This window comes from Pseudonaja textilis, chromosome 1 (genome assembly GCF_049901715.1).
Source record: "Pseudonaja textilis isolate UNSWEBS1 chromosome 1, rPseTex1.2, whole genome shotgun sequence".
Taxonomy (NCBI): domain Eukaryota; kingdom Metazoa; phylum Chordata; class Lepidosauria; order Squamata; family Elapidae; genus Pseudonaja; species Pseudonaja textilis.
Window position 1 is genome coordinate 131,567,699 of NC_141990.1, and position 144,179 is coordinate 131,711,877.

Here is a 144,179-nt window from a genome sequence, read left to right on the forward strand (position 1 = left end):
AAACTTTAATACTTATTAAAAGCCCTTTCAGACAATTTTGTCCTTGAGCTGTCATTTTTCCTAATGTGCGTGAGAGAAGACATGGCACGATCCAAACTGCGCACACAACAGACCTATTCCTTCAGCAAAGGCAAGACTGTCGAAAGGGCCAGATGTGAGATAAAGAATTGCTTTTTTTTTTGCCTAGCAACAGATGAATTCAGGCTGCTTACATTCATTTGGTCTAGCTATGAGCTGAGTTGAACTTCTGCACAGAGGGAAAATATAAGTAAGTCTAAAAAAAAAAACATTATGGAAAGTTCTTTGGAAAAAGTTAAGAGAAAGGTTTGAAGAGAGGTTTGGAGAAAGTTGCTTGGAAAGATTTGGAGAAAGGCATTTTGTTATACTGGTAAAGGTGCCAGCCTAGAAACCAGGAGGCGGTGAGTTCTAGTTCTGCCTAAAGCATGAAACTTGACTGGGTGACTTCGAGCCAATCACCAGGAGATGGTGAATTCTAGTCTCACCTAAGGTATGAAAGCTGGCTGGATAACTTTGGGCCAGTCACTCTCTCTCTCTCAGCCCAACTCACCTCATAGGATTGTTGCGGTGAATAAAATAGGAGGAGGAAAGGGAATGATTGCCACCTTGAATTACTAATAAAGTAATAAAGATGGGATAAAAATCAATCAAACAACTAACTAACTAACTAACTAACTAACTAACTAACTAACTAACATAAAACACAACTGCTGACAAAAGGTACTCTTTTCCTAGTTAAATGTCTGTGGAGATTCTCAATCATCTCTGTCATGGTTGTCCCAAAGGTGCTTTTTCAAGAGCCAAGTGGACTTTCTGGTTTTTCTTTGAAGATGTTTCGCTTCTCATCCAAGTAGAAGTGAAACATCTTCAAAGAAAAACCAGAAAGTCCAGTTGGCTCTTGAAAAAACACCTTTGAGATCTTTGCCCTAGCATTTGAAGAATTTGAACAATATGCTGTGAATATTCTAGTCAAATAATATCTGCCAATTAGCCTTGGCCTTCCATTCCCCTTGCACTTATTAACCAAAAGGTAAATTGATATGGCTGCTCCTCACCAATCCATTGAGGTCTCTAACTATTCTCTCTAACCGCCTCTTTTTCAAGGAAGCTGGACATAAATCTCAACAAAGACAAGACTGGAATTGTCCAATTTTATATTTTTGTTTTTGCTTTTTGGAGCTCAGGAAATGCTCATGGTCATTCTACAAATCACTCTGACACCAGTGGCTTGTTTTGCAGCATTCTAATCTCCCATTTTAAAAAAAAATAAAAATAATCAAACTTGATAAAAAATAAGGGGAGGAAATAAAAGGGAGGAAATAAAATAAAAAAAGAAGAAACCATCAAGAGCAGTCCTATATAAACAGATCACATAGTTGTATTTAAGTACAAGATTGTTTTAAAGAAATCCTCAATGACATGTGAGAAAGAAAAACAAACAAAAAGGCCCGGCTTAGGCTGTAACTATCCAGATAGCCGCTAGATCAGGGGTGTCCAACCTTTCACCTTCCCTGGGCCACATTAGAAGATGAAAATTTGGTTTGGGCCGCACATAAAATAAAATAACAGTAACGATACCTGATCATCCAAAAAAACCGTAGAAAACATAGTTAACATATTAAATTTATTTGGAAATGAAGTTAGTGAGATGTTTTTATTATTTATTATTTATTTTTTATCATGGTTTTTTTATCACGGTTTATTTTCTGGCCAAATTTTGCAGGGGGGGGGGAGAAAGCTTGCCCGCCTCGTGCCTACCTCTCCTCTTGCAAATGGCACGGCTGGATGAGGCAGGACTGGAAGGCAGAAGCAGCGGCGGCGGCGGGGGCAGAAGCAGCAGCAGCAACAGCAGGAGGTGGCGCTCTGACGGCGCCCGCCTTTTCTGTTGCTGCTTGGCCTGGCGCTCGCCTCGCCCCGCCTCGCGCCTGCCTCTCCTCCTCCTCCTCACTGGCTCTGACACGAAGGTTGGGGTGGGCACTGGGCCGCATTACGAGGCGACCTGGGCCGCATGCGGCCCCTGGGCTGCAGGTTGGACAAGCCTGCACTAGATGAAAGCCAAGAGAGCTTTAAGAAAGAAAACTTTTATATAGAAAGCTCTAGCATTGCTGCCATCTAGTGGTCATGCAGTCTTTTGCTGCCCAGACTGTCAGCTATAACTGGAGGGGTCAGTTAATGCATCTATGGCCAGATTGGTGCCCTTAGGCATCAACTCATCACTCTTGACTTAATATTTTCTATGCTTGCTTTTCTTTAATCCTGTTCTAACTCTCCTTAGGCCAGTCACATCATTGAGTTTGCAAGTTTGTCAGAGCACAAAGCAGAACCATGGAATACTGATAGGGGAAGGGGGAGCCCCACCCTTACGTTTGTTATGATTACACAGGGAATAGACGGAAATTGGGAAGGTTAAGCCTATATATAAGGGCACATACTTTTCAATGTATTTCCTCCAAAACGGAGAATTTTTTTTAACTTTAAACAACTGGGAACCTTAAAACAATACATTTTTAAAAAAGTAACACATTAATACAATAACATTTGAATATGGTTTCATTGTTCGTTTGGTTTGAATTTCTGTTTGGGTATGTTTTGGAAAATGAAACTCTTCCATGACAACAGCCCCCAAGACGGGAATTTATCAGGCATTTTTATGGGTGAGACATATTGGGCAGATTATGAGTTTTCAATACACAAAAAGTTCCTCTTTCTTCCAAGTTGCTCCACTTAAGTGCACTTTTGCATGGGCTTCATTACATTGCTCCCCTGTCTTGCAGCTTGATCAATAATAATAAATATCTTTTATATGCTTTATTCATATACATTTATAAACATTTTATAGCTCATCCTTTCATCATGAAAAAAATCACAAAAGCATTCATTGTAGCAAAATCTGAATAGAAATTAATCTAGCAACAGTTGTCCTTTGTAACTTCCCTTAATTAATGATATGTTGATAAGATTCCCCCCCCTTTTATTCAAGTTATTAATTAATTACATAGGATTAAACTGATACATTAATTCCGTTGGCCTTGGACTTCTGCCCTAAAACCCTATCCTCATGGAAATCACTTTCTTTTTATCCAAGACAGTGGAGTGAAAGATGATATATATGCTAAGCTTGATTATTTCTAAAACTGAAATTGACAGGAATATATCCATCTTTACTGAAGGGAATTGGTTTAGAAAGTAAAGTGAAGAGAAATTGTACACCTCTTTCTTAGTTAAGGAAGTTGGTTTTGTTTGTTTTGGTGGTGCCCTTTTCTCAAATATTCCAGTCATTGCTAAATGATTATTATTTCAACCATTTATATCTTGTCTTATTTTTGAAAACAAGTAGCCCAATATATCTGATATCTTGAGTAGTAATGCAAATACATTTCTACTTCGAGAACCAACACAATTCAAGGAAAGTTAAGCTGTTCTCCAAGGAAGCAATAATATACTCTTGCCTTTGGATTTTCACTTTTTAAACTCAGAGACTGGGGTGGAAAAGCGGGGGGGGAAAGAGAGATTTTCATCTGTGACTACTTTGAAACCAAATCAGTTCAATTGCGCCACAGAGACCTCATTCTTCTCAAACAGAAAGATCTGTGAAACAGTTTGCAATTTTCCCTTGTACAATCCAACGATACTCTGGAGGCTTCACATCCCTCTAAGATTGTTTCTAAAGCTCATTATCTTCCAGTTTAGTGCAGAGTTCTGGCCAACTGTCAGATGGCTGTGGAGGCTGCTACTAATGAACTGAAAATGTCCAGGGATTAAACGATGCCCAAGGTTGCCATCCTAAACATGTTTACTTGGAAGTGCATGACACTGAAGTCAGTGAAACTCAATTGTATCAGATGGTGTACCAAGACAATGGATGTGTAGGATCTTTTAAAGATACCACTCTCTCTCTCTTTTTAAATTTATTATTTTTAAAATGTAAACATTCCATCTTCCATTAAACAGTGTGTCGTCTGGGTACAAATATCTCTGTGCAACAACAATCAAAATTTACAACAGTATGCATTACATTAATATTGATTTTCTGATCTTACAATTATGATATTGTATATAGTAAACCTATTCATTTCTCCCCCTTACCATATCTTCTAGTAAGAATATAGTGATAGTATTAACCATAGTAAACCTAATAATCATATCAATAGCAGTCATCATATTGTTTGCATCTCTCTTATTTTCTATAGTTTACTAATCTCCTTCTAACTTCCATTGTTCTCCTCTAATCATCGATAAAATAATTCCCATGTCATATAATGTACAGTTTGTTCTTAAAGATATGATTCTCAATAAGTCACAGCAGTATGTTTACTAAAATGATGAACGTTTTGTCAGTAAATTAAAAAGTGCTTCGCATCTCATATAAGCACTAATTCTCTGCGATTCATGAAAGCAAAATGTCCTTTCCCCAGCTTTCAAATGAATTTGGAATTAGAGACAGCAGATACATCTGTTGGAAGAGTTAAAGCACCTCTGAAGACTTTCATGAGTTGCACAAAGAGCTGGGCTCCTATTCATGTTTATGCAAGAACTGAAGCAGTTCTTCTTACAAAGCATGCACAATCCTAATATTTACCTTTAACTTTTCAATTGTAATAAAGTATCATATGATTTTCTTGGGCATTTGGTGCTAATAATGCAGATCATTGGGTCTCCTCAAAATCATAGACTTTTTAAAAAAAAACTTTGTGCAGTCACTGAATTATTGAGATAATAAATAAAATGCTGTGCCGCTGAGCATGGCCCTTTTCAGCAAGTTCAATAAGAAACTAGAAAGTCAAAAGACGGGGCATCGCTAGATTAGATTTGGTATCAATAAAGGAGAATATCTGTAGTTCAGGATTGAAATGAGGGGCCCTTGGTGCTCTCTTGCAGAGCTTGGTTGTTTTCTCGCAGATATTTCATTCCAAACTAGATATCATCATCGCCGTCATCATCATCATGATTTACCTAGTTTGGTAATGAAACATCTGCAAGAAAACATCCAAGTTCAGAGAATACCAAGAGACCCCTCATGATTTGGTATCCAAACAGGCTTACAAATTCTGACCTTGTCTTGCATTACAGCTTTTCCAACTCATTTCTGTTAAGATTGTAATAAATAGAGATATAAGATAAGGTAAAGGTTTTTTTTTTCTGCAAATTTAATAAAAACAAATGCTACACCAGAAAATTATGCCATCCACCCTCCTCCATTCACACAAACAGGAGGAGAATCTGGTGTTCCAGCAATCCAGTTAACTAAGAGCACCCATGATGTCTAGACAGGATTGTCTTCATGCAAAATTCATTTTATTTGCCCTCATAATCCTTTCATCTAACAGCACTATGATACAAACTTTTTTTTTTTTGATCCACACAGTTAGAAATGCAGGAGCAGGAGATAGCTCTTTTTCTAATACCTGTTTTTCAATGGAATCCCAGAGCTTTCGACCTGAGGAGTAGCATCAGTGGTGGGTATTCAGCAGGTTCTGACCAGTTCTGGAGAGCCGGTAGTGGAAATTTTGGGTAGTTCAGAGAACCGGCAAATATCACATCTGACTGGAGATTTTACAGTATCCTTCCCCTGCCACGCCCACCAAGCCATGCCCACAGAACCAGTAGTGAAATTTTTTGAATCCCACCACTGAGTAGCATCTTGAGCAAGCAGATGGATTCTGTATGATTTTTCTTAAAAGACCATCAAGTTTATCTCCATTCTTCCTCCTATGTGATTTTAAGCACATCGAGTTTGATCTTGCAAATGAGGCTTATCTGAAATCTGATTAGTTAGAATTACTGCAGAACAATGAAATTTTCTTCTTCTTCTTCTTCTTCTTCTTCTTCTCCTTCTCCTTCTTCCTCCTCCTCCTCCTCCTCCTCCTCCTCCTCCTCCTCCTCCTCCTCCTCCTCCTCCTCCTCCTCCTCCTCCTCCTCCCCCCATCCTTGAGAAGGACTTGATAAGTGGACAGAAATGCCAAATTCATCTAAACATCTGGCTAACTGTGCAACCAACTATAATAATAAATACCCTAATAACAATCTGTTTGAAGCTATAATCTGAAAAACAAGGATATCCATTTGCTCTTTACATGTATAAATGAATATTACAAAGCCATGAAGGGAACAATGGGCAAATACATTACAAATCAAGGTCAGGATTGGTGGATATATATTCAAATCAGCTGTTATGCGTAGATTAACTTTCATTCTACTTTAAACTATGGCAACCACATCTGGTAACCAAGAGCCGTACATACCATTTTGCCACCCAGAGTGGCAAAATCCAGAGAGGTTGGGATTGTCACTATGATGGAAATGGAGGGAACAGAGGCATGCATGTGGAACGAGCCAAGATTTTATTTCTTTCCTGGTTCGGTGTGTGTGAGAGAGAATTGAGTTCTACCATGCTCTTTAATTATTAAACCTATGTTAACATTTAAAAACTGCAGCTGCTTCAAAATGGCCAGAAATGGTTTCCCCAATTGGGTTGACTAAAATCGGGAACTCAGAGAGATGTCTGAAGAAAATGGACCAGGTCTAGAAGGAAAGCGGGATAATGCAGTCAAGGGCACAAACTGGTACGAGCCACCCAGGTTGAAGGGTGACCTCGCAATCTTTGGATTATGGGCATCCATATTATACAGTACCCTCTGAAACGGTGAAGACATTGTGAGATTGAACTGTGAATGGACGAGTTTCTGCTTTGAAGCTTGCTCTGCCATACTCTTATTTTGAGAAGGTTACTTTATCTTGGTCTTTGACTCTGGCCTCTTTTGGCAATGTGGTTGTGTGGCCTTGCCATAGAACATTTACACCAGGAAGGGTATCAGTAAGATTATCTGGGCTATGACTAAGGAAATACATCAAAAGCCTATTTTAAGAGGGGGGAAAACCCATACTTTTAGCAATGCATCATACCTGAGAATTGCACAAAGTTTTGGAGAATATTTCAGGATATATGATGCTTCTTTTTTTTTTAAGGAGGGGTGTCGTTTGAATAGGGCAGGTGTCGTGTTTTGGAAGGCAGCAAAGTACACAGAGGTTTACAATATATTGTTGTCCTTCCATACAAGTTTTGTCTCTTTCCAACATGGCTGTATGGAAAAGAGGGACTAAGGAGAGATGGGGGGAAATCCTTGATGTTATAGGGTTCTATCTCATCGTATCAAATCATGATTTTCCCTCAGATGCTGAGTTTATTCTCTTTTCTCCTTTCTATTTTTAGTATTATCACTGTCTTAATGAAGTGTTTTGTTTCATGAGGGTATTCTTAGAAAGAAGGCCTGAATGAAAAACAAGTAAAGATAATAGTCACAGAACCAAAAAATGGACTCTAAAGGTAATATAATTAAGAAAGTTTTCAATATTTTTCCCAGTCCTGGGGCAGGCAATTCTTAAGGACTGATTGAAAATAAAAACCAATGAACTTGCATACATCATCATCCAGATGTCTTGGGCAATGGCAGAACCAGTGGTGGGATTTAAAAAAAAATACTTACCACTTCTGTGGCCATGACTTGGTGGGCATGCTTGGTGGGTGTGGCAGGGGAAGGATACTGCAAAATCCCATTCCCTCCCCACCCCACTAACCTGCTTTCCAGCTCCATTTTCCTGTGCAGGGCAACAAAAGAAGACCCAGCTGATCAGCTGGGACTTGGGAGGCAGAGAATAGATGGGGCAGGGCCAGTCAGAAGTAGTATTTGCCGGTTCTCCAAACTACTCAAAATTTCCACTATCGCTTCTCCACAACTGGTCAGAACCTGCTGAATACCCACCTCTGGGTGGAACCCCTCACATTAGAACAGATGACTGGGGTGAAAAAAACCAGTGAGTTGCCAACCATCTGCAGCAAATCAAGATCCAGCAAATATCAAATAAATTCAAAGCCAGCTTGCTAAGTCTTAGGCAGCAAGACACAGACAACAATCACTGAGAGCAGTCAGAATCAGAGGAATCACAATACAACAGAGTAAAAAGTTCAGTTTTGATGGTCTCCATGGCGACTTTAAGACTTGTGGATTTCAACTTCCAGATTTCCTCAGCCAGCCATACTGGCTGAGGAATTCAGGGAGGTGAAGTCCTTGAGACCTCTTATTTAGATAATCTTTGGGAGATATTTGAGGTAGCACCTCTCCCCAATTATATCTATCTGTCCCATCAGATCTGGCAGAAGATGCAAGATGCGTCTCCCATCTAATAAGTAGTTACATCTAGTGGGAGCCAGGACATGGGCCTTTTATGCTATGACACTCACATTGTGGAACATCATCTCCTTCCTCCCCCCACCCCCACCCCAGGTAAGATTGGCTCTTTCCCTCTCATCTGTCTGGAAATCCCTCAAAATTTGGTCATGTCAACAGGCCTGAGGGCCTCAAGGGGACAGTGATCGCCTGAGGAGGCTCCACTGTTCATAACATTTAATGTTCTCATTTAGCCTTTTCAAACAATAACTTCAAGGTTTTTATTGGCATTCTGTTTTAATACTGTTATTTTATGGTTTTATTGTATGCCATCTAGAGTCATATTTTGGCATCCATATAAATATGATTTATAAATAAGTAAATAAACAAATAAATAAATATATCAAGGAAAGCAAATAAAATACTGAGATGTGGAGTTCTTGGTGCTCTCTGAGCTTGGTTGTTTGCTTGCAGAGATTTCGTTACCAGGCTTGGTAACATCTTCTTTGTTGATACCAAGCAATTTTAAATACTGAACACCATGTTCACTCTCTACTTTGCACAATACTAATTTAGAACAAAGTCTTCCTATAGTTTGAAGCTTATTGTGGTAAGTGGAGGCAATGGCCATCTGGCAGTATTTTCCTATTTTAGCTGATTATTTTTTTCCAAAATTGGAAATTCTTGGAACTGCTTCAAAAAAAATGAGTTTTAGATATGGTTGATGGTTAATTTCTCATCAATAATAGATTGAGCATTAACGTACATTTTTGTAACCTCTTTGTCCACCTACTGATATTATAACTTTGTATCAACAACTTTCCATTGGTTTATTTACATTTTTTAAAAAAGTGATTAACAAAAAATGATTTTAAAGAAAAAGTAAACCATTATGAGAGGCGGATCTAACTCTGATAAGGGGGTTATTTTCATGCTAATCTTTGTATATAAAAGAAACCATAATACAGTATTGAAGTGGTAAAGTACTTGGATTTGGACCAAGGAAACACAGCTTTAGGTCCTTATTATATCACAGGATCTGCAGTGGGTTGCTAAGCAAGTCACACTTTCTCAGGCAAACACACTAACAAAGTTTAGGTTGGGTAGTTAATGTTACTGGAAATGGAAGCTACTTTGAGCTTTCAAGAAAAGTCACTCTATGAATAAGATGGCTAGTCTCCAATTTTTTTTATAGATGATAGACAGACAGACAGACATTTAGCTCCAGAATATAGTAGAAATGAGTTCTGTTTTATCCAGGTAGGGTTAGGAAATGTTCTTCTCTGTTAGGTCAGTATTAATGTATTAAGACTATTAGTGAGACGTGAGAAAGGGACAAAGACAAGTTTATTTATAACAGCTAAGTGATGGTGCTAAATTAATAGAATATTTATGTCCTATTTCAGACAAAAGTGAGGAACTTGGAAAAGTGAATGACTCATACTTCCCATTTCCTCTCCTTTATGTTAGCTTTAAAAGAGTGATACGCACCTCACTCTTGACAGAGAGATGCTGGCTGAGCATAGGAACTACACTCCCACATTCACCTGAAGTCTTGAATTCAAAGACTCTCAAGACATAATTCTGCACAAGGAGTCATCTTCCTTTCTCCCTCCCTTGCTAGAAGCTCCTTTTAAATACAGCTGTCAGTATGTTTGCTAGACTACTCCAAGGCCGTTTGCAAAAATATAACGTGCAGCCTCTTTGTCTATGGCAGACTGCCACCCTTTCACCTACCATGATGCTCAAAATGGAAGTGGAGTACCATTTACAGGATTATTATTATCCAGTGTTTACAGCTAATGGATTTGTTTTATGGCTTCATTTTACAAGGACTCTTCTCTTCTTTTAATTCACCCTTAGGTCTGTCACTTTATTCCCCTCTTCTCCTTGTCCTTATAAAAGCCATTATCTTTCCATTAGCAAACCTGCTAGAGAGCTCTTCCGGTGCTCTTTGATCTGCCCAGCACCTGTTTCCCTTGTTTTGCTTTTTTTTTTTTTTTTTTTGGTGCTGTGTTCCTCCCCTCTCCAATTGCTCTCAAGAATTTTAAAGAATTAGTTTGCTGAGAGCTACTTCACACAAGATAGCACATTAATTAACATGGGGAAGGTTGGCATCACTGCTTTTTGCTGCCATAACAACCCCTCCGTGTGAAGTAAATCGTAGATACCTATATGCTGGGTGCCTTTTTTCTCTAGGGTGATGAAAGGCCGAGCATTCGAAGAGAAACCAAATTATACTTAGTTCTTTGTTTGCTGGTCTGCAAAAGTTGTGACTTCTCTATGTATTGTTAAACGCCATGTTCCTGTCTTCCATTTTATCTTCCAAACCAGTTTGAATCATGTTGTCCTGTATCTCAAATGGCTTGAAAAGACTGCCTTCTGGATTTTAGGCACATTGAATGCAACCATCAGCCTGATGCTAAGAAACACTGTTTGTAAAGTCTGACAACTTTTGCTACAGGAACTCAGATCAAAATGGTACTCTGGTGCATTGTTTACTTTTTATTATTCATTCATTGATGAAGTATGCCTGTGATTTTAGTACTATTATGAGCCAGGTGGTGCAGTGGTTAGAGTGCAGTACTGCAAGCTACTTCTGCTGCAGCCAGCTGCCTGCAATTTGGCAGTTCTAATCTCACCAGACTCAAAGTTGACTCATCCGTCCATCCTTCTGAGGTGGTAAAAATGACCCAGATTGTTGGGGGCAATATGCTGACTCTGTAAACTGCTTAGAGGGGGTTGAAAAGCACTGTGAAGTGGTATATGAGTCTAAGTGCCACTGCTATTACTTAGTTACCTCAGCCCAGCAATGCATGTTGTAATTCTTACAGACACACTGGTGTTAGTTGTTCTAGAGATTTTAACAAAACAAATAGCAGAAACCCCAATTCCAGCTACTAATGTCATCCATAATTTTTTGCTACACAACTTGTTCAGCTCAAAACATATCCTCAAATTCTTTAAGAGTATTCTTTAAGAGTATCTATTACAAGAAGTCCTCAATTTATAATGGTTCATTTAGTAACCGTTCAAAGTTACAAGGGCCCTGAAAAAAGTAACTTATGGCCATTTTTCACACTTATGACCATTCTTGCTTCCCCATGGTTACATGAAAAAAACTTGGATGCTCGGCAACTGATTCATATTTATGATGGTTGCAGTGTCCTGGGGTCGTGCAATCCTTTTGTGACCGTCTCACAAGCCAACTCAATGGGGAAGCCACATTCACTTAACAACCATATTACTAATTTAACAACTGTAGTAATTCATTTAACAACTGGAATAAAAGGTTGTAAAATGGGCCAAAACTCACTCAAGAAATGTCTCATTTAGCAACAGAAATTTCGGCCTGAATTGTGATAATAAATTGAGAATTACCTGTATAGGGATTACCTGGGATAACTTTTGGAGATGACACATTAACTAGCTCAAAGTTGACCCATCCTTCCATCCTTCTGAGGTGGGTAAAATGAGGACCTAGATTTTGGGCTAAATTGTGGTTGTAAGTCAAGGACTACCTGTATTGTTTTCCTCTAATGGAATCTTGTTTTTCTCCATTTTGCACACACGAAAATTAGCAGCATCTAAACCTCCAATTGTATCACCACATGAGGTTTGCATATACTAACCTCACATTAACTGATTTTTTTAAAATTAAAAACTACCTGTTAAATTTAATTGGCCACTTTTTCCTCCTTTTTTTCTACACTATTTTTTTCTTTTGTTATTGTGAGGGTTGAATGTATTTTTTTTGCTTTGTTTCATTTTGTTTGCTTTACTGTTTGCTATATTTTATTCTCTATGATAAAACAATAAATTAAAAAACCCTATCTGGTATCAGTTACAATTCACACTAATGCAAATATTGCATTATTCAAACTTGCATTAACTGAAACCTAATGTAGGAACCTTTGATATAAAAAATCATTATTGCCAAAGATTTTGGGTCTGAAATGCACCCCAAAGTGCTCCAAACAGAATGCCTATTATATTCGATGCAGCTGAACTTAAAAATCTGTTGAACATTGCAAATTTGGGAAAGGGTCAAAAAATGCAATGAGAGATCGGCTAGTGTGTAGAATTCTAAAAGAAAGAATTTTTTTTTAAAGGACTTAGATTTAATATTTAAAAATATTTAAAACTGTTCTTTCTTTGGAAACAATGCCAGTGATGCTACAGAACTTTAGTTAGAAGCAGAAGCAAATGAGAATTATTTTGTAATTATATGGAAACTCAGTAACAAGCCAGAATGAACTGTGCTATCATTGTGACAGAAATGCTTAGATACTAGCTCAATGCAGATTTAAAGGAGAACTCTGCAGATAATTCAACCACATGGAATATATTGAAAGCTAAGCCATTATTTTAAATGTACAGCAGTATTGTATGCCAGGGGTGTCAAACTCAAGGCCCATGGGCTGGATGGTTCTTAGATCTGGCCCACAGGGCTACCCTAGAAACAACAAAAGACCGGCCTGTGGTGTCTGTCAGCGAAAATGGAGGGCCCTCCCCAGCTCCATTTTCACTGGCAGAGGGCTAGCAAAACAAACTAAAAGCCAAACAAAACAAAAGGAGAAATGTTTCTCCTTTTGGATTTGAGCATCCAAGAAGGGACAGGAAAGGAGAAAGGGAACGAGGAAAGACAGAAAAAGAAAGAAAGATGGGAAGAGAGCAAGGAAGGAAAAAGAAGGAAAGAGGGGAAGGAAGAAGGAAGGAGAATGAAGAGGGAAGGAAAAAGAAAAGAAGGAAGGAAGGAAGGAAGGAAGGAAGGAAGGAAGGAAGGAAGGAAGGAAGGAAGGAAGGAAGGAAGGAAGGAAGGAGATTATACTGAGCGGGAGGGAGGGTCTGAAGGAAGTCCTGCCTTAGCACTTGGCCACCACAGGTGCCCCAACATGAGTGATGTTGAGCTGGCCATGCCAACCCCAGCCATGCCCACCCCAGCCATACCCATCCCACACCCCCAAGGTCAAACACAACCCTGATGCAGCCTTCAATGAAATGGAGTTTGGCACCCCTGCTGTATGCTATCTGGAAAACTATAGTGTAGAAGGAGAAATAAATCAGCAACATTATTCATATCAAAAGCAATAAAACCATATCAATGCAATTGGATATTGGTTCTGCTGGATCACCTGGATCACAGTGTGACTCTGAGCAGCCTTTCAGAGATGATAAATTAAAGCAACCAAAAATGCAATCAGAATTCATGCTGGAGAAAACATTTATTCTCATTCTAAACTGGTACCTGTAACTATAAACTACAATAAAGAGCACATTTAATATGCATTGGGTAAACAGGTGGTGGAACATCATTCTGGGCTCCTATTTGGTTGAGGAAGCTGCTGATGAGTTCCATTAACAACCTGCAGGCTTCACTTCTTGTCAATGGAGACCATGGAGAATAAGCTGCAAATGGTGGTGGATGATGACACACTCAAGAACATCAAAAGTGAGGACTTCCGGTTTGAGCTTCTTCAGCGACAGACTGAAACCTCGTCTCTGTGAGGCTTTGATCCTTGCTCGCCGCTGGAGCACCCCGAGCCAGCTGGTTTCGGGGCTAAGCCACCCCGTAGAGGTGGTGAAGAGGGGGGAGACTGCCAGCAGGGTTGAGGAGAGCCGCATCTCTCCTCCCCAGCTGGCCATTACTCCCTTTCCCAAAGACGGTTGCAGCGGTGGTCAGAAATGGCCACCACAAAGAAGAACTCGACTGGAAAAGAATGTGTAGGAGAAAGATAAGAAGAGAAAGTTTTAGTTGACTAGGTCAAACAGAAAAGGCAACAACTAAGGTACCCTGGAACTGAAACTGTTAAAAAACAAGAACATTGTTCCCTAAGAAGATTTTGAAGCTGCGAAGAAGAGAGAAAAGGGAAAAGATTTGGTTTTCTCCTTTTCCTATACTGACAGCTAAGAGACTTAAGCAAGAAATTGGAAAAAAATCCACTTTGACATCAATAGGCATTTAATGCTGAAAATAAAAAGTCAAAGGGATAATAAAGATTTCTGGATAATTAAAAGCTTTTGAAAACAGGAAAGGAGAGAAAAAGAATAAAAGGGTAGGATCTGGAAGGGAGGAGACTGCCTGGAATTAAAAAAGAACTTACAGCAAAATCTCAACAAGACTTCCAAAAGATACATTCTAACTGAAATATCGCAACAAAAACCCCAGAAAGAAAAAGTCGAAAAAGAAATAAGAAGATATAACTCAGGACTATCTGGATTACTTGATGATTTCTGGATTCTTGGTTATTGTTTTGAATGACTAAAATCAATCGGGTGGTTTTTAAAACTGTTTAAAATGGCTCCACTTTTAGAAGAACTGAAAATGGAACTTAAAAAGTACAAAGAAGATGCACAAGAAGGGAGAGGTTCTTTTGGCTTCGTATTTCAGTTTTTAGAAATGGAGATATGGAATTATGAGAAACAACAAGAAATGCCTGCAGAACAAGAAGATTGCGACAAAGAAGAAGCCATCTTTAATAAACAAGTAATCTTAGATGGGGGGAAAAAAGGAAAGGGGGGAAAGAGAATGGAAAGTTTAAGATTGGGAAAAACAACTCCCTCAAAAAAGTGAAAAATAAGTATAAAATCAGAAAGTAACAGAAGAGGGAAATGCAGAAGAGAGAATTAGAACTAGAGAGACAAAGGGGTAAAAAGGGGAGGGAGAAGATGAGAGAGAAGAAAGAAAGGAAAAGAAGTTATAAAGGACAGAAACAAAATATAGAGAAACAGGGCCTATTTAGACATAATGGGTGAAAACTTAATGGAAAAAGGGATTCTGCAAAGGTACATAAGATGGTATGGTTATATTAGAAGCAGAAATAATTTTAGAAAATATGAAACAATGTATGATTAAAATGTCTGATAAAATAGCGATTGTAATTCAGTGGAATGCTTGTCAATAAATACATGTAACAAAAGGTATATTTAATGATTTATAAAACATATGTGAAGAGAAATAAGGGATAAATTAATTCTGGAGATTATATGTGTCTTTAAGGAAGTATGATATTCAATTGAAAAGAAGTGTTAAAGATGTTAAGATTTTAATGATTATTAATGATAGAACTGAACTGGAATGGAATGAGGGTTTATAATTACATATATTTACAATCTTTCTTTCTTTTTTTTAAAGAATATAGTGTGTATTATAAGAATGTACCAAGCACAATTCGATTGGAAGTTATGTATTATGTATTATATTGAAGGTCATAAACTTAAGGTATATATTGAAGTTTAAATAAGAGTTGAATGGATGTAATTAAAAGATATAAAGGTGTTATACATCAATTAGTAACTACAGGAGAAAAATTGTTTAATGAGAAAAGATAATATGAAATTGAAACAGAACAGACAAAATTATAAATATAATGATTTGAATTGAGATGAGATAATAAAAATAAAATTGAGAAAATTAAAAGAGGGGAAAAACTATACAGAAAATGTAAAATAGTATAAGATGTGGAATAGAATGCAAAAACGAGCATGAAATTGAGTTTTGTGTCTGTATAAAGAAGTTCAACCTGGGACCATACCATTTTCAAAAAAGACGCATTCAGATAGATAGATAGATAGATAGATAGATGTTATGACTCCCAAAACAGAAAGCAGCCGTTTCACAATTAAATCAAACGGAAAGAAGTCTTATTAGATAACGGCTGGCAGAAACCACAGCATAAATCTTACTCTGTCCGGCAAACCAGTCCTGGCAATAAATCCTCAACCTCAGAGCTCTTTGCTGTAACATCCTCACTCAAATAGTCACTTTGTTCCTGGCAAAATGTACCAGCCCAGCTGTGTCCTTTTATACTCATTGAGGCAACGTGCTAATTTACTGACTCGCTCTTCTCATTCGCTCCAGCTGATTTTACCTTCTCAACCGTCTTCTATTTTTTACATTTAACCACAAATTTTCCAAGTTCTCATCTCCACTAGAAGACTCTCTCAAAACTTCCCTGTCAGCCATTCCCGGCTGTTGATCAGATAAAGAACCAGAGGAGATCAAAGGTCCTGACAATTCTAATACATCAGGTCTGTCGTCCTTTGTCACGTCCATCTCCTCATCCTGGTTATCAGTCCAATCAGTAAGCCAGGCTGGTTCAAATTGTTCTGACGTAATCTCTTCACTTGAACTCATATCAATCACAGGAGCTGAATCCAAGCCCGGAGCCACAACAGATAGATAGATAGATAGATAGATAGATAGATAGATAGATAGATAGATAGATAGATAGATAGATAGATAGATAGATAGATAGATAGATGGATAGATGGATAGATAGATAGATAGATAGATAGATAGATAGATAGATAGATAGACAGATTTTCATAATAAATTTCTGCCTTATTGAGATACTCAAAATAAGCTCCATCCCTTGAATCCCTGCAAATGGGGAGGAAATGGAGGTTGATAAAACAGTGCAAATATGCTTTCACAAAGAAAATTCTGCGCAAATAGACAGAGAAGATCTGTGTTTGGTTTGGGGAATCCAACAATTCAGCCAGTTCTGAGAAAAGTTTATTTACTTACTTGTCACTAGCCATCAACCACTACCATCAATCTTCAATTCACAAAAAGGCATTCTGCTTACAGCAGCTGCTTGAGAATAGTCTTGAGTTTGTAAACTAGAGATATAAATATGAAATATAATTTAAAAGGATACATAATCAGGAAAATGAGGATGGAATGTCTCATTCTTATTTCCAGGGTAAATAATATTAAAAATCTATATCTGATGGAATTCTTCTGGCATGTTTTCTTTCCATCACAGCTAAAGCATTTAAAGGGAAACCAGGAGAGATCTAATTAAAAGAGAAACGAGAAAGGATCTATCTCTAGTCTGTATACCAACCAAGGGAGACAGAATATATGGCAAGATTGTCATTTGTAAAGTTTTATCAGAACTATGATAAACTTGTAGTTGACAAGGGCTGCCTTATGTGAGACTGAGAACCATTATAGTACCCAAGCTAAAACCTCAAATGTTAGAGGAATTACTTATTGGATATCTCAGAAACAGTACAAGGACACACTCATTGTTTTGTTTAATGGGTGGTAATAAATTACAAATCAAACAGCTTGTAATACATTGTCCAGATTGACAACATATTGAAAAATAGCAATAGCATTTAGACTTATATACCACTTCACAGTGCTTTACAGCCCTCTCTAAGTGGTTTACAGAGTCAGCATATTGCCCCCAACAATCTGGCTCCTCATTTTACTGACCTCAGAAGGATGGAAAGGTGAGAGTCAACCTTGAGTCAGTGAGATTTGAACTGCCAAATTGCAGGCAGCCAGAAGTCAGCAGAAGTAGCCTGCAGTACTGTATTCTAACCACTGTGCCACCGCAGCACTGTGCCCAAGCAGCACCTTTCTCTTATGGGAAGGACCCGCTTTGCCATGGCAAAGAATTCATAGAGACTTTGAAGGACCATTTATGGCCACAACATTTTACTGGGTGTGATACACATGCTCAGAGGTGGTCAAGGGTATTTCCAATTCCTTGAACAACAGACATGAATAAATACCATATAATTATTAAGACAACTCTTTGCAATAGCAGGTATTTCAAAACAATTAATGATTCAAATGGAACACAATTTTTAACTAAGCGATTTTAGACTTTTTAAGGAAAAGAGTGACATCAGACAGACTTTGACCATCTATAAACTGGACTAAAATCTTGTGAATGTTTCAGTTACATAATGCAACACAGTTCAGACAAAACAAATTAAATGCCAGGGGATATTTTTTTTTAGGTCAGAGCTTACATTCAAGGTTAAACCTTCTCAAACCTAATTAGATAAGCGTTTGGAACAAACTACTAAAATGAATTGAACAATCTTCTCGCAGTGAAACATGATGACATTTTGCCATCAGACAAACAAACTGTATTAGACTCCAGAGGATAGAGTAGGAAGCCAAGTAGAAAATTCAGAGAACAAACTGCATCTCTTTTTTACACTACAGGTAGTCCTTGACTTACAACAATTCATTTAGTGACCATTCAAAGTTACATCATCACTGAAAAAAGGACTTATGACCATTTCTCACATAACTATTGCAGCATCCCACATGATCAAAATTCAGATGCTTGACAACTGACTCATATTTATGATGGTTGCAGTGTCCAGAGGTCACGTGCAATCTTCTGACAAGCAACGTCTATGGGGAAACTAGTTTCACTTAATAACTGTGTTACTAACTTACCAACTGCATTGATTCACTTAACAACTGTGGCAAGAAAAGTCGTAAAATGGGGCAAAACTCACTTAACAAATGTATCATTTAGCAACAGAAATTTCAGGCTGAATTGTGATCATAAGTTGAGGACTACCTATATAGGGATTACCTGGGATAACTTTTGGAGATGACACATTATCTAGCTCAAGGTTGACTCTTCCTTCCATCCTTCCATCCATCCAAGATGGGTAAAATGAGGACCCAGATTGTTGGGGGCAATATACTGACTCTGTAAACTGTTTAGAGCAGTAGTTTGCTTCAGAGTGTAAAGCACTCTGAAGTGGATATAAGTCTAAGTGCTCTTTCTATTAAAGACAATAGAGGTGGAGAAAGAAATTCCAGTTGACATGATCACTGACTCAACTGTAATTCCTGAGCTACTATCAGTAATAATCTATCTCCAAAATAGACATACAAGCCATGATAGAAGCTCCATTCTTTGTACTTAAGTTGTGATGCCATATGCAAGTATATATGGTATGGAGTTGGCATGGCAATGCTGTGATAGGTATCCCTACCCCTCAGGATGCTAATAAATCTGCCATGTAAATTTAAATACAGGCAGTCCTCGGTTTATGACTGGTCACTTAACAACAAGTTGAAGTTACAATGGACCCAAAAAAGGTACTGATAACCTGGACTCAACGTTCCAGAGGCTAGGTAATCAAAGTGCTCCATGGTCACGCGATTATATCGTGCGCACTCAATAGCCATCCTGCATTTACGGCCATTTGCAGCATCCCGTGGTCACCTCATTGCGATTTATGATTCTTTTTGCCAGAAATGGGTATTTAGTTCTGGTTTCTGGCAAAAAATGCCCATTGTGGACAATTAACAACCACAGCATTTGTTTTAAAAGTTGCTGCAAAAAAAAAAAAGGTCATAAAATTGGATCAGCCACATGATGACCCACTTAACAATGGCATGACTTATAAGTGTAACTCCAGGCTAAAATATGGCCATAAGTCAAGGACTACCTGTATAACAAGTTCAGATGTTGACTTACTACTTGAAAACCTGGCCCTGATATGAGCCATGTCAGATCATATAAGTCAGCGTAATAGTAGGAAAACTACTTCAAGCATTAGAAGGCTACTGACAACCTAGATGGAGAGTCCTTGGCTATAGAGGCTCCTGGCCTGGCCCATGGTGAGGCAGATCCTTGCATGAGTTTCAGTAATTGTTTTCACCTGGCCTTCTCCCTACTCAAGATAATTAAGTCATCATTAAAAGATCCCTACTGAGGATCATTAAGTGGGGATGATATTTATGATAAAATTCACAAACACTGAGAAAGATCATTTTCACCACAGAAGAAAATAATTCATGTTATTTTCTATTGTCCATCCTTGAGCAGCATTTTGAGGCAGAATATTCTATTTTGAGAGAAGCCATTTGATTTCTGGAAGAAGACTAAAGAAAGAACTGTGTTCTTTTCCTGCCTAGTTGAGCACCAATAGTTTATTAGCTTGTGGAGGGAGAGAAAAGTGATTTTCCGTCTCCTGCTCATCACTTCATTTGAAAAATAAGCATAGTTGATTTTGAGGAATACATCAACTAAAAATACTCGGGATTCCTTTCAAAAAACCACAGGAGTTCCATTTTCTGCTATTATTTACAAATTATGAATACTGTGGTACCTTGGTACTCAAATGTTTGGAACTAATCAAATTAGGTACTCAGTACATTTTGACATGAAAATTAGGCTAATTGTGTCTTTTTTTTGATACTCAACACACAAGCTAGAACTTGTTGGTGTTGGTTGCCTTGTGACTCATTATATTATCTCCTTTCCATGGGAAAAATTTGTTTGCTACTCATCGTTTTTGGTACCTCATTAATGATGACTACCAGGGTACCACTGTACATCTTGCCCATGAGGCTGACTTGATGCCTTCTGCTCATATGGCCTATGGAATACTTTTTTCCTAGTTTTATGCTTAAAACTATTGCCAAACTCACTTTGTGTAACAACATAGCCTCGTCATATATATGTAGGTTGACATACCACTGTTTCCTTTCAAAGCAAGCAGTATTATGTAAAGCAAAGGGAAGAAATAAGAAGAACAAATTAAAAGACCTGGAATAACCAAAAAATAAAAGGAAACATAGCTAAATCTAATTGTATAGCCCAGTACAATTCATTATACTTGTTTCCAGTATTCATACACTGCTTCTTACATGGCCTTTTGCCCTAAACTTCCCCCCTTTCTTCTTTTGAGGATCTCATCAGTCGTGACATTTCTCGATCTCGTCCTTCCTTTCATCTCATTCATTCTGACTCACAACATTCTTTGCAACAATCCTTTTCGCTCTATGTGCTTTATACTTGAGTATAATAACCTGTTCTCATTTTCGTAACAATCATTCTCCAAGGTGATTTATTCCCCCTCCCTCACAACATTTTCATTTTGCTCCAGAGTTTTGTGGCTCCAGGTCACAACATTCTTTTTCATTCTGTTTGAAGCCCCTATGGCCATTCTTCTTCCTTACATCTCCTTTCTATTCATTCTGTCTGGGAGAGTAATCTATCTTCTAATACTTTTGCATTCAAACTCATACCTTTCCTCCATGTCTGTTTTCCCCAAGCTCAACTCTTTACAGAATAACTGTCTGACTCATGTTGAGCAGCACGCCCATGATTATAATTATATTTTTCATTAGTTGGTTGAATCGTTCATAAAAAAACAACTACACCAACAGTGCTTTTCTCTTGTACAAATAAGTAGACTTATGTTTAAACTGCGCTTTTGAGAGCATCAGATCTTTTACTAACCAGATACTAGCATTTTCCCACTTAAAATATCAGAAGCAGCCTTTCTGCACTAATCAAAATATTCAAGAGCTTTTCATGGTCAAACTCATAGGCACAATATGAGAAGGACAGTTTAACTAAAAGATGTAGGACCATGGCTAGGTTTGAAGGTGCTGTGAAGAAATTCAAAAAACTGGGCCACAACTGATGCCAGAACGATTAGGAAAAAGGCCCATTGTATTCCAATAAATAATTCCAATTCCAGTAGCAGAGGAACCAACCGTTGTCCAAACAATGATGTTTTCATTGAATAGCAAAACATTGAAAGGAAGTCAGGTTTCTCTCTTGGAGCACAAAAATCCCTAAATATTGAGCGAAACCCTTTTCATACTTCCTTCTCTGCCAAATTTAAGCTCTTTTAAGGAGGCAGGCTGTCCAGAAATTCTCATTAACTGAATGAAGTCGATGGGTGATTTTCCTGTAAAATACTTCAAAAGAAAACAGAGGTAGAGGACCCCTGCATTGTACAGGTAAAACTCGTAAAATTAGAATATTGTGCAAAAGTTCATTTATTTCAGTAATGCAACTTAAAAGGTGAACCTAATATATGAGATAGACTCATTACATGCAAAGCAAGATAGTTCAAGCCGTGATATGTCATAATTGAGATGATTATGGCTTACAGCTCATGAAAACCCCAAATCCACAATCTCAGAAAATTAGAATATTGTGAAAAGGTTCAATATTCTAGGCTCAAAGTGTCCCACTCTAATCAGCCAATTAAGCCATAAAACCTGCAATGGTTCCTGAGCCTTTAAATGGTCTCTCAGTCTGGTTCAGTAGGAATCACAATAAGGGGAAAGACTGCTGACCTGACAGTTGTGCAGAAAACCATCAGTGACACCCTCCATAAGGAGGGAAAGCCTCAAAAGGTAATTGCAAAAGAAGTTGGATGTTCCCAAAGTGCTGTATCAAAGCACATTAATAGAAAGTTATGTGGAAGGGAAAAGTGTGGAAGAAAAAGGTGCACAAGCAGCAGGGATGACCGCAGCCTGGAGAGGATTGTCAGGAAAAGGCCATTCTAAAGTTTTGGGGACTTTCACAGGAGTGGACTGAGATTGGAGTCAGTGCATCAAGAGCCACCACACACAGATAGATCCTGGACATGGGCTTCAAATGTCTTATTCCTCTTGTCAAGCTGCTCCTGAACAACAAACAATGTCAGAAGCGTCTTACCTGGGCTAAAGAAAAACAGAACTGGTCTGTTGCTCAGTGGTCCAAATTCCTCTTTTCTGATGAGAGCAACTTTTGCATCTCATTTGGAAACCAAGGACCCAGAGTCTGGAGGAAGAATGGAGGGGCACACACTGCAAGATGCTTGAAGTCCAGTGTGAAGTTCCCACAGTCTGTGTTGATTTGGGGAGCCATGTCATCTGCTGGTGTTGGTCCACTGTGCTTCATTAAGTCCAGGATCAATGCAGCCGTCTACCAGGAGATTTTGGAGCACTTCATGCTTCCTTCCGTAGACGAGCTTTATGGGGATGCTGACTTCATTTTCCAGCAGGACTTGGCACCTGCCCAGACTGCCAAAAGCACCAAAACCTGGTTCAATGACTGTGGGATTACTGTGCTTGATTGGCCAGCAAACTCACCTGATCTGAACCCCATAGAGAATGTATGGGGCATTGCCAAGAGTAAAATGAGAGACATGAGACCGAACAACGCAGAAGAGCTGAAGGCCACTATTGAAGCATCCTGGTCTTCCATAACACCTCAACAGTGCCACAGGCTGATAGCTTCCATGCCACGCCGCATTGAGGCAGTAATTGCTGCAAAAGGGGCCCAAACCAAGTACTGAGTACATATGCATGCTTCTACTTTTCAGAGGCTGGATATTGTTCTATGTACAATCCTTGTTTTATTGATTGCATGTAATATTCTAATATTCTGAGATTGTGGATTTGGGGTTTCATGAGCTGTAAGCCATTATCATCACAATTATGACAAATCACGGTTTGAACTATCTTGCTTTGCATGTAATGAGTCTATCTCATATATTAGGTTCACCTTTTAAGGTGCATTACTGAAATAAATGAACTTTTGCACGATATTCTAATTTTTTGAGTTTCACCTATAGATTTGCAAATGAAGGCTTGATGTAAATGACCCATATTTTTTTGCCTTTTCCTTCCCTGCCAGCTGAACCCTAAAATTCATTTGTGGGATATGAGGACAGTGTGGAAGATTTTGCTCTAGTTGCCTGCAGCTTATTCACACTCTCATAGGTGATCAGGATTTTTTTTTTTTTCATAACTAAGTCTAACACAATCCCAAAGGGCAGTCACAAAAAAGCATCAGAATTTGTTCCAGCATTTGGGTATCACATCTGGACAATAAAATAATCATGTTGCCTTCTTGACAAATGAACTTCTCTGTGGAGTTCCTTTTCTTTTTTTACATCACTCCATTATACCCTTGATTATATGTCCTTGGTGACAATACATTTCTGGGTCCATGCACTTCATTGCTTCTAAAAGAAACTCCCTGTTTCAGCTCCCCAAATAATAGAAAGCATTCAGACACATTCAGAAAATGAGTAAACCGTATAATATCACTGGCAATGTCACAAGATCGATATCTCTGCAATTGCTATCAAGAATGTAGTCCTGGAGAATGCGGATGGCCTGATGTTGGCTTACCACACCTTTTAAATTCTTCCTGGGAACTTGTCAGAATGCCGAATGGATTCCCTGCCCCTTAAGATTAAGATATGCTACTCACACAGACAAACACATGCCCGTTTGGGAGCTATAATTGCTCTTGCAACTGATCTCACCATAGTTCGCTTTGTTCCCAGAAGTACAAGAACCCCCATCTTAGTCATGAGGGAGGAAGGCTGACATAAATGATGTATTCTGAAGGAATTATCAATGGCCAAAAATAAACTAAATAAAATAAAATAAAATCACAATTTCTGATCAAGAACACCAAGTCTTTGGACCTCTTCCATTTTCCTGCTTCCTTCTATGATAGCTCTGAAAATAAAGATTACTGATCTCAGCTGCTTTTCAGTGATCACCAACGTCAAGAATAATGACTAGGGCTTTAGGATTTGCTAATGTTGTTGTTGTTGTTTGTTGTTTCTTCTTCTTCTTCTTCTTCTTCTTCTTCTTCTTCTTCTTCTTCTTCTTCTTCTTCTTCTTCTTCTTCTTCTTCTTCTTCTTCTTCTTCTTCTTTTCTTCTTCCTCTTTCTCCTCCTCCTCCTCCTCCTCCTCCTCCTCCTCCTCCTCCTCCTCCTCCTCCTCCTCCTCCCATTCCCCTTTTCTCTCCCTCCTCCTTCTTCAAAATGTGCTCCTAAATGTTTATCCTTTATGGGTTATGCTTTCTTTCTTTTTTTTCTTTTCCTTTCTTTCTCTCTCTCTTTCTTTCTTCCTTCCTTCCTTCCTTCCTTCCTTCCTTCCTTCCTTCCTTCCTTCCTTCCTTCCTTCCTTTCTTTCTTTCTTTCTTCCTTTCTTTCTTTCTTTCTTTCTTTCTTTCTTTCTTTCTTTCTTTCTCTTTCTTGCCATCTTATACTCTTCCCTTTCCAATTCTGGCAGAAAATTTCATTCTTCCTTCATTGTTCCTTCTTTCAAGGGTGAGTGCTGATCTCTGTTGGTGTTTGGGGGTGCTTTTGTGGACATTGTGTTTGTCCTTCTAGACATTCAAGGCTTTTTCTGGGTTTTTTTTACTGTTTTTACTGCTTTTTTTATTTTAGACTATAAGTTGCACAAAATTGTCTAGAGGCAAACAGTCTCTAAATTTGAATAAATAAATGAATAAATGATTTAAAGCTAAGTATTATTTTGTAAAAATTGCAATATTAAAAGTACACTTAAGGAAATAAGTACTGAAACTAACTACTGTACACATAAAACAAGACAATTATACAGTAGTAGTACAACTAAGAGGCAGTTTGGTTCTGAAGCCATTCTTGTCTTGAATTTCATGTTCAGATGCATCTGTTAATATAAGTGAATAGGGGGTGATGATAGATTTTCTTTGAAAAAAGTGTTATATATTCTGGGTGCTGCCACTGAGAATATTGTGGTCATTGTTGTCAAAGCCAAAAGAACATAGATTTCAGTCAGCATTCATGTATGGTGCTGTGTATGATTAGTTTTGTGCTAGGATATACCAAGGACTTTATTTTATTCCCCTATACAGTGGTGGGATTCAAATTTTTTTACTACTGGTTCTGTGGGCATGGCTTAGTGGGCGTGGTGTGGCTTGGTGTGTGTGGTGTGGCTTGATGGGCATGGCAGGGGAAGGATACTGTAAAATCCCATTCCCTCCCCACACCACTAACCTGCTTTCCAGCTCCATTCTCCTGTGCAGGGCAACGAAAGAAGACCCAGCCAATCAGCTGGAACTCGGGAGGCAGAGAATAAATGGAGGTGGGGCCATTCAGAGGTGGGATTTGCTGGTTCTCCAAACTACTCAAAATTTCTGCTACTGGTTCTCCAAAACTAGTCAGAACCTATTGAATACCATCTCCGCATATATAGCTATATAATTAATTATCTTCAATAAAACTGAAGATGTGGAAGGAAGCATTTTTGGAATTAAAAGTCAGCAAATCATACAGCAAGAGCCTACACATGAATGAAACATAAATATGAATAATTAATCAGAATGGTGACGAAGGAGGTTCCGGGGTTAACCCATAAAATGCTTGGTCTCCACTCCATTCTTATGACAGTGCAGAAATTGGGGGCAGGAATTTACCAACATAAAATTAGTGGCAGAAAGACCTTTTGCTCATGACAGACATAAAGGGCACAGAACAGCCCTTTTCTTTGAAATAACTTTCTCTATGATCAGTGATCAGGCAGCACCGCTGCAATTTTGGATCACACCCATTAAGTTTAATGGGTCCCACTTTGGAGGAGGTTTTCTGTACTCCAGTCTCCAGACAGTGTATGACTTCCTTCCAATCATGCCATCTGGATTTCTAGAAATATATGATCCTGGGAAGAACTGATTTCACTTTGTTTCATTTTTGTATATTACAAAAAGGTCAAATGTCTATGTTGGGATGCAGGAAGAATTCCATGCTGGCCTCAAATGACCTAATATATGCATCTCTTATGTGTCTTAGTTGTTTCTAAATGATTTGGTCAGTAGTACCACTTTGTCAAAATAGCCATTTAACTTTGCAGGTTGAGAGAAACTCCATATTTAAATATGCACACGACTCTGTCAATCATACTTTGAGTGGATTGAAATTACTGTACTGATAGACCAAATCAAAATTATAAGTAAAAAAAGCCCAGGAGTGAAGCGATCTATTATTCCTATTCATTATGGACTATTTTATTGCCAAACGTATCATGATTTCTTCCTATAATCAACATTGTAAAATGTTCTTCACTCATTACAAGTTTGGATTCTGCCTTTTTCTCTCTCTTGGATTTAGGCTAAAACTTCGTTCCAAATGAAACTTGCTGCTGCTTACAAAACCTGTTTTTAGCTATCGCAGAAAACACTGTGTGTTGGGTACCCTGTATTGTTCCACTCCATGGAATGACATGTAATCAGTTTCTTAAAAAAAAAACCCGTTCCTTTTGTTTATACTGTTAATAACAGATGTTGCTCTGCGACATCACACATGCTGTTTAATATTATCAAAACAATTATTCATTTATTCGTCTTTGCACGGTGTGTGCAAGCTGGCATTACAGATCGTGCAGGCATGGCCTTCACGAATGCAGAGACCTGAAATGCATGTCATATATAATAAATCACCCTCCGCCTCACCACCTCCATCACCCTTCTTAATCTTTGCTCTAAAACGTCCATGCCATGGCTCTTGAAAAACTCATAACTAGGTGGCAAGCAAAACTTCTGGCAGAGGCAGAAACATGCTGAGATGTGAAAAATATTCAACTTATTTTCGTATAATGTTCGTAATGACCTTGTTATAGAAAGAAGCAGAGGGGCTGAAAACGTTGCCACAAAGCAGAGCCCTTGGAAATGAACAATAGAAAACAGGAGCTGCGGGATAATACATATATTAATTTCAGGAATAATATTTGGTAAAATATTTCACAACTTCCCTTTTTGTTTTTTTCCTCCTCATATGCACGTTCAGCTCATCTAGGAGCTGGCAACCGAAGACCAAATATAGGTTAGGAGCAGGGGTGGGCTTCAAAAATTTTAGCAATGGGTTCTCTGTCTGGTTGCTGGTTGGGTGTGGCCATGGTGGGTTTGGCCTAGTCAGTCTCCTGCACCATGGTGGGGTGGGGGTGCCTTTTTCTGGCTCCGGAGGCTTTCCTTGAGCTTCCGGGAGGGTGAAAATGGCCTCCCCGGGCTCCGAAGGCTCTCTGGAAGCCGGAAACAGGCCCATTTCCGGCCTTCCCAACTTCCGGAAGGCCTGTTTTTTGCCCTCCCTGAGCCTCTGTGCCAGTGGTGGGACCAGCCCTGGATAGAAGTCCAATCTTGGAGGGTGCTTCTCAGGCTTAGTTCTTCAATAGCAGGAAACGGAACGAAAAGCACAAAAATGCTTAGCCACTTGCTAAGTTGGCACTGGCGATCTACCTGAATATCACTGCCTCACTGTACTGTAATTATTACTATTACTGTTATGTCCTGAGGACTCAAGGAGTTCTCACTCAGGTCCACTCACTTTGTGTGGGCGTTATTCCCCCATTCCCATTGGTCAGTTCTCCCCAGCAGCCAGCTATAAAAGCAGGCTGCGGGGTCCAACTGGCTGCTGATTGCTGCGAGCCAGTTCCAGGCTTGGCAAGCACGGTCAGCCCTTTATTTGTAAAATAAAGTACTGTTGCACTCATGCTCTGGTTCAGCCTCTCATTGCTCAAACTTAACACTGGCGACGAGGATGGGATGGCTACCAGAAGCACCTTGCAACCGCTGAGTCACTAGCCACCGATCTACAGCCCAGAGAGAGCGATCGGCTGGCAACAAGGAAACGCTGATCCGCAGCCAGAGAGAGCGGTCAGCTAGCGAAACGAAAGCGATCAAAAAGAGCAAACGCAGATCCGCAGCCAGAGAAAGCGGTCTGAGTCAAATAGTTAGAAGCGTCTGTAGCCGCTTGTTAGCCTCGCTACGGGGAAAGTGAAGCGCTGCGAGCCGCAGCCGCTCTGCATTTGGCGCGAAATTCAAACGGGTGTCATTTGAATTTCGAGCCAGTAGGAATCACAGCACAGCGCTGTAGAGAGTCACTAACGCCCACTTTTTTTGGCGCGAATCAAGACACCTCCAACGGCTAGCAGCCAACGTGGTAACCCAGAGAGAGAGAAAGAGAGGGTAGCAAAAAACCTCTCCAGAGCTGATATCACTAGTACTCACGGCGTTCGTAGTCCCAGAGATTTCTCCATGCAGGTAGCCCAGCCGTTCCAGCACCATGAGTTCCAATCCAGTATTCCCGGCGTTTAAACCAGACGAAGAGAAGTGGGAATCGTATAAGAACCGTTTCAATCATTACATCGATGCGGTCGGCCTGTCGGATGCGGGAGAGCATCGGAAAAAAATCCTATTTCCTAATCTACTGCGGAGCCACCGTTTACGATACCGCTGCAGCACTCGTGGCGCCGAGAGAATTAAAAAACGTTCCGTGGTCCGAGTTGCTTGAGATCCTCACAAACCACTACGCTCCCAGGCCTTCACAAATCGCCAGGAGGTTCACGTTCCGAATGAGGAAGCAATCAAGTAAGGAGACCATCAACCAATATATGGCCGCCCTCAGAACAGCAGCCCTGCACTGCGGGTTTGGAACATACCTGGAGGACATGCTCCTCGATCAATTGGTTTGTGGGGTCAAGGATCTCAACCTACAGAGGCGACTGCTAGCTAAAAAGACCTCAACCTCGCGCAAGCGGTAGAGGAGGCCCTAGCAGCCGAGCTAGCAACGAACTCAGCCACCGAAATTCAGGGCCCAAGCACCAAGCTAACAGCATTCCCAGTCCATTCCGAAGAGGTGGAAGCGGAGGAAGGCCACAACGATGAGAACGATGTCCATCGCCTCACCAATGACAGACGGTCGCAGGTAGGGGCCAAACAAGAATACACCGGTCCACCCAAGCACATCACCCTGTGCCTAGCCTGTGGAGGATCACATCAAAGGGCCACCTGCAAGTTTAAAGGAGCCGTTTGCAACAACTGCCATAAGAGGGGGCACATTGCGAGAGTCTGCCAAGCCCCCAAAGCGCTGCACAAAGACCCCGTCCTCGCACTCGGGACCACAGAGGCAAGTATTAAACTGTCGCACGCACCGCCTTGCCAGGCGTACTTGCCACTCTGTTAGTAAAATTTCTCTCTCCGTTTCCCTAGAAGGTAAACCGTGCCACATGGAGGTTGACACAGGGTCAGCGCTCTCAATAATCTCGTGGAACACCCTCAAGAGACTCCACCCCAGCCTATCTACTACCCGGCTTCAGAGATGCCAGTTCGGTCTGAAGGACTACCAGGGAAGGCCATTCCCGTGATCGGCAGAGGCAAGTTCTTTGTCAGTTTTAGAGCTTTTAAAGGCCACCTACCTCTAGTGGTAGTTAACGGCAATCTACCCACCTTATTGGGGCTCGATTGGTTTCCCCACCTCGGCCTAGGGTTAACAGGAGTCCATGCTGTCTCAACCTCAGACACTGACTCCTTATTCGCTGACTACGCAGATGTGTTCAGCGAGGAGCTGGGGTGTTATAATGGAACCCCCATCTCGTTCACCGTTGACCCCAGGCAGTTCCAATCAGATTAAAACCACGTAGAGTTCCATTTGCTATTCGACCAAAACTAGACGCTGAATTGGATAAACTACTAAAACAAGGGGTCATTGAGCCAACAGATTTCGCCAAGTGGGAGACGCCCATTGTCACACCCTCAAAAAGATGGTAGCCTGAGAATTTGCTCGGACTACAAGACAACAATCAATAAATATTTACAAGTTAGCGCCTACCCCGTGCCCGTCATTCAGCACTTATTGCACACATTCGAACCGGGCAGTATTTTTGCTAAATTGGACATGTCTCAAGCATATCAACAGTTCCCTGTTGATAACCAAACAGCGGAACTTCAGACCATCGTCACTCACAGGGGTGCCTTCCGATGCAAGCGTCTCCAATTTGGCGTAAGTGTTGCCCGGGTATTTTTCAATCCCTCATGGGCGGATTTTACAGGGCCTCCCTGGTGTAGTACCCTACTTCGACAACATCTTGGTCTCGGCCAGGGACAGACCCCAACTCTTCCAGAGAGTGCGAGCAGTGTTAGAGAGGTTCAGACAGCATGGCCTCAAGTTAAAAAAAGAAAAATGCGCCATTGCCACTAGACAGGTGGACTTTCTGGGTTATAAAATTGACGCCTCTGGCATTCACCCCCTGGAGTCCAAGGTCAGGGCGATCCACGAAGCTCCCACACCGACCTCCAAAGCGGAGCTACAAGCTTTCTTGGGACTCCTAAACTTTTATGCATCCTTTTTGCCCCATAAAGCCTCAGTAGCCGAACCCCTACACAGATTACTAGACAAAAAGTCACCGTGGCACTGGGGGCACAAAGAAGACCAGGCGTTTAACGCCGTCAAATCACTACTTACGTCAGAGGCAGTGCTCATCCAATTCGACCCCAACCTTCCTTTAGTACTGGCAGCAGACGCATCCCCTTTGGAATTGGGGCGGTCCTTAGTCACCGACTCGCCAATGGCGCCGAGGCCCCCATCGCCTTTTTCTCCAGGACGCTCTCGGCCACGGAGCGAAATTACAGCCAAATAGACAAGGAAGCCCTAGCAGCTGTTGCAGCCGTGAAAAGTTTCACGAATTCCTTTTTGGCCACTTCTTCGAACTGGTCACCGACCATAAGCCCCTCCTGGGCCTACTGGCGGCGACAAACAGACACCTCAAGTCCTCTCCCCTCGGATGACAAGGTGGACGCTTTTCCTAGCGGCCTACTCATACAAACTTATCCACCGCCCGGGCAAAACTCTATCCCACGCTGACGCACTCAGTCGCTGCCCCTTACCCGCTCCGGCTGAAGACCCAGCTCCTGTCAATGCCATTTTTGAAATCACCCAGTTGGACCTGCCCATCACCGCCCTTGACATCGCCGCCAAAACCAAGGCAGACCAAGCGCTCGCCCAGGTGCTCGACTGGGTGAGGAGGGGGTGGCCGGGAGGCAATGTTGATAACAAATTCGCACCCTTTAAGACTCGCATGCAGGAGCTGTCCAGTTTGCAGGGTTGCCTACTGTGGGGCACTCGGTGGTCATCCCGACCTCGCTGCGTGCCCGAGTCCTGGAAGCGTTGCACGAGGACACCCGGCATTGTGAGAATGAAGGCGTTGGCACGCAGCTACGTGTGGTGGCCGGGTCTAGACGAGGATATTGTCAATTGGGTAAGTTCCTGCAGCATTTGCCAGGAATCCCGTCCTGCTCCCCCATCGCCACCCCTACCAGATGGGAGAGCGCCAGCGCCCCTGGTCTAGAATCCATATCGATCTGGCCGGCCCCTTGCATGGAAAGATGTTCCTAGTGGTCGTGGACGCTTATTCCAAGTGGATAGGCGTGGCGCAGCTATCCACGACCACCACACTAGCAATCACCAACGTGTTACGCGCCTGTTAGTTACCCATGGACTACCCGACTCCTTGGTCTCCGATAATGGCCCACAGTTCGCATCAGTAGAATTCAGCCGTTTTGCAGCCAACCTAGGCATTCGCCACATTTTCACAGCCCCATTCCACCCTGCGAGTAATGGGTTGGCTGAAAGGGCCGTCAGGACCACCAAAGAGGCCCTCGCTAGGTTTGGCAGAGATGACTGGCACCACAAACTCTCACGGTTCCTGATGAGCCAGCACTCAACCCCTGTGCAGTCACCAATAAGTCCCCAGCGGAACTTCTGATGGGCCGGCGCCTGAGGACTGTATTAGATAGACTGCACCCACAATACTGCCCTGACTCTCCCTCGCTTCCACTTCGGGGTTAGACATTTTATGTTACAGGAGCCGATATTCGCAAGGAATTTCGCTGGGGACCCACTTTGGATTCCGGGCGAGGTCATCGCCGTCACCGGGCCGAGATCATATAGAGTCAGGCTGGAGGATGGTCGCGTCTGGAGGAGACACATAGACCAACTCAGAAGGCGCCTCAGCAACCTCGCAAACAAGAATCCAGAGTCTCCAGTCGAAGGGGAACCGTTCCATCCGCCACCCAGCCACACCGCACCCAGTGACCAGTCTGCGCCAGCGTCGTTCCGGTCAGCCCAAACTCGGACAACAGCGCCCAGAGAGTTGATCAACCGGATCCAACCCACGAGAGTTTGACTCCAGAAACCAACCCGGTGGTTTCCGAGGATGCCCAGTCCAGAGAGAGTGTTGGCGACACTATGCCAGCTCAACCGTCACAGACTGATACCGAACAGTCAGACAATGTTCCCGAGTTGCGCCGCTCCGGGCGCCAACACAAACCCCCATCTACCTCAAGGACTATGCGTGTTCGCATCTGGGGGAAAGGGGTGTTATGTCCTGAGGACTCAAGGAGTTCTCACTCAGGTCCACTCACTTTGTGTGGGCGTTATTCCCCCATTCCCATTGGTCAGTTCTCCCCAGCAGCCAGCTATAAAAGCAGGCTGCGGGGTCCAACTGGCTGCTGATTGCTGCGAGCCAGTTCCAGGCTTGGCAAGCACGGTCAGCCCTTTATTTGTAAAATAAAGTACTGTTGCACTCATGCTCTGGTTCAGCCTCTCATTGCTCAAACTTAGCAATTACTATTACTATTATTATCATTATCATTATCATTATTATTATATTTATTTATTTGATGCCCACCTCAACCACAGGGTGACTCCAGGTAGCTTACAACGTTAAAAGTGTTGGGGGTAGTATAAGTAGCAGCAGTGAAATTTGCTGGAAAATCAACATCAGTTACAGAGCTATACAGTAAAATAGTTCATTTAGTGACTGTTCAAAGTTACAACAGCACTGAAAAAAGTGACTTATGACCATTTTTCACACTTATGACTGTGGCACCATCCCCATGGTCATGTGATCAGAATTCAGATGCTCGGCAACTGACTCATATTTATGATGGTTGCAGTATCCTGGGGTCGTGTGATTCCAACTGCAGTGATTCACTTAACAACGGAGGCAAGACAGGTCATCAAATGGCGCAAAATTCACTTAACAAATGTCTCATTTAAGAACATAAATTTTGGGCTCAATTGTGGTCGTAAGTTGGGAATTACCAGTATTTGCCTTGATGTTCTTGCTCTCAGGGGTGTGTGGATGTGTGTGGGTGTGTGAAACCACCATTTTAGCCAATGTCTACCCACTGCAGAATGAAGGCCTCTTCCGGATGTTTCCAACCAATACAGCCCTGAGGGTTTTTTTGCCAATTGGGCCTGCAATCCTTGCTGAATATCCTGGGAGACTCATGTCCAATGAATTAGCCCATGATTTCATTTACCCACACAAGCCCCTTTGCCTCAGCAAGGCCCTGATCATAGAAGGATATGTATGTGTGTGTGTGTGTATGTGTGTATGTATGTATGTATGTATATGGCGCTGGAGAAGACTCCTGAGAATCCCTTGGACTACAAGGTGATCAAACCTGTCATTCCTAGAGGAGATCAACCCTGATTGCTCTTTAGAAGGCCAGATCCCGGAGCTGAAACTCAAATACTCTGGCCACCTAATGAGAAGGAAGGACTCACTGGAAAAGAGCCTAATGCTGGGAAAGATTGAGAGCAATAGAAGAAGGGGACGGCAGAAAATGAGGTGGCTGGATGGAGTCACTGAAGCAGTAGGCATGAGCTTAAATGAACTCAGGGAAGGGGTGGGATTCAAATATTTTACAACCGGTTCTGTGGGCGTGGCTTAGTTGGTGGGTGTGGCTTGGTGGTCATGTTATTGGCTGGGCATGGCCAAGTCAGTATCACTCACGATCATGGCACATATCTCCTCACCTGGCCTCTCATGACTGTGGGGATGCTACAACAGTTGTAAGTGTGAAAAATGGTCATAAGTCACGCTTTTCAATGCCATTGTAACTCTGAATGGTCACTCCACACAAGCAAAGTACCAGCAAAGAAGGGGGAAAAAACTCCAGAGAAGTTCCAGAGACAGGAAGTCTAGTCCTGCCAAGAATGTAATAAGGATTAACAGAGAGGCAGTTTCTGTAAGCAACACCAGAATGTTTCTGTCCTGCCTTCCTTACAGGATTAGGCCAGTAATTTCTTCTAACAAATGGTTCTCTGAACTGCTTAGAATGTTAACAACCGGTTCTAGCGAATAGGTGCGAACCTGTAGAATCCCACCTCTGACTCCGGGGGATGGTAGAGGACAGGAAGCCCTGGAGGAACGTTGTCCATGGTGTTACGATGGGTCGGACATGATTTCACAACTAACAACAACAAATATATGTATATATGCATGTATGTATGTATATTTGTATGTATCATAGCTTTGGTTACATGTAGCATGTTTCTTAAAAACAACCAGCCTACCTCCAACAAAGCTGGTGGTAGAAAAGTGCTCCCACTGCAGTTCCAGTGTGAAAGTGTCTAATAATGTCTAAAAATACAAGGCTAATTAACCTGGCTCTGTCCTCCTTTCTAATTCCAAAATGTGCAGTGAGTTCAATGCTGCCCCTCTGGCTTTGCTTGCATAGGAAAGCAACTGTTTTCTTTCTCCAAAGGGCTTTGCACGCTTTTATGACATTCTACCGGAGGCCTGATCTAGGACAAAGCATCAGAGACTTCAAGGTCATGCAAATGAAAAGCTCCAGTTGTGGGACCTAGCATAGCCGTGAGTTGTTGATTGCAGAAATGGATAAAGACCTCTTGATAAAAACTGACCTTTGTTTTCTGGGACATTTCTTTGGCAGAGGACTTTCCCAGGTTGGACAGAAGGTCAGAACTGTCCCAATATAGCTAAGCCGGTTCCCATAATTAGAACATTCATTAAACCTTTTGTTTAACATCTTTGTTTTCACTTGAGAAATTCATTAACTGCTAGGTACATTAAAAGATGAGCTTTAGATCTAACGGGCAGCTTAATGTTTAAACAGTCGAAGAGCAAGCTGTAAAATAAGGTGAGCTGTGTTTCCATTATGATGCCGAGTAACAAAGTGGGGCTGACACAGCTGTTCCTTCTCTCCATTATTTCATGTTCCCTGAAGAGGGTTAGAACCTGGACTGCCTAGAACTTTCTTCATATTCTGCTGCCAATAGGGATGTGTGACCATCAGATCACATAATTGTTGAGATAGCAGTTCTTAGATCAGGGACCCTATTCAAAGAAAGAGAGAAGAAAAAGAGAAGATGGCTACAGGATATCCTGTGTGGTGTGTGTATGGAAAGATAAATGGGGCGGGCAATGCCGGTAGAGTACCATATCTACTTGGATTTACTTTTGCCCTTGTTTTGACAATTAATGTAGATACATTTAGGTTTGAACAATTGGCGGACCTGGATAAGATCCTTAGGGAAGTAACACAAACTCCCACGTCACTGACTTTTCTTCTTCTGAATAAAGGCAAATCTATCTATCTATCTTTCTCTCCCTCTCTCTCCCTCTCCCTCCTCCTTCCCCTCCCCCTCCCCAGGAGAAAGCAAGAGTAATGGCGAATGCCTCCCTGCAACAAGGTGTATTTTTCATGCCATAAAGAAGTAAGATTGAGATCTTTATTTTTAAAAAATAAAATGTCCTTGTACCCCGTTATATTAGAAAACTTCTGGACAATCCCCATTCTTTGCTTTCTGAAAGACTTTTGTGGGATGGATAAAGAGGTTTAGCACTGCTGATCTAAATCCATTTCTATGTGACTTTAAGACTTTAAACTTGCTGGAGAAATGATCCCTAGAGCAAGAGAAGAACCACATGTCTTGGATCATTCTCTTAGCTTTCTTAATGATTTTAGGTATCTTTGAGCAGAAGTTTATGGATAGCCACTCTGAGATGGACATGGAGATAGGGGGAGAGATTGAGGCATGTGGGTTTCAAATTAATTGATATAATTACAGTTCTGTTTCTATTCTTACTTTGATTTTTTCTTAGCTGCCTTAAACGTCATTTTTGGCTGGGCATCAGGATGTAAATTTAATCAATGAGTATTTTATGTTAGACTTTATTTTGCATGGGCTAAAAAATTAATGAGCTAACTAAAAATCAAGAAAAGGAAGGTACAAGAAGGCATTTGACAGAGTGTGGAAAATAAAATAATGTTTGTTCACAACATCATGCCAGGTAGAATTTTTTTAGCTATTTTCCCATTTCAGAAAAGAAAGAAAGAAATGTATACTTTCCCCTAGTAAATTAATATTCTCTTCATAGCAATAATATAATTCACAGTCCAAACAGGACAAGATGACAAACTTGGAGGGAATATGTATAAATCAGAAACAAGTTCACATTGTAATATAAAAGTCAATAAAATTTATTTAAATATCTGGACAAAATCTTTCACATTAAAGCATTTAAATCAGACTTAATATAAACAACAAATACCAATATTCCAATAAACTTGAAAACTTCCAAATCATGTAGTCATTGAAAATGTTTCTATTTTCTTCTGTTAACAAGTGTTGGGGAGGGTTTTTGTCCTCCAGAACGAAAAGATATACTTGCTCTGTTTAGCTTACATGAGTTTATTCAGTGTCTCTGTAATCCCAATTATCCCTATCTTTTCCAGCTATGCTAGAGATTATATCATTCACTTTAACAGGGCTGGAAATTGATGCACTGCCTGATTTCTAGTTGGTGGCAGTTTTGGATGCATTTCGTTTTAAATCTGTTCTATCCTGATTTATTTCCTTCTCCCCACCCCTCCCCCACCCCCAAAAGTACACAAAAACATATTAATGTATATATACGTTCCTCAAAATTCATTTTGTGGTTTTATCTTCTCAGAAAATGCACATATCTGTATGCATGTTTGTTCTTAATTTTTTAAACTTTCATTCCTAACTACATAAAACCAAATAAAATGTCCAAGAGGCATGTGGTTCAAAGGACAACTGTGCTTGAATACACATATCCATTTGAGAGTTGCAAATTACCACATCTGATTTGTCCAGCATCCCTACTTTTGGCTACTGATTGAATAAAATGGACTTCAGTGGATTGGCAGACTCTTTGCTTATTTCAATTTAGGAAAAAAGAAAGAAAGAAAATGAATTGTGCTGGGAATTAAGTTTGGAACAACACAGACATGTAACCGTAAACGCACTTACTGTAAGTACTCTTATAGGAGCTATGGGAGAAAGGTTTGAGTGGTAGAGAGAAGGCAGTCAGGAAGATAAATGAGCAAGTCTGGTTTATTAATGAGAGAAATTTTCCGCCAGAATTGGAAAAGGAAGCACATGAAATGGCAAAAAGAAAGAAAGAAAGAAAGAAAGAAAGAAAGAAAGAAAGAAAGAAAGAAAGAAAGAAAGAAAGAAAGAAAGAAAGAAAGAAAGAAAGAAAGAAAGAAATAAATCTGCAAGGGACAAATATATAGGAACCAATTTTGAAGAAGAAAGAGGATGCAGGAAAGCAGAGGTAGAAGGAGGATGCAGAAGGAGAAGTAGGAGAAGAAGGAGAGGGAGGAGAAGGAGTGAAAGAGGAGAGGAAGGAGGAAGAGGAGGAAGAGGAGGAGGAGGAGGAGGAGAAGAAGAAGAAGAAGAAGAAGAAGAAGAAGAAGAAGAAGAAGAAGAAGAAGAAGAAGAAGAAGAAGAAGAAGAAGAAGAAGAAGAAGAAGAAGAAGAAGAAGAAGAAGAAGAAGAAGAAGAAGAAGAAGCTGTTATTGTTGTTGTTGTCTGAGACCTCATCTCAAAGTTAGTCTTCAATTAAAGGGCTAATGGCTACATGTAAGGAAGCCATGTTATCACAAGGCACTCTCAGGATGGGATGGTATCAATGGGGGCTGATGGTGGAGCACAGTAAGAAGGTTTCCAGAGGGGTTGCAAAACAACAATAGATGACCACTAGATGCATAGCTGGCTGTAGGCATTTTGGGGTCCTAGGCAAAGTCATATTCTGGAGCCTCCTATAATTTGGTTCTTCTTCCAATTGTGTTATGAATATCAAAAAACACTCTCGTTTCTTTTTCTTCTTCATGTTTTTGAGCTTTATGCATATGGTTTCCAAAAGGTCCAGTCCATTGTTTTAATTTTATCTGATGTTTTCATCCTACAAAAGGAGAAAGATGACCAGATTGTATGCTTGTGCTGTGTATTTTGGAAGGGTTTTCAATTTTGGCACCTCCTAAAATTTGGTGCCCAGGCTTAGACCCACCCCAGCTAGATGGCAGCAACACATTTGTGATTTCTGTATCATTTCCCGTATTTAACCGTTATGCACTTACTTTGTCTCCCATGCTCATCCATAGCCACTTTCGGTCCTTCCCTCCCCTTCCACTTATTGTGCTACCTGAGACAACATCTGGGTTCACAACATATGGGCAGGTGATGATGGTACAGATTCTACAGCCAACCATAACCAAGCTGGATATTTTTAAAGATGGGACTCTTAACTGGAGACATATATCTCTCTAAGCCTAAGGCAGTGGGCTATTTCTGCCCTGATATTATTTACACTACTGGATGTTATATGAAAGTATGGAAGACATGGAAGTCAGATGTACAAAAGAATTTAAAATGTACAAAAGAATTAAAAAAAAGACACTGTCAAATTAAAATTAATTCTATATTAAGTCTATATAAGAAGTGGGGTGTCTCTAAATATATAGCAGAGAAGGCAGTAAAATATACTGCAACATTTTTTGACTGCAAGTAAAGCATGAACCATCATACATAAGGTCAATTGTTGGAAGGTGAGGCATGGAGAAAGAAACAGGAAGGAAGGGTAACAAGTGTCTTCCACCAGCTCTCTCCTGATCTAGAGCAGGAGTCTCCAACCTTGGCAACTTTAAGACTTGTGGACTCCAACTCTCAGAATTCTGGGAGTGGAAGTCCACAAGTCTTAAAGTTCTGGGAGTTGAAGTCCACAAGTCTTAAAGTTCTGGGAGTTGAAGTCCACAAGCCTTAAAGTTCTGGGAGTTGAAGTCCACAAGCCTTAAAGTTCTGGGAGTTGAAGTCCACAAGTCTTAAAGTTCTGGGAGTTGAAGTCCACAAGTCTTAAAGTTCTGGGAGTTGAAGTCCACAAGTCTTAAAATTCTGGGAGTTGAAGTCCACAAGCCTTAAAGTTCTGGGAGTTGAAGTCCACAAGTCTTAAAGTTCTGGGAGTTGAAGTCCACAAGTCTTAAAGTTCTGGGAGTTGAAGTCCACAAGTCTTAAAATTCTGGGAGTTGAAGTCCACAAATCTTAAAATTGCTAAGGTTGGAGACCTCTGATCGAGAGGGCACATTTTCTACATGCAGAGAGGCTGTGGATATTTCAAGAGGTCTGTACTGACAACTGTAAAGCAATGTGCATACTCGTAAAATGTAGCCAGGGTATAAATCCAGTGTCAGGTATAAGCAGAAAACTGCAATCATATAGCCAAAATGATTTTTCTTTCCTACCTAGTGTAAAATCTGCAGTGCTGGTTCAATAACACCTGAAGATCCATATTTTCCTTATTCCCGTGAAAGGAGGATTTAAGCCCAGGATTGTTATGCTTTCCTTGTTGGTTCAATAAGAGGAGTAAATCATACCCCTGGGAGGCATCAGCAAACAAGACACTGCACCTGGAGCTTGAAGGTGATTCCATTGACTCTATGGTCTCTGGATTCTATCATTTCACTGAACAAAATCTAATCAGCAAACTTTAGTTGGTTGCCAACTAAGACTGGATTATAATTCAACTGGAAGCCTCTTCCACTTCCTAAATCCAGATGCGATTCCTGTCACCAATGGCAGCTGGCAAATGAGTGCTAGTTCATTTGTTCAAGGACATTTAGAATAGAGATTCTGTCTAAACCTGGCAACTCTGAAATACTGGCCATTCAGGAATTGACTATAGTGCTCCTAAACAGAAGCACAGTTTTTATGTGCCAATGATCCAGTGGAGAATTTGAAAGTCAATTATTTCTAGATTATAGTAAGGGATTACTTCCAAACAGTCCCTGGAAAATAACTAAATCTGGTGGAATGACTATAGTCTTCTTACTCTCACTGCTAACAATATTAACTGCTTGACTCTCAATGTTGTAATAGAAGACCATCTTCCTTTTTACCAATGGAAATGATTCTTTGAATTGTCTGTCAGTTGACCTCAGCAGAACCTCTCTTGGCATTGACAATATATTCAGGCATAGACCTTAAATTTGGGGAAGATACTTGGGGAAGATTGAAAACAGATTGAGAAAGCTAAGATTGTTGGCCAGTTAGCATTGGCCTTAGATATGAAAGACAAGGTCTCAACAATTTTCAGTGGCCTTGTCACAGTCATTTTTATTAGGTAAACTAGAAAAAAAAGCTATTAATGCTCCCTTTATTCTTTTTGATGATACATTATTAGAATCTCCAGCTTAGTTTATTTGACCCAAGATCTACCTTCCAACTAATTAAATGTTGTGACCCTCCTATTTTTGAATCTTGTTTGAACTTGTTAGTAATTTTCATGTGAATTTCTGAAACGGGGATGAGTAAATTTTATTTATAGTCAAATATCAGAGATGATATATACTACTGCAGAGAAAAAAAAGATAATATTAAAAAATAAGATCTAAAGTTTTCAGACAGAATTAAAGTAAGTGTGAAAGAGAGAGAGGGAGAGAGAGATCAAGCAGAACTATACAGAAACTCTCTAAACAGTAAAAGGTATAGAGCCAAATGTAGTAACCCTTCCTAGAAAGTAACTGATAACAGATTGGTGAATTTAAAAAAAAGTATTGGAATCTGCAGATTTGTGATCCATATAGCAGAAAGCTAATCCTTAGCTGTAAAGATGTTTATAGCATTGGTACATACCGTAGATGCCATTTTTATTACAGGCAAAATGAAAAATTGCCTGAACAGATCTGTAGCCCTTATCAACGATAGTTTTTATTTATTCCTACTATATGGTATAGAAAAGTGATGAAAAGTTAAAAGCTTAAAAGTTAAAAGCTTAAAAATTAAAAGCTTCCAGAAATGGTTGTGACTACCAAGCGAACTGAGAAGACCAATAGTATTGTTTCTTTTATCACAGTTGATGATGACTCTCATCCTACCAGGTTATAAGTGAAGAATTTGGATGTTTTATTTGGTTACATTATGGATTGGCTGGGTTCATCAGCAAAAGAAAGAATTCTTTTGCAAGCTGAAATGGGTAGAATTCAGATTTGGACAAAGCTTAAAAATTATGGAATTAATGTAAAAGTAAATAAAAAGTTGGGTCACCTTTTTTTGAATCAGGGTCAACATTTGACCTGCATTGAGATGTTTTCATAACATCATAAAATCTTATCACCAAAGAAATAATTTGCAATGACTGCAAGCCTGCCCCAGAGCATTGACTCAAATGCTAGCTTAAAACCAGTAAAGTTGAACTAAAGAGATCCCTGTAGTCAGAATATTTTTCCACTAGATGGTGCAGCACATTAACACTTAAGTAAGTGTTGATTGACCCAATTTGAACCCAGCTTGCTCTTTGATCAGTACCGTATCCTGAATAGCCAATCAGTTAATTTCCCATGGAGGCATATGGCATGCAGCTTGCTGCTTTTATTTAGGAGACAAGCTTTTCTTCTTTGTTACAGATTGGCACTTAATTCATTGGCTTTATTCATCAGGAATCTGGAAAAAGTGTTCATCTGAGGGTCAATAAAAAAGCCAGTTTTGAAACTCACAGTCCAGAATTATCCGTTAGAGATCGGGGTAGAGTCAGATCATCTCTCGTTGTTTTTCTGTTTTCTTAGCTGAGTAGTTGATTAAGAGATGGATTATAGGCTATTAGCTCAGTGTTCACTCTTAGTTATCGCTTAGATCAGGGGTGTCAAACTCATGGCCCATGGGCTGGATGCATCACGTGCCCCCCCCCCAAGCTGGTTTAGGAAAGAGGGAAAAAAACTCCCGATATGTCACGTGATGCCACCATGATGACGTGAGTTTGACACCCCTGGCCCTTCAGGTCTTTCTGTGGTGCACCCATCAGTATTGTAATAGACTCCATTCACCTTCTTGCTGGTTGTCCTCCTTGTATCTTCCACTTTTCCCAGCATTGTGGACTTCTCATGGGACCTGGACCTTTGCATAATAAGTCATAAATATGAGAATTTGAGCCTGACGATTCGTGAGAACTCTGAATTGATTAGTTCTGTGATTCAGTTTTTAGCTTTCTTGACCATCCATTTGGAAGTTTCAGAGAGTGAACTGGAGGCCATTCTGAAATATGATCTAAAGTTAACTCAGGAGTTGGCTCACTTAAATGAACATTGTATTTCAATCCAAACCTCAGGTGCCATTAATTTAACTGTCCCAGGGAAATGTTGGGAAGCATTGGCTACAAGGTACTAAAATGCAGAGGTTCTTTATTTTAATTTTTGTCTGGGCTAACTTATGCCAGCTGAGTCCCCTGCTTTTTCTTTTTCAGCAAAAATATAAAATGCTTTTGGTTCCAATAAAGGAGGGGTGTCAAACTCATGGCCTGCAGGCCAGATGCATCATGTAGTGTCCATGCCCACCCCGCATTTTAGTGAAGGGAGAAAAAGTTGCAATACTTCATATAATGACAGTGTGTTATTGTGAGTTTGACACCCCTGCAATAGAGGGTTGAACAATGAATGACCACTCCCAGTCCTGTAGGCCCTGCATCTGCCCACTAATTAGCTTCGATACATTCACAATCAAACCAACATTTAAATTGGAATTTAAATCTGGATTTTCTATTTCTGATATTGGCCATCGGGGTCTCCTGGATACAAATGATTGCTAAAAAATGTAGTGTTTCTTAAAAGTATTTCTCCTCAGCATGAATGGATTTACATAATTTGGAGGTTATACGTGAACTAAAAATTTGGGAGGCGTCCATCTTCACCTCACTAGTCTATCCTTTTTATAGTACCTATCCATGAAGGTTTTCTTTGATATGGACAGTGGACGAAAGTATTAAAAAGTAGTTTCAGAAGGAAGGGTAAACTGTTCGATTGAAAATCAATTTTAAAATAAATGGTTCTGGTGATTCAATTTGGAGAGACTATGTTAAAACAAAGAGCTAGTATAGCATCTGCACCAGTATGTAAGCTCACCACCCACACCCACAAATCTCTTGAAGGTGAATAAATCTAATTCAGCAATCATTTGGACTAATCGCCAACCCTCATAGAAGACTTTTTTAGCTTTAGAGCAGGGGTGTCCAACCTTGGCAACTTTAAGACTTGTGGACTTCAACTCCCAGAATTCCTCAGCCAGCTCCCAATTCTGGGAGTTGAAGTCCACAAGTCTTAAAGTTGCCAAGGTTGGACACCCCTGCTTTAGAGCAATAGGGTGAGCAATGGCAATTGGAGGATTTCTGTGGGAATGGAAATAAATGGTATTAAAGTCATAAGTGAGCATGTGTATCAGCTTTGAAGAGACCTCCAATAGTATGTTGATTATTGGGAACGCTCCTTTCCATCCCCTGATCATCTCGAGGAGTTTTTTTCTCCCTCAAAAGTCTATGATCAGTCTGCATTCCATTGCAGTGATACAATCTTCCTTGGCCTGATTTTGCTCCTTCTAAGGCTTTTCTGGTACTTCTGAAAACACAGACTTCTGGATATGGTTTTTGTAAAAATGTTTTTGGGGTCATTTTGGCTTTTTCAGTTTGGGCACTCGTCTAGAAATAACTGAAAGGGAGGGAAAGGTCTCTTGCTCTATGGTCTCGGGGTGAGAAGGTTGATCTCCACCTTAAAAATGATGATTATGCACCCTCAAGTTGTTGTTGACCCTTAGCAACTACTTGGATGGATTTTCTCCATGATCATCTGTCCCTAACCTGGACTTTCAAGTCTTCAAATGGAGCAGTCATCACTACTGAGTCCATTCACGTTGCTACTGATGGTTACCATCTTTTCTTTCCTTCCATCTTTCCCAGCATTAGATCTTTCTCCAGAGAGCTGGGTCTTCACATAAAATGTCTCTGAAGCAGGATGATTTGCTTGTGACACTCTATGAAACATGGGGCTAAAACGTCCTAAAGGAATGCCTCCCCGCTCCCAGCCACACACACACACACAAATATGCTTCCATAAGAACATGCAGATTTTGAAACCTTGCATTCAAAAACTCATTCTGCTTTAAAAAGGCTCATTGCTTTTACCAAAAGAATATAATTGAATTGAACTGAATATCAGGGCAATTGGAATTAAAGGAACCGAACCAAAACAGAAAATTGGAACTGTATCAGAGCAACTGGAACTAGCTGTACATCAGTCATCACAAAAATAGATTTCCTGCAAAAATTCCAGTACTTGTGACCCCCACCCACCCAGATCATCAAACATTATGCCTTTTGCATCAATGATGATATAATTAAGTTTTGATTAAATAGCTAGCAACCGTTACATGCCGAGCTGATATGAAAACCTGAAATTAAGTAATAAAAGCTCTGGCCTTTGTTTACATCTTAATAGTTTTTTTTGATAGTCTTTGCTGGTGTGGAAAGCCTTTTTTGAACATTTTATTTAAAGTTTCAGCTTTAAGTCCCTGCCGTCTCTCATTGCTCCCATGGTGTTCATTTTCCTTGAATTCTGGCTTTCTTTTCTTTTTTCTCTTTTCTTTTCTTTTCTCTTCTCTTCTCTTTTCCTTCCCTTTTCTCGTTCTTTTTCTCTTTTCGCTGTGGTGGTTTGAAATGCTGGACAGATGGCCTGCAAGTTGGCAGTATCAATGCTGGTAGCTATCATGGGAGCTTCTGCTCTCCTTCCCCATCTGTTTCTGCGTTCTCGGCTTCAGCTATTCTCCTCATTTGGTCCAGGCTTCTTTTAAAGCATCTGCTTGGACTTTTGGTCTTTCTCAGGTGGAAGCCAAGAAGACAGGTTAAAAGGAAGACCTTCCCATTGAAAGGATTTTTGAGAGCACGTCCCCATCTGCACCCACTAGCTCTCTCCAAGGAGGCCGTTCGAACGAAAGCTTTCTGGAGTTTTGAATGGCTAGGCCAGCATGTCCAGTTTAGATGGATGTACTTTTCCCAAGCATATTTTCTCCTTCTGTCATAGCTTCTCTCCTGCCTTGCTCATGCTAGGGAAGCTTAATATGCTGAGGAGCCTGCTAGCTATTTTTATCTGTCCTTTGGCAAGATGGAACTTTTATAAGATGAAGCATTTGGTCTCGCTTTGGATACCGTGTCGAATCGCTTCCCAAGGTCCTCGGCTGCCCCACTATTCATGCTCAGCCTCAAAGACACAATCTCTATAGCTGCTGAGGTGGGCATTTTTCTGGTCACCATCATTTAAAGATTGTCAGCCTGGGACCCAGGCTGGTGTTGCAAAGGTGTAGCTGTAGATACCTCTAGTCAAGAAGCTTCTTTCCTTTTTGTGCTTCCCCAAACTGTCTGTTTTTTCTCTTATTTGTTTATTGATGCTTTTTAATTATAGGCAATTCTCAACTGACAACCACCATTGAGCCTAGTCGACCATTGCTATTGCTAGGCAAGGGCAGTGAGTTTAGTGAGGTTTAAGTTTTGCCTCACTTTACAACCTTTTCGCCATAGTAGTCAAGCAAATCACTGCAGTTAAGTGAATCATGCAGTCTTTAAGTGAATCTGGTTTCCTTCGTTGACTTTGCTTAGCAGAAGCTGGCTGAGAAGGTCTCCAATAGCGATCACATGACCCTGGGAAGTGCAACTGTCATAAACACATGCCAGTTGCCAAGTGCCCAAATTTTGATCATGTGACCATGGTCGTAAGTGGGAAAAATGGTCATGTCACTTTTTTCCAGTGGCATTGTAACTTCAAACGGTCATTACCCAAATGGTTATACCTGTAATAACTTTGAATGTTTTAATTTTAAATGATTCATGGTTTTTAACATTCTAATTCTGATTGTTTTTATGCTGTGCTTTTATGGTGTTGTAAGCCATCTGCAATTGCTTCACAGTGAGATGGGCAGCATATAAATTTAATAAATAAATGATAGCATAAAGAAAAAAGCAACACACAACAATAATTGTCAAAAAGAAAAAAAAATCCCCCCAAAATTGAAATACCATAAAGAGAAAATATAATATGATATGTCATTGTAAATTATAATTCTATATATATTTAATGCAAATATTCAAGTACAAGTATGTATATATTTCTAATACATCTATTATGATTTTTTTGCCACATGAGCAGATTGCCTATGGACATAGACTTTGTATGGACAAGTCTAATGAAATATGGGACTCATTTATACAGAATATACTGAGTTAAAAACAACTTTATTCCAGTCTTAAAAGCTAGGACAAATTAAATAGTTCACCAGAACCCTAACACACAGCATATTATCCATACAATGTAAAAGCTGGGGAGAAATTTATTTAATTTGCATTTAAAGGCAAACTAACTCAATTTTGTAGTTTAGAATCATGTACAATCTTCAAACTTAATTAGGATTCAGAAAGTTTCCATTCCTTTCCTTTCCTTCCCCTTCCCCTTTCCCTCCCCTCCCCGTTCCACTCCCCTCTTTTTTCCTTTTCCTTGCCATTACTTTTGCAAGGCAGTTCACCCATTTTTTTAAACAAACATGAGGTCTTCTAGTTCAACGCCCCCCACAACCCCCAAGGCAGGACTCCTTACAGCATCCCAGGCAAATAGCTGTCCAATATTATTTTGAATACCTCCACTGATAGAGCACCCACAACTCTGAGAGGGAAGTTGCTCCATTGATTAATCATTCTCACTGACAGGAAAGTTCTCCTTACGTCCACATTGAATCTCCCTCTGACAAGCTGCCACCCCATTGCATGTTGTCCTGCCCTCAAGTGCTCTGGAGAATAAATCAGCCCCTTCTTCCCTGTGACAGTCCTTCAAGTATTGAAAGAGAACTACCATCTCTCCCCTGGGCCTTCTCTTCATTAAGCTAAACATTACAGTTAGATTTAGAAAAATGATAAACTGAGAAAAGAAAAGAAAGAAACTTCATAGATTAATGGAAATAAGAATACTGTGGAGGGGAAAAAAAATCAAAATAGGCATGTTCGCCCACCTGTAAAGTTGCAACAAAAGAAAACCCTTTCTTTGTATTTGGGGTTTTGGTGGGATCTTTCAAAAGAGGTTGTATTGTTACACAAAGAAGCTGGTAGGAAACACCTATTTCTCAAGGTTTCAAAAGAAGAGAAGTGGTTCTGGCTGAGGAAACAGCAGAGAACGGCTTTTAATGTGGCTGCTTTAGTGCTTTTAAAAAAACACTTTATACCTGCTCCCATATGTTGTGGAGGCTTTGCATAGTTCTGCAAGGTGGTAAATGACTTTCCATGTTGACTGTATTTATTCCTAGGGCAGAATTTGTTCCTAGTCAGTTAACCAGGGCCATATTTTTTGATCCTTAGAGAACAGGGTGCCCATTTTCCATCAGTCCAATACTTAAAATACTTTGAAAAAGCAACATGCTTGGCCTCTAAGAGTCAGAGGGGGCCTATCCAGAGTCTCCTAGAATAAGTGGAGTCCAAAGTTTTGCTCTGTTGTGGAGGAGGGAAATCATAAAATGGTCCCCTTTGCTTTGGGAGGTTTTTACACATTGCAACTCAGCTGCTTATCTCTTGCTTTGCTGTTGTAGACATTGTAAAATATGGGTTGCTTGTGCTTGTCTTGCTGATCAAACTGAAGAAGAAGAGGGGATAGGGAAGCCTTAAAAATATCTTGACTGTGGTGCCTCCCCTATTAAAGGAGAAACTGAGTAAAAGGTAAAACTGTCTGAATACATATTGAGTAGCCTGAATATTTTTTTTATTTAATTTGCATGCTGTACAGATGCTCAATGTGGCATATATGATGCTCCCTTCTAACCCCAACCCCCAAAAAAAAAACATTGTGAAGTAGGATGAGCTGAAAGAGAATTGCCCAACTGCCTTCAAAGGTTTCTTTTAGAAGTTATCTTGGACCTTGTGAAAGAAAGGAGAAAACAACAACATTTTTTTTTAACCCTTATCATTCTTTTTTGAAAAGAGGATAGTAAGAGGACCCTAGACCATGAAATAAAGGAATGGAATTCATCAATGAGTTGTACTGGTTTCAATGGGCTTTTGCATATCCAGCATTATCTGAATGGCCTTGTCAGCTGCCAGCTTATGCTTGCTTGTATGCTTTGCTATTGTGGGATGACAGTCTGCCATAAACTCTAGGGAGGGTGAATGGGAGGGACAATGCTTGGGGGAAAATGAAAGTAATTTCTGTATCTCCCTGAGACGCTGCTTCAGAGTCACCCAAATGGGAGGAGAAGGCAGCTACATACCAACTTACTCTTGAAGTGACTATTCTGAAAACATCTTGCTTGAACCTGATTGGTCATGGAGGGGTCAGCAATGGGAGGCAATTAAGGGAGAGAAAAGTTGAATTTAGGGATTTTGGTGCACAATTCTCAGTTCTGGCTATGGATTACTGCAATGCACTTGATTTCTAATAAAATTATACCTTTCTCAACAAATGGAGTCAAGGATAATTTTTAGTTAGAGGTTTTAGTTAAGGGTCTGACAGGCCCTTAAAATCCACATTATGCCACCAACAACCTTAAATCACATCATCACTGTGAGATTTTACTGAGATGGGTATACAGTTAGGAAAATCTCTCTCTTTCTCTCAGTTCAAAGAACTCTGAATAAGCATGCCAGGGGAGGAAATCCATATGTACATTCATGTACAGTTTTCATTTTTTCCCAGTACCAAAGTTGGTTGCCATAGAAATCGCAGCCGTATGATATTGATTCACAGCTGCTTGAGTCTCTTAGGTTGAAAGTTTTTTTTAACCCAACTATAATAAAAATACACAGAACTATAAGCATCCTGCTTCGGGCATAAGTGGCAGCTTGATAAAAGAATCCAGCCTGCTGTTTGTGCAGTATTTTTTAGTTTTAGGATGCATTTTAAGGGAAGCGAGTGCAAAGACAGCTTGCTTTCTTATAGTTGTTCAACTTAAATTACCAAATAAAACCATTATGCAAAAATGTTCTTGAGAAGCTACTGAATACACACATGCACAATATGCATTTTGCAGTTAGAAGGCTGCTTGTGTCATTAACGGGCTTCAACAATCAAATATTACAGGTGTCCCAATTAATTTAATAAGCTGTAGTACTTCATGGGTGAGATTGTAGCCTATGGATACACTAGACATGTATTTATATAGAAATAAAAAAACTGTGAGCATTTCATTATTAGATGTTTATAGCATTATCCAGCCATCATTCTGGTAATGTATCATTAGCAGAGACAGGAGTTGTATTGCTATAAATTAAGTTTATAAAGTGGTATAATGGATATGCTACATGAACCGTTGTTAGCTATAAGAATATTACATAAAGGTTGTTAGCATTTGTAAAATTGATAGCATTATCATGGCTAACGCTGAACTCTTCTTCAGAATCAAATTAAAATACAGTCTACCATTTCTTGAACTAGATAAACATATAGAGTTGTAAAATTTTCTGTCCTATTGATAGTATCTATCCTGCCATAGATGCTATGTTGATAAATGATGCTATCCTTCTTTATGATGTACAAGGCAGATTCATGTTAGCAGCAGCATGGGCAGCTTGGTGGAAGTGCACGGAGTTTTGGGAGCCTTAGGTTCTCTGTGAGTGCTCCGTGAGCTACATTGGTTATCAGTCTGCTTCCAGATATAATTCAAGTGTTGGTGAAGTCCTTCATGACATGGATCCAGGTTGCTTGAGTGACCATCTCATCCCACTGGGGTTGACCCATACCACTCTTGCTGACAGAGTTTATTATTCCGATTATTCGGGCTGGAGGAGATAGAGGTGGTATTCAAAAGGTTCTGACCAGTTCTGGAGAACCGGTAGCGGAAATTTTGAGTAGTTTGGAGAACCAGTAGTGGAAATTTTGAGACTTCTGACTGGCCCTGCACCCGTCTATTCTCTGCCTCCCAAGTCCCAGCTGGGTGTGTTTTTGTTGCCCTGAACAGAAGAACGGAGCTGGAAAGCAGGTTCGTGGGGTGGGGAGGGAATGGAGATCTTGCAGTATCCTTCCCCTGCCATGCCCATCAAGCCACACCCACAGAACTGGTAGTAAAAATTTTTGAATCCCACCATTGGGAGGAGGGCCTTCTCTGCTATTTTGCTCCTGCCCTCTGGAATATCTTGGCTCCTAATGTGAGGTTAGCCCCAACTCTCCTATCTTTTTGTAAGGGCCTAAAGATGTGGTTCTTCCAGTCAGCTTGGGGTCCCAATGGGGGAACAGCACAGTGGAAGTGGTTGACCGAGCAACAGATCCCACCTCCCCCCATTTTACATACACCCAACTCTACCCATGTGTCCTTAGGTTTTAATGTTTGGTTTTAATTATGTTTTTAATTGTACATGTATAGACATATTTTTATGACTGTAAGCTGTCCAGAATTACCCTATGGCCATGATGGCGAACCTATGGCACGTGTGCCACAGGTGGCACGCAGAGCCATTCGTGCCGACACATGAGCTGCAGGTAAACTTACCTCACTGCACATGTGTGCACCTCACAGTTGATTTTCAGCAGGTTTGAGGCCTTTTTCGGCCTCCCAAAGGCTTGAGAAAAGCTTCTGCAGGCTTCTGGAGGCTTTGCAAGCCAAAAACTGGGCCCGTTTTGTCACTTCTTATTTTTCCAAAAATACCAGAAGTGATGAAACTGGGCCAGTTTTCGGCCTGCAAAGCCTGCAGAAGCCTTCAGAAGCTTTCCTCAAGCCTTTGGGAGGCCAAAAAAGGCCTCAAGCCGGCCAAAAATCAGCTGTGAGGTGCAGTGCAGGTAAGGGGGCAGAGGAGGGTGTGGGGGATTGCGCGCACATGTGTAGGGTGTGTGGTGGGGGGTACACTGCCTTCTGGGTGTTGGCACAGAAGCCCAAAAAGGTTAGCCACCACTGCCCTATGGTAAGATGGGCAGCAAATAAATTTTAGAAATAAATACATAAAGGTTACATATTGATGGAATCACCTGGTTTTTGATTCTCTCCCTTCTCACTCAACATCACTAGCTGGTGGGAAGCATCCACCAGTTAGTCTTCTTAATCAGCTCTGGGACAGGGGAGGTGATAGCTTTGAGCCAATGTTTAGACCATTGACTTTAGTCACTGGTCAAGTTTTACTCTGGTGTTGTGCTCCTCTGGAGTAGCTTTAAGCCCATGTCCAAGAGTAATCTGACTGTCTGGGATAGTTGGATACTCTCTTTGAATGCATCTTATAGAAGAACATTTGCACAAACCCAGAGCAAGCCCACTGGTTGAATTGAAAAGGAAACAAAGCTATGGAAATATATAACTGTCCTTGTCCTTTGTGTGGCCTCCCTCTCCACCATAAATGAAGGCAACACCATTTCTCAGCACTGGGCTACAGCAAAGTCCGAATCTCCAGTGGAGGCAGCAAATTATGCCAATGTAGCTTTCGGCCTACCTAAGGACAAGAGCTTAGCCCTTCTATTGAGCCCCAAGGAGGTATCTTTCATAAAGATAGTCATAATCATAAAGTTACCAAGAAAGCCAGCAAGAAGGGGAAGCATGTCTGTAAGATGGCTTCAAAATTCTCTTAATCTTGCTGTGTAGGACGTAGATGTAGGTACATATGGTAATATCAGTGACACAAGGGATCACTGAAGGACAGAACTCACTGGGATAATTGAGGACTGATAACCAAAGCCTTGTTCTTTAGTTTTCCAATTAACTTATACAGTGTCTACTTGACACTAATAATTACAATATTATCTAGATTCTTAATCAAAAGCCAAAGACTGCATTTCTGCCAGCTGAAGTTAAAGCTCTTGCAACTGGAATCTATGCATCACTTAGGTTAGGTGAAGATTTCTCCTAGCTAAATATGCACAGGCTGTAATTATATCTCCTAAATGCACTGGTGATATTGCCTGACTAGTTTCTTTTCTTTTTTTTCATGTTTACAATAGGTAAGAAAACTGTGAGCAGCTAGATGTTTTGGATGGCAAATTTATGGCAAATAAAGGGGTGATGGGAGTTATATTCCAAAGTTATCTGGAGGGCACCAGTTTGTTTATTGTTTATTGCTGGACTACGATGGACTACAATCTTTAGTATATATAATATAAAAGCTGGAGATAGATAGATAGATAGATAGATAGATAGATAGATAGATAGATAGATAGATAGATAGATAGATAGATAGATAAGACTGACTGACTGACTGACTGACTGACTGACAGACAGACTGACAGACAGGCAGACAGGCAGACAGGCAGACAGACTGACTGACTGATTGACTGATTGACAGACTGACTGATTGTGGAGGCATGGATATGAATCTCCTTGAAATGTATTTATCAAGATTACAGGTCTTTGTGTTCCTATAACAGCAGTAGCCATGAGGGAGGAAGAACACATTTTATCTCCATGCAGTGTCTGTTTGGTTCATTATGAATCTCAGCTACAAATCCAATCCTCCTCTGCATTGCGCCTCATGATATTACAGCCATGAGAGGTCAACTTCACCATGAGTTCAGAACATTAGAGAAAGCAGGACCAACAGTCTGCAGGGATGCTGGGCAGATCATTTCTTCATTCTTAACCAGGTAACTTCAACCAGGAGCAACTGAGGAGATTTCAAGGGTCCTTGTGTTTATTCTAAGATTATTTCTTTCCATGCTTTCAGTCCATTTCATACCTTATCCAATTACTTTTGTGATTTTAATCATTAAGACGTATAAAGCTATCATTACCTTTTATGAAGCTTGGCTAGAGAGGAATCCATTAAGCACCACTAATAATGAAGCAGTGTATCCCTCACTGTCCCCAAGCACCTTTTTCCCCCACAACCATGAAGAGTGCCTGATGTTTCGCATGGTCTCTGAGCGTGCCAGGTTGTATGGCACAATCACAACTATGTTTTCCTGTCCATCAAGCAGCACCCATGAACAGTCTAGGACAAGTATCCATGGATGAAAGAGGATTTGGGAAGGGAGACCTTAAGGTTACTGAAGGTTTTTCACTTTTTTATACTTAAAATTAGTAGTCCATATGTACTATACACTACGAGCTATGGGTCAATAGCTTTTTTTTAGCATATGAAATAACACTGCAATTTTTGAAGTAGATTTTACGGTACAGGATTGTTGGTTTTCTACAATACTTCATGTTTTCCCCCAATTTGTGTTCTAAATTATTTTACAGAGCAGAGGCTTACCAACACAGGAATTACACTCTAAAAGCCAAAGTGGATTTCCACATCTTCCATTGTAAAACCTCAGAAGTTCCTCAAGGCAGCTGAATGTTATGCCATGTATGTCCCCCATCCGGAGTCATGCATATTTAATAAGATGGAGACATGCAGAGCCGTTCAGTCCTTGGGCTAGAGAAATAAAAAAGAAACGGGATGCAACGTACCATATCATATATGAACTCATTATTCACATGTAGCTTGTGGTAAATCTAAATGAACTGAAAGATATGAAAGGAAAGAGATCTTCCTTGGGGTTATGTTTACTGTTTACCTACAAACATTTGAGGGGAGGTGGAGAAAAACCACTGTAGGCATGTGAGGGGGCTGAAATGTCATCCTGCTCCTCCCTCACCCTCAAAAGGCATTTTAACATATTTTGAGGATTGTAGGAAGTTGTTTGCAACTATGCATCCAGAGCAGGGGTGAGCATCGATAGCTCCTTATGACCTGTGGACTTCAACTCCCAGAATTCCTGAGCCAACATGGCTTCCGTTTCCCAGTGTGGAAATATAATCTGGCTGTTACTTTCCTGTCTTCTTCCTGGCAAACAGTTTTGTTCCTCTCCTTGTTGCCACATAGCTCCTGAAAAACGTGCTATAAACTGAGGAGATCATTTTCATATCTGATAAACCTGTCTAACAGGGCCACAACATCTTTTCTTCTTTCCTCCTTGCTTCAGCTAATATCCATTCTCACATTTGTCTACTGTTGATTGGGAAAACCCAGATTTTGCCAAGTGTAAAAGTGGATGAAACACTGGGACGAGTAGGCAGAAATTTTAATGGCTACCCCATTTCAATGTGGGATTTCAAGATAACCCCTTTTTTCAAATGAGGGCAAGATTATGGGGGGAAATATGAAAAGATACCAATGTTTTCCAAAGGTGTGTCTGGGAATATACTAAACCAGCTGCTGGGGGAAACAAGTTTGCACGTTGTTCCTTTGCTTTTATTTTATTTATGTTAACAACAACCTGTGAGGAGGTAGACTGAGTGACTGGCCAAAGTCACTCATCTGGCTTCCATGCCTAAGGCAAGACTAGAACTCTCAGCCTCCTGATTTCTAGTTTGGTGCCTTAACCACTGAACCAAACTGGCTCTAGCACTGATTTGGTGTTAAAAGACATAAAATGCAACCAGCATAGAAACATGAATTCTGCTGTGCCCTCCATCTTTCCCAGATTCCACTGGCACCTTATGTGTGTCCCTTGGGTAGTTAGGAAGCCTTGATCAGCAATAGGTTGCTCTGGTGGGGGACATTTTCTATTATCTAATTATAGATGTGTGGAATCCTCCCAGATTATAGCAGAATCTGAGCTTCCTTTTGAGAGCTCTTATCAGCAGTTACTGGACAAAGTCCATTATGTGCCTATCTTTTCTATGAAAAGACAAAGGGAAAGGGCAGCGTGCAACAGAGTTTAATGTGTGGCTAAAAGAGTGATGTAAAAGGGAAGGCTTTGGTTTTATTAGTCATGATGTCTGCAGCTGGTCCAATGAAAAACTGTACAAAAGATATTGTTTGCATCCATCAAAGAAAGGGACTGAATTACTTGGCATTAAATTCACAGATTTCCTGGATAAACATTTAAATTGAACAGTGGGACAGAGAATTAATGGATTCAGAACATCTTTGTCCCCAGCAACCTAAAACTAATAAGGATACCAGTGCATGCAAAATAGATGTTTGTGCAGGTAAGATTATCAACCTTGATGCCAAAACCAAGCATTTAATAGTGAGTGCCATACCATGTGCACTAATCAAACAGGTGGCAAGAAAGACGGGGCAGGCAGGCACAACACAGGTTATGTAGACAGTAAACACAGTGTCAGACATAAAGATCTCAAGTGCCTATATACAAATGCACAAAGTCTGGGGAACAAACAGGGTAAACTCAAACTATGAATACATGAAGGTAAATATGATATGGTTGGAATAACAGAAACTTGGTCGGATGAAACCCATAACTGGAACATACTGGTAGAAGGATACAAACTAGTAAAAAAAACCAGACCCCATAAAAGAGGAGGTAGATTTGCACTGTATGTAAAGGACCACTATATTCCTACAGAAATGCATGAAACCAAAAATGAAAACCTCCTAGAATACATATGGGTCAAGAAAGAATGACATGGCCATAGGCGTATATTATAGGCCACCTAATCAAGCAGAAAATATAGATGTCCTTTTTGCCAGCCAACTAACAAACATATGCAGTAAACACACAACAATAGTAATGGGAGACTTCAATTATCCTGATATCAATTGGAAAACTAATTCTGCACCAAGTGAGAAATCAAATAAGTTCCTAACCAACCTAGCTGACAACTTTGTTGTCCAAAAGGTAGAGAGTGAAACTAGAGGGACAGCCATATTGGACTTAATTCTTACAAACAGAGAAGAAGTGATAGAAGGAGTTGAAACTGCAGGAACCTTGGGTGAAAGTGACCATGTCATACTAGAATTCAACATAACACAAACACAAGCAACAGAACATAATGACACCAGAGTCTTGGATTTTAAAAGAGTTGATTTCAGTAAACTCAGAGAGAATTTGGGAAAGATTCCATGGATGAAAATCCTAAAGGGGAAAACAACTCAAGAATCTTGGGAAACTCTAAAAAGTATGATCATAGAAGCCCAGACCAGCACAATACCACTGAGAAAGAAAAACAAGAAATCCAAGAAGAAACCAGCATGGCTGCACAAAGATCTCTCTGGCAAATTGAAAGGAAAAAAAGGACAAGTACAAAAAATGGAAAGAAGGACACACAACTAAGGCAGAATATCAGCAGATAGCCAGAATCTGAAAAGATGAAGTCAGGATAGCAAAGGCTCAGAATGAACAAAGACTTGCAACAAAAGTCAAAGATAATAAAAAAAGTTTCTTCCAACATATAAATAACAAGAAAAAAAATCAAGGAAACAGTCGGTCCGCTAAAGAGAGAAGATGGCAAGGAAGTAACAGGCAACAGAGAGAAAGCAGAACTGCTTAACTCATTCTTTGCATCCATCTTCATGCAAAAAGAAACTATAGCTCAACCCACCAAAAACATAACTGTAAAAGACAGACCACAAATTAAAATTAAAATAAGCAAAAAAAAAAAAATAGTAAGAGAACACCTGTCTAATCTTGATGAAAACAAATCACAGGGGCCTGATGGATTACACCCCAGAGTTTTAAAGGAGCTGGCAGAGGTCATCTCAGAACCACTGCACCATATCTTTCAAAAATCCTGGAGCACCGGGGATCTACCAGAGGACTGGAAAAGAGCTGATGTGGTTCCCATCTTTAAAAAAGGAAAAAAAAAACAGACCCAGGAAACTATAGACCAATCAGCCTAACATCAATACCCGGGAAGATACTGGAAAAGATAATAAAAAAACAGATCTGCCAACATCTAGAAACAAGTAATTAGCAGTCAGCACAGGTTTGTTAAAAACAGATCATGCCAAGCCAATCTTATCTCATTCTTCAATACAGTAACTAAATTAGTAGACCAGCAAAATACTGTAGAAATAATATATTTAGATTTCAGCAAGGCATTTGATAAAGTAGACCACAACCTACTTAGTAAGCTAGAAAAAAGTGGAATAGATAGCACCACCACTAGATGGATTCGCAACTGGCTGGCAAACCGTACTCAACGAGTAGTCCTTATTGGGTCTAAGTCTACATGGAGAGAAGTAAGCAGTGGAGTGTCACAAGGTTCCGTCTTAGGCCCAGTACTCTTCAATATCTTCATTAACGACTTAGATGAGGGAATAGAAGGGGAACTTACCAAATTTGCAGATGATACTAAGCTGGCAGGAATAGCTAACACCCAAGAAGATAGGCTCAAGATCCAGATGGATCTTGACAGACTAGAACACTGGGCCATATCTAATAAAATGAAATTCAATATAGAGAAAAGTAAAGTCCTACACTTAGGCAAGAAAAACCAAAAGTACACATATAGACTGGGTGAAACCAGGCTCAATAGCAGTAATTGTGAGAGGGATCTTGGAGTCTTAGTGGACAACCAGCTAAATATGAGCCAGCAGTGTGCAGCAGCCGCCAAAAAAGCTAATGCAATCCTAAATTGTATGAACAGAGGGTTACAGTCAAGATCAAGGGAAGTACTAATACCACTCTATAAAGCCTTAGTAAGACCACATCTAGAGTACTGCATCCAGTTTTGGTCACCACATTATTAAAAAGATGTTGAGACTCTAGAAAAAGTACAGAGAAGAGCAATCAGGATGATTAGGGGACTGGAGGCTAAAACATACAACGAACGGTTGCAGGAACTGGGCTTAGCTAGTCTGGTGAAGAGAAGGACCAGGGGAGACATGATAGCGGTCCTCCAATATTTGAGGGGCTGCCACAGGGAGGAAGGGGTCAAGCTAATTTCTAAAGCTCCTGTAGGCCAGACATAGAATAATGGATAGAAACTTAACAAGGAGAGATTTAACCTGGAAATAAGGAGAAACTTTCAGTGAGAACAATCAACCAATGGAACAGCTTGACCTCAGAAGTTGTGGGAGCACCATCACTTGAGACTTTCAAGAAGAGATTGGACTGCCATTTGTCAGAAATGGTATAGTGTCTCCCGCTTGGGCGGGGGGGTTGGACTAGATGACCTACAAGATCCCTTCCAACTCTGATTATCTGTTATCTGTTATGTAATCTGCAACTCTTACACTGCAAAAACATATGGACTACACAACTCGATCAGGGCAAAGCAATAGACGCAATCTACATAGACTTCTGAAAAGCCTTTGATTCAGTGGTACATGACAAACTACTCCTAAAACTGAATGAAAGCATATTGATTAGCAGGGAACGGTTTGTAGCAGAAAGGCAGCACTTCTGCATGAGGCAGGGTATTCTTTCCACAAAAGCCAAGGGCTGCCTACTGTATACTGTCCTGACAAAATACGAAATTTTAAGGGGAAAAAAGTGAAGAAAGAGATGATAAAAATGGTTCCCTTTCATTTAATATTTTTAACATTCAAAGGGATAGTACTGTGCTTTGAAAAGCATTTTAGTTTAAAATAAAATCCTCACTTCCTTTCCTACTATGAGATATTCCCAGATATCCCTTAACAATTCTATTTACCTCTCCCTTGTCTTCTGAAACTAGTCTCCCCCTGGTACTCTTTTGTTTGAAAATCAGCAAAGTTTCTGGTGTTATTTTTAGTCAGGTAGCAGAGCTCTGGATGCTGGGGACAGCTGGAGTGTGTGGGATGTGGCATGCTATTTATTCTCCTCCACTCTAAGAAGGCAACAGATTGGTGGCTACTCTGCTAAATCACAACCCTTTGACAGTACCTTCCAGCTGTTGGACACAGAAGCAATTCTACTTGCAGCATCAAGGCATATCCTTTTATGTCCACTTTCAGAAGCATTCTCTCCTAAAGGTCTAGGGAGGTTATCCAGGTCATGGTTGTCCCAGAGATGCTTTTTCAAGAGGCAACTGGACTTTCTGGTTTTTCTTTGAAGATGTTTTGCTTTTCATCTAAGAAGCTTCTTCAGCTCTGACTGGATGGTGGGGAATGCGAGGTTCTCCACCATCCAGTCAGAGCTGAAAAAGCTTCTTGGATGAGTAGCAAAATGTCTTCAAAGAAAAACCAGAAAGTCTAGTTGCCTCTTGAAAAAAAAAGGCACTTTTGAGACATTATTTCCTAAGTATCTCCTCCCCCCGGCACTGCTCTTAAACTTCTGAACTTACAACTGTTTTGGAAATTTTGATTCCATGTTTGGTGGAATTCCATCAATCTCGTCAAGTTGGTGTTGACTGTTAGCAACCATACATGGTAGATAGAACTTTTCCAGAATGATCTCTTCTCAGCTGCAAAATGGGACAATTTGCTGTGGCCAACTCACCCTGGCCAACTCACCACAGGACAACTCACCGCAGCACAACTCACTGCAGGACAATTCAACAGTTCAATTTAATCATTCAATTTTTTTTAAATAAAAAATTGTTTTAATTTTTGTCATTTACCTTTCAGTCTGTCCCTCCTTTTGCATCCTTTCTTTAATGATTCTATTCCGCCATTTCTTTGATATTAATGGAACTCTTGTCCTGTGGCAAGTTGTTCTGAGCAAGTTGGCTATGGCAAATTGGCCATGGCGAGTTGTCCTAGACGCCCTGGGCTGGCCCTTCAAGCCTTCCACCATTGCACCCGTTGCTTCTATACTTGAGTCCATTTACTTTGCTGATGATCGTGCTCTTCTTTTCTTCCACCTTTCCCAAAATTATGGACTTCTCAAAGCAGTCTTTGTATCACCTATCTAAAATAAGGTAATTTGAGCCTGTTACCTGTGTAGTATTCTGAATTGATTTGCATTATGATCCATTTGTTTGGAAGGCAATCCATAGCATTTCCAAGAATCCTCTCCAATACCAAAGTTCAAAAACTCTTTTCAATTTGATTTCTTCAAAGTCCAATTTGCAATTCCATAAAATGCTCCAGAGAAAACTATTGCCTGCATGGTTCTGAACTTTGCTGATACAGATATATCCCAGCACCTGATATGAGTCACTTTGTAGGGAAATGGGTGGCAGAAAAATTTAACATTTAAAAATTTAATAAATAAATATCTTTTCCCAGGCCTAGATTGCTAGGGCTAGCATATGGCAGATTCCTTTATAGTCCAGATAGTCAACCTTTAAAAGACAGAAGCATTCCACCATTCAATATCTGCATTGCCAATTCTAAGACTAGGCACTATATCTCTTCTACAGCTTAGTTTTTTTATTTAATTGTAATTAAATTGTAAAGAGAAAAATGCAGTCCTTGGTCTTTGCATGGGCACAATGAGGCAGAATTTCTTGGAAACAACATAAAAATGGTTTGCCTTAGCCCAAATGATGCTGTTGTTCAACTTCCTAGCAGGAGTGCTTTGTGTGAGTCTCCCATCTGAGTAAACGTGGGGCATGATTCTGGGATCTGCTCCAAAGCATACTGACACCACTAGAACGCCTTCAGATTCCAGTTGGATTCATATTATAAGTCTTGCAAGTGCTAACGCTTATTGTGCAGGCGCATCTCCTGAACTATCTTTGGAGATACTCTGTGCATCACATCTTTCCTAAAGAGTGTTGTGGAAAATTGTGTGTTTGCTGTTTCTAACCCTGTGTGGAATACAGCCAGGCTTGGAGAGTCTGATAAAACTTAGATGGGTTTAACACTTTGAAGCAGGTACCCAAGGGTGGATGCAGACTTGATTTTGCAAGTACATCTGTTCTATTTATTTTTGCTTCTTTGCGGCATTATAAACTTCTGCTCCATATGGATGATCCATATTGTGCCTTTGTGAAATGATATCACATTGTGCTTTTCTGCTTTTATCATCAAACACTACTCAAGGAAGAAAAAAAATCACCAGGTTTTACCTACATTCATCTGTTCAAGTTGGAGCTCCCTCCAAAATGTATTTGAATAAAACACCTAAAATAAATGTAGTATATGTAAATGAATAAAATACCTAAAATGAATGTAATATATGTAAATGAATAAAGCATCTAAAATAAAATGTAATGTATGTAAATGAATAAAGCATCTAAAATAAATGTAATATATGTAAATGAATAAAAATCAAACTTCTTAGATTGAAAGGAAAATTAAAAAAAAAACATGTTGCTTCCATTTCTGTCAAACCTGAATAGTTTTACTATGGTCTGTAATTTTAAGAAAGTTAATAGCTGGCAGCTATACAGGTCTCCCAGCCAATTCTGGAACGTAGTAAAAATAATCTTTGGAATTTCAAGAAGATATCTATACTTACAAAAAAAATCTTTCCAGGATAGTTGTTTTAACAAGCTTTCATACATATTTACCCAGCCTCTAGTTAAAAAACGAAATGAATCTAGTTTGGATTTTTTTCCCCTTAGTACTTGTTTTGGTCACCATTTTAAATGCTTAAAATGTTAGTGTCATCACTATGTATTATATGAATAATATGTATCTAGGAGACACAGTTGGAGTTTGGGTCATTTGTATGATTCAGGGATTGGGTGGGTATTCATAGGCATATTAAAGTGTCACTGTTTTCAATGAATAGTTCCCATTGAAGTTGCCTTCATGAAGAGTTGTGTCTATTTCTTAGCTAATATTCCTGCATCATGTCTTTGATCAGACAAATATTCCACCCCTTTCTTTTCTTTTGTAAGGAGAAGAACACTGGTCTGAGTATGACCATCTAAAGAGCAGAAATCAAGACTTTCGTAAAGTAACCTGTAGCCTTTAGACTCTGTGGGACTTAGCTCAACTGACATCATACGGTTTAAAGGGTGCTATAGGCATTTGCTGAGTTTATTGCATAATTAGTAACTAAAATCTTCCAGAACTCCTAGAGAGCTGAAGAGGTCCCAGGAGATTGAAAAAGGGCAAATGTTGTTTACTGTCAACAAAGTAAAGAAGAACCCTGTAAATTCCATCAATTCTATGTTGGGCAAGGTCTCGGAAGATTAGTTTCTGAAGTAATTATTTATGGTCATTATGCCTTAACGAAAGGCAACAGGAGTTTCTCAGAGACACGTCATGATGGACTAACATTTTACTCTCTCCTTTTTCTGTGAGAAGTATGATTAGGGTAATGCTGTGGATGTAGTATGCCTTAACCTCAACAAAGCATTTGACAAAGTCTATTATATTCTCATTTACAAAATGTGGCTTCATTAGATAATAGTTACATAGATTTACAGCTAAATGATTTCACCCTCTCATTACTGCATCCATATCAGTTTGTGGACTAGCATCCGGTGGTCTCCTGAACATTGCACTTGTTTTTTAACATTAAAGACCTGGATGAGAATGACTATCAAATTTGCAGAAGACACGAAACCAAGAAGAGTGACTAGCGCTTAAAAAAAGAAAATGAAAACTCAGTAAGATATAATCAGGATTGAATGATGATCTGAAACAAGGAAAACAAAGTCCTCCATCTGGAAGGGGAAAATAAAAGGTAGCGTTTGAGTAAACAGGACTTTATGAAAGTGCAGGTGAAAAGGATTTGGGTGTTTTAGTAGATCACAAGGTGAACACGAGCCAGTAGTGTGATGCAGATGCTAAAAAAGGTAGCTACTATTTTGATTTATCTTCATAGTTATCTATATTTAGATTATTAGAGTGCCATACAGAAGAGGGAATGTCCTTGTTCTCTTTCACACATCAGGGCAGGACCAGAACCAAGAAGTTGAAACTGCAAAAAATGCAAGTTTGGTTTGTTGTGATATGTAATCTGATAAGTAATCTGCCCAACCTTCTTGGACAATCCTGAGTAAAGGTAGAGCCATGTCTTATATACTCTAGGCCCACTACACTTCAAAAGAAAGATAATGGAAAAGGAAGTTACAATGTAAATAATGTAAACAGCATGATGTTGGAATGCTTTTGAACCCATCCGTATCACCTTCTTATTATTTATCCCTTTCTACTTGGTCAGCATGCTAGTCATGCTATGAGTGAATACCAACAATTTGGTTTATGAGACCATAGGTTTCTAACTGATTCTTCCCCTTGTCACCACTGAAAGTCAATTCAGCTTGCTACAGAGGTGGTATTCAGTAGGTTCTGATCAGTTCTAGAGAACTGGTAGGGGAAATTTTGAGCAGTTCGGAGAACCGGCAAATATCACCTCTGACTGGCTCCGCCCCCATCTATTCTCTGCCTCCCGAGTCCCAGCTGATTGGCTGGGTCATCTTTTGTTGCCCTGCACAGGAGAACGGAACTGGAAAGCAGGTTAGTGGTGTGGGGAGGGAATGGGGATTTTGCAGTAAGCTTCCCCTGTCACACACCCCAAGCCACCCCCACCAAGCCAAGCCATGCCCATCAAGCCATGCCCACAGAACTGGTAGTAAAAAAAATTGAATCCCACAAATGGCTTACTGTGAATGCTTGTTTTACATGGACGCTTTAACGGAACCCTCTACCATCATATTACATTCACTCTCAGGATCTGATTTAGTGAATTATTTCTAACTGCTGTTGAAAATCTGCAGAATTTAGAAGGACAGGAGATTGTAATTCAGAGCTGCCAAGTCTGTCCTAAGGCATTTTGCTACCTGTAGAGAAGCACAAGGAGGTATAGTGCTTTGCTCTGCTTCTTCTGTATGGAACAGCCAAACGAACTGATAGCTGGAGATTCCATCATTGCTGGGGTTTCTCCAACTCCAGATCAGCCATTCAATCACTATATTCTTGCTAGTTAGCCAAAGAATTTTTTTCTTTTACTAAAGTGATTTACAAGTCCTTTGATTTTTCTCCATCTTGCAATGCATGCTAACTGTTGACCCAGATAGGATGGAACATCATCAGTTTTAAAAAATGCACTATTGTTGCCATGAAAGAATCTGGCAAGTTATTTAACTAAAACTAGATTTTCCCCTCACTAGAAATGCTGATGTTTCAGCCACATCAATACAACATTTCATAGATTCCACATTCCCTCACCCCCAATTGCTTGCTTCATGATGTATTTTATGGCAACATCCCTCAGTCTCTGCTGATTCATATGAGCAACTCTTCAATAAACTAATCCCTTGGAAAGGGAGAGCAGCAGAAACACGTTGTGCTACACAGCCCTGCTCTTCACCTCCCTGAGGTAGGAATACTTCTGATCGGTAGTTCTATACTACAACCTGTTGAGCACAGGTCAAACACATTTTAAGATCCCTGCTATTCTTGGAGGCTGTTCTGGAGTGAATAAAAGAGAGTCAGCCAGAGAGCTCGCTGGCTCTCTTCTCCCAGAGCACAGAAAAGGGCTTGATATCACCACTTACTGAAAGACTTATTGATTTCTCAAAGGGAACTCATCAACCCACAATGCCCTCATTTCCCAAAGGAGCCTTAATTTCCTGTGGCATGGCCTCTGCATTCTACCCATTGTGAGGCTGGGTACGGGGAGTGTGTGGTGCACTCTTTCAACGTTTCAGCTCCTTGACAGCTGCTGACGCTTCCCTTCCGCCCTGAAAGGACTTTTCAGCTTCCATAATGGAGCACCAATGCTACCAGGGCTATTTTCTCTCCAGCTGTGAGAGTGGCTCTCCAAAAAGCTGCTGGCCAGCTGTTATTCTCCGGCCTTCACAAGGACCCTTCATTGTGTGGTGGCTGCAGCCACGGCTCCAGGGAGAAGCGCTCATTGATTGCAGGTTTATTCTCCGCGCTCCAATTTGATCTGACAGAGGCCTTGTGGCAGGTGAGCTATAAAGCTGACATCACTGCAGGTGCTGGCTTGAATCTTTTGCTAGTGGGAAGGAAGCCTCCTCTTTAGTTAATATTCCTTTCAGTCCTAAAGAGAGCCTTTCCAGGAAGTCACAATGCAACCGTAACATAAACTCCTCCTTGGCAGCCTGTGCATGTATTTGGGTAAACATGTGCATGCATCTTAGAATAGAAAAGTGAAAAGAAACTAATTCCCCTAGGGTGGCCTATCCTGCTAGACTTTTGAGTAATTGAGATCTATCTATCTATCTATCTATCTATCTATCTATCTATCTATCTATCTATCTATCTATCTATCTATCTATCTATCTATCTATCTATCTATCTATCTATCTATCTATCTATCTATCTATCTATCTATCTATCTATCTATCTATCTATCTAATTATCCATGATATATCTATATCTATCTATCTATCTATCTATCTATCTATCTATCTATCTATCTATCTATCTATCTATCTATCTATCTATCTATCTATCTATCTATCTATCTATCTATCTATCTATCTATCTATCTATCTATCATCGATCTATCTATCTATCATCTATCTCTATCTATCTCTCTATCTATCTATCTATTTGTGTGTCTGTCGGTCTGTCTGTCTGTCTTTCTCTATCTATCTATCTATCTATCTATCTATCTATCTATCTATCTATCTATCTATCTATCTATCTATCTCTATCTATCTATCTATCTATCTATCTATCTATCTATCTATCTATCTATCTATCTGTCTGTCTATCTATCTATCTCTCTATCTATCTATCTATCTATCTATCTATCTATCTATCTATCTATCTATCTATCTATCTATCTATCTATCTATCTATCATCTATCTATCTATCTATCTATCTATCTATCTATCTATCTATCTATCTTTCTATCTATCATCTATCTATCTATCTATCTATCTATCATCTATCTATCTTTCTATCTATCTATCTATCTATCATCTCGCTATATCTATCTATCAATCAATCAATCAATCTATCTATCTATCTATCTATCTATCTATCTATCTATTTATAAATTTTCAAAATTTCCTCCTCCTTTCCCTGCTCCTCCTCTTCCTCTTCTTTCCTGTGTTCCTTATTTCCTATCCTGAAATGCCTCAAGACAACGTACCATCAAATCACTACACAATAATAGATACAGTACATAGGTTACAATAAAGCAAGAGAATCTCCTAAAGTGCCAATACCAAACTTGAGTAAGAGGTTTACTAATTGCTGAAGGCACTTGGAGGCAGCAGCGTCTTTCCTCTCAAAACAGGAAAGAGCCTCGCAATCCAACCCCTAACCCCTTGTGTGCATCTGTTGACACTGCCCGCACTTTTATAGCAAGATGGGGTTTTTGATGTTCATGCCATCAATGTCATCTTGCCTGTTTTGATCCCCCTGTGGATGTTCCTCCTCGGAATAATTGTTACCATTTTAAGCAGGTCCTGAAAACCAACAGTGAAGGAACCAACTCATTTTTTTTTAATGAGAAGAAGGGAGTATTTAATCCTTGGACACTGTTGGGCAGGAAATCTGTCTTGTACCTCTACTGCTTCCCTTTTATGGAAAGCTGTTCCTGCAACAGAACTTTAGTTAATGAATTCCATATTTAAGGAATAAAATGGAGATATTTGTTCTTTGGGAAACCTGGATCCCAAGCCCAAGAAATGCTTTCAGAGCTCATGGCAAGTCACAAACCTGCCTTTAGCTCCACTGAAAGAGCCTGAAATCCATACTTTTGTGTTCAAAGAGTTCTAGCCATTTTCTCCTCTGGTCAGTTTGTAAGGATTGCCTCATTGCTCAGCAGCTACAAGAGCAAAGCGTTTCCTCACTGTTTCAATTTGGAGCGAAAGCTTGCCAAACAACCTGGGCAAACATCCCAACCGAGCACAATTCATATGAGTTAAATATGCATCCAGAATGTATCCCAGAATAGTGGCAAATGATAGCTGCCGAGTATATTGTGCAACCTCTAAAGAATTCATCTGAATTTGCCCAAGAGGTATTGCCAGATCTTGAAGCACATAGGGTAGATGGCTAGGATTTAGGAGTCTCTTATTCCTCTGACACTAAATGAAAAACATGTTCTGTATTATCGTGACTACACTGGCTTTTTAAAACGATTGCTGCTGGGGAAGAGTTTCATTGAAACATTTTTCATGTTTAATAAAGACCAATTTGGTCAGTTTTAAGCCATGTTTTGGAAAATTCACTATGTTTAAAAGATTAGATTTACTCTCCCCTGCCCCTGGAGAAGTCATAGCAAAAGTACCTAATCTGTTTTACTGAATGGATTGTGAGTGCTATATAGTGACGAATTGTCTCGGTTTGCCTCTAAGAGAGATTACAGTTGAGATACAGAGCCATTCCCCTCCACCTCTGATATTAGAGACAGGAAATCTCTATTTTGGAAGTGTCAAACATGTGGCCCACAGACTGGACTCGATCCTTTGGGGAATTACAGACAGCCCACTGTTCTCCTATCAGGAGCAAATTGTTAGCAAGCGTTGCCCTTGTGAGTGCTAAGGTGTGTGCTTGCTAACACCAGCATCCTCCACCCACTCTCAGTTCTCTTCAAGGATCAAGTTAATGTGCTAAAAAGAAACACAACTGCAAGGGTGAGGAGAACAGAGCCGAGTGATGCGAGAAGAAAATAAATGTCTAAAAGTGCTGCGGAGGAAATAACATACACAGGAATGGCCACAGAGTGGTGGAACTGTGGGAAATTCAGCTGGATAATTTTGGAAACCATTTCTATAAAGGAAGACAAAGCTGCTATTGAGAATTTGTGAATAGCAGCGATGGTATCCAAAGGCTTTGTCCTTGCACTCCATAGTGTCCTCCACCCTACCAGAGACACTTGATTCTTATCTAGTGTTTTAATGAGTTTCTGATGTGGAGATTACTGTAGGATCAGGCCTTCCGCTGAGTTGATTGCACTAAGCCAACTCATGAAGATACTTTGAAAAACATTGAAAACATCTTAGCTTTCCTTATGAAAGTGGTAGCATACATTTGGGCGAAAAAGAATAGATGAAGCCAGAGCTGGTGCCTGAATAATGTAGACTCAAAATGATGGTTTTTCAGAGAGAAGACAAGCTTTCCTTCCAGAAGAAAACTGGAAGCCAGCACCTTCCAACACCATTTATGGTAAAACATTAAAGCAAAGCAGCATCAAAACCCCTAATAGCTGAACTGTAACATGTGATTAAAACTATTACTGATTCTTATCAATGAATCCACTTGGTTACTTCAGACATGGAACCTTTGAAGTATTTTCTTGGGCCAGGGCTAGTGTTATGTGTCTGGCTGATGCCAACTTGATATCAATTCTCATTTTATGTGCGTAAAGAATGAGGATGGCAGGACGGTACCAAACAAATGTTCAGTGCAGTTCTTCATCTACAACTTGATCATAGAATCAATACCACACATCACATAGCAATCATAGTGCTGTGAAGGACTTCCTTTTAGCAGCAGTGAACCAGTGAAAAAAAGCTTTGGTAGCAACTGTAGCTCTCTAGGGAATTAAACATGGTGGGTGGGTCCCTTGTTAATTCTGCTCATCATTATGTCAACTACAAATTGATGTTACTCATAAGGAAGTGAGAAGAAAGTGAGAGCAAATCCTAGGGTGAAACTGCTGCTATATTCTGCTTTTCTGGATCTTACTACCTTCCCTTCTGCCCACCATGTATTCTCCCTAAGTTTGTGTCAATATTTGCTCAAACAACTTCAGTAGAAATGAAGTCTAAATGGCTGTTTTGTAGCTTGATTAAGTTAGATATGTAATTGATTGTTATATTAAATTTATAACACGCAACGCAATCACCCCGCATTTTATTCTTATTACAGCTCTGTATAATAGATTAGGCTGAGAGAGAGAGAGAGAGAGAGAGAAAGAGGGACAGAGGGAGGGGGGGAGAGAGTGTGTGTTATTGGTTCCAATAGCTTGAATGGATGTGGAAATCCCTAGACCAGGAATGTCCAGCCCATGGCCTGTGGCATGCAATCCTGGACAGCTACTAATGCAGCCCCACAAGTCATAAACTTGTAACATTATGTGATTTTATATACATTAACTCTATTATATATATTTATATGTAGCCCAAGACAATTCCTCTTCACTCAATGCAGCCCAGGCAAGCCAAAAGATTGGATAGCTATGCCCCAAACCAAGACCAGCCTTCCATGTACAGCACCACAGTGACTCTCAATGCAATCCGTTGTAGATAGTACCTCAATTCTTTCTCAGTTTACTGCATTTTTAATCCATTTCTGAGAATTAGTTCCTTACTATACTTTGCTGAGGATTATCCAAGTTGAGTAATATATTTATCAATGCATGGTGAGGAGGGGAAGGCTGATTGAATCTAATTACCCAGTGGACTGTTCTTTGCAGTAATAGTAGAACTCTCTAAATGTTTACATGTGTTTTGTCATGTTCTATTCTTTTTCAATATCATCATCCGTACAAAAATCTGAGATAAAGTATATACTGAATACATCTTCCAAGCTGATGCATTTGACCAGTATGATCATATTACACTAGTTGTTGCCATCTGCATGGGATTCTATTCCATTTTGGGGCCCTGGTCTACATCTTGAAATTAACTTTTTAAGATCTCGATGACTTGGGCATATTCCAGTTGCTTGCAATTGAATTATTTCAGTCTGCCAAATGTTTACAGAGTGAATCACCTACATGAAAACATTGAACTGACTCCAAGCGATTCCCCTTTGCACAGCGAAGTTTTGACTCCAACCAAAATGTTTAAGAGAATCTTCCAATACTCTAGGGAAATAATGGCAAGTGCAGAGGTGGTATTCAGCAGGTTCTGACCAGTTCTGGAGAACCGATAGCGGAAATTTTGAGTCGTTCGGAGAACCGGCCAATACCATCTCTGACTGGAGATTTTACAGTATCCCTCCCCTGCCATGCCCACCAAGCCACGCCCACAGAACCGGTAGTAAAAAAATTTGAATCCCACCACTGGCTCAGCATGTCAAACATTTGGAAAAGGCCTAAATTGACTGCTGCTGTGTCACTCCCTCACCCCCCCGCCTGCAAAAAAAGAGAAACAATTTTCTATTTTTCCCTCCCGCCTCCAATGCTCCTCATCCAGCATTATTAAGGCTGTCTCTGAAGTAGAGGTGTTCATTTTCTGTTGACAAATATCTGTAGTCTACCTGCAGCAGCTCTGGGTCACACAAGAGCTTCATTCTTGAAGCAGCTTTGGAAATTGCTCTTCCACAGTCTCTGCAGCCTCTGAAAACCATGCAAAGGTACCCCCATTCTTGCATGATTTTCATAGGCTCCTGAGGTTGCACAAAAGCCTCTAGCATGACTTCTGGAGGGTCCAGAGACCATGTACATTGTTCCTTTTTTAGGTTTCATCGGTCCTTCTTTTATTTTTCAGCAGTCATGCGGGTGTCCCAACTCCCAACCAACCAGGGATCATAAAATGTCTGAAATGATGAAGCATTCCCAACAATCTTTTCTTAGGTGGCAAATTTGGTCTAGTGCAGGGGTGGCAAACTCAATTTCATTGAGGGCCACATCAGAGCTATGGTTGGCCAACTGGGTGGGTGTGGCCAACTGGGTAGGAGTGGTCAGCTTGCTGCCACTCACTGGGCATGGCTGACTGGGTGGGCATGGCCAGCTTGACGCCAGTCCCCAAACTGTTGGCATGTTTACACTTTACATTGGGGAGACTGGGCCGAAGCCATGCTGATCCGATGCCTCCTCTTCAGATTGGTAGACCAGGCTGAAGCAATGCTGGCCGGCCCATTACATTTTCCAGGACGGCCTCCCCAGGCTGGATCCGACCACATCACAGGTTGGATTCAGCCCACAGGCCTTGTGTTTGACAGCCCTGGTCTAGTAGTTAAGGCACCAGGCTTGAAAGCAAAAGACTGTATATTCCAGTCCTGCCTTATCCATGAAAGCCAGTTGAATGACTTTGGGCTGGTCACTCTTTCTCAGCCCAATTTACTTCACAGGGATATTGTTGTGGAAAAAGTGTTGGATAGATTCGAGGCCTTGAGTTATTTGTAAAAATAATAAAGGTGGGATACATATAAATAAATTAATAGCACATAAAATTGTGCTGCTTTAACTAAGGAAGAGGAAGCAATCTCCAATGCACAAAAGAATTAGGCTGATTTTCCCTCCTTCGCAGTGCTTCACTCTAAGGCAACTATTTTTCACAGAAAGTCAGATAACAGCACGGTTGCCTTGGAAACAGGGGCACTCCCCATAAGAGCGGTGTGGAGGTACATCCCATCATGCAATGAATGTTTCATGAGAATGTAAGGACTTCTCTGGGAGGGGACGGAGGGGCAATGTTAGTAGAAAGGATTTCTTTTCAGGGACACAATATTTGGAAATTGTACCTTTCCCCTCCTGCGATTGTTCAGATTTAACAATTACACATAGCTCACTCATGCAAGGTTAGAACATTTCATAGTAGAGAAGATTAATTCCTCATCAGCATACAACAATGTTTCACATATAGCTTAGGGTAATTAATGTTCTTGCAAGTTAAAGTGCTATCTAATTATTTTTCTTTTCCTGTCCTGAAGCAAAAGAAGCAAAAGTGTTTAATTTATGAAGGTTTTGTTTTTGCGTTAGGTAAATGCTACATGATATTATGTTCAGTTAGTTCCTTGACATTTTTTTTTAAAAAAAATCTAAAGTCTTTCTTTCTGCCAATCTACACTCAACAGTGTCTTTTCTGTCAACATGGTACTAAAACACACCCTGGGGGACCTTTTTAATATTCACAGGCTTTTCACTTTAGGACATTATCATATTCAAATACAGTACCTTTGAAAGTGAAACTTCAGTAAATGAATGTTAATAGAAAATTTGCAAACTCCACAGGAAGAAAATTGGTTCCATTTTCTTCAGGGATTTGCACTTTTCTGAACTGATTGCTGAAAGTAAAAACACACAAAGACAATTGTAATAAAATTGTCTTTTTTCCTGGGTAATATTAGTCAGCATTTTATTTGGAAAAGAACACAGCAAAGCAGGACTTATGATAAAGGATCAATCTCTCTGAGGAACCAGTAGGCTATTAACGGGGTGCTGTGATTTCATAAATTGTTTCTAAATTTCCTAACTGTTCAAATGAAGGTAGCAAAAATAATCTTATGTACAATGAATAGTCTGCAAAAGAAATAAAAGTGCAATTTATGACAGAAAGAAAACCTCACAAAATATCTTCTGACCTTCTTCTACCTTACGGGTAGAAGAAAACTACTGGCCTTGATCTGCCATTTCAATTTAGGATTAATGTAAAAGATTATCAGGACTCGGTGTTACAATGAACACACTGTTTTAATCACCACAGGTAACATACCGTTTTTTATGAGATGTGATATGAAGCATTAGCAAGAGCAGTTTCCTGTTTAATCAGTGGCCTTTCTCACATATCCACTACATAACGAAGTTTTCAAACTGCAACAATTATTTTCTACAGAGGAAGAAAAGCGACATATAGACTGAAGTGCAGTTACATTTTGGACCAACTAGCAATTTAATGTTATTTCAGATTCTTTTAAAATTTGCTAGACTTCATTTTAGTGTATGAAACCAATTATTGTAAGAAATACCTTCTTCCAATATTAGCAATATTAGCAATTAGCAATCAGAGTTAATAATCATAATAAAAAAATGATTTGTAGAACTAGAAACAAACAAATTCCGGAAAAGTAGACTATGTCATGAAATTTATTTTTTATTTCTTTGCTGAAAAAATATAATTCAAACATTGATAACACTTATTAAAATCCATTGCTACAAATCAGGTATAGATTGTTTTCTTCTAATGTTATACAGTACTAATTTTTAAAAACCAGTTCCACACTTGAAAAGTTTGCATGAAGTCTTGGTGTGTGTGTATTAAAGATGAGATAGATATAGATAGATAGATAGATAGATAGATAGATAGATAGATAGATAGATAGATAGATAGATAGATAGATGACAGAGACAGATAGATAGACAGATAGACAGACAGACAGAAAGAGAAAGAGGGAGGGGGAGAGAGAGAAGTATGAAGTCTTGGCTGATACATACATACATATATGCATATACATACATATATACTTCAGTATTCAATTATATTAACAGTCTTGATCATTTTATCCCTAAACTTGTCAATAATATGACAAGTCAATATGAATTAAAGTTCCAATTCCTGAGTTGCATCTGCAACAACAATTGTTAAATATACTCTAAATGGTCCATCTCACATGCATAAAATGTTTTCGCTAAATTATTTGTTAAGATCAAAGAAAAATAATTTGCTTATTTAAAGGAATACTTCCACTAGACAGAAAATTCAGGCTTGAGAGGCCATATAATTATCTCATGCTAAGTACATCAACTTCTTTCAACTTCCAGTAAAAATAGGATACTGACCTAGGAACCACAGTTAATTCTGCCAATCTCTCCAACCACTGTAGCATTTTAGAGGCAGTAATGGCATATGGAACAAATAAGAAATGTGTGAACTGGATCAACTAGCAAGTAGTAATTTTTTGGGTTTGGTTTTGATTCTGCTTTTTGTTGTTGTTGTTGTTCTGAAGAAACTTCTTGGATGAGAAGTGAAACAGTTTCAAGGAAAAACCAAGGAGGTCCAGTTGCCTTGGAAAAGCACTTTGGGGATGACCATGAGAATGATTAAGCAGTAGAATAGCCTACCTTCTGAGGACATGGCTGCTTCATCCCTAGAGATTTTCTAGAAAAGATTAGACCAGTGGCCCCCAATCTTTTGGGCACCAGGGACTGGTTCCATGGAGAGAGGTTGGAGGGGAGGGGGCGTGGTTTCACATGGCTCCCTTCATCCCATGGATGGGTCTTTGCTTTTTTCCATGGCCCGGTTTCTGGCAGGCCATGGCTTGGTGTTGGTTCATGGACCAGACATTGGGGACCCCTGGATTAGACAACCATTTGTTTGGGATGGTCTGATGGTTCCTGCTGTAGATTTTCATGCAACCAGGCTCCGAGTTGGACTGGATGATCCTTAACTTCTCCCCCCCACCGCCCCTTAAGATTCTATGATCTGAAGTTCAGCATTGCTCCATTTTTTTTCCACTGCCTTTTCAGTTGGGTTTGCACCAGCATTTCTGCAAGACACCTTCCCCAGTCTATACGGGCCTCACTGTAATCCTTATAGGTGCTACCTCTGTGGCGTTTGAGAGATTTCCAAATGAACATCACATTATCAACTTAGAAACCTATGGGAGAATTGGATTCAGGTGTTTTACAAGGGGTAATTGATCAGCTCTCTACCCTCCATTAAGAAAAGAGAAGACCAAATAGAACATGCATGATAACAGTGTACTTTCATAGCTCTTATGTTTCTTTCCCTCTTATATCCCCAAATATAAGAACAGAAAAACTGGGAGAATGGCACGCCTGCCCATTTTTGCAACACAACCCCACTCGTATGCCTGCATTATCTTGGAGCTGAAAGAAAGAAGATATAGGCTGCCTGTGATATACAGTGTCAACAAAACTCAAAAGGACCCATGCAAACCCCCAAGTGAGTTACATCTGTGTCTCCACATTTGCCAGAAAATCCCTTGCAACACAAGCCAATTCTGGGAACCAGCCAAGTCAACGTGCCAAATGTTTCCTTAGAGTAGGTTGAGTGAACTCATTGATGTATTCAAGTCAAGTCTGATTAACCAGAGGTTAAGGCTTTGCCATCATTAACCTCTTAAAAATAAAATAAAATAAAAAAAGGCAAGCACTTAGCTACTTGGTACATAATATTTGGAAATGTAATGGATCAGTGTGCACTTAAAACATGCAACTCTCCCCAAAGTGACAACTAAATACATAACCCCATCCTCTTTTTTTTTTTTTTTGTCGCCAGCTTCACTGGAAACCCTAAGCATTCATGTCATTGGCTCCGGATAGACAGAATACTCAGCTTGAGCATAATATGCTTAATTGGAACTGCTGATTTATTGGCATGTTTCCAAGGAAACTAATTTGGCTTAATGAAGGTGAACGTCAATAAATGGTGTTTAATTAGAACAATATTATCAAACTTTCTACATAGTGGACGGGTGGTTAAACATTGCAATAAGCCTGGGCTTTATGTCTGAGGAGGACTGCGCTCCAATTAAGGGATAAGTCAGGGAGTGAAAAATGTAACACGCTCATGTTTGTACGTGTTTATTTGTCTGTTTAGAAAGAGTAACAGGCTCAAGCTCTTCTCCAAAAATAGTAATACTTTTTATTGTGAATCTAACAAAAAAAATTCTTTACTTAACATCCCTGGCGGTTGCCAACCAAAACAAAATCCAAGGGGTAATTCTAATTATTATACAGAGAACCTAGAGTGCTTTGCTCTAATGAATCAATGAAACATCTCTTCATAAGAAGCTACTTTTTCATAAGCTTTTTCTCTGAATTAACTGTTTATTTCAAATGTGCCATCATGAGGATGGTTTCCCATGGAAGCAAAGATCTGCAAAAGTTACAACAGCAATCTAATGGGTGAAATGTAGTTAAGGATCACATCACAATCCGAATGGGTCTGGAGAGAGAGAGAGAGGGAGGGGAGAGAGAGAGAGAGAGAGAGAGAGAGAGAGAAGATATAATAATCTTCTAGAGCTGTGTGTTGCTTCTGAAAAAAAGAAATGAAAAAAAAAAAAGAAGAACTCGACTGCTCCAGATTCAGTGTGGATATTATACATGGCTAACAAGGTTATCATCAGTGCATCAAGCATGCACATTCTACAGTTTCTGGAAGAAGAAAAAAAAAGCATTATGCTGAATCAGACTTAATTCTGTTTAAACTATCTCTGCTCCCACTCTAAAGAGCAACCGTTTGTTCATCCAGACCTGTCCTCTGCTTCTCCAATTTCTTTCTATGTGTAGAACTGTCACTGCCACCTGAGACTTTCTAGCAAGACCAGGCCAGCTTTTCTCTGGCTCACTGCCACCTGGATTGAGATGGTAAGGCCCTGTTCCACAGAATGGCTGAAGCAATAAAGTTGGACTGCTACCAATGGAGCCCAGAGGGTAACATTCTCATTGGTGCATGGATCTTTCTGTAAATTTTGGAGTCCTGTGATGAGAGACAGACCTTCCTGCCATTCCTGTCCAAAACTAGACCTTCCACATGGGTATGGCCTTTGAGAGTCCTTGAGGGAACTGAACTATGAATATCTATCATCTATCATCCATCCATCCATCCATCCATCCATCCATTCATCTATCCCTATCTATCTATCTATCTATCTATCTATCTATCTATCTATCTATCTATCTATCTATCATCTGCCTGCCTATCTAGCTATCTCTTCTCTATCTTCATCATTTATGTATCATCTACTCCAGTGGTCCCCAACCACCGGGCCCCGGACCGGTACCTGTCCATGGATCATTTTGTACAGGGCCGCCGGTTTGTTTGGGCGCCGCCATCTCATTTCAACAGCGCTTGAGAAAGTGCTTCCGGGTGAGCTTGTCGGTCGTCAGTTGTTGGAAAGCGGCGTTTGGGTGCTGAAGGAATCCTTGCGCCTTAGTTTTGTCGAAGTTTCATTTCGTTTTCTCTTCGTTCGAACGAAGAGCTGTCCCGATGGTGGTGGAGTCTCGCGTTACCCAGGAGGAGATTAAGAAAGAGCCCGAAAAGCACAAAAAAGGTACAAAGGAGGAGTTGAAGGTGGCGGGGAGAAGCGGGGGATAGCAGGCTGGCCAGTTGCTCGGCTCGCCTTGCCTTGGTCATGCGTGCTGATGCCGGTACCGGTCCGTGGATCATTTTGTGATGCCAGTACTGGGCCGTGGTACAAAAAAGGTTGGGGGCCACTGATCTACTCATCTAATTTATTATCTATCTAATATCTCTTTCATTGTATTTCTATTTATCTCTGTCTCTCTCTCTCTCTATCATTTATCTAGTTATGAAATATATATGGCTATCTACTAAAACAATAGCTGCATCTGGGCAGTCCAAAACATTGAAGAACAAAGAGACAAAACAGAATAAACAATGCCTGCTAAAAGCAAGAGACAATTAATTGGTGATCAGGGCCTCACTATTCTGTATGGGATCTCCAATCACCTTGGCCCAGGTGCATGAGGAAAGAGCTAGGTTTTCACTATCCTTCTAAAAGCCAGCACTACTTTACTTAGCCAGCAGAAAAGTTTCAGCATATAAAGGCATTTGCTAATTTTTTCACTTTGAAAAAAAATCAACAACAAACCTTTAGAAGATGATGTTACTGACAATCACAAATAAGTCTCCCATTGAAAGCCATTGAAATGGTGCTATTTAAGATTTATCTGAAACTGTTTCTAGATTCCTAATTGTTATAGTCTAAGCCTATCACCAAATCTACTCTATTGCACATATACAACTATGAGTTCTTCACTGGATTGTTGACCACAGAACAAATCTTCTAGCGAAGGTCTGTTTGACAGTGAATGGTTTGTCTTCAGAAGTTGTGGCTGCTCCACGACTGGAGGTTTTTAAGAAGGGATTGCACGGCCAATTGTCTGAGATGGTGTAGGGTCTCCTACTTGAGCAGGTGGCTGGACTAAGACCTCCAATGTGCCTTTCAACTCTTTTATTCTTTTATTCTGATCTATCTTTTGAAAAATGAAGCAAAGGTTTTCATAAGATTAGGTGGGAGGAGAATTACAGACTCCTGACATTTGACAGAGCAAAACAAGATCAGCTTTGCACACACTACCTGCAGAATTGGTGGATGAGGTATGTTGCAGCAATAGTTTTGGCTCCATCACCCACAATCTGTCTGTTCCGTTCACCTGTTTGTGGAGGACTTGTTCTTGGCCAATTTGAAATCAGACTGATCAGCTGCCATATCTGGAACACAAAAATGGATATCTTCCCCATCACTCCAGCACAATGGTGAGAGGTCTGAAGAAGGAACAATTCTAACATACAGGAAGCAACAGTGGCATAAATCTAAAATATTACTCTGGGAACTTGTAAAAGATCATAAAGGGGCTCTTGACTTTCCCTAATAAATTGAGTCAACCTAAATTCATACTGTATAGAAATTCTGGTCATTTAATTTATATTTTTAGTTATAGTTTAAATTACATCTGAAAATACAGAAAAGCCCCAAAACATATCTAGATGATTTCCTTGCTGTTTATGTAAATATGGATAAAACAGTACCTGCCCAAAATAAATAAAAAAATAACCAACGAAGCCACTAGCAACCAAGATGCTAGATCTTTTGTCAAACTCTTCAAAGACACAAATATTTTTACAGAAAAGTAGATGTCCTGTAGCGATTTAGTCAAGTTAATTCAAAGCCTTTCTTTATTTTTATTTTTTAAACAAGTTTTTTATTTTATTCTACATATACACATCAATACATCAAAATGTATGAGCATCATACATTCTGGTGCAAAAAATAATAATAACATTAATCATATCTCTAAGGTTAATTTACATTTGTATTAAAATATAATCTTTCATTATTTAATTATTCGATATTCCAATACAAAGCCTTTCTTTATTGTGATGCTAACAAGAAACCAACATAAAGGGTTTTTTAAAGGCTTCCCAATGCACAGAGTCAACTTTAAGGGCTCTACATGAATGATCACAATTTCATTAAGATGTGGATTCCAGCACTGTGAAATCTGATAGAAGAAATCAACAGCACTATTATCAGAAGTAGCTTCCTACATAAAAGTATGTGTGTGTCTGTTTGTATTTGCATGTGTAAAGAAATGTAGTCTGGATTTCTGTAGGGCTAAAATTATGTGATCTACATTTGCATTTGATATACAAAACTGCCACAAACAGGAATCATTGAGCTGCTAGCCAAAACTGTTGAATTATTCATGTACAAAAAAAGTCTGTGACAGAGGTATCCCCAGGGGTTGGCTTCAAAAATTTTAGCAACGGGTTCACTGCCCGGTTGCTGGGTGGGCATGGCCATGGTGGATGTGGCCTAGTCAGCCTCCTGCAACCCAGCGGGGGGCGGGCATTTTCCCCTCCTCAGGTTCTGGAGGCTTTCCTCGAGCCTCTGGGAGGGCGAAAACAGCCCAGGCTCCGAAAGTTCTCTGGAAACCAGAAATGGGCCCATTTTTGGCCTTCCCAAACTTCCTGGAGGCCCGTTTTTTGCTCTCCCTGAGCCTCCGTGCCAGGACGTGTGGGGACTCCTGGGAGGAGTGGGTGGGGCCAGCTAGGAGTGGGATTTGGGGGTTCTCCCAACTGTGCAGAATCTTAGCTAGGGGTTCTCCCAAACCCCTGCAAACCCCCAGAAGCCCCCACCTCTAGGTATCCCCTAAGAGTACATATTGAAGAGACCCAAATGTAAGAAGGGCATCTTTGAGGCTGTTCCATGTTCAAAAGGACAGAATAAATGAAATCCCATGAATCCGATTGTCACTGGATTTAGAGAGATCCAGATCTCTTGGTAGATACTTCACTCGGCACTTTGAACATATTCAGCAACACATCATTTAAATAAAGCAGACTATACTGAACAACAAATAAATCAGAAGTATGAAACTTGCACATCCCTTACATTAAAAAAAAAAAAGCCCGGTTTCAATAGCCACATGCTCATGTCAAAATCTTGACTAGATGCTCTATAAATAATCTCAAATATGTTACTTATTTAAAAAAAAATTAAGCTCAGCCACAGAATATTTACAGGATAGCCAGTTTCTTGAAATATTTATTTTGCATGGATCTGGTCCCATAAGGTTTTGGGACACAATTGAGGAATGAGGCAAACAGGGGAGTAACTTTAAGAAATAAAAACTGAAGGAGGCCTCTAGAAAAAGACATGTTAAGATTTCCAAGTGGGGAAATAGAAAACTGAAACACAAACCTGAAAGGAAGGACAAGAAAGGCAAAAAGTTTAAAAGGGAAGGGGGTAAAAAAAATTCTCACAATGAAAAACAATAGGACATCCTAAACACATCTTATTACATATTTATATGTAACGAACTGATATCATGCCGTTCCTTAAAAGATCTGAGATCATTTATCATAAATTAATAGAATAATGAAGTTCATTGAGATGACAATGAAAGCATCGTAATTCTAATTCAAGTGAAAATGAAGAAGCAAAATGGCTGGAATAAAGTGTTGTTGCTGTAACCTGAAGATTTGAGTGGGGAACAATATAAATGTTAGCCTGTCTACCTGTGGTGCCAAAAGTAACACAACTGAAAGTGAGTCTTCTTGAGTTTGGCCTTGTGGCCCGCAATATTTGGGGCATGTTTGCATTCCTGATGCATGACAGAGCATAAAATAATAGAATTGGAAGGGACTTTTGGAGGTCTTTTAGTCCAATCCCCTGCTCAGGCAGGAGACCCCATATCATTTCAGACTTATCTAATCTCTTTTTGAAAGGCTTCAGTGATGGAGCACCCACAACTCCTGAAGGCAAGCAACTCCATTGGTTGATTGGTCTTACCATTAGAAAAAAATTCCTTAGTTCTAGTCCTGCCTTCAGATTCTTTGGAAAATAGTTTGACCCCCTTTGTTTTTGTGGCAGTCCCTTAAATTTTGCAACACTGCAATCTTGTCACCCCTAGTATATCTTCTTCAAGGGCAAGCTTCAAATGATGGCTGTAGAAAAAGGACAAGAACAGCAAGTGACTGCACTCCAGACATAAGAGGAAAAAGATTTAATAACTCAAATAAATGATACACTTCAACAAGACCTGGAGCAGAAACAATTGTCCCTGAGAAAGAGAATCAGACAAAAGAACAAATTTACTCAGTAAGAGGGACAATCAGAAGGAAAACATGAAGGTAAATCTGCATTGCTAGCATCATAATCTGGTCTCAGGTTCCAGGGATCCAAATAAACAGGCTGATGGATTCCTAAAGACAGAAAAGACATAGATGCATAGATGCATAGATGCATCAAAGGAGAAGGAGAAAGAGAAGGAGAAGGAGAAGACGACGACTTGTGGCAATCCTCAACTTATGAACGTCCGCTTAATGATTTTTTTTGAAGTTATGATGGATTTGAAAAATCTAGTTATGACCTATGTTCACATGATCACATTTTGGGTGCTTGGCAACTTAAGATGCAACCATCTGATTATTGTTGGCCTCAATTGCTTCTTGCTGTTTTTAATTAAATAAAATGAGGCAATGGGGAAACCAGAAAGCTCTGTAACTCTGTCTCCTTCAGACAGATCTTGGAATCCATGTAAACCTCTCTGCTCACATACATTACAATTCTATAAGTCTTCAGTGAATATAAAGTGGCGATTTTTTTTTTAAAAAATGTCTTTTTTTCAAAGCAGAGGTGCCAGATGCAAAGAACTTGCCAAGACCCTCCACAAAAATGGGGTCTATTCTGCATCTCTTCTGTGGTTCTGTATCTTCCTTGGTCAACTTATCTCTTGTGTGTGATCAGGGCCCACACCTGTGGTGGTCTTAGTCAAAGATTCATATTGGAAAATGACTGGCAGGAAGGAGGCAGAGCACCAAGAGGGCACCTGTAAGTGACAGCACAGAATGTAAAAGTTGACAGCCAGTTTGGTGAAATGGTGAAATTATCAGGCTAGAAGTCAGGAGACAGTGAATTCTAGTCCTGGCTTAGGCATGAAAGTTGGCTGGGTGACTTTGGACTAATCACCAGGAGATTATGTGTTCTAATCCTGCATTAGGCACAAATACTGGCTGGGTGACTTTGGGTCAATTACCAGGAGACTGTGAGTTCTGGTCCCACCATAGGCATAAAAGCTGGCCAGCCACTCTCTCAACCTGACCCAGCTCACAGGGTTGCTGTGGGGAAAATAGGAGGAGGAAGGAATATTGTGTGTGTTATTATTTATAAAAAAAAAACAAAGTTGGGATAGCAATAGCACCAGCACTTAGACTTATGTACCGCTTCACAATGCTTTACAGTCCTCTCTAAGCAGTTTAGAGAGTCAGCATATTGTCCCCAACAATTTGGGTCCTCATTTTACTCACCTCGGAAGGATGAGTCAGCCTTGAGCCTGGTGAGATTCGAACTGCCAAATTGCAGGCAGCCAACAGTCAGCAGAAGTAGTCTGCAGTACTGCATTCTAACCACTATGCCAACCACAGCTCATATGTAAATGTAAATAAATAAATGGATGTAAATCAATAAATATAAAGAGTGGGCTATATAGATTTTAGGAAAGGATATATAGATTTTAGGAAAGAGAGTTAACCCAAAAATATCCCTACACAAAGCAAAAAAAGAAGAGGAACTGCAGGATGGTGGAAAAATTGAGCTGTATCTATTAAGTATACAGAGAAGACAATGAGGTGGTGGCTCAGTGGCTTAGATGCTGAGCTTGTCAATCTTTCAGGATGGCAGTTTGGTGGTTCGAATCCCTAGCGCCAAGTGATGGAGTGAGCTCCGGTTACTTGTCCCGGCTTCTCCCCACCTAGCAGTTCGAAAGCATGTAAAAATGCAAATAGAAAAATAGGGTCCACTTTGGTGGGAAGGTAACAGCGTTCCGTGCGCCTTCAGCATTTAGTCATGACCACAGAATCATTCTCAGACAGCACTGGCTCTTCGGCTTAGAAACGGAGATGAGCACCGCCCCCTAGAGCCAGAAATGACTAGCACGTATGTGCGATGGAGCCTTTATCTTTACCTAGGGAAGACAGTACTCCATCCAGTGGCCTTTCAACCCAAAGATGGACAGGGCTAAGGTAAACCAGGAGCTCAACTTCTATAGAAAATAGTCTTTGCTTTCACAACTGCAAGAAGAGGCCTTTTTTTTAAAAAAAGGGACTTGGATTGAATTCAATACAGTACGAGGTTTCATATATATGTATTTTTTATACCAGTTTGACTATCTTCTGGGGATGAATGAAGAAATGGAACAGAGGCAGGAACAAATTTTCTATCCTTCAGCAGAAGGCTCCAATAAAAGTCAAAATTGTCTGAGTAGAGAATTAATTGAAAAAGGAGGAGATTGGGTATACACTGAAAGTTTCTGATTAAGTAAGTTTCCTTTCTTTTTCCCGGTGACCCTATTCACTTCAGCTGGACGATAGAGACCTATTCTTCTTGCTCTGAAGCTGTTTGTCTCTCTGGCAGAAAATCCTTTTCTATTCCTATATTTAAGAGGACGTTCCCGAAATACTCTCTCCAAATTAAATTTCTTTAAAGGAAATAAAACAGAAGTGAAAATAATGAAGCGGTGCCATTATTTGGATTACCGTTATCTTTAATCTACTTTGTTCTTTGAATAAAATAACAGCATAAAGACATCTGCCAATATTTTCAAGGCTTCTGCTTGGATATGAACTATATTTTTAAATTGGACCCTAAAACTGCATCCTAATGCAGTAGTTTTCATTTATCAGAGTATACACATCCTTGCATTTGATTCCCCTGGCGCCCTTTATTTAATCAGGCTGAGAGCTCTACAAACCCGTATCCATTTCCACATAAATTTCAGCCATATACTGTTTGACTTTTACATTTAACCTTACTGGCTATATCTGACCTCTTTATGAAATATATTAAATGCATCTCTCTCTCTCTCTCTCTCTCTCTCTCTCTCTCTCTCTCTCTTTCTCTCTCTCTCTCTCTCTCTCTCTCCCCTCTCTCTCTTTCACACACAAAGAGGGGGAGGGAGAGAGAGAGTCTCAATCACCCATTTAATAAAAAAGGACAAATATATTACCAGAGAGATAAAAATTCATCCTATTTAGAAAAGGGGTAGGCAATGTCCTTGCAGGGTATCCATGAACTGCTGTGATAAAGCAACATGAGCCTTTCCCGTTAAAGGTTAGAGAGGTGTGATTGATACGTTTGACAAAGAAATTTAAGGTCAAGAATAATAAAGGCAGTCTGTTATTTACCCTGCATGATATACGAAGAGCCATATGTATTGGGTGGGAGGGGGACAATTCCGGAGTTTGTTTTTCAAACACCTGCTCTCTTTTACTATAGTTGAAAGAAGTCACAGCTTACTGGGAGTCCCCATCTGTAGCCATGGCAAACGGAAGATGACCTGGTCATTCTCCCTTAACTACAGCATGAAAACCAGTTCTAAGACTGGTTGCTGTACCCGTTGACATGGACCTGGTCTTCTTTATATTTCATTGCAGCCCCATGTTTTCACTGTGCTTCTTGACTTTCATTATTGGTCCTTACAGATCATTTGTATTTGCTGCCATCAGAGCAATGTCATTATTATAACATTGGCTGTTATAGTTTCTTCCTCTAATTTTAAAATGAAGCTAAACCTATAGTACACTGTGCTTTCCTTCAATATACTGTATATTTCACATCTAGTTTAGTTTAGTTCAGTTTACTTTATTGTCATTGCACCTCCTACAGTGAAATTAAATACCATCTTCAGTGTACATTATAACTGAAAATAAACACAAACACACATCCTTCACATTCTATACATTGAATTGAAAACCCCCGACACCTCACTAACACTGCACGATACAGTAGAATTCAAAAGAGCTACTACCCTGGGATAGAAGCTGTTTTTCAGCCTATTTGTCTTTGTTTTTTATTATTCTGTACCATCTGCCAGATGATAATAGTTTTAAAAAAGGGTGCCCAGGATGAGATGGATCTTTGAGAATGGTTTGAACTTTCTTAATTTCAGCAGGAGCTATAAAGCTCTTCCAAGGAGGGGAGAGGGCAACCAATGATCCTCTGGACAATGACGTTAACCCTCTGGAGTGCTTTCCTATCTGCCACTGTGCAATTGGCAAAACATACACAGGTGCAGTAAGTTAAAATACTCTCTATGGTGCAGCGGTAGAAGATCAACAGCATTTTCCACTAGGTGGAAGTTATAAGGAAGAATATACAACCTCATCTCACTTCTGTGTAAATCTAGAGCTTATGTGTTTCATCTTGTTCTTTTTTTTCAAATTCAAGAGTTTTATTAGTTTACCAAAGCATAAAATACAAAAATACAAAGAAATATGAACACAAAGGTAAAATAAGGGAAGAAAAGAGAAAGAGAGAAGAGTGTAGGGTAGAAGGTGGAAAAAAACCATTGACTTCTGCCTCCTTTTGGTGCTGTAGAATAAGGTAATAACATGAAAATGCCCCCTTTTTATATTTATATAGTAATATGGACTAGGTATTTCTATAACACCCAAACCCATCTTATCAGCAAAATTAAAAAAAAATCAAAGTTTTTTTTCCCCACCTCAAGCACAAAGTCCAAAAACAATTTCCAAGTAGAAACAAAATTAATGGTCTCCTTTTCTTTAATCAAAGTCAGTTTAGCCCTCTCTGCTAATTCCATCAACTTTTGTGTTTCATCTGTGGCTTCCTGATCTGGCCGTAGTTTTTACTTGAGGTCAATAGGATGTTCTAGATTTCCCATTTTTCAAAGCACATCCCACTTGATCATCAAAATCTGTTTCCCTAAACAATGGAAATATATGCTGACTACCTTTTGGTATTCTTTGATTTTTCCCCGATTATTCAATGTTCGTCAGCAAAAATATTATGTGTCTGTTAGTCTTTTTTAAGGTCAGCCTGAACATCTCCCTTTGGATTACCTTTGACTTCCCTGCATTGGATGATTATTTTGCCAACATGTCAAATTAAAAATATATTGTTTGATTTTTAGATCTCCTTTTTTTGTTTTGATATGTAGATTGAGTTCTTCCATTATGTTGGCCACTATGTCATTCTCCAGATTTGCTAGCATAGTTTGGTTAGAAATTTTATGAAAAGGAACTTTTGTGTGTTGTTTGTCATATTTCTGTGGGTTTTCCATCAATTTCTGTTGCCTTTCAACTCTATAATCACCAGAGTGTTGATCAAGTTTTACATTCTATTACAGGGGTGTCAAACTCAAGGCCTGGATCTGGCCCACGAGGTGCTTAGATATGGCCCACAGTGGGGTATGGCATGCAGCTCTTTGAGGTCCGTTTTTGCTGGCAAAGGGTTGCGCGAGGCCATCCCAACTGAAAATGGAGCTGGGGATCCAGTTTTCGCTGGCAGAGGACTCAGGCCACCACTGGCAACCCTCAACACAAGTGACCGGCACCCTCAACACAATCTGCTCCCACCTTGGCCACACCCACCCTGGACCCTCCAAGGTAAAACACAACCCTATTGCAGTCCTTAATAAAATTGAGTTTGACATCTCTGTTCTAGTATTAGAGATTCCTGTAAATAGGAACTATCTGCTGTAGTATCTGGAAATTGACAATTGTTTTGTACATTATTTCAATATACCCCTTTCACCTTTGTTTAACCTTCTAGGAATCAGTTACTCCCTGTTGATTAGCACCTTTTAGCAAACCTATTTAAGTCCAGAAGCACTTCTTGAATTTAGAGATCTTTTGAAAGATTTTATGTGTGTATATTCAATGTCTATACAGATGTTATTGTACTACTGCTTCTTGTCTGTTCTAACAGCTCTCTGTAATTCTTCGTTAAGTTCCTTCCTGTGATTTTTTTACTTTCTTGCCTTTGGCGTCTCTTCTTAGCAATTTCCAGGATTTCACATCCTATTTTCTTTCTTTGTTTCTTGGTATTTGGTACATTTATTCTTAGAACTCTTTTGATTCCTGATCAATAAGTTTCAAGACTTAAAAACAAGTCCTGATGTACTCTCTAAAAATTGTGGGCAGGTTTTCATCTGCTGTAGCTAAACATGGAATTTGTACATCAACAATTTGTGATCTGTTTCACAGATATCCCTAGCTACAGGCTATAACTGAGCTCTTCTTTCTACCAATATTACAGCCAGTTTGATTTCTGTGTACTCCAACTGGTGATTTATGTGTACATAGGCATCATTCTGTCTGTTTGAGTGACTGTTTGAGTATTAAGAAGCCATTAGATTGTCAAGAATTGGTAAGTCATTTCATATCCTGAGAGGTAATTAATAAGATCTCCTGACTGAAAGGTCGGATTGCAGTCCATTTTAGGCTGATACCTAAGATACCAGTGAAGAGTCAATTCAGTTCAGCTTTCACAATATTGAGCTTTCCTGTGTTTGTGCTTCTTACGATTCAGGTTCCCACTGTAATTTATTACTTTCTAGCTTCATGATTTCTTTTCTTGCATGGGAATTTCTGTCTATTGACTGAAACAATTATGCAGAAGCATAATTTTTCTTTTCACGAAATGGAAAATGAAGTGAAAATTACGTGGCCAGATTTTGCTGAATTACAATTCCCCTTGGCACCATCGAAAATGAAGATAGATATATGAAGGGTTAGAAATCCCCCCTCCCTACAGTAATCATACCTGGTGAGCATTATAAGCCAACACAGAAAACTCTCTCCTTTTTGCTTCTACTTAGTTCTAAATTACCTAGTTCCTATCTTCTAATTCAGTTGCTCTACCAACAAATATATCAGATTTGCATTCTTCAGTCCAGCACATTATTCTTTCTCTCTTTCTAGATCCCCACTATTCTTTCTTTCTCTAGATGTAATTTCAGCACCATAAGAAGCTGCAATCACTTATTATTGGGCATACTATTCACGTTCAGATGCTAGACTATTTTGCTGAAGGATTGCCAATTGATTTGTCTGTTTGATAAAATTATGACTCAGGGTGATTTATAACAATAAAATTACTCCTCCCACGCACATCAAAAGCACACACACACCTAAAAAAAGTACATAGTAAAAATTGGAATACAACAGCAATTAAAAACCATGAAATAAAACTATCAGAAAATAGAAAAGTATGTTTATTGTGAGATGGCTATGTTATTTTTAACATCCCTTCATCTATTATTCTTTGTTTTAGTTTGGTAAGTATATTTATGCATAAGCTTGTTAACTAATTTAGCTCCATTATACATCATCCCAAGTTGGTTGTTCGTGAGATGGGTGGCTAGTAAATTGGTTTAATAAATTAAAAAACCTTTTTCTTGATTGACATTACATTGTGTCAACATCTAACATTATCAATACAGTATGTGATATTGATGTATGTGTTCATGGGTATATACCAGGGGTGGGATTCTACCAGTTCGCACCTATTCACTAGAACCGGTTGTTAACATTCTCAGCAATTCAGAGAAGCGGTTGTTAGAAGAAATTACTGGCCTAATCCTGTAAGGAAGGCAGGAAGGAAACATTCTGGTGTTGCTTACAGAAACTGCCTCTCTGTTAACCCTTATTACATTCTTGGCAGGACTAGACTTCCTGTCTCAGGAACCTCTCTGGAGTTTTCTTTCCCTCTTTTGCTGGTACTTTGCTTGTGTGGAGTGCCATTCAAAGTTACAATGGCACTGAAAAAAGTGATTTATGACCATTTTCCACACTTACGACTTTTGTAGCATCCCCACAGTCATGAGAGGCTAGGCAAGGAGATGCATGCCTTGATGTGAGTGATATTGAGTTGGCCAGGCCCAGCCAATAACATGACCACAAAGCCATACCCACCCAGTCATATGACCACCAAACCACGCCCACCAACTAAGCCATGCCCACAGAACCAGTTGTTGAAAAATTTGAAACCCACCCCTGGTATATACTAAAATCCACTATTTCTTTTTCCACTAATCCACTCCATCTTTTCTTCAAAGTTTTGGTGTCTTTTTAATCATCCCTAAAATGTTTGTCAGCAGAAGGTGAATTCACTCAAATGATTAATATAAATTCTTCCAACCAGCTTATTCTCATTTACAGAGATCAATTGTGCTTGAGAATCAGAGCAGGCAATGTTCTGTTAGGGCAACATTTTTCTTTACAAATTGAGTTTCTGAAGTCCAGATTTTGTTGTCAGGAGAGGTTGCCATTGTAACTACAATGCATAATATCCACGCGACGAAGCACCAGGTGCCAGAAAATTGCAGCCCAATTGAAAAATTCTGTAATTGGTGATTCCATCTAGCCTGTGTGTTTCCAGTGGCCTTACTTTCAGATTGTCAGAACTGTTCATTAAGTTTGTTGTGAGACCTATTGCTAAATATTAGTAATTTTGGAAGTTCAATGGGAAGTTAAATAGCTTACAACTATTTTTGAACAAGGGAGCACAAGTCAAATAGCAATACAACATATCTAGAAGGAGCAATATTTTCAATGGTGGCTGCAACCAGTTTAACAACTGGTTCAGTGAGCATACTGTTAAGTTTGAGCAATGAGAGGCTGAACCAGAGCATGAGTGCAACAGTACTTTATTTTACAAATAAAGGGCTGACCGTGCTTGCCAAGCCTGGAACTGGCTCGCAGCAATCAGCAGCCAGTTGGACCCCGCAGCCTGCTTTTATAGCTGGCTGCTGGGGAGAAACGACCAATGGGAATGGGGGAATAACGCCCACACAAAGTGAGTGGACCTGAGTGAGAACTCCTTGAGTCCTCAGGACATAACACCCCTTCCCCCCAGATGCGAACACGCATAGTCCTTGAGGTAGATGGGGGGTTTGTGTTGGCGCCCGGAGCGGCGCAACTCGGGAACATTGTCTGACTGTTTGGTATCAGTCTGTGACGGTTGAGCTGGCATAGTGTCGCCAACACTCTCTCTGGACTGGGCATCCTCGGAAACCACCGGGTTGGTTTCTGGAGTCAAACTCTCGTGGGTTGGATCCGGTTGATCAACTCTCTGGGCGCTGTTGTCCGAGTTTGGGCTGACGGAACGACCGCTGGCGCAGACTGGTCACTGGGTGCGGTGTGGCTGGGTGGCGGATGGGACGGTTCCCCTTCGACTGGAGACTCTGGATTCTTGTTTGCGAGGTTGCTGAGGCGCCTTCTGAGTTGGTCTATGTGTCTCCTCCAGACGCGACCATCCTCCAGCCTGACTCTATATGATCTCGGCCCGGTGACGGCGATGACCTCGCCCGGAATCCAAAGTGGGTCCCCAGCGAAATTCCTTGCGAATATCGGCTCCTGTAACATAAAATGTCTAACCCCCGAAAGGGAAGCGAGGGGAGAGTCAGGGCAGTATTGTGGGTGCAGTCTATCTAATACAGTCCTCAGGCGCCGGCCCATCAGAAGTTCCGCTGGGGACTTATTGGTGACTGCACAGGGGGTTGAGTGCTGGCTCATCAGGAACCGTGAGAGTTTGTGGTGCCAGTCATCTCTGCCAAACCTAGCGAGGGCCTCTTTGGTGGTCCTGACGGCCCTTTCAGCCAACCCATTACTCGCAGGGTGAAATGGGGCTGTGAAAATGTGGCGAATGCCTAGGTTGGCTGCAAAATGGCTGAATTCTACTGATGCGAACTGTGGGCCATTATCGGAGACCAAGGAGTCGGGTAGTCCATGGGTAACGAACAGGCGCGTTAACACGTTGGTGATTGCTAGTGTGGTGGTCGTGGATAGCTGCGCCACGTCTATCCACTTGGAATAAGCGTCCACGACCACTAGGAACATCTTTCCATGCACGGGCCGGCCAGATCGATATGGATTCTAGACCAGGGCGCTGGCGCTCTCCCATCTGGTAGGGGTGGCGATGGGGGAGCAGGACGGGATTCCTGGCAAATGCTGCAGGAACTTACCCAATTGACAATGTCCTCGTCTAGACCCGGCCACCATACGTAGCTGCGTGCCAACGCCTTCATTCTCACAATGCCGGGTGTCCTCGTGCAATGCTTCCAGGACTCGGACGCAGCGAGGTCGGGATGACCACTCGAGTGCCCCACAGTAGACAACCCTGCAAACTGGACAGCTCCTGCATGCGAGTCTTAAAGGGTGCGAATTTGTTATCAACATTACCTCCCGGCCACCCCTCCTCACCCAGTCGAGCACCTGGGCGAGCGTTTGGTCTGCCTTGGTTTTGGCGGCGATGTCAAGGCGGTGATGGGCAGGTCCAACTGGGTGATTTCAAAATGGCATTGACAGGAGCTGGGTCTTCAGCCGGAGCGGGTAAGGGGCAGCGACTGAGCGCGTCAGCGTGGGATAGAGTTTTGCCCGGGCGGTGGATAAGTTTGTATGAGTAGGCCGCTAGGAAAAGTGTCCACCTTGTCATCCGAGGGGAGAGGACTTGAGGTGTCTGTTTGTCGCCGGCCAGTAGGCCCAGGAGGGGCTTATGGTCGGTGACCAGTTCAAGAAGTGGCCAAAAAGGAATTTGTGAAACTTTTTCACGGCTGCAACAGCTGCTAGGGCTTCCTTGTCTATTTGGCTGTAATTTCGCTCCGTGGCCGAGAGCGTCCTGGAGAAAAAGGCGATGGGGGCCTCGGCGCCATTGGCGAGTCGGTGACTAAGGACCGCCCCAATTCCAAAGGGGATGCGTCTGCTGCCAGTACTAAAGGGAGGTTGGGGTCGAATTGGATGAGCACTGCCTCTGACGTAAGTAGTGATTTGACGGCGTTAAACGCCTGGTCTTCTTTGTGCCCCAGTGCCACGGTGACTTTTTGTCTAGTAATCTGTGTAGGGGTTCGCTACTGAGGCTTTATGGGGCAAAAGGATGCATAAAAGTTTAGGAGTCCCAAGAAAGCTTGTAGCTCCGTTTTGGAGGTCGGTGTGGGAGCTTCGTGGATCGCCTGACCTTGGACTCCAGGGGTGAATGCCAGAGGCGTCAATTTTATAACCCAGAAAGTCCACCTGTCTAGTGGCAATGGCGCATTTTTCTTTTTTTTAACTTGAGGCCATGCTGTCTGAACCTCTCTAACACTGCTCGTACTCTCTGGAAGAGTTGGGGTCTGTCCCTGGCCGAGACCAAAATGTCGTCAAGTAGGGTACTACACCAGGGAGGCCCTGTAAAATCCGCTCCATGAGGGATTGAAAAATACCCGGGGCAACACTTACGCCAAATTGGAGACGCTTGCATCGGAAGGCACCCTGTGAGTGACGATGGTCTGAAGTTCCGCTGTTTGGTTATCAACAGGGAACTGTTGATATGCTTGAGACATGTCCAATTTAGCAAAAATACTTCCCGGTTCGAATGTGTGCAATAAGTGCTGAATGACGGGCACGGGGTAGGCGCTAACTTGTAAATATTTATTGATTGTTGTCTTGTAGTCCGAGCAAATTCTCAGGCTACCATCTTTTTGAGGGGTGTGACAATGGGCGTCTCCCACTTGGCGAAATCTGTTGGCTCAATGACCCCTTGTTTTAGTAGTTTATCCAATTCAGCGTCTAGTTTTGGTCGAATAGCAAATGGAACTCTACGTGGTTTTAATCTGATTGGGACTGCCTGGGGGTCAACGGTGAACGAGATGGGGGTTCCATTATAACACCCCAGCTCCTCGCTGAACACATCTGCGTAGTCAGCGAATAAGGAGTCAGTGTCTGAGGTTGAGACAGCATGGACTCCTGTTAACCCTAGGCCGAGGTGGGGAAACCAATCGAGCCCCAATAAGGTGGGTAGATTGCCGTTAACTACCACTAGAGGTAGGTGGCCTTTAAAAGCTCTAAAACTGACAAAGAACTTGCCTCTGCCGATCACGGGAATGGCCTTCCCCTGGTAGTCCTTCAGACGGAACTGGCATCTCTGAAGTCGGGTAGTAGATAGGCTGGGGTGGAGTGTCTTGAGGGTGTTCCACGAGATTATTGAGAGCGCTGACCCTGTGTCAACCTCCATGTGGCACGGTTTACCTTCTAGGGAAACGGAGAGAGAAATTTTACTAACAGAGTGGCAAGTACGCCTGGCAAGGCGGTGCGTGCGACAGTTTAATACTTGCCTCTGTGGTCCCGAGTGCGAGGACGGGGTCTTTGTGCAGCGCTTTGGGGGCTTGGCAGACTCTCGCAATGTGCCCCTCTTATGGCAGTTGTTGCAAACGGCTCCTTTAAACTTGCAGGTGGCCCTTTGATGTGATCCCCACAGGCTAGGCACAGGGTGATGTGCTTGGGTGGACCGGTGTATTCTTGTTTGGCCCCTACCTGCGACCGTCTGTCATTGGTGAGGCGATGGACATCGTTCTCATCGTTGTGGCCTTCCTCCGCTTCCACCTCTTCGGAATGGACTGGGAACGCTGCTAGCTTGGCGCTTGGGCCCTGAATTTCGGTGGCTGAGTTCGTTGCTAGCTCGGCTGCTAGGGCCTCCTCTACCGCTTGCGCGAGGTTGAGGTCTTTTTAGCTAGCAGTCGCCTCTGTAGGTTGAGATCCTTGACCCCACAAACCAATTGATCGAGGAGCATGTCCTCCAGGTATGTTCCAAACCCGCAGTGCAGGGCTGCTGTTCTGAGGGCGGCCATATATTGGTTGATGGTCTCCTTACTTGATTGCTTCCTCATTCGGAACGTGAACCTCCTGGCGATTTGTGAAGGCCTGGGAGCGTAGTGGTTTGTGAGGATCTCAAGCAACTCGGACCACGGAACGTTTTTTAATTCTCTCGGCGCCACGAGTGCTGCAGCGGTATCGTAAACGGTGGCTCCGCAGTAGATTAGGAAATAGGATTTTTTCCGATGCTCTCCCGCATCCGACAGGCCGACTGCATCGATGTAATGATTGAAACGGTTCTTATACGATTCCCACTTCTCTTCGTCTGGTTTAAATGCCGGGAATACTGGATTGGAACTCATGGTGCTGGAACGGCTGGGCTACCTGCGGGAGAAATCTCTCTGGGACTACGAACGCTCGTGAGTTACTAGTGATATCAGCTCTGGAGAGGTTTTTTTTGCTACCCTCTCTTTCTCTCTCTCTGGGTTACCACGTTGGCTGCTAGCCGTTGGAGGTGTCTTGATTCGCGCCAAAAAAAGTGGGCGTTAGTGACTCTCTACAGCGCTGTGCTGTGATTCTTACTGGCTCGAAATTCAAATGACACCCGTTTGAATTTCGCGCCAAATGCAGAGCGGCTGCGGCTCGCAGCGCTTCACTTTCCCCGTAGCGAGGCTAACAAGCGGCTACAGACGCTTCTAACTATTTGACTCAGACCGCTTTCTCTGGCTGCGGATCTGCGTTTGCTCTTTTTGATCGCTCGTTTCGCTAGCTGACCGCTCTCTCTGGCTGCGTATCAGCGTTTCCCTTGTTGCCAGCCGATCGCTCTCTCTGGGCTGTAGATCGGTGGCTAGTGACTCAGCGGTTGCAAGGTGCTTCTGGTAGCCATCCCATCCTCGTCGCCAGTGTTAAATTTGAGCAATGAGAGGCTGAACCAGAGCATCAGTGCAACAGTACTTTATTTTACAAATAAAGGGCTGACCGTGCTTGCCAAGCCTGGAACTGGCTCGCAGCAATCAGCAGCCAGTTGGACCCCGCAGCCTGCTTTTATAGCTGGTTGCTGGGGAGAACCGACCAATGGGAATGGGGGAATAACGCCCACACAAAGTGAGTGGACCTGAGTGAGAACTCCTTGAGTCCTCAGGACATAACACATACGCTTTGCCTAACATGCGGTTCACACGCAGGTGCAGCGTTAAAAAAAAACACCATCCATTTTAAGCTTAAAAACTTACCTTCTTTTTTTTTTTTTTAATAATTTTTTTTTATTTTTTAATAACAAAATAAACATAAACATACATAACAAAATAAACATAAACATACCACAAAAAACATAAAAAGATCCTTCTTCATAAATTTACATACAGTGCATCGATTGGTTTACCACTTTTTTTTGTGCATCCATTTCCTAGTCACCAGTATAATTATATTACATAATAGCTCATATTATCAATCAACAATTGTATAACCTAATATCATCACTAAAAAAAAAAAAATCATTTTTAATTTTGTTAATTCATATTTTAACGAGATAACTATAGTTTGCTTAATTTATTTTGCAATAAATCATAAGATCATACCAAATCTACCTTAATAATGTTTTATAAAGATAATATTAAGAAAAAAAATTTTTTTTTATGCTAAATCTGAATATTCTATCATTATGTTTTATTATCTAACCATTGATAAAAAAGATCCCAAACTTCATAAAATTGTTTATCTTCTTGTTCTCTGATTTCAAATGTCAATTTGCTCATTTCAGCACAATCCAATATTTTCTTAATAATTTCTTCTTCTGATGGAATTTTCTCACTCTTCCAGTTCTTAGCAAATACAATCCTAGCCGCTGTTAATATATTTACAATCAGATACTTCAAATTTTTATTATATATATCCAGTAAGATTCCCAATAAAAAAATCTCTGGTTTCAAGTCTATATGTGTCTTTGTCATTTTTTCCAACCATATGCGTATTTTAGTCCAATATTTTCTAGCGTCCTCACAAGTCCACCACATATGGTAGTATGAGCCAGGTATCTGATGACATTTCCAACATTTTTCAGATTTGTTCTTAAACATTCTTGCAATTCTTGTCGGGGGAAAATGCCACCTGTAAAACATCTTATACAAGTTTTCTTTATAAGCTGTTGACATTGTCATTTTATAATTTTGAGACCACAATTTTTCCCAATTCTCCAAATCAATCCCATATCCAAAATTCTTCCCCAAACAATCATCGTTTCTTTAACTTGTTCCTCCTCTAATAAAATTTCCAACAAATAAGTGTATAATTTTTAATCATTTTTCATCAGTACCTGTCAAGATCCTGTCTAGATCAGTCAATTTATCATAAAATCCCTCCACTTTAGAATCTATAAGATACCTTAAATGTATTTGCGCATATGAAAACCAATTCATCTTTATGCCTTGTTCTTCTAGTTTTTGCATTGTTTTAAGTTCACTCTTTTCATCCAATATTTCCCCATATCTAACTGTTTGTTCCTTCTCATATATTATAGGATACGAAAAAGCTTCAATAGTTGATAACCAGACTGGGATTTTCAAATAACATTTTCTCTTAATTTTCTCCCAATTCAACCATAAAGACTCCCTTATATAATGCCTTCTAAAATAGCCCTGTGATTTGGTTCCCTTATACCACAGAAAAGCATGCCATCCCAGTAATAAATCATGCCCCTCTAGAGTCAACAATCTAGTCTTTCTTAATGTTATCCAATCCTTAACCCACATTAAATTTGCAGCTTGGTAATACAACTCCCAATTCGGGAGGCCAAAACCTCCTCTAATTCTAGCATCTTGCAGGAGTTTTAATTTTATTCTGGCTTTCTTACCTTGCCATATGAACTTCAACACAATTTTATTTAATTCTTCAAAGTAATCTTTACCAAGCCTGATTGGTATGGTTTGGAATAAATATAAAATTCTGGGTAAAATATTCATCTTGATTGTTGATATTCTACCTATCAATGACAATTGTAGATTTTCCCATTTTTTCAAATCAGATGCTATCTGTTGTTTAAGTTTGATATAGTTATTCTCTTTCAATGTAGTACATCTTGACGTCAAATATATCCCCAAATATTTGACCTTATTCATAACTTGAATTTTCGATAAATCTGCCAGTTCATCTCTTTGTTTTAATAACATATTCTTTGTCAAGATCTTTGTTTTATCTTTGTTTATTTTCAAACCGGCCATCTCACCATAAATCTCTATCTTTTCCAGTAGCTTTAAAGCTGTTCCTAGAGGATCTTCCAAAATAAAAACCAAATCATCCGCAAAGGCTTGTAATTTAAATTCCTCCTTCTTAATTTTCATTCCTTTTATATTTGGATCCTCTCTAATGTTTCTATTCAGCACTTCCAAAGTCAATACAAATAACAAAGGTGATAATGGGCAACCTTGTCTTGTGCCTTTTCTTATATTAATAGAATCTGTAAAATCTCCCTCTATCATCACTCTCGCGTTTGTTTGTCATATATGGCTTCTATTGCTTGAATAAATTTTCTAGCAAAGCCCATCTGTTCCAATAACAAAAACATGAATCTCCAATTCACATTATCAAATGCTTTTTGGGCATCTAAAAATACCAAAGCCATTTGTTTTTCAGGGTGTGCCTCGTAATATTCCAAAGTGTCCAGAATTACCCTCATATTATCCCTAATTTGTCTCCTTGGCAGGAATCCATTCTGGTCAGGATGAATAAAGTTATTTAGATATCTTTTGAGCCTTTCTGCCAAGATGGAAGCAAAGATTTTGTAATCTGCATTCAGTAAAGAAATAGGTCTATAGTTCTTAATTTGTGATGGATCAGCCCCTTCTTTTGGAATAAGTGTGATATAAGCTTCTGACCATGTTTTAGGTATTTTCTTATTTAACATGGCTTCATTCATAACTTCTAACAATGGAATGCTCAACGATTCTTGTAATGTTTTATAAAATTCTGCCGGAGCCCATCTGGGCCTGGTGCTTTTCCATTATTCTGCCTATTAAGTGCTTCCGTTAGTTCCATCATTGTTATGGTACTTTCTAACATTTTTTCAGTCTCTTCAGGTATCTTGGGTAGGTTAGCATTTTGTAGATAAAGCTTAATTCTTTCCTCATCAAAATCCTCCTGTTTATATAATTGTCCATAAAAGTCTTGGATAATTATCTTTTTCTCCTTGTTACCATAACAAATTTGACCTTTATCATCTATTAACTGTACTATTCTCCTAGATTCTTTCTCCTTTCTCAATTTGTATGCTAGCCACCTACCTGGTTTATTTGCATCTTCAAAATAGTTCTGTTTGGCACTTCTAATTTTTTGTGCCAACTCCTCTTTCTTACCTTCTTTCTTACCTTTCTTACCTTCTATGTCATCACTGGTGAGTAAAATAGCTGAGGTGCAGCAATTGGCTGTGCCCCATGAATCAGCTGAGCTAAAAAACAGGGAAATATAGGACAGGAAAGGACAGGGGCGGGGATGGGCAGGACCAACTGCTTACTGGAAAGTTACCTCTTTTATAAAGGCTTTGACCTCATCACTTAATTCTCAACTCCTTTGTTTAGACTAACTAGCAAGGTTTTGGCCACCACAATATAAAAAAGATGTTGAGACTCTAGAAAGGGAAGAGAAAGGAACAACAAAGATGATTAGGAGACTTGAGGCTAAAACATGTGAAAAACAGTTGCAGGAATTGAACAAGGGTGGCCGTAGCAGTTCAACTGAAGAAGCTCAACCGATTTTTATGCATCTTTCACAATTTCAACACCATAGCCCAGAGGTCTCCAACCTTTTGGATCTCAGTTACCACCAAACTCATAATTTTAGATCCCAGGGACCACTAACCGGTTTTGTGGGCATGGCCTAATTTGTGGGTGTAGCCTGGTGGTCATGTGACTGGCTGGGCATGGCTTGTATGTAAATATTATAAATATTTATATAAATATTGATTTTTTTTTTATTAAAAAAGAGCAACTTTTACCCAAAAGCAGGCAGACTGAGTTGTTCACAGAATCACAGATTCATTCAGAGATCTATCTATCTGCCATTGGCTAGCTCAGTCTGTCACATAAAATTTGCTTGCAAGCAAACTCATAAAATTTTCCAGCAAGCAAACTCACAAAATTAACTCACAACACACCATGTATTGTAAATATTGGATTTTTGTATAAAAAAGAGCAATTTTTACCCAAAATCAGGCAAAGCAGGCAGACTGAGTTGCTCACAGAATCATTCAGTGATCTATCTATCTGCCATTGACTAGCTCAGTCTCTCAAATTTGCTTGCCATGAGTCTGCACTGAATTTGCTTGCAAGCAAACCTTCAGTCCTAAGGAAGGTTTGTCTGTACTTAAAAGCAGAGGCAAAGATCTAAAGACTAGCTAGAAAGCAAGAAATCCTGCTTCCTAGCTAATCTAAACCTACGGGCACAGAAGAACAGATGATGGTCAGAAAAAGGAAAAATAGCAATTTAGCAGGCAAGTTTGTCGAGTAAGGAGTGAGTGGGCAGGGAGGGTTCCCATGTGCCATGTGGGCGGCGCAGCCTTGTGTTTCTGCGCAACCTGGATTAATTGCTTCAGGGGGCTGCTCTAGGGGTGAGATTTCTCTGTGGCCTACCAAAATTTTCTCAAGGCCCACCAGTGGGCTGCGGCTCACCGGTTGGCAAACGCTGTTCTATATGTCTCTGGATTAGGTATTCAGGGATTTCTCTTAAAAACCTGTTTGGATTACCTTCACCGGGCTTGGAAGATAAACAAGGTTCGGCTTGTATATGAATTGGATGGGACAAAAAGATAGCACAAAACAGGGGCTTGAAAAAACAATGATAAATCCATGAAGACCTTCAAGTTCAGAAAGTAAATTTTTACTTGTGTTGTGGCTGAATTATGGGATGTTGATGTTATTAGTGAAGATTCATCAACAACAATAACAACAAAAACAATAACATCATTGTCATCATCTCAGTGAAATTCATTTCTTTTTTCAAGGACTTCAAATTAGAGTGAAACTTTTCTTTACTGTTTTTAGTGCTTAAAAGAAGAGATGCCCAGATCAGTCAGCTCTGGAACAGATCAGAAACAATGATATTAGAGGTCAAAATTATCAACAAATTAGTGGTTTTCTTTACAAACAGAGCCCCACTGACTTCTAATCATAATGGTGATTTGTATTGTGCGACTTCAGTTAAGTTACTGTCCTACTATACAGCAAGACAACCTTTTTTTCAACTCCAGCTGGAAGCTTTGACCAAAATTGTTGAAGTTTGTCTTGAGTCCCCTGTTAATTGTTTAAAAAATGGTTTAAAACAAATATCTTGCCTTATAGGTAGATTTATGAACTCCAGCTATGCAAACAATTTTATCCATATCATTTATGAGCTAACAATGGTACTTTGAGGAAAGAAGGGAGGGAGGGAGGGAGGAAGGGAGGAAGGAAGGAAGGAAGGAAGGAAGGAAGGAAGGGAGAAAAGGCTCCTGAAAAACACTTTGCTATTTTGAAAATGGTTGTTGTGAAACATTTCACAAACTGTATTTTCTGTTAGTGGTGACTTCAGAAATAACTGAAAGTAGAATTATGATGCTAAAGAGTTTTATTTGGAAAATTTATTAATTAAATAGCTAAAAGAGTAGAATATCCTTGTTAGCAACTTTATTATTACTTCACCATACCAATATACATGCGCACTCCACCCAATATTTAAACAGTTGTTCAATAACATGAAAACTGGCTTTGGTAGAAAGAGGCACTGGAAGAGAGAAACCCCAAGCAGATTTGAGTGGGGATTTAAAACTTCTCCTCTTCTCAAAAACCTTCCCAGCTATTTCTCTCTAACTGGGCTATCCAGACATGAAAAACACCTGGCTTAGTGAAGAAGTAGACTGGCAGATGGCTTATAATAAGAAAGCAGAGGAAGCTGTGATCTATCCTTGCCTTTGCAAATCCTTTTTCTGTCTCCACATTCATGCTATCAGAAAAATGTATTACCTTACGAGGTTCTCAAGCCCTATTAAGTACAATGATTGCCCATCTCAAGGGGTGAGAAGTTGCAGCATACAGATTCCATGCAAAAAGCATGTTAATAAAGATGTCCACCCCCTGATTGGCTTGATCTGCCTATTTCATTTTCCAGTGCCCCAACAAATGATACAAAGGAGCAGTCTTCCTTCTTCAAGTATATTCCCACATCATCCCCACATTTTGCACCCCTAAGTTGCTAAGAAAATGAACTTCTAGAAAAAAATCCAGTTCTTGCTTGCAAACCATTCTAGTCCATTCAAATACTGTCTGTTTTGACAAACAGGAGTTCTTCAGGGCATTCTACCAAAGTCTTCTTTACTATCTATTCTCCGGGTATTTGAACAGGGGATGCCAAGAACTGAAACTGGGACCTTCTTCACACAAAGCATGTGTTTTATAGCAATAGCACTTAGGCTTATATGCCACTTCACATTGCTTTCCAGCCCTCTCTAAGAAGTTTTATAGTCAGCATTATGCCCCCAACAATCTGGGTCCTACTTCAGAAGGATGGAAGGCTGAGTCAACCTTGAGCCTAAGGAGATTCAATCTGCCAAATTGCAGGCAGCCAGCAGGCAGCAAAAGTAGCCTTCACTACTGCACTCCAACCACTGTACCACCACAGCTTCACTATACTAAACTGTGTCTTTCTCTGTCTCCATACTGCTATAGATGTAGGTGTTGACCTAGCAATTAAAACGCTAGACTTCCAGTCAACAGTTCAAGACCCAACTATGTGTGACGGAGTGAGCTCCTGTTCCTCCCCCAGCTCCTGCCCACCTAGCAATTTGAAAGTATGCAAATGCAACTAGATTAATAGGTACCACTTCAGTGGGAAGATAACTGCATTCCATGCACCTCTACATATAGTCATGCCAGCCACATGACCACAGAAATATCTTTGGACAATGCCGGCATCTTTGGCTAAGAAAAGGAGATGAGTCAGACACAACTGGATAAGGAAATCTTTATCTTTACCATTACCCCTATATAAATATAGCTTGTTGTTTATTTCCAAGAAACATCAATCTGTCCCTTTCTCTTAAGAGTTAAGAGAGTGAAACATAATAAATGTCTGATCCAAAATACCTTTATGTTTTTCCTGGTTGACAGTGACTTTGAATCTGATCCTGCCCAGCTGAATGGCTGTAATCCAGGGGTAGGATTCTACTGGTTCTCTCCACCTCTGTAGAACCGGTAGTTCTGAAGAGCAGCAGACAGAGAGCATACATAGAACCAGTTCTATGTCTGCTGCTGTTTTGGCCCACATGTCTGCCTGGGCGCTTACCTGACCTTTATTTCCTGCTTTTTCAACTGCAGCTGCTTTGCGCGACACAACTACAGTTGAAAAAGCAGGAAAAAAGGGCTTTTCCAACCACTGCACACCTGCATGCAGCGCTGCTCAGCTGTCCGGGCAGCTCAGCAGGTCGTAAATTGCACACGCGCAATGCAGAGCAACAGCACCAGTAGTTATACTGGTCGGATCCCATCCCTGCTGTAATCTATCATCTATCCATTCCATTTTTACTTTGGGGTGAGATTTATCAATTATTTTCCAACTTTGGTGAGGATCACTAATACCCTAGAGGACTTCTTTTTCTGAAGTTGCCGCAGCACTGGAAATTTTCAGGATTTTTTAAAATTAAGGTTCCAGTTCAAATGTCAAGCAACATGTTAAAATAGATGTGTTAATATAATAGATGTGTTAATATAATAGCTGATATAGCATATAAGTAGAGATACATTTTTTTCAGATAGAAAGTGTTACAGATGCATTTCAATAAAGTATCAAGCGAGTCAAGCATAAACGTTTAGCTTATGTAAGCTTATTTAATTGGGTGGCAGCCTCCATTTTTTTGTGAAATGTTTATGGCTGGAATTTCTTTATAATTTAATAAAGTGCAGTAAAATATTCTTTAATATAGTGAACATTTATCCATGAATATCTGCAAACACTCTTTGTTCAGTGTTTTCCAAATTTGGCAAGTTTCTGGTGTGAGGGCTCCCATTTCCAGAATTCCTTAGCCATCAGTCACATTGCTAAAGATTTTGAGATTTGAAGCCTAGACATCTGGATGCTGCTGTGGTTGGGAAACACTGGCCTAGAACAACAATCCAAGCATTGATTTATAACTCTATCTATTAGAAAGTGGTTTAAGTGTAATTGGTTCATTGTTTATTTCCAATGTTTCAAAGGTTCTGTTTTATGATGCTGCAAAGCTGCACCATTTTAAAAAAATATGTAGATAGAAATATAATTACTTGAAGTAGGTAATATGTTTGCTTCTTGCCCTAACTTAACCTTAATGAAGTCCTTAATTTAGTCATGGGAAGATTCAGTATGATATGATTTTATAGGAAGTCATGGCATAACAAATTTGGAAACCCTGCTCTAGGAGGCCATTGAATATGATTGGTTCATACTGGGTTCCTTAATTGGGGGGAGTACCTCCATTTTTTTTTCTGAATATCTATGATATTATCCTCTTAGGGTGCCTTTTGGCCTAACATAATCAGCTCCCTTAAATTTGTCCTTTGACAAAGGATCCAGCTCAGTGGTGGGATTCAAATTTTTTTACTACCAGTTATGTGAGTGTAGCTAGGGGGCATGGCCATGTGACTAGGTGGGCGTGGCTTTTTATTTTTGCTTTTTGCAGCATCCCACCATTTTGGGGGCCTTCTGGGCCTCAGGAAAGCCTCGGGGGGGGGGGGTTGCTCCCAGAAGACTTTCCTAGGGCTCAAGAAGGCAGAAAAACACACACTTCATTTTGGGGCCTCCCTGGGGTCCAGAAAGGCAAAAAATGGAGGGGGCAGAGGATTATTATTATTTTTTTGCCTTCCTGGGCCTCAGGGAAGCCTCCTGGGTGAAGCCAGTAAGTAAGTGAGGGGAATCCCAGCACAACTGATCATAGGAACAGCTGATTGTCAGGAGGGGAAAAAATACCTTAGGGAGTGACTGGGTAGGTGAGCATCAGGCAGGCGGGGCGAGCGAGCATTGGGCAAGTGGGGCAAGCGAGTGAGTGAGCGACCGGGTGACCAGGTTGGAAGCATGACCAGCAAGAAGTTACTACTGGTTCAGCAACCCACGCCAAATCCTGCAGGTTCGCCCGAACTGGTGGAAACCAGCTGAATAACACCACTGGTCCAGCTACATGTTACCTTATTGAGGTAGCAGGTAGCTCCTTTTCTTGTCTTGTTTACTATCACAAGCATTCAAATGTAAATTGAATTTATGATATGCAAAGTATTAAACACAATTTTGTGTGCAAGATTGTCCACGATGTGTGTTTTGCCTAGAAGATCTGCCCGAAGCAACACCAGAGGCGATCCCCTGGAAAGCTGAATTGGACAGTTATGAGGCCACTGTGATACCCTTATAGAAGTTTTACTTATAATTACACAGACCGTGTATATGTGTTCACTTCTCTTCTGTCATGTTCTCATCATGTGCTAAATAATAAGAACAGGTAAATTAACAATAAATATAAATCTGATCTTGATTGGGATAAGCACAAGTAGGGAAAAAAGGGAAGGCTTCTTCATTTCCCCAGAATGTCTCTTTACTCTGACGTAGACCAAAGTCTTAGGGAATGAGACACTCTGCTGCTTGTAAACCCTATCTCCAAAATAAATCAATTCAGTTTCTGGCTGGAATTAAAAAAAAAACACCACTATTTAAAAAAGTTCTATTAAGAATTAGCCTAGCAGATTGATTTTAAACTCACAAACATGGTGAAATATATTTGAAGCTACTGGGCTTCAAATCAAGAAGCTAAGAGAAGAGAGCAGCAGGAAACTCACAGCGCCTAAATGAGTTCCTAACAACTTCATAGCCCACCATATAACCTTGCAGAAACACAAAGATGAGAAATACTTCCTTCATAACACTAATTCGTATCCTTCCCCCGGCCCAAGAAAGTGCTAGTGGCATGTCCCAATTTCAATTATATTTTAAACAATCAAATGCATGCCAACTTGTCCCATGCTGACAGACAAAGAATAACAAATAATAACAGCCGAAATCCTGTCACAGCTTGGCTGCACTTCCAGCCAAACACAACGTAACAACACTGAACTGTATTTCTGGCTTTGACAATGTAAAGGAATAGGATAGGACTACAGAGCACAGAGCTCAGGAGGAAGACTGGGCTGCTGTTGATCAGAAGGCTTGATTGGACTTCCCCTACCCCACACCCCCAGTCTATGGAATCCTGTTTTGGATAGTAACTCCATCCTTCATCATAGAGTCATGGGGCTAGAAAGGACTCTGGAGGTCTTATTACTCCAACCCGCTGCCCAAGGCAAGGCAAGAGTCCTTATATCATTGTCAAATCTTTTCTTGAAAACCTCCAGCGATGGAGCATCCAGGAGGAAAGCTGTTCCATTGATCAATTGTTCTCACTATCAGGAAATTCATCCTTAGTTCCAGGTTGGATCTCTTTGGATGAGCTTCCACTATTGCTTCTTGTTCTATCTTCAGGCCCTTTGGAGAATAAACCAATACCTTCTTCCCTGTGAGGGTACCTTATTGGAGGGTAGCGATCATATCAACCTTCTCTTCATTAGGCTGAATGTACCTAGTTCCCTTAGCAATTTATCATATGGTTTAGCCTCCAGACTCCTAATCATCTTCTCTGCACTCTTTCTAGGGCTTCACCATCATTGTTGTATTGTGGTGATCAGGATTGGATGCTGTACTCCAAGTGTCAGAACATTTAATTATAATATTTTGTGCTTCTTTCAGACTACTGGGCTAAATTATTTCCACTCCAGATTTGCTCCAAGACTACTGCTGTGTAGTGTTAAGGCACCACACTAGAAAGCAGAAGACCATGAGTTCTAATCCCACCCTAGACACAAACGATAGCTGGGTGATTTTGGGCCAGCCACTCTTTTTCAATCCAAATCACCTCACAGGGTTATTCTTGTGGGGGAAATAGGAGGAGGGTGGAGTGTTAGGTATGTTTTCCCCCTTGGGTTACTTATAAAGTAATAGGTGGGATAAAATAAATAAATAAATCCCCATTTTTAAATAAGTATTAAATACTGTAATTTCATTATGTTACGTTTTATTAATTTTTAATTATTTAAAAGTAAGCAATTGTTATAGACATTAAATAAATAATGGATCAAAATGAAACTTAGCTATTTTAAGACTGAGCACAAGAAAGGAGGCAGGAATTGTCTTATGGAGAGGAGGTTACATGGACTTAAGGAAAATGTGACGGTTTTTTATCTCTAGACATGCCCATTTTCTTTGCCCATATGCAGTCCCTGAGCTACTCTACAAGATCTACACATAACTTTCAATCCAAAATCAGAGTTGTGAAGTCGTAATAACATGACATTTCAATATAGAGAAGTCCATTTTGCAGAGCAGCAGTGCCAATTAAGTGCCAACGTAGCGCCAGTGCCAATGAAGGAAACTTGGACTATACTTATGGGTTAGTATATTAAAAAATTGCTTAATGTTGTGCAGGATAGGACCTTAAAGATGCATTAGAACCCTGCCCTAAAGAATGGTGATATTCTGATATTAAGCTCCTCCCCTTTGGACATAAGAAGCTGAATCTGATGGAATCAGAAGTTGTAGGTGCTTCACCACTGGAGGTTTTTAAGAAAAGGGTGGACAGCCACCTGTCTGAAATGGTATACGGTGTCTTACTTGAGCAGGGGGTTGACTAGAAGACCTCCAGTGTCCTTCCAGCTCTATTCTGATTGACCATTCAGAACCCCTTTTATACACATCTTTTAGGGGGTACAGCGCTCTTGCCAGAGTTTCAGACAACCTTTCTTAACCTGATGTTTCCAAGATATGTCACACCACACCACTTCTTGTTTTTGGCAATGTATCTGAGGATATCAGATGTGGTTAAGATGGTCTCACTTTTGGTTTCTAATAACCTCTGGCTGTTTCAGCTGTAATCTTCAGACTCGCAGTCTCCCTCACTTTCTTTCCACCTTGTTGATTTTACATTAAGAATAACTGAAGAATATTTGGTCTTCTTCAGTCCCAATCTCCATTTCCTCTTATTTCTGGTTCCTGAATTAAGCCTTTCCGGAACTGTTTGCACCATCTAGTCTCACCATGCTTCCCAGCCTGGTGGCTTAAGCACAGCCACCTTAGCTAAGATTCTAGCTACCAAGTTTGTGGCCAAGCCTGCAGGGTTTTTCCCCCACTTTGCCTCTGACTTCCTCTGAAGGAAGCTCCACACTTCACTACATCTATAGCACCAGGCTTTGTGTGTTATATCCATAAGCTCTTTGTTTTTCTGGAATTCTGATCAGGATTTGGACAATGTACATGACAAAATGAACAGTTGTCTGTCCCCAACTGCTTGGCCTAAGGAAGGAGAGCAAAATACCTCAGATGATATCTCTTCCTCCTTATGGAATAGAGAGAGAAGACTCATTGGAAAAGACCCCGATGTTGGGAAAGATTGAAGGCCAAAGGAGAAGGGGATGGCAGATTATGAACTGGTTAGATTGACACCATGAACATGAATTTGGGCCAACTCTGGAAGGCAGTGAAAGACGGGGAGTGGGGTCTGGAGTGCTGTGGTCCATGGTGTTGCAAAGAGTTGGGCACAACTTAGTGACTGAACAACAACATTGAATAGCTGGACAGGACTGGAAGTCCGGGAACCAGGAGATGGTTTAAAACTCTCCAGCAACACAGGATCTGTGCTGCATATCCTTACTCCTAAGTAAACAAAAGGGAAAGAAGATCAGCATATTACTTGCATTTGCAGAACATCTTGTTGGGCTCATATTTGTCTATCCTCCATTTTGTTCCCCATTTTGCAATCTAGTTTGATTCCTGTTGCTAGAAGTGGTGGGGAAATTTTAACCCTAAACAAATTTGCCTTCATTTCCAGAAACACCTCATAAAAATTCTGTTACTTTATAAGCACTTGGACTGCATCAGCCAAATTCTGTCACTGAACACATCACTTTAACCATTAAGAGCCATGGTGGCACAGTGGTTAGAATGCAGTAGTGCAGGCTACTTCTGCTGACTGCCGGTTGCCTGCAATTTGGCAGATCGAATCTCACCAGGCTCAAGGCTGACTCAGCCTTCCATCCTTACAAGGTGGGTAAAATGAGGACCCAGATTGCTGGGGGCAATAGGCTGACTCTGTAAACTGCTTAGAGAGGGCTGTAAAAGCACTGAGAAGTGGCATATAAATCTAACTGCCATTGCAAGTCCTATTATGTGGTAGACGCCTTCCCCACTGGAAATGCAATGGATTCTAGACCTTTGTCTCTGTGCCATTAATGCTCTCTGATTGCAATAACTCAACTGGCCAAATAGTTTTTAAAGCAGAAGAGGGAATACATTCATATGCGCAAATGACTTTCTTTTTTTTAAACAGAAATAAGCATGCTGAAATATATATTAAACATTGCCAATAGGAATGACAGAAATGCTTATTGAAGCATTGCAACTTGTTGCATAACCAAGCAAAGAATAAAGAAAAGAAAGTAACAATATCCCGTGGAAAGGAATCCTTTTGCAAAAATCAATATTCACATATTCATTCTGACACATTTTATGCAAACGTGGAAAGCAAAAATGAAAGGTAAACCAACACATGTCATCAACCTTTCCTTGTGTTACCCTGTTTTAAATGCAACACTCGTTACATGCCTCTAATAAGGAACAGCAGACACTCACACACTCTGTAGGTGAGGACTAGCATTATGCAAAGCTGCAGAGGGAGTTGTTATGTTGATGATACTTCAAATTACTTCTACAGAACACCCAGGAGAGCCCCAGCAGTTACATGATGAACTTCAATAAGCAAACTGTGCCCCACTGAGTACAAAAAGTGTTACTCCATCACCTGTCCATCAAAGTACAACTACCCCAAACTGGTTTTGTGGCTACCATCTACACCACAACAAACTTAGTAGGTACAGGTAGTCCTCGACCTACGACCTCAATTGAGCCCAACGTTTATCTTGCTAAGTGAGAAATTTGTTAAGTGAGCTTTGCCCCATTTTACGACTTTTCTTGCCGCTATTGTTAAGTGAATCCTGCAGTTGTTAAGTTAGTAGCAAGGTGAATCTGGCTTCCCTATTGATTTTGATTGTCAGAAGGTTGCAAAACGTAATCACATGACCCTGGGACACTGCAACCGTCATAAGTATGAATCACCTGTCAACCATTCAAATGTAAATCACGTGACCATGGGGGTGCTGCAACAGTCTTAAGTGGGGAAAATAGTCATAAATCGCTTTTTTCAGTGCCGTTGTAAGTTTGAATGGTCACTAAATGAACTGTAGTAAGTCAAGGATTGCCTGTATATCCCACCAACCTGGCAAATTTCTTTCATGCTGCATGGCAACAATATCATATAATTTTGGTGTTAAGTTTGGGAAAAGAGAGGCTGAACCAGAGCATGAGTGCAACAATACTTTATTATAACAATAAAGGGCTGACCGTGCTTGCCACGCCTGGAACTGGCTCGCAGCAATCAGCAACTGGTTGGACCCCGCAGCCTGCTTTTATAGCTGGCTGCTGGGAAGAACCAACCAATGAGGAAAGGGGGAAGAACGCCCACACAAAGTGAATGGACCTGAGTGAGAACTCCTAGAGTTCTCAGGACATAACATTTGGTTTATTGGGTACACTGCAAAGCACCAAACTAGGTAACCTCCTTTCCTTGGACAACAAAATCTGCATAATTTGATAGGATTCATAAATGTCTAGAGCAACTTTTCTCTCTATAGTTTTCCGCCTATTTTGAAATAATAGCAATCATATGTGACCTTTGAACTCTACGACTTTACTTTGAAAGAATTATTGCAGAAAATATTTTGAGGATAATGACTCTATTACACTGTCAGTGTACTTATATGTTACTGCATGATTTTTTGAGATCCTATTTATGCAAGTTTATCCCACATTCACCCACCCCCTTACATACCATGGACAGCCTTACATTCAGAGTGTAAGTTGCCTCGAGCTTTTAGCAGTTGCTGAATAAATAAATTTGTTTTGAATGTGTTTGCATTGTAAATCATTCATCTCAAGTAGAAACTGAAAACGGTTCGGTAGATTTACTACAAAGTTAACCCCTCAAACATTATAACAATTCCTAGCAAAATCTTAAATTTTTTGATATACATTTCTTTTAGAACAGATGAAAATGGTGAAAAAAGTTATTATCTCATGGAGGCACCAATAGAATACCATTTTAAATTAATGTTCAGCTGTACTGTAATGATGCATGCACAGTAATGTACAGTGAGGTTACCGGCACAACCAGGCTGACCAATTAAAACAAATAGAAAGTAACTCATTTTTAGGAAGTTTGGAGGAACCGAAGTAAGGAGATGCTTTTCTCAGCCACTGAGCCACCACAAATCCCTAGCACCGCATAACAAGTGAGCTCCTGTTACTTGCCCCAGCTTCTGCCATCCTTGCAGTTCGAAAGCATGTAAAAATGCAAATTGAAAAAGAGGGACCACTTTGGTGGGAAGGTAATAGTGTTTTGTGCACTTTGGGCGTTTAGTCATGCTGGCCACATGACCACAGAGACGTCTTCGGACTGCGCTGGCTCTTTGACTTTGTAACGGAAATGAGCACTGCCCCATAGAGCCGAAAACAACTAGCACATATGTGCGAGAGGAATGTTTACCTTTACCCTTGAATGAAAACCTTCACCTGATTTTATGATGTGATGTTTAACCTTCATTTCACCTGCCTGTTTGGGGCTATTTTATATGATGTTTCAGATGTGACAGTGGAACATCTGAATATTAAATATTTTTCCCCTTCCACCAAGGTAACAACTTTTTTTAAGCTAGGGTAAAATACCACCTCCAACACACACAGCTTTTTAAAAGGAAACACTAAAAGTTCAGGCAATCCAAATACGATGCAAGATGAGAGTGGTCCTTTGTTGCATGCTAAGGCACTGTGCTTTTGGGTGCCAAGATTATCATAAATTACAAAGAAGAATTTTGGAGAAGAATTGTTATTTTACACCAAAGATCTTGCCTTCAATGGGGTGTCATTCAACACGTTGTATTTCTAAACATCTAAAATCTTGGAGATTTTAGGATTACTTGTGATTTTAGGATTACTCACGCCAGTTGAAGCTGGGGAAGCCATATTTGGGGACTGTGGTCCTACTTGGGTTCTTGAAAGTAAGCCAAAGGCATACGTACAAATCGGTTGCTACAGTGAGCACAGCCACTCACAACACCCATTTACAGAAGCTGCAGAAGCTCCCAGGGTATCCTCTCCTAAGCCAAAGGAATTCTGTTGGCCTCTAATAGCATTTCTACAAGTCAAGATGGCACCAGAGACTGCAAATTTGCTTTGCATGATATCAGCTTTTAAAAAGTCAATTGATAACAGGAACATTGAAAAATGGTCATAAATCACTTTATGGTTTAGAAGATGTTCAGGGGTCCTTCAGCACCCAGAATTTCTGAACCAGCCAAACCAGTTACAAACCAGGTATTTTTTACCTATGCGAGGAATTACAAAAGATGGCCCTTTTATTACTTGTGGACTTCAGCTCCCAGAATTCCTGAACCAGCCAAGGAATTCTGGGAGTTGAAGTTCACAAGTCATAAAGGGGCTATAGTTCCCCACCTCTGATCTAATCTAACCTTTTCCCACTGACTGCACCCATGACTGGAAAAGCAGTGTAGCATTTCTCATGGCTGTTTCCCATTTCTGAGAGTTCTTTGACTCATAATTTTCTAAATGAGAAAAAAATTGCTCTATTTTTTGTTTCATTACTTTTAAAAAAATTACTTGTGTGGCTTAAGCCAGGGGTGTCCAACTTGATTTCATTGAGGGCCGCATCAGGGTTGTGTTTTACCTCAGGGGGCCAGAGTGGTCATGGACAGCTCAATGTCACTCATGATGGGTGGTGGCCCGAGCCCTTCGCCAGCAAAAATGGGCTCCCAAGCTCTGTTTTCAGCTGCAATGGCCTCCTGGAATCATCTGCCAGTGAAAATGTAGTAGTCCTCCTGAGCACCATTTTCACTGGCAGAGGCACTGCAGGCCGATCCTTCACTGTTTCCAGGACAGCACCGTGGGCCAAATCTAGGCACCCTGCGGGCCAGATCTGGCTCCCAGGCCTTGAGTTTGAAACCCCTGTCTTAAGTAATCAGATATATCTGTATGTTTTCAACAATTCTCTTACTTTTTTTTTTTTTTTGCCAATGTCTGGTTATCCGTGGGAGCCGAATTTATTCTGAGCTTCAGGTTTTGCTATTTTACACGTTTGAAGTCCACATTTCCAAATTGATGTGTATTAAAGATGTGAATGTAGTGTGTGTATGTGTGTACGTTTGTGTTTGTGTTTGTGTGTGTGTGTGTGTGTGTGTTTGAAACACAGCTGTAGAATTAAATTCAGTGGCACTATGATCCCGGGGAAAAAAAATTCTGAAGGATAAGTGATGACAAAGATATCACATTCTGTAAAACATAAGAAATAACTGTACAACATAGAAAACAGTTATCCAAAAAAGGCAAGTCTCGTGTAACTTTCTCCTGTTAATTTTGGGCACGGTGTCAGAAGGCACCTGTCAAAAAAAAAATCATGTCATTACAGATAGAATTCTGATCTACTCAACCTCGGTGCTGGAATCTATAGGGTCCTTATTATTGTCAGTACATGAGAACAATTAGGCTTTATGATAACAGACAAAGAAAGAAAGAATCCCAACGTGGCAGCCACTTACAGGGAACCATGCCATTTACTGGCGAAAACCAGTGATTAGACCACAATAGCAGCAGTAGATTAGCGATTTGCTTTATCTTTCTCTCTCTCTCTCTCTCTCTTTCACTTGCTCGCTCTTTTTTAAAATGCATAGAAACCCACCACCTGGACAATACGTTTCCCACCTAATCATCATCACAGAAAAGATATTATATTTGACAGGTCAAAGATACCTTCACAAAGAATTGCGGGCGTTCAGCTTACGAATGCATAATGGGTGTTAATTTACTAGTTAGAAGCTGAGTTTCAGAGCCTGAAAGCTGTATCTTAAGAATTCATCTGGGGTGCCGAAAATCAATCCGAAGGCTGTTTGCACTTTTGAGAGCCAATGTCTTCCTGTGCAAGATGTATTCAGATGAATATTGTCTGTTCTAATGGCTAACTTTATATTCCCAGGGCAGTGGTGGGATTCAAATATTTTTACCACCAGTTCAGTGGGTGTGGCTTGGTGGGCGTGCTTTGTGTGCACGTGCATGCCAAACGTGCAGTTTGTGCAGGCGCAGAGGTGTTTGCGCAGGCGCAGAGGTGTTCTAACTCACCTCCTGCAAGCCTGCACGATCCCGGTTGCTTCAGCAGCTGCCGCGCGGCACTCTTCTGTGCCGTGCAAAACAGCTGCACTTCAAATTCAGAGGATAAAGGTGAGTATGGGAGCCTGGGCAGGTGGGTGGGCCCAACAGCAGAGTGGCAGAGAGAACTGGTTCGGTCTCTGCTGCTCATCACTGCTACCAGCCGGACTGCAGAACTGTGCCGAACCAGTAGAATACCACCACTGTCCCAGGACCTATAGTGTTGTGAAATGCTAGGTTCTATTAAAAGAAAGGACTTCTTCTTTTTTTCAGTCAGCAGAAAGTGCTGAAGAACCTGCTTCTCTGCCAAAATACTCTTGATGCAATATTCAATTGGTTTCAATTTTGTTTTGTTTTTTCAACAACATATTTAACATACGTTACTACCAGAATCTACTTATTACTTAATGACACAGGATTATCAGTTGGGGATATAATCCTAACATACCTTCAGATTGCCAGATCTCTTCCCTTTCTCTAGTGCTTATTTCAAATACTGTTCTTCATAGCCCTATTAATTCTAATGAACATGATAAGAGATCCGGCATACATAAATACATTTATATTAACTCTTACAGTAAATATGTGAAACCAGTCTGGCATAAGTCCTTCAGTTAGAAATGGGTAAGTGTTCAAACTTATTTCAAGTCCGTCCCTGCATTGTTTTTGATAATTGTGATCATTAACCCCAGGAGGAAGAGCAAAGGTGTTCTTGTATGTGTACCATGGAACGCTTGTTTCCGCTGCATTAAACACATTAAGCTCTGGCATTCAGAACCGGTTTCTGAACTAGGCCCTGAATCAAATCACACGGACAAGAATCAGTTGTGGTAGCTTTCACTACCTAAATTGAAATGTAAAATTCTCCTGTGGATTTTTGCCTGGGTTCAAAACCATTTAGGAGTTTACCTGAAGCTGTGCAAATGTCCCCCTGTCCAATGAAGAGATGCATTACAGCACAGTCGGTGTATGTATATGTGTGTGTGTGTGTGTGTGTGTGTGTGTGTGTGTGTGTGCGTGTGTGTGGTGACGAACTATTCATATAAGAAAAAAGATTATTGTGGTTTCCTTCTCTATCAAATAATATATAAATTTTCTCCAAGACTATCTGTTGCTAACCTAATCTTCCAGCTCTTCCGATGGTGCGCTCATCCTTGCTGTACCTAAGTCTATCCACCTTGCTATAGGTCATCTTTTCTTTTCTTTTTTCACTCCTTTCCCAGCATTAGGGCCTTTTCCAGAGAGCTAGATCTTTCAGATTTTATATAATAAAGAAAAATATAAAGTGCCACAATTCTAGCCAAGTGTCCTCCGAGTTTTACATCATTCTCTTCGATGATGAGATGTAAAGCTATTCAACACCACAGACAATACTGCTACCCTTCAAAAAGACCTCGACTATGTATCAGAATGGTCAATCAAATGGCAGCTTCAAATCTCAACAAATAAATGCTCTGTCTTACATATTGGCAAAAATTCAGAAAATAAAATACAAGCTGAATAATCAAGACCTTGTTGATGATCCAAACTCTGTAAAGGACCTTGGAATACTCATCTCTAATGATCTAAATGCTAGAGTCTGCTGTAACTACATAGCCAAAAAGGCGTTAAGAGTTGTTAACCTAATCTTATGGAGCTTTTTCTCTGGTAATATTACACTAATAACTAGAGCATACAAAACATTTGCTAGACCAATACTTGAATACAGCTCATCAGTCTGGAATCCACATTTCATATCTGATATTAACACAGCTGAGGAAGTCCAGAAATATTTCACAAGAAGAGTTCTCCACTCCTCTACTCGTTGCAGAATACTTTATGCCACCAGACTCGACATTCTAGACTTAGAAAACCTAGAACTACGCTGCCTTCAGTCCAATCTAAGTAGAGTATATAAATCATACATTGCAATGACTTACCGGTCAATGAATACTTCAGCTTCAACCATAACAACACAAGAGCAACCAATAGATACAAACTCAAGGTTAATCGTAACAAACTTGATTGCAGGAAATACGACTTCAGCAACAGAGTGGTCAATGTCTGGAATACTCTACCTCTATGGTTTCTTCCCCAAACATCAAAAACTTTAACCTTAGACTGTCTACTATTGACCTCACCCCTTTCCTAAGATGTCTGTAGAGGACATGCATAAGTGCTACTGTTAGGAATGTAAGTCACTTAACAGTTGGGTTGGAAATATATAAACCAGGATAGACATTTAATACTGTCTCTTTAAGAGAATGCTAAAATTGTAATTGGGTGTGGTTCTTCAAATGGCCATAAGATGGAGCCAGAAACCTGAGTTGTCCTGTTGTTGACTGTTGCTAGTTGGTCGATGTTCTGATGTTCACTGTTTTTGGCTCCTGCATTTTTCCCTATTGACTGTTGCTGATCGTCATTCTTCTTGGATTTGATGTGAGTCTATTTACTGAACTGTTTATGATACTGGATTTTGATTTTGGATTATCCCTGGACACTGACTGCTTTAACCATGTATGACTTGGACTGCTTGTTGGACTTTGCTTAACCATTTACTGGAAGTAAAACCTACATTTTACTATTCAGTGTATCTGTGTGCTGGTTGTGTGTTATTTAATACCACTCTCACTACGTCTCCCTGTGTGCACTCATTCTCCTAACGGGTATTACCTCAACACTTACCATCCCTGTCCTATTATTTCTTTTATTTTTATTTTTTATTTTTCTTATATGTATCCATGTATTCATAACTATGTTTTTACTTATACCTATTATTTTGTATGCAATTGACAAAAATAAATAAATAAAAATAAATAAAATGAGTTTATCTCTATGCTGCAATAGTCTAAAATCAAGTACTGCAAAGAAATAACGAAGCCTTCTAATTACAGTATCCATGTTCTTTGCCAAATGGGCATTTGTCACAAGGATTGCCTGCTTCTTTGGGAAGCCAGGAGTCTTCAGAGTGGGTTAGAAGTAGATGACAAGGATAATGAGCCACCCAAGGAGTTGTTTAAATATCTCTTTCCAAGAATTAGGATTTGTCAAACTCACATGACATTATCTGCACCCTTATTTTTTTTTACGTGTCATAATAGGAATAGACTGCCATCTGGGTTGTACCTGATTCAAATAAAAACAGTAAGTATGGCTATTAGTCTTGACTCAGAAATCTGGTTGCATTTGCTCCTTGTTCATTTTATTGTCATTCTCTATCTTTATTACTCTCGGTGGAAAAAATAACTTCAGAACTAAGATCTGTTAAGAGAATGGCTCAAATAGAACTATTTATGAAGGCAAAAAACTTGTTACGTTTTACATTTTTCATACTTGGACATTCTATCTATCTGTCTATCTATCTATCTATCTATCTATCTATCTATCTATCTATCTATCAATTCTATCCATCCATATCTATCTATCTATCTATCTATCTATCTATCTATCTATCTATCTATCTATCTATCTATCTCTGTAATTTACCTAGATTATAAACAGAATTGTTAATTGTTAGGAAGCTTGAGTTAAAATGTATAAAAAGAGAGATAAATAGGTAAATAGTTTGATACCTATCTATCCCTCTTTTTATACATATTAAGTAAGGTTTTCAAAGCTATGTTTTCTGTTCATCCTATCTTGTCAAATTATTGCTCTGGCATATCATTCAAAAATCAATGGACAACAATCTGTTCAAATCTCTCAGTTCACTCAAAATGTGAACACTTTCACAACTGATTTTTTTTTTAAAAAAAATCCATCACCTTATTTATTTTTCTTCTTCTTTTTATTGTACAACCTTTTTTAAACCAAGATGCTCATTGTTCAAATATTGGAATACAAAGGAAGTGGAAAGGAAAAGGAAATAATATAAAGAGGCTGCCACATTCCAATCAAAAACATTGTATAAAAATAGTAAAAAATGGACGGGTAAAAATTAAGCTAGAGTGGGGATGCTGGGGTGGAGCTGCCCTACAAGTTACCTTTGGACAGTTGTAGCCAGGCTTCGCACACCCTGATACCTGCCTTGCCAGCCCATTTCTTCTACAGCTGGCAAAGCTTTCTTGAAGGCCTCTGTAGCTGACAATGAAGCTCCAAATCAATTCGGAGCTCTGTTATCGGCTGCAGAGGCCTTTAGGAAAGCCTTGCCAGCCACAGAAGAGGTTCCTGAAGGCCTCTGACAGTGAAAAGGAGTCCAGGGGAGACGCACACAAGTGAGGTTAGTCAGTGGATGACATCCCCCGAAAATAAGACCTGGTGCCTTTTTTGGGTGGCAAAAAAAATATAAGACAGGGTCTTATTTTTGGGCAAACATGGTACATCATCATCAACAACATTACATACTTCTGACTAAATGCTATTCCCACTGAATTTGTGTTTAATGGTTATTTCATGTGTATAAGATCAAGGTGCACACATATTTCCAACCTCAATTAAATTATAATCATTTTACTGGGCTAATACAAGTTAACATTAATATATTGTTGCCTTACTTAAACTGGGAGGAAATAAAAGTAAATTAAAAACTTAATTCAAATCTCCATGGCTGAGTTAGAATATTCTGCCTTTATCTCTCCCTTCTTTTGCCGAGCTTTGCTCACACCAACTGCATTGGAATGAACCCATTTCTTAATTATATCATGTATCGTCTACAGAAAATGCACAAGTTGAAAAAGGAAAGAGCTGGAGGGGAACTGGAGTTTGGGTAAGGTTTTTTTTTTCTTTTTTGGAAAGGCTGAAATTAGCTTAATTATAATCAGTTGCTTGAAGGGTTATATTACAGTTGCAGTGATACCAAAATGCAACCACCATGATTAAAGTCATAAATGAGTGCCAAAGGAAATAATACTTATTAACTTCCTTTCATAGGGCAAACATTTCCATTAATGCATAGAGAACAATTATAATTTTTTTAACTTTCCACTTCACAGTAGCAAGAGTTGCACTATTAAAGAGGCAGAGCACAATCTAGCTAAAACGGAGCACTTTTGGACTCTGCTGCAACTACTGGTTTAAGGGAGCTGAGGAAGCTATCTGCAGACAAGACAAGAAACAATGGATGGATACTAAACAAAGAAAGAAGCAACCTAAAATTAAGGAGGAATTTCCTAACAGTGAGAGCAATCAACCAGCGGAATGGCTTGCTTTCAAAGTTGTGGGTGCTCCAGCATTGGAGACTTTTAAGAGACTAGACACCATTTGTCTGAAAAAGTATTAGGAACTCTTGTTCGAGCACGGGGTTGAACTATTAAACCTCCAAGGTCGCTTCCAGCTCTATCATTCTATGTTCTATCATCCTGTGTTCAGGTTGACTTGCCTGTAAGCAAGTTTGAGAAAATCCTGTCTAGATTGAAATACTTGGGGAGTGCCTTGCAAAGTATTAAATCTAGAGTAGACCTATAGCAGGCTACCAGTGCCTCCCATTGGACAATTCCTTTGCTTCTGGGTTTTCCCAACTTTCTGTATTAAAGAACCAATGAGGAATTGCTTTTCTCTATGTGGACAAATTCTCCTGGGCATATATGCTACATGCGTTCCAGTTTATATGCATCAGTTTATTCATGCATGTGTGTCACACACACACACACACAGAGAGAGAGAGAAACTAAATTTGCATTCAAAAAGTTAAACAACAAAGGGCTTTTCTATTTACAAGAACATCTAGTATAGAAGATGATTAGATCAGCTCCCCCAGTCATTACTAAACCGGAAGGCTACATGAATTGATGGAATCCATACAGCAATATAGCAAATGATCATATCTAAAAAAGAATCAATAGAGATTCCAACTAAACTCTTCCAACAAGTCTGACACTGTGATTAAATCAGTGGGCAAGATCAGTCTACATACCAGCATAAAGAAAGAAGATTTAACGAAATGCACAAATGCAACATTTTAATTTAACTTTTTACCAAAATAATACTTAAGATCATCTTACGTGGATTAGAGCCCTCCCTCTAAAATTCCAGATGTTTAAGCAGGTTTTAGAAAGAGCTGAAGAACGAGAAACATTATTGCTGATTCATGATGAATAATTGTGAAAGCCAAATAGTACCAAGAAGTAAATATGGGCTTCAATAATTGTAGAAAATATCTTCAATTGTGTAGACTATATTATGCTATGAAATGTCCTTAGAAAAATGGGAATCCCAGAACTTTTCCCTGTGCTTGTAGACAATCTGTATAGGGGAAACCATTTACCAGAAGGTACAATCTAGACAGAACATGACGAATCTTATTTAATCAACCTGTATGCTGCATATATATTGATGGAGCTTGGATTGGAAGATAAAGGAAGAAATTGAACAATGTCCTCAACTTACAACCACAACTGAGCCTAAAATTTCTGTTGCTGAGCAAAACATTTGTTAAGTGAATTTTGTCCCATTTTCTAACCTTTCTTGCCACAGTTGTTAAGTGAATCACAACAGTTGTTAAGTTACTAACATGTTTCTGAAGTGAATCCAGATTGATTCACTTCCCCATTGATTTTGCTTGCCAGAAGGTTGCAAAAAGAGAATCACATGAGTCTGGTACACGGCAATCACTATAAATATGAGTTAGTTGCTAAGCGTCCAAAATTTGATCACATGAACAATGGTCATAGATCACTTGTTTCAGTACCATTGTAACTTTGAACAGTCACTAAATGAACTGTTGAAAATCGAGGACTACCTCTATTCTGAAAACTGAAAATGCAAATTATCTGTACTTATTTATAGTTGATTTCTGGTGTCAAGAAACATTTTATTATATGTTTGTTGGCTACTATTTGTTAGATATTGTAACTGGCACCCTTAAAAAAGGGTTGAGTTAAGTGACAGAAAAAAAATTGCTAAAAATAAATACTGCATTTCTATGTATATTCTGCATGGTGAAAATATCAGTAATATCAGTATAGCTTTCTTCACAGCAGTGTCTCCCAAAGGAATTCAAACAGTTCTTTCATTTAAGGGCTTTAGGCAAGAAGCAGAGAAATTTTAATGGGCTCTTATTGTGCAATATTTTTTTTCACTCTTGCTTTTAGGAATTATGGGAGTTATATCCCCCACACATCTGGAGATGCAAAATTGGGGAATGCTCTACTGTAATCTTCTTCTACCATGAAAGCTATGTTTTAGGACAATGACAGCAACAACAAAACCTGTCTGAGATGTCTGTTTATGTTCCAAGTCCCCAAATTATTGAAAGTTGTTCATAAAAGTAATTTTTAAAAACAAAGCCATAAATGAACAGAATTACATGGCAATCATCTTTAAGTTATCAGAAAAAAATGTCCAGAAGTTACTGACCTGATGAATCTAAATTTCTACTTAAAAACAAATCAAAGCAAAATAGTTTTGGAAAGGAAAGGACAGTTAGAATGATGCAGCTGACTCTTTAAAAAAAATTAAGCTAAAAATACATGGATTGCCCAAAATACATGAATTGCTTAACAAGGATTTAGCATGAATGTTTCAAATATTCATTGCGATGGATGCTACATTTAGCATGGATGTTACATCCCTTGATATTTATGTACAAAAAAGAATGACATAATGAAACACTTTATTTTCAGAAGACCATCAACAAAATCTCCCAAGGATGCTTCTAGATAATATAAGATTCTAAGCAGACAAAGAAATTAGATTCCCAGAATTCTCCCTATTATTTGTGAAGTGGGAGGCAGAGATAAATTCATTGAAAAAGCCTCAGAGGAGCATGATTTTTTTTCTTCTGAGATATCTTTCTTTTCTTAAAGTTGGATGAAAATGTGTTGGCCCATATTTAGAAGGAAGAAAGCAATGAACTAATGGACAACAAGCAGAAGGAGCAGGGGAATAAATGCATTATTATTTCAAAACATTAAAATAATAGTAAGAATATCAGATCAGAATCATGATGCAGCTCAGTGCTATTTATGGATGATAAAACATAAACGCCTTTCATCTAAATCTCCTCTAGAAAAAACTGAAATTATGCAAAAGCTGAGGAGAAACTTGAAATGATACAATTGCAAATTATTTATGTTGAAAAAGCTGAAACATTTTGGCTCAATAATAGTTTCAGCTAGGGAATGGAAGCAAATAATAATTTAATAAAATAATAATTCAGTAAAAGCAGGAAATTGAAGTAAATAATTACTAGACCAAAAAAAGTTTTTTCTTAGATTTCCATCACATTTTTTCTTGAGGAACTCAAAGCTGCTTTGAACCAATGTGAGTCATGAAGCAAAGAAAATAACATCTTTGCTAGGTTGTTTATCTAGCTCAATAGATATCGATATTCAATCCTTCTTAAATAATAGATATTCAGTCCTTCTTAAATAATCTGCATGTATGTTTTATCCATATGAGACACTCTCTGGGGAACAATTTATTTGGGAGGGGTTAAGCCAAAATGTCCATTAAATCCATGAATGACATAATTTACCCCATTTCAATCCATTTCTGTCATTTGTGTGGTTGCAATCTGCAAATGGCATAAATGGAAGAAAATAATGTAATTTACATGAATTACCTTGAATACTACTTATATTATTTTGCAGCGCTGTCTACGGGAAATTGTAAGACAGGAAACAGGCAGCCCTGTAAGAGTTTGCTATCTTAATTCTCTTAATTTTTGATTTAAGATCAAGAATCATTGGAATTATCTATGCAGATTCTCAGTCATCCAGGTCATGGTTGTCCCAAATGTGCTTTTTCAAAAGGCAACTGGACGTTGTTTTTTCTTGGAGACATTTCACTTCTCATCCAAAAAGTTTCTTGCATGAAAACTGAAACATCTTCCAGGAAAAACAAAGTCCAGTTGCCTTTGAACAAACTTTGGGACAATCATTGGACTGGTAAATAAGGGTCTTGAAGCTTCCTGGCTGCAAGCATTATAAATCACCCTATTCCCGTTATCTACAGTACCATTAGAGAGACTGCATTTTTGTTTAAATTATTTCAATTCATTCTAAATTTTTAAGTAAATATAGAATCATAGGCTCATTAACAAGTCTATCCCTGATCTTGATCTTTTCTAATGATTTGTAAGCAGCTACTATAGATTTCCACAGAGGTTACATACTTTTCTAGTCAGGATATTGAAGAGGCTGGGCCATTTCGGGCTTCTTTTTGGTCTTCGCTGAGACCTGTGGTGTTTTGAATGAATAATACTTTTCCACATGCTCAGCATTTAAGAGGTCTCCTACGGAACTTAGGAAAACCTGAATGGTCTGGGGTGCAGTATTAAAAAAGAATGAGGCAATTGGTTTAAGCATTTCAAGATCATACAAAAATATTTCTAGCTAAATCCAAAAAGAGCATGACTTTTCCATTATAATACCATCTAGTGCAGAAAACATAAATTTTCATTTGAAGTATAAATATGAAGTAGAAGCAGCATTGTAAGATAAAGTTACACATCTTAACAAGAAACAGAATTTTGGATTGCTCTGGTGGAAAGAATGGATACAAGTCACCACCACAAAGAAAGAAAGAAAGAAAGAAAGAAAGAAAGAAAGAAAGAAAGAAAGAAAGAAAGAAAGAAAGAAAGAAAGAAAGAAAGAAAGAATAAATGGAAGGAAGGAAGGAAGGAAGGAAGGAAGGAAGGAAGGAAGGAAGGAAGGAAGGAAGGAAGGAAGGAAGGAAGGAAGGAAGGAAGGAAATAAATTAGCAATTAACACCCATCTTCTGATAACCAAAGAATCATTGTTGGCCTGATAGGAGTGAACAGATTTTTTTAAACATCAGGGCTGTTTGAAAACCAAACAGCAGTTTGGTCTGGTGGTTAAGGCACCAGACTAGAAACTAGGAGACCTGTCTTAGCCATGAAAGCCAGCTGGATGACCTTGGGCCAGTAACTCTCTCTCAGCCCAACTCACCTCATAGGGTGGTGTTGTGGGAAAAGGAGGAGGAAGAAGGTTGTTGGATATGAGTTATTTGTAAAAACTAATAAAGGCAGGATATGAATAAATAAATTTAAAAAACCCTAACTGCTCAATGCTTTATACAACTATTGTGGAGGAAATTAAAACATCATTTGTATTTCTTTAATGAATGGTATCTATACAATATCAGAGACTGGCCCATGGAACCTGCATGGATGCTTCCTTGCTATATGTGAGCTATGCAGTAACCACAACATCAAGGCAAATTGTCAAAAGACATAGTCTGAACTATTGTAATAAAATTCCAAGGCAGAATATCTAATTATGGCTTTTGCATTAAGGGGGGGGGGAGGAATTTCTACATGGATAAAATAAAATAAAAATATTTATTTTTTTCTCTCAAAGCAGATAGGCAAAGGTAATTTCATCAGACTTTAGATAGCTAGGTTATCTCATAAGTATTTTCCAGAAATAGAAGTGGAATTCCTTTTATTTATTTTTTAAAAGTTATTTTTTGTTTACACAAAGCCTGTCTGTAATGATTAGCAAAAAGAAAAACTTTTATAGTAAAACAATCAAGTAATTTATATTTCATGATTGAATCAAAAGTCACTATCATTATTCAATAAGCTTATGAAAATACTAGGGATTTAGATAAGAGTAAAAATATAAGAAGAATCAAAATACATGTTAAAAAATGAAACAAGAAAAACAACCATCGCTTTTGAACTTCTATTTTAAAAATGGGTAGAAAACGGCTATAATATAAAATGAATATGGCTGAGGAAAGACAGTAAACTTAAAAGAATAAAATGATGCTTAGCAACAAAGAGAAGATAAACAACTGGTAAGTATGTATGCATGTATGTGCGTATATGTTTGCACTTAAATGAGAACCATATCCTCACAAAGACTTCGTGGAAACAGTTTAAGGCCACAAATTACTGAGAACCAATTTACTTTTAATTTATCAATTGCATGGCTATATGTACCAAACCAATATAAGCACAAACTGGCTCTACTGACCCATTCAGCTGTTTTCCTATTTTTAAAACTATAGGTTATTGTAGAATCCATTTTGGCTATCCTCTGAAGAATTGTGTTTTTTTTTAATTTGACATAAATCAGTAAGAGTTCAGGCTCTACAAAGATTTAGTAAAACAGTGAAAACACAAAAGAAATAGACCAACAATGCACAAATGTACCATTGCTTTCTGAGGAGATCAGAATGAACTGTGTACAAAACAACAACCATCTTTGCCAAGCATTGATATTGTAGGAATCTAACTACATCTGTAAAGGAAGAATCATTTCTTTTTTTTCCTTGGCAGTTGAAGCAAGCTCCTTAATTTTATTTGACTCTGTTGTGTTCAACACTTCTGAGAGGCTAAAATGCAGCGGTAATCCCCAAATTACTAAAGTGTTGTTACTATATTTTCAGGATCAAATTATAAGTGTGTTTGTATGTACTGTAGAGATTACAGTACATACACAGATTATTTGCATATTATTTTTCAACCATAATGGGCCTCAGAGCACATCCGAATAAATATATATTCTTTGCTGAATGCTTTGTATTTGGTAAGATATGATGTGGATACTTCTGAGTACGTGCAATTCAAAACTACAGACAGCAATCTGCAGGCACACATATAATCTCTTTGCGGATAGCAGTTAGCTGCTGAACATTTTATAAAAGTAGCTCTATGCCTACTGTAGGAGTTTAACAAAAGTAGCGAGGTGGGGATGGATGCAAAATTGCCTTCAATTGTATACAGGTTCTATAAATGAGGCTTTTATATGAAGCTCCAGTAGCCCTACAATACATCTCTGCTGGGGGTGAAGCAGCTGGTCCAGATTGTGCTGCTTTTCAGCATTAAGATCAATTTTCCCAAAGGTTGTAGCTATTGGATCAGTGGAACTGGGTCTTTCAAATACCCAGTAAAGGCTTGTAACATACAGTAATTCATGTAGGCCCAGGTCAAGTCATTCTCTGGCTGTCCCTCAGCATTTACCCATTAATAGTCCATTACAGGGCTATCAAACTGGATTTCTTCGAGGGCTGGATCAACACTGTAGTTCTCCTCTGTGGATCAGTGGGGAGGGGGAGCAGGGATGGGAGCATCCTGCAGCATCCTGCAGCACCCTGCTGGCCAAAACGGTGTGTGGGAGCCCCCACACAGCCCATTTTTGGCTGACAGAGCCACTGCGGGCTGGTCCTTTGATATTTCCAGGCCAGCCCTGTAGGCCAGATTTAAGCACCCTGCAGGCTGGAACTTCCCTACGGGCCTTTACTTTGACACCCTTGGTCTATTACAAGGGTCCCCAACCCCTGGACCACGGCCCACTACCAGGCTGTGGCCCGTTCAGAACGGGGCCATGGAAGTAGCGGGTGACTGGGCACACGCACACAGCTTCACTTGTGCACATAGCTCCATTTGTGCAAGCGGTGGATGTGCATGCCCACCACTCCTGCAAATGGAGCTGCATGCACCCTTGCCCCCTACTCACATTGAACCATTGGATCCATCTCCTCCCCCACCCACCCCCACTGATCCACAAGACCAGAAAGTGTGGAGCCTGCTGGTCTATTAGCTTTTTCACAAGCCGAGACAAACCAGTTTCTCCTAAATTGTGAGCTCTGTACAAGACTTGAGGTTAGAACACTTTTCTTATTTTTATATTCAAGAGAGATGAAGAAGAAAGGAATATTCAGTAATGCAATACTGAATATTGCATTATTGCTGATGAATGGCTACTACATAATAAACATTATGTTTCAGTTTCCATAATAATTCCAAGATATCATTATCTATAGAAATGGAATGAAAGCAGGAGAAGACACTTTTTCTATTGCAACATGTTCTACCAGAGTAAATTATATCCTTCGTAATGCCAGTTATCAGCGTGTCTTATCTATAAAATAAATATAACAGTAAATGTGCATTAAAATAGAATATCAGAAGAGTATTTTTCCTCTTCCTAAAGTAGCAGAGAACATTCTTAAGATTTCTTTTAAAATAAACATGTTTTCAATATCCAAATAAATATGGGAAGAGGATTTGGTTCGTTGCTCCAGAGAGAGAAAAAGTATGTAATTATGGAACCACCACACACATAAAAAAGATTGTGTTTTTGGCATTCATACAACAAATAATAACTATAGATGAGCTAAACCATGGACTCTGTTGCCAATCTTGAGGCTTGAACATGTTCGTATTTCTGAAAGACCAAAGTTTTACAGTGATAAATAAAATAAATACATATTCAATATAATTGAAAATAAGGCCAATAAACATTCTCTTCCTGATCTATAGGCAGCAGTACTTTGTTCAGATTGTTGTTTGTGAGATATCCATTGTGGATGTAATTAGCGAGTCAAGCAGCAAACTTAAATGAGGGCAGGTGGACTGGGCAAAATGGTTTTTGTTTATTTTTTTTTACACCATGTGCCTATTTCTAGAAGTGTCCTTTATTTGTATGCTAAACATTGCAGACTAAAAGAAGAAATAAAATCACAAAGATCAAAAACAATGGAGAGTTTAAACACAGAATGTGTCTCAGTCCTAAGCTTCATTCTATACTTTGCAAAATGGCCTGATTTAACTCAGGTTGAGTGACAGCCTGTCAGTTTTTGTATCAGGCCAAAATCTAAACCTAAATCCAGAGACAAGAACTTTTTGCCTCCCCCTCATAATTCCCAAGATTGAAAACTAGTAATCAGTAATAAAATATTTATATTTGAAAAAAGATAGGATAACACGTGCCAACATATTAGATGCTTCAGAGGGATGTAACCTGCCAAATTTCAGAGTAGGATTTGGATTATCATTTTGAACAGAATGTTTTTGCTATGGGGATTTCAAATAGATAAGCACTTTTTAAAAAAACCTCACCAATTATAGCAAACTTTGGAAAAAAATAGGAAAAAAAAATCTTGCTATGTCCCTGCAGCTCTGATTCTGCCTTAATCTCTTTCTCTATAATGAAATAAAAAATTGACAACATAATAGCAAAAGTCATAATCACATATAGTTAAGCTTTCCAGTATTACAATATGCAGACAAATGCCCAAGTTATTTGAACAATGATAGCAATATATTCTTCCCTTATATCTGAGTTTTTATTGAAATATTACATTTGTATGCCACCAGTTCCGGTGGTCTGACTCACAAGGGTTTACATATAAACATAAAATATTCGTAGTAAGGGAAATATTCAGAGTAGCTTTTAAAATACAGCAACTCAACTTTTAAAATGTGGAACAGTAATAGCAACAGCAAAACCTATCTTCAAAAAAGGTGACCCGAGCCTGGTTGAAAACTACAGACCAATCTCACTGTGTTGCATCATGTGCAAAGTCATGGAATCAATCATCAACCAATGCACTACTCTCCACCTAGAGTCAAACAACCTACTCCCCAAGAAACAATCTGGTTTCAGAAAAAAATTGTCCTGCAATCTGCAACTCCTACACTGCAAAAACATATGGACTTCATTACTTGAGGGTAAAGCAATAGATGCAATTTACATAGACTTCTGCAAAGCCTTCAACTCAGTGGTACACAACAAACTACTGTTACAAACTAACTCTTACAGCATTTCTGGATCCCTTCATAAATGGATTACTGCATTCCTGTCAAATAGACAACAAATAGTAAAAATAGGAAATGCCCTATCAAACCCTAAACCAGTTTACAGCTGTGTCCCCCAAGCCAGCGTTCTAGGACCCACACTCTTTATACACTATATAAATGACCTTTGCGATGACCTTATAAGCAGCTGTGTCCTCTTCATTGATGACGTAAAACTATTCAACACCACCGATAATGCTACTGTCCTTCAAAGTGACCTGGATTGTGTCTGAATGGTCAAACGATTGGCAACTCCAAATCTCGACCAACAAATGCTCTGTCCTACACATTGGTAAAAAAAAAATCAGTACACCAAATACAATCTAGATGGATATGACCTCGTTGACAACCCTCACTCTGTCAAGGACCTTGGAGTACTCATATCTAATGACTAAGCGCAAGAGCTCACTGCAACAGTTTTACCAAAAAAGCTTCAAGAATTGTAAATCTAATCTTAAAAGGTTTCTCCTCTGGTAATATTGAATTACTAACTAAGGCATACAAAACCTTTGCTAGACCAATACTTGAATATAGCTCAGCTGACTGGAATCCACACTGAATATTAGACATTAATATAATTGAGTGTGTCCAGAAATATTTCACAAGAAGAGTACTACATTCCTCCATTTGCATCAGAATACCCTATACCAACAGGCTTGAGATTTTGAATTTGGACAACCTAGAACTACGTTGCCTGCAGTTTGACAAGCATAGTTTATAAAATAATCTTCTTTAATGTACTACCAATCAATGACTTTTTCACCTTCAGCTGCAACAATACAAGAGCACACAAAAGATATAAACTTAATGTACACCACTCCAAACTTGATTGCAGAAAATACAGCTTCAGCAACAGAGTGGTCAATGCCTGGAACACACTACCTGTCTCTGTTGTTACATCCCCAAACCCCCACTCCTTTTCTCTCAAACTAATCATTATTGACCTCACCCACTTCCTAAGAGGTATTTAAGGGGTGTGCATAAGTGTATAATCGTGCCTACCGTCCCTGTCCTATTGTCCCCAATTATTTGTACCCATTTCCTGTATTTATACTTATGTTAATTATTTTGTAAGCTATTGACAAATAAACAAACAAACAAATAAACAAATAAATAAATCCTGATGGCATCCATATTTTAGGGCAAATCCTTAGAAAACAAAGGATTTTTCTTTGGTTAGTTTCTGAAGATGGAAGATGGACTAGAGCTGTCAAGAATGATTGCTTCCAGGGAGGATATTTTTGGAAAGAGACATAGCGGAGCCCATTTCAAAGCTGTTGGCAGCCCCATCTCTTTAAAAAATAACATTAAAAACCACCCACATTTGGTTGGTTACACTCATCCCTGAACCCCAAAGGAGCCAGCAGGGCATGAGTCAAGATAGCAGAGGTTATATTAGAAAGCAACTTATCCACTATCTTGGAGTTCACAAGCCAAGGAATCTTGATTAGACAGTGCTCCTGTCATCACATTGGATTCACATTGGATCACTATCAAATATACTATCTACACTAGGCATGACCAACCTTCTGAAGTTTTCTCCCAGGGCATACCTAGGTTAGCAGACATAGTTCCTCACTTCTCTCTCCCCTCCCCCAGCTCTCTCCAGCAACTTTACAAGAGTCCAATTGGTCAACTAGCAGAACTCCCCAAGGCACCATAAGGTTGCTTGATGTTTCTACAACTTGTAATCACCACAAGCCTCCAACCATCCCTTGGAGAGATGGACAGATAGGCCAAACATCTGAAATTGAGACTCTAATTCTGTGCCTCAATAGTTCTTCAGCTGCACTACTCTCCCAGTCCTTATCTTAAACAAGTAGGCCTTTAGCAATGTCCAATAGGTGCCTTGGAAATAATGGCAACACCACATCAGAAAGTATGTTCCACCAATGTTGCTCTCACCATTACCATTGCAGCTGTCCTTGTGCCACAATTCTGTGTTTTCACTATTGTAGAGATCTCTCCTATTTTGAACCCAACACCGATACTGCGAGAAATCAATACACAGGGATAGTAGATCTTCATCTAAATAAAGGTGTTTATGGAAGACACGTGGATGAATGTGAGCATCAAAAAAACGCATAATAATCAAACAATGCATACCAAGAAAAGATAGATTAAAAGAAAGTAATCAAAGATAAAAAGAACAAACTGCAGGAATATAAAGAGAAGATTTATTACAAAGCCCAAGAATATGTGACAACTGGGCACTGAGACAGAGAAGAATAATGACCAGAAGCAATACTGAAACTGGGCAGGATGGATTGTTGGGAGGGCGGGGAATACAATTATATTCGTCAGTAAACTTTAAAGATTGGCAAACATTTAGGTTTTTTGTTTGTATGTTTTCATTAAACTGTGAACTTGTACTGGGATGCCTTTCAGCTGAAGTGTTGGTTAATAAATAATGAATGAAATATGGGAATTTATAGAAATGTGTTAATCTGCTTTCATGCAGAGAGAAAAAAAAACTGAAAATTGTTCAGGAAAATATGGCTTTGGTAAAGTAAAGGGGAACAGTACCAACTACTAGAAGCTAATCTCTTCTAGTCCAGAAAGCTTTTCTTTCTTGTCAAGTTCTGACTGAACTCTTTCCAAATGCAGTTGCATTTATATTAAGCCATTCTATTCATGACAATAACTGAAGTAAATCGTAATACTTGAGATGCCTGAATACTGAACCATATAGATATATCTCATCTGTAGCACCACTTTAAAATGGGTACTTTCAAGTGTTAGGGCAGGACTGCAAAATTCCAGCCCATGGCCCGGATGCATTACGTACTGGCCACACCCACACCCGGTTTAGCAAAGTGGGGGGGGGGGGGGAAGTCCTGATATGTCACTTGACACTGATGTGACGTTGTGAGTTTGACATTCCTGTGTTAGGGGAAGAAAGGAAGGCATACAAAGCCAATACTGAATTAACTGAATGTATTTTAAGGAAGGACACCTCTAGAAATGTGGTGGCTCTGATTTTCCAGAAGAGCATAACATAGAAATTTTGAAATGCATGGAATATTGAAGAATAGATGTCATGAGGATTAGAAGAATCTTTCCCTTTACAACTGGAAACAGCAAATGTGTCTGATGACCAGGGAGAGAATAGGAATAGGAATAGCACTTAGACTTATATACTACTTCACAGTGCATTACAGCCCTCTCTAAGTGTTATATACTACTTCACAGTGCATTACAGCCCTCTCTAAGTGTTATATACTACTTCACAGTGCATTACTCTCTCTAAGGTTTACAGAGTCAGCACATTTCCCCCAGCAATGTGGGTCCTCATTTTACTAATCTCGGAAGGATGGAAGGCTGAGTCAACCTTGAGCTGTGAGATCCAAACTGCCAAACTGCTGGCAGCTGGTGATCAGCAGAAATAGCCTGCAGTACTGCACTCTAACCACTGCACCACTGCGGCATGACCACGTGGATGCAGGCACTAATTTATTGATGATATACCACCAAATCGGTGCCAACCCTTAATGCATATCTTCCAACAGTGCAACCATCGCCACTGTGTTTGAGTCCATTCACCTTGACATTGTCATCCAAAGAATTACTCATTTGATACTATTTGGTAATTCATTGTAGTGTCTTGCTATACATTTACAAGTATAAAAGCAATGCCATTCCATCTTTGTTCTTCCATGTCCTGAGTAGTGAACTAGGCAAACTTTTGACTGAAAAGGTCCAATTTTAATTCCTTTCAATTTGTTGATGCCAAGGATGTCCATTGTGTAGGCAATTTATTTAATCTTTCATAGTGTGGGGCTTACATTCCATATTCTGCTGTAACTGTGCCTTTACAACTTCTGATTTTCTTTTCTTGCATGACAGGATCAACAACTAGATGCCCTGAAGGCTTTAATCTAACCATGTCATAAACACCATTAGTACTTAGAAAAACCCTCAGCAATTCCTCAGTAGCATGTTGAATGCCATCTGGCCTATCTCATCAATCATTTTATATTTTCTGTCCATGTGGTTTTCTTGGTAAAAATACTCGAGTGATTTAACATTGTCTTCTCCCACACAGTTTGAAATGATGCTTTTGCTATTGTCAGTAAAATGATCTTCCAGCATCTTCCTATGTCGCTGCTGCCCAATATACATATCTTGTCATAGTTGAGCAACAGGATGTCTATATTGCCTTAGGTGCTGGGAATATATACTCTTGAAATACACTCCCTTCATCCTTCCCAAAGACACCATAATTAATCAGCAGAGAAGGACTTGGGGAGAAGAGATATAGGCACTTAGCAGATTTGATCACTCAAGTCTTTGATGCAAGGAAATGTACTATTTTTTGATGCCTTAAAGACTTCTGATTTTTTTAAATAGACTTTTTGAGGGATTATTGATATCTGTCAATGCATTTTTTAAAAAAAAAAAAAAACAAATGTTAGTGTATGCATAATAATGTTTGAGTTAAGAGCACCTTTCTTTTGCTTTACCTGTAGGTGTTAAATAATAAAAAAATGCTTCCCTAATCTCTTCCTTTCCTTTACCTTTTCCCTTTCCCTTTCCTTCTATGTACCACAGGAGTGTCAAACTCATGGTGTTAAGTTGTTGCCACATGATGTATTGTGACTTTTCCTCCCTTCACTAAACTGGGGGTGGAGATGGCCAGTATGCGATGCATCCGAGCCACGGGCCATGAGTTTGATACCCCTGGTGTACTCTATGAATTACTGATGCAAGGAAGAAAATAAGAGCATTTTCTCAAAGAGAAAAATATGCCTGTAGATAACATAGTTCCTAAATTTACAGTGTGGATAAAATGTAGTCAAATCTAGAAAATATAATCATAAATCAACTGTAATATTCCCTAATTCAAAACAAAACACACCAAAACAACATACATTCAGTTGTATTTTAAAATGGTAATCTGAATTTACATTTCAGAATGAATATTATTATGAATTCATTTCTTTTACATATGAATACTTACTGCTCTTGTAAGGGATTTGCTGCTCACTTTAGCAGGATGGTATATAAACTACATGCAATGCCAATGTTGAGGATTAAAATTATCCAAACTAAGCTGTCTAGTTGTTCAGCAGCAAACTTGTCATGTTCCTTTTGCTAAGCTAGGAAGGGTTGAGATCCAATTTGGATGGGTATCTTTAGGATAGCCATATGTTCTATAGATTGCATGATAAATTCCTAAAATATATTTTCAGAACACTGTAATGTACTGTTTGGGCATCTTGTTTGAGGGGTTTCTCTCCACCTCTCCCAAAAGTTTCAATAGACAGGAAGGCAGTTTTAATTTCCCCCACATAAGTTTATATTGCTTGGTAATTCACCTTTCTTGGGTTACAAAATGCAAATTCTGTCTCTGCAAACTTGCTGTCTTAAACTATCTTGGAATCAGCATATTGGCACACCGTATAAGTTTGTCATAGCTGACTTGGAGAGTATTCCTACCTTAGAGAATAGGTCAGCATGCGGGCAAATAGCACAGTAGCTTTGTCTTGATTCTTATGAGCATGTTAAATGAACATTGTGGGAAAATCCAAACCTGAAAAAGAGCACGGTCTATCCTTTTGTTAAACAAGATGGTCAAAATGCAGGGTGTTTAATCCTTAAATCGCTTAACAGGATTTGATGATGATTTTTTATGACTTGTGGGACTGCAACAAATGTATTTGATCAAAAGTGCAGAGTGACAGTATTTTAGTTATTTGGCTGACAACTCAGAATCCCCTCTGGTACTAAAGGATTCAGCATGCTTTTTACAAAATAATTCTACAATAATTCCTTATAAAACAGTTCTTAGAGCATAGTGTTAACTGTTCAGAATGATTTAGGAATTGCACCCAGTATTCATGATTTATGTAATGATCTCCTTATGTAAGAACAGGAAGAAAAGAAAGACATTATTACTGTCACCATCTACATAATTCTGCTAGGATGAGAACCTACATGTGGAGAAGTAAGAAAGTAAAGAAGTAAGTAAAGAAGGAAGGAAGGAAATAATAGGGAGGGAGGGAAGTAAGGGCGAGGGAGGGAGGGAGAAAAGGATAGATAGGGAGGGAGGGAAGTAAGGGGGAGGGGAAGGGAGGGGAGAAGGGAGGGAGGGAGGAAGGAAGGAAGGAAGGAAGGAAGATTTCTGATGCTTCTTTCCAGCTTCCCATGAGGACAATCAATGGAGAAGCTGGCAGGAAGTCAGAAGTTGCTCCTACTACTCCCACTGTTTTTTGCCCACTGTAGTAATTCTGCTCCTCTATTTAAGTAATGAAGTATCTCTGAAATGATGCTCCAGCAGGGCATGAGTTGTATAGTTTTAAATGAATATATTCAAATGGAATTTGGATTTGATTTAGTCAGAGAAAAACAACAATTTTTAAAAATAAAAACAGTAAGGAGAAAAAAGGAGAGAAAAGAAAAAATGTTTTTAACAAAAACTTATTATCATTGTAATAGCAAACTGCTCAGTTTTTAAACCCAGCATTAAACTTTGAACATGTGGATACATATTTATCAGTCTTTCATTATGTCAGTTAAAGATCAGTTAGAAATAGATGGTAAAAATGTACCAGTGTTGTGGAGAAATTAAAATAAAGATGTAATAAACAATCTACCAATATTCACACAGACTAACTGTAAATCTAAAAATGTCTGTGCTTAGATTAAGTAACCTTGGGTGATTTTAAAAAAAATTAGATCACCTCAGAAATAGGAGCATAGGCATCTGCATGTAACCACAAAAAAGTGCAACAATATTCAAAGGATGATACCACAATATAAACCACACCCTCTCCAAGTGCTGGATGCAAGCACATATATTCCAAGGCTCTTGTCATGATATCACCACACAAGTTCCATCACTTGCCCCTGTAGGAAGTTAGCACTCACACCTCTCCTAGAAAGTTGAAATATTCTGGGAAATATTAAAAAGGCAGAATATTTCCTTTAAAAAGAGTAGAAACTCAGAAGCTGAAACTCACCTCAGAAGCAGAAGCTCACCCCCACCTTTGTTAATGGGTGGGCCATTAAGGCCTGGGCCAGAATACTTTATATAACAAAGATCTCCAGGTAAAGCTATAGCAATTGCCAAAAGCCCTTTTCAGTGCATCATCATCCAGCAAGGCTAAACCAAGCCTGGAACTCAGGACAGCCTACAGAATTGCCCCTGCATGACCTCATGGGAGACTGACAACCAATCAGAATACAAGCTCCAATTCAAATCCCAACAAAGGTTATAAAACCCAGGCACTCTCAGCACCTCAGCACCTTTTCTTGATCTCTTCCTTCACCTTGAAGCATGTGATCATCCTTCCTTTTCACTCTGGAGCTTCAAGCCACGTGGTCCTGCTGTCCACCATTAAACCTTCCAAAAAGCCTCCATGTTTCCAGTGTGTTTTTCCCCACTTGGAACTGAACCCAGAAGGATTTTTTCTTCCAACACCCCTTTACTGCTACAATAGTTCAATGCATGTAACATAGAGGTGAGGCTTTGATCACAGTTCCCAGGACTGTGAGAATGTGACTCACCCAAGATCAAACAGCTAGCTTTGTGCCTAAGACAGGAGTACAACTCACAGTCTCCCGGGTTCTAGCCTAGGGGTGGGCAATTATGGCCCCTTTATGACCTGTGAACTTTGACTCCCAGAAGTCTATGCCAGCTCAGGAATTCTGGGAGTCAAAGTCCAAAGGTCATAAAAGGGCCATAGTTGCCCACCCCTGTTCTGGCCAGATACCTTAACTACTACACCAAGCTACCCAATGGGGTGGCAGTCTTTAAAATCATCCATTTTTCAGTGAGCCTTTAACCCTGTCTAGTTATATATGTTAATAACTGGATCTTTAAAGTTTAAATATTGTTAATGCAAACTCATAAATTACTTCATGGTGGCATTTGTTCTTATGCTTGATTTTAGGAAAACACCCAGAGACCCACAGCAAAGTTGCTCCACTGATTTCCATGAGAACTAAATTTAGTCACCTTAGTCTGGCTCTAAGTGCCTAAAATAAGACTATAAAAAGAAGAGGACCTCATCTATCAACTTTGTACCTTTTCTCCAAGCCCAATCTTACCATACTTCAGTTTTTCACTGACGTATTAAGTACTTTCACTAGGCAGTCAATTTCTAGTTAGAGGAGTTGTGGAAAAGCACAAAACCTGCCAGCACTGAAAGGTTTTAGCCAAATATTTCTAAGTGAAGCCTGATTAGGCCTCATCTACCAATCCATAAGGGTTTCATAGACAACAGAAAGGAACATAAGCCCACATGTTTTAATGGATCCATCTGAAACCTGTTATCAGACAATTCCATTTTCTAACTCTTCTAGAACAGCTTGTCCAGGAAGATGGTACCTCCAAAAGCCTGCAATGTTAATGAGTAATGAAATAATAATTATATAAAGAGAAATAGAGTGGTAGCACAAGCACACACCAACAGAACAATATTTGAAGGTATTGAGATACATATAGATAGTGTTGGAAGTTAAAGGGCCTCTGATCTGCCTCCCTCCCCTTTTAGCACCTCACTAGCTCCATTGTGGAGACAAGAATCTCCTCAAGATAAAGGAAGGCAACAGATCCCCTCATGGTAAATCCACCCTGAGGGAACAATTTACATATCTGAGGGTGATCTTCCTTTCCAGATTTCACAGGCATCTCAGGATCAAAGCCTAGGGCATAAGCACCTCAATCTGCACAGGAAGGACAATTACCTTTTGACAAAGTCAAAATTAGTCAATATCTTTTGACAAAGAACCGACAAGTACCCAAATCATGCGCCTCCAAGTCCACACCAAGGACCAGTCCCCCCATAAAACCAAATCTCTGGACCTCGTTTTCTCTGTAGCCTATCTCCCCAACACAAATTGCCTTGCATTTGAGAATAAATACATCTCATTTCTCATATGTCTGGATTTCCTTTTTTATTTATTCTTGAACAGCCCCGGCTCATAGAACCCCCAAATTATTATTCTAACAATAGTTTAAAAATAAGAGTAACCCAACTTGGCTAACTCTGTAAAACAACAATGGCCCCTAGTTTTGTACATTACTTTTTTTTTAATCACCCATTTAAAAGAGAGAGAAAGAGAGAGAGAGAGAGAGAGAGAGATGCTTTTGGAAGATGTGGCTCTGGAAGACAACTTTCTTCTGATCAGCCACAAAGAACTTTTTACAGCGCGTCTGTTGAGCTCAGCTAGTAAGCACAATTTATAAAACAATGAATGACTAACCCCTGTAACCATTTTAATGACCCTAAAATAAAGTGCTTAGAGCAACATCTGTCCCAGCAGCTGGGTTCTCTGCATGAGTGGGCAGAGCGACACATTGGGACAAATTCTGTTCTCCCTTTTGACAGAAACAATTGCAGCAGATCATTTTTATCGTAATCAATTTAGGTACAGTTTCTTGGAAACCATCTGTGTAGTGTTCATAGATTGTGCTTAAGAATTTAAATGTGTATATTTTGGGTTGCTTGATGTAGCATCTGCTAATGACCACATAAGTTCTACTTTTTATGCAGAAAGCTGTTTCCTTGTAAAGGGATTAGTAGAATGACTACTTGATTTTATCCTTTTAACTACCCCATAAGCAGCCGCAGCTTGAATGGCATCTACTACTGAACACAAGTTGCCGAATTAATTGCATTTCTGAGCCAGAGTTGAAGTCAGAAGGATAACAAAGAAATATCAGAAAACCATTCCACTAATGCTATCTCAAACTGGTAATTCAAAATTCATATATGTTTTGCACAGGTGAGTTAATTTAAAGAAAGGGGGAAAATGCTTTTTTAGATAAAAGCTACTTTCCAAATTCCTGCTTGTTCTCTATATTGTCCTTTTGTGGATTTTTCTTTGTTTGTTTGTTTAGCACCTTAGCAAGTTATTACAATAAACGGCTCTAAAAATGGATCAAACATATTGTATTTCCCAAGTTTATTTCAGAACTACTGCAAAAAGGTAAATACTCCTAAAACAAGACAAATTGTTTAAAAGTGTATTTAAAAAAACAACAACAAGGAAGTGGAAGGATTTTTTTTCTCCCAGCAGAAGGAAAAAAAGTAGTAGTGGAAGACTAGCAGAAGGAAATATTCATTTTTGTTCAAAGGGTTGAGTTATGCATGGCTTTTTTAAAAAGAATGTTCCATTGATTTATTGATTTTTTTCAGTAATTTTTATATTATGTTCTTCAAGTTTAAGATACAAAATATAATCAGTAGGAGGAAAAATACAGTATGTTATCCTTTTTAGGAATCTGAGAAAATCATTCTTCTGTCCCTTGATATTTCAGATTCTTTGTTGTTATTATCAGAAAGTTCCTATATTTTATTAGAATGAGCTTTTGTTAAGAAAAAGTTAATGTTTCTTACGATTTTATTTGTTTAATCCTGTCACATCTTCTGAAAAATCAAATTTTGAATTCAACCCCTTGTAGTAACTCTGAGCCATCGACTTACCAAGGCCTCTGAGTAACTCTGAATCTACATCTACAAAGTTTTCCTCATAGCAAAGGGCCATGACAAAAGGCAACTCAGATGGGACAATTTTCTTGGGCCTCTAGTGTAGGAGAGGGAGGGATAAGTCTCACTTTCTAAGTTTTTAAGGTTGTCACAGAACAAGGCATCAGTATGGGCCCAGCTATCAATTAGGTAAAACAAGAGAGGTGGCTAAAAACAGCTTGAGCAGACACATTCTCTTTTTCAAATAATGAAATATTTAAAAAGCAAGGGCTGTCTTTCCATAAAAGTCCCTGCATTTTTGGAAACCTTACTTAAAAAGAATATTCATTCATGATCTTCACCCAGATAATGGTTTACTGCCCACAGCTGAGCCAAAGCATGGCCAAGTGGGGATTGAGGTAACTGGAGTGCTTTTGCAAAAAGCTTGTCTGACTTTTTTAAGAGCCAGAAACAACTTTTTGTTTAATGAAGTCTTTAATTGGTAAAGTATGACTTAATACATACTGCATACTATAGTCATTGCATTCCTTATATTCTACTAGACAAGATTAAGAGAATTACATCTCCATGGTGGAGGATACTGTATTGCTCCTAGTATTTGCCCAGGAGTAGGATTCTACCTGATTTTAACAAGACTATCCACAACAATTGGCTGTGCAATGCAATTGGACCTATCCAGAAGTCCCTTCCCATTGGATTGGGTTTCTTGACAATCTAAAGAGAACATTAGACACATTCTTATGCCATCTGGGTAAAAATATAAGAAGCTGCTTTTCTCCTTAACTTATTGATTAATCTAGTTCATTAGCTATTGTAACTAGATAGGAAATTGAGCCTGGAGAGAAAGGCTTTCATAAACTCACAAAATATCCAAGTCTTCACTTCCAATTAACCTTACCTTTTTCTAAGAGTTCTATAATATGCATGCATTAATAAGCAGAGAGCTTAACATGCACTGATATACTTGATCTCTGTAATCCAATTTTCTTCCATCAAGAATAGGTGCATCAATCAGACATACTTCCATACAGATCTACTGCCCTTTAATGCACAGCAATGCCTAATTGGGAATGTTTAAGGCAGAAAATGAACAATAAAGTTCTGAAATGATGAATAACTTTGTATAATAATTATAATATCACTGTTAGATATATTTCCATTTTAAAAGATTCATTGCTGCATTTTCTTTCTGTTCAGCAACAGCATAGTAATTTTTCAACAAGAAATACTTCACTTAAAGATCAACAATCTAATTGTATTTATAATTAGAAGTAAATCCTTCTGTGTTCATGAATCAATGACTTGTAGACAAAAAGTGCAATCCTACTCATGATTACTCAGAGTAGGTCACCTTGTCTTTAGTGAAACTAATTTGTACCAAAGATAGCTCTTTTTAAGGCTAGCAGACTTAAATTGGTTTCTATATATGTACATCATTATTAAAGGTTGCTAAGTATGTAACCATAATACTTGTGGTTCTAAACAAAGATTCTTAAATGACCCATGCAATGATATGCAAGAAATAGTTGCTGCCTGGGGAATTCTGGGAGTTGAAGTCCAAACATTTTCAAGTTGCCATGGTTGAGAAACACTGATTTAGGCCATCTTAGGGTCCTGGGGAAAAGTGTCGTACCAGAACTCACTTGACATATCCTCCTGTCCATCATACTTTCCTGAATGGAAGTTTCTGCCTTTTATTTTTATCTATTTGTTTATTTAAAGCATCCTCACAATGCAAATATAAGAGGCATCTTTCATTTCACCATCAGGCAATTGTTTAAGCATGGTAATGGCAGTCTTTCTTCCAACAATGTTGCTCGCTACTTTGAAATGCCTAATAATAAAAAAAAATGATTATGGTTTATTTGAAACTGATTTAATTTCTTTTTTTCATGTTGGATGAAATGTTTCCTATTTCAACCCATGGTAGATCTATGGAAATATGGTCTTTGGCACATTTGTTTATATACAGTATTTTACTTGCTGTATAATTCAGACTAACGCAGCATGACTTACTAATACACATAATAACATTTCTTCTTTTTAGAAAAACACATATATATTATTCCAGGAAAACTGGGGAAGGGCAGATTTATATAGTAGCTCCTCATTAACAGAGATTGCACATAGCCCATCTGAAAAGCAGGTGGGTTTGGCAGATGGATGGAAAGTAGTAAAGCGGATATATCAATAGAATTACAAGCTGGTAAATGTTTCCTGCCTGAGTTACTTTAGAGCAGTTTGGGAAATTTCTATTTTCTATAATGACAAGTATGTTGGCTTCATTCAGTTTTTAAAAACTCCTGTTAACATCATTTGTCTTTTAATCCTCAACTGCAAAGTACAGTTTCAAATGAGCAAAATGTATCCTATATCAAAAGAGCGCAGTAGAAAAAAGAAAATATAAAATGAGAACTTGAGTGACCACTCGAACCAGACCAATAACTTATTCATTCAGTATCATTTCTGTTCACAATAGGTAACGGGTATTACTGTTTCAGAGGTGGGGGGAAATCTCTCATTTATTCTACCGCCCTAGATCAAGGATGGAAGATGTAGAGATGGTAAGACCTTTCCCTTTGGTCTGAATTGCTCTGAACTTGCTCCAGATTTAGGGAGAAGAGTCAGAAAATGCATAAGCAAAACACAACATTTTGGGACATATTTTTTATTTGTGTTTTAGCAGAATGAGAAGGACAAGGGAAGTCAAGGACAACCTTGTCAAAGAATAAGAAGGATTTTAATTTACACAAAAGCAAGGTGTTTACAGTAAGCACTGAACTTTGTAGAGAAAACTACACACAAAACTCAATCAATTATTTCAGGTCATTTCTAGTAGTATTACTGATACCATCTGAAATAAATATGTAAAGAAATAAATTTTAGGGCTTCTTCATAAATGATAACATGTTCTAACCTACCTATATTTGATTCTATATCCATCTGATTGCTTTTTCCCCCCAATGCATTTTATCATGTTACTTTCTTCTGGAAGGGAGAAAGTTCAGACTGACATAATTCTACTGAAAACAAGCTTCTCGCTCATACAATACAAATGTCCCCAACCCCACTGGCCATCAGGAAGATGGTGGAGACCTGTTTTTTTTTCCAAAGTACTGGGGCCAGGATGTTAATAAGCTTTGACAAGTTGAATGTGGGATATGATGGATATGATTATTTTTACTGGGGCATTAACTTTGTCTTTTACAAAATGATTTGAAAATTGTGATATGTTTTTTAACATTTGCCATCCAGAGTTTGGTAGATAGGCAGTCAGATTTGATAGATAGATGATAGCAGATCAGTGAAAAATGAGAAAGAGACAGACAGACAGACAGTGAGAGAGATACAGTGAGAGAAAGACAGCGAGAGAGACAGAGAAACAGAAATAGGTCATAGATAGATAGATAGATAGATAGATAGATAGATAGATAGATAGATAGATAGATAGATAGATAGATAGATAGATAGATAGATAGATAGACAGACAGACAGATAGATGATAGCAGATTGGTGACAAATGAGAGAGAGAGACAGAGACAGAGACAGAGACAGAGACAGAGAGAAACAAAGATAGATAGTTGATAGATAATTTATGTGCTTAAATCAATATGTCTATTTTCTATTTGTAAAGCTTTTTGTAAAAAAAAAAAACCCTGGCAAATATTACAATATTTTCAGAAAGAAAATCTTCAACCCTTGGCAATTCTACAGCCAATGTGCTCCAAATTTTGAACTGTGATGAAAAGGTGCTTAATACAGATTCCCAGACTAACACATTTCTGAAATTTAATGAGAAGAAAACGTTCAAACATTATATAAAGTGATTTAATCATTCTTGGCAAGTCATTGCTCATCTTCCACTCTCCTATGAATTTAAGATTCACTGAAGCCTTTCCTTAGCTGAGTTCCATTAAGCTCATTTTATGGGCATGTTCATTCCCACTGCAACCTTATGTAGGACATTTCTGCTTGGGAGACTTATTCCGGCCCTGGATTTTTTTTCACTCCATTACTGTAGAAAATGACCACAGAAGTGATCAGTAACTAGTCAATAAATTATAAGAATCGGATAATATGTTCCCATTAATATTTTTTTTTAAAAAAATACAGAGTAATAAAAGGAATGAGGAGGATAACACAATTCCATACAAATATTGGTTTTGAAATGAGATAAATCATAAGATGGCAATTTTTTTTTTCAAAATTTAGATGAGGACATTTAGTATCAGAATAAAAAAAAATGATAGACAAATAAAATATTTGGAAAAATAAAAAAAACCATAAAAATCATTTTAATGTGTGCCAATTAGTGTGCATTTAAAGTAACAAAGTTATTCTAAGAACATTTAGAAAATAGACAGAACATTTAGGAAGCTTAGAGTTAACATTTAGAGTCTGGGGTCTTTATGATACTGAATTAGGAATGCCTTCCTCTCTCCTTAAGTGGTCCTACCTTATCTTAGCTATATGGCAGGAAAGTTCAACCCAGTTATTTACATCAGTGATTCCCAACCTTGGCAACTTCTAGATGTATTGGCTTCAACTTCCAGAATTCTCAATGATGGATGTGCCAGCTGGACAAATTGAAGTTCACATATGGAAGTTGCCAGAGTGGGGAACACTGATCTACTGTATGTATTCAGAATAGCCAACCCTATTAAATTTGGCCAAGTCTAATAGATGAGAAATCAAGTTAATCGGTTTTGTATACAAGCTTACCAACTTTTTAAAAAAATAAATTTTATTGATTTTACATTTAAAACAAACCAACAACACATACATCACTGAAAGAGAGAAAAAGAAGAAAGGGAGAAGAAAACAGAAAGAAAAAAATAGAAAACAATTAAAAACATTCTCATCTTCAACAGTTTGTAAGACCTCTTTTTTATCCTTATTTTATGCCATATACACACACCTAATCCTTACATATATTTGTGTATCACTACTATGGATTTATCCTATCCTCTTTTGCCTTTTAGTATGAAGTCTATCTTTGGTCTATCCATTTGTACCAGCAGTTCCAGCTGTTGTAGTATATTGAAGTGTCTTTATTTTTTAATGCCAAAGTTAATTTGTCCATTTCTGCACAACTTGAAATTTTTTGAATGATCATCTCTTCTGATGGAACCTGAGGCTGCTTCCAACATCATGCAAAAGCCAATCTGGCCGCTGTCAAAATGTGTATTATTATATATTTCACTTTTTTTGATATTTGTTTATCAAAGATCCCTAACAGAAAGGACTCTGGTTTGAATTCGATCTGTTATCTTGTCATTTCATCCAGCCAATTTCTAATCTTCTGCCAATATTTTTGAGCTTCTGTACAGGACCACCACATATGGAAAAAAGTCCCCTCTTTTTTTTTTTTTTTGCATTTCCAGCAATTCGGACTCATATTGGGGGGCATCTTCACTAATCTTGAAGGAGGAAGGTGCCATCTATAAAACATTTTATAGGCATTTTCTTTGTATGCTACCGATTTTGTAATTTTATTATTTCTACCCCAGACCTTTTCCCATTCTGTTATGGTGATGCTACATCCTATATTCCTACTCCAGGCTATCATGTTCCCTTTTACAGTTTCTTCTTCTAATTCTACTTCTAATAAATAATTATAAAATTTTGTTATTTTTTTTTTTGCCTGATCCTAATAAAATTTTATCTAATTGCTGGAGTTTATTGTTAATTCCAAATTCTTTCTTGTCCTGTTTATATCTACTTTGAATTTGAAGATATGCCCACTGATCAATTTTTAGTCCCCGCTCTTGAAGTTCTTGCCGCGATTTCAAATTTCCTTGTGTATCCAATAGATCCTTATATTTAATCATTTTAGTGATATCCAGATTATTTGGGTGAATCATCGCCTCCATTGTTGAAATCCAAATTGGTATTTTTAAATTGTGTTTTTTTCCGTATTTTCTTCCAATTAGTTAATAATGAGTCTCTGATTAGGTGTCTGTGAAAATATTTCTGGGTCGTTTTCCCTACATCCCATAAAAAAGCATGCCAACCCCTTTGCAACTTTTTACATTCCCTTTTCGCTGCGTGTATGTGCTTGTACACATCTGTATTTATACAAACTGATAGCACTGAGAGATATCTTGTTCCTGTCAGTCAGGAAACTGTCTATGCCTAGAAATCGTGGCATGCTAAAAAGGCCACGTAACACAAACATCTCAAGATATTTGTGGTAGGCCCAGCAACTCCTTTGTTTCTTCTGGCAAGAGAAGCCACAAGATCGCAGCAGCATAGCAAGAAAGAGGCCCTTGGATTCGAAACCAATTTTGATGATAAACTCCTGAGGGGGAGGAAATGGCACTTTTCATGAGAGGAAACTATTGCCATACTGTTGAATAATGAATTCTGCATCACTTTGCTGCTGCTGCTGCTACTTCTACTGTTGCCATCTCCTGCAATATGTTGCCTACAGAAGGATACTTTCACAACTCTTTCAACACTGATCTCTCTTTATTATTAGTGTCTCCTTTATGGACAGTTGACATAAATCTCTCAATAAGAGAAAATGCCAACAGAATGGTTTGAGGCCCAAAATACTTAATTAGAAGTTGGAATAACAACTTTTTAAATCTTTCAACATGTAGAAAGGCACAGAAATGTTGCAAACTTTTGGACAAATAAAGAAGGAAAATACTCCAGCAGTAATATAAAAGCTTACACGGTGCTATTAACGATGTTATTTTTTTAAACATTAGTGGGTCAATAAGGCTACAAAATTATTTCATTGTATGAATTAGAAAACATTTAATTGTTTGTTTTTTTTAAGAATAGAATAGAATAGAATTCTTTATTGGCCAAGTGTGATTGGACACACAAGGAACTTGTCTTAGTGCAAATGCTCTCAGTATACATAAAAGAAAAGGTACATTTGTCAAGAGTCAAGAATCATCAGATACAACACTTAATAATAGTCAATCAAATCATACTAGGAAACAGTCAATATAGATCGTAAGGATACAAGCGACAAAGTTACAGTCATACAGTCACAAGTGGGAGGGGATGGGTGATAAGGAATGATGAGAAAGTTAATAGTAATAGTAGTGCTATTTAATTGTTATTTATTTATCTGTTAAATTTATTTGCCACTTATCTCACAATAAGGGGGGGGCTACTCTAGGTGGCAATATTTAATACTTTTAATTAGTTTGTAAAAATGGGTCCATCACTGGCATTGTATAATATAAAGAAGGATGTGAAGTAAATGTGAAATGTTGAATTTCTATAATATTGAGATGATTTTGGAATATTCTCGTTCCTTTATTTCAAATTTTCCACATTCAAACTTT